This window comes from Rosa rugosa, chromosome 2, assembly GCF_958449725.1.
Source record: "Rosa rugosa chromosome 2, drRosRugo1.1, whole genome shotgun sequence".
Classification (NCBI taxonomy): Eukaryota; Viridiplantae; Streptophyta; class Magnoliopsida; order Rosales; family Rosaceae; genus Rosa; species Rosa rugosa.
In genome coordinates, this window is record NC_084821.1 from 1,082,214 (window position 1) to 1,198,313 (window position 116,100).

General features: G+C 38.0%; 5 protein-coding genes and 10 long non-coding RNA genes across 34 annotated transcripts; 5 read left to right on the plus strand and 10 right to left on the minus strand.

Annotated features, from left to right (window-relative positions):
* Positions 1–879: 879 nt before the first annotated feature.
* On the minus strand, positions 880–1,548 carry LOC133733382 (uncharacterized). Its single transcript, XR_009857669.1, has 3 exons — positions 1,468–1,548; positions 1,284–1,353; positions 880–1,075 (listed from the first exon to the last, which is right to left on the minus strand). It is a non-coding gene; the product is annotated as an uncharacterized LOC133733382 (long non-coding RNA).
* Positions 1,549–9,105: 7,557 nt separating this feature from the next.
* On the minus strand, positions 9,106–11,773 carry LOC133734757 (uncharacterized). Its single transcript, XM_062162371.1, has 2 exons — positions 10,928–11,773; positions 9,106–10,845 (listed from the first exon to the last, which is right to left on the minus strand). Exons 1-2 carry the CDS (start codon positions 11,771–11,773, stop codon positions 9,106–9,108), a joined length of 2,586 nt encoding a protein of 861 aa, XP_062018355.1.
* A 10,528-nt stretch (positions 11,774–22,301) lies between these two features.
* On the minus strand, positions 22,302–30,539 carry LOC133733372 (uncharacterized). The gene is made up of 11 exons (XM_062161014.1): positions 30,329–30,539; positions 28,218–29,624; positions 27,417–28,124; positions 26,532–27,328; positions 26,380–26,457; positions 25,248–26,271; positions 24,314–25,022; positions 23,265–23,334; positions 23,103–23,159; positions 22,888–22,976; positions 22,302–22,642 (listed from the first exon to the last, which is right to left on the minus strand). Exons 2-6 carry the CDS (start codon positions 28,828–28,830, stop codon positions 26,104–26,106), a joined length of 2,364 nt encoding a protein of 787 aa, XP_062016998.1. The 5' UTR covers positions 28,831–29,624; positions 30,329–30,539; the 3' UTR covers positions 22,302–22,642; positions 22,888–22,976; positions 23,103–23,159; positions 23,265–23,334; positions 24,314–25,022; positions 25,248–26,103.
* Positions 30,540–32,774: 2,235 nt separating this feature from the next.
* LOC133733379 (uncharacterized) lies at positions 32,775–37,104 on the minus strand. The gene is made up of 7 exons (XR_009857664.1): positions 36,324–37,104; positions 36,176–36,227; positions 36,003–36,070; positions 35,222–35,302; positions 34,096–34,159; positions 33,888–33,986; positions 32,775–33,077 (listed from the first exon to the last, which is right to left on the minus strand). It is a non-coding gene; the product is annotated as an uncharacterized LOC133733379 (long non-coding RNA).
* A 1,489-nt stretch (positions 37,105–38,593) lies between these two features.
* Positions 38,594–42,502, plus strand: LOC133733377 (uncharacterized). 3 transcript variants are annotated; one of them, XR_009857654.1, is made up of 9 exons: positions 38,594–38,909; positions 39,141–39,394; positions 39,619–39,743; positions 39,832–39,895; positions 39,993–40,146; positions 41,072–41,235; positions 41,624–41,954; positions 42,028–42,167; positions 42,308–42,502. It is a non-coding gene; the product is annotated as an uncharacterized LOC133733377 (long non-coding RNA). The 3 variants fall into 3 exon arrangements; XR_009857655.1 differs by having other exon boundaries at positions 41,624–41,863; positions 41,947–42,167; XR_009857653.1 differs by having other exon boundaries at positions 41,624–42,167.
* Positions 42,503–43,154: 652 nt separating this feature from the next.
* On the minus strand, positions 43,155–45,622 carry LOC133733373 (receptor-like protein 2). Its single transcript, XM_062161015.1, has one exon. It carries the CDS (start codon positions 45,569–45,571, stop codon positions 43,325–43,327), a length of 2,247 nt encoding a protein of 748 aa, XP_062016999.1. The 5' UTR covers positions 45,572–45,622; the 3' UTR covers positions 43,155–43,324.
* A 14,848-nt stretch (positions 45,623–60,470) lies between these two features.
* On the plus strand, positions 60,471–62,702 carry LOC133733381 (uncharacterized). Of its 3 annotated transcripts, none has more exons than XR_009857668.1 (4): positions 60,471–61,152; positions 61,236–61,307; positions 61,854–62,265; positions 62,474–62,702. It is a non-coding gene; the product is annotated as an uncharacterized LOC133733381 (long non-coding RNA). The 3 variants fall into 3 exon arrangements; XR_009857667.1 differs by having other exon boundaries at positions 60,607–61,152; positions 61,854–61,923; XR_009857666.1 differs by having other exon boundaries at positions 60,625–61,152; positions 61,854–62,702.
* Positions 62,703–68,705: 6,003 nt separating this feature from the next.
* On the minus strand, positions 68,706–71,123 carry LOC133733380 (uncharacterized). Its single transcript, XR_009857665.1, has 2 exons — positions 70,480–71,123; positions 68,706–68,981 (listed from the first exon to the last, which is right to left on the minus strand). It is a non-coding gene; the product is annotated as an uncharacterized LOC133733380 (long non-coding RNA).
* A 1,021-nt stretch (positions 71,124–72,144) lies between these two features.
* Positions 72,145–75,980, minus strand: LOC133733378 (uncharacterized). 8 transcript variants are annotated; one of them, XR_009857659.1, is made up of 6 exons: positions 75,675–75,980; positions 74,057–75,051; positions 73,123–73,683; positions 72,539–72,733; positions 72,326–72,465; positions 72,145–72,185 (listed from the first exon to the last, which is right to left on the minus strand). It is a non-coding gene; the product is annotated as an uncharacterized LOC133733378 (long non-coding RNA). The 8 variants fall into 8 exon arrangements; XR_009857662.1 differs by having other exon boundaries at positions 72,145–72,465; positions 72,551–72,733; XR_009857656.1 differs by having other exon boundaries at positions 72,145–72,465.
* Positions 75,981–76,280: 300 nt separating this feature from the next.
* On the plus strand, positions 76,281–78,877 carry LOC133733374 (receptor-like protein 2). Its single transcript, XM_062161016.1, has one exon. It carries the CDS (start codon positions 76,300–76,302, stop codon positions 78,535–78,537), a length of 2,238 nt encoding a protein of 745 aa, XP_062017000.1. The 5' UTR covers positions 76,281–76,299; the 3' UTR covers positions 78,538–78,877.
* Positions 78,878–80,417: 1,540 nt separating this feature from the next.
* Positions 80,418–80,948, minus strand: LOC133734784 (uncharacterized). Its single transcript, XM_062162398.1, has one exon. It carries the CDS (start codon positions 80,946–80,948, stop codon positions 80,418–80,420), a length of 531 nt encoding a protein of 176 aa, XP_062018382.1.
* Positions 80,949–83,360: 2,412 nt separating this feature from the next.
* Positions 83,361–87,219, minus strand: LOC133734260 (uncharacterized). 6 transcript variants are annotated; one of them, XR_009858177.1, is made up of 7 exons: positions 86,978–87,219; positions 86,792–86,888; positions 86,348–86,439; positions 85,984–86,052; positions 85,316–85,388; positions 83,848–83,923; positions 83,361–83,707 (listed from the first exon to the last, which is right to left on the minus strand). It is a non-coding gene; the product is annotated as an uncharacterized LOC133734260 (long non-coding RNA). The 6 variants fall into 6 exon arrangements; XR_009858173.1 differs by having other exon boundaries at positions 85,947–86,052; XR_009858176.1 differs by having other exon boundaries at positions 83,848–83,999; positions 85,947–86,052.
* A 3,115-nt stretch (positions 87,220–90,334) lies between these two features.
* On the minus strand, positions 90,335–103,191 carry LOC133734438 (uncharacterized). Of its 4 annotated transcripts, none has more exons than XR_009858290.1 (4): positions 102,819–103,190; positions 102,350–102,555; positions 99,028–99,585; positions 90,335–90,697 (listed from the first exon to the last, which is right to left on the minus strand). It is a non-coding gene; the product is annotated as an uncharacterized LOC133734438 (long non-coding RNA). The 4 variants fall into 4 exon arrangements; XR_009858289.1 differs by lacking the exon at positions 90,335–90,697 and adding an exon at positions 98,662–98,698; XR_009858288.1 differs by lacking the exon at positions 90,335–90,697 and adding an exon at positions 98,707–98,840.
* On the plus strand, positions 99,754–100,705 carry LOC133729930 (uncharacterized). Its single transcript, XR_009856555.1, has 3 exons — positions 99,754–100,101; positions 100,418–100,526; positions 100,619–100,705. It is a non-coding gene; the product is annotated as an uncharacterized LOC133729930 (long non-coding RNA).
* Positions 103,192–104,328: 1,137 nt separating the features above from the next.
* On the plus strand, positions 104,329–106,799 carry LOC133734137 (uncharacterized). The gene is made up of 2 exons (XR_009858103.1): positions 104,329–104,528; positions 106,727–106,799. It is a non-coding gene; the product is annotated as an uncharacterized LOC133734137 (long non-coding RNA).
* The last annotated feature ends 9,301 nt before the right edge of the window (positions 106,800–116,100 follow it).

Consider the following 116,100-nt stretch of genomic DNA (forward strand, 5'->3'; position numbering starts at 1 on the left):
TGCAATCATTGCAATGCTTGTCAGACAGGGTTTGGACTTACTGGTCGTCCATAACTTGTTAGTGCGCACTGCGCAGGGCTGATCTAGTTCTTTGGCATCATTGTAGACTTGAAAATAAGGCTTTATCTTCAACAAACAACAATGGGATCACCATCGATCCATAGTCCACGCAAAGACTAGGAACCAAGGGACGACGGTTTCACCTAGTGAAATAATTTTCTTCGCACTACTAGGATAAAGTTCATAGACATCAGTTCACAACTGATGTTAAAAAAAAAAATCCGATGTCTTAGTGGGTGATGTTAAAGATCGCCAAAACTAAGACATCGGTTCATAACTGATGTCTAGTTTGCAACGAGACATCGGTTTAAGGTTCAGAACCGATGTAAAAACGTTAATGTGACACCATTTTGGTGTATTTAGCTATTGTCAAACCTTCATATTTTGGCATTAGATGCTTAATGAAATATAGGTCTAACAACACAATTATCCATTTTAACATCGTTATTGATTTACAAACGATGTCTGATAATATTTTACACATCGGTTCATGTAGAAGAACGATGTCCAATGTTACGTTGGACATCAGTTCCTTAGTCTATATCGATGTCTATATTTATGCTAGACATCGGTTTTTGTTTATATATCGATGTCCATAGTAATGCTAGACATCGATTTTTGTTTAAGAACTGATGTACATTCTCTTTATTGACATCGGTTTTTGTTAGTAACTGATGTAATATCTCTTTCTTGACATCGGTTTTTGTTTCCAAACTGATGTATTTTCTCTTTTCTAACATCGATTTTTATTTTCAAACTGATGTAATTTCTATTTTTTGACATCAGTTCTTCATCAGTAACTGATGTTTTTTTCTTTTCTTGACATCAGTCTGTGAATTCAAACTACTGTTATAACCCTTTCGTGATGTATTTGGTACTAGAAAGTTGATCCACAAATAACATGAAATTCAAATTCTATTTAAGAGAAAAAAAAGAGGAAATTTATGTGGAGCTGCTACCCTTGAACTGGTGAACATGAGCACTAATCTTTTTGAAGTCTACACTTGGCTGTTCTCTGTGCAATGAAAAGAAAAAAAAGGAAAAGCTCATGAACAACAAAGCCGAAGTATTCAAAAGCAAACATGAGCACAAACCAAGAGCTCAAAAATGAGCAAACAAAATCAAGAACAAAACAAAAAAGGCAAAACCAACCAAAATACAACAAAATCAAAACACATTCATCTGAAAATTATTCATAAATCTCAACATTTTCTGTTCCTTACCTCCAGAAACAAGAACTTTGTGTAGCTGAAAGAAAGAGCCAGACACAGACATATTTCATACATAAGCTAGCTGTTCCATATATGGTCAATATTGGATATTTCATCCATACTCTCATTATGGATTTCATAAATCAAAGAATCAAAAGTTCAACAACACAGTATTTTAAGGCAAAATGTAACTTACATGGGGTGAAATGCAATTGCATTTACTGGATATACAATTTACCTTCCGGCCTCTGATTTTCTATGATACTTAAATGCATATATGCATCAAGGTTGTACCATTAATAGAAGGATGAAAGACAATTGGCACCATATCACATTTTGGCATGACTATATTTCAAAATAAATGTCCAACATATCTTCAAACTAACATAAGGATGAAACATAATTGGCACTATATCACATTTCAACATGGCTATATTTCAAAATAAAAGCCACGTACATGACAAGCCCTTATGCTCAAACCAATGTACCACCCAAAAACCAGTTCACAGCATCAGAATGACATGAATGATATAGTTATTTAACCATAAAAGACTAAAAGCTAAGTAAGGATAGACAGCATTAAAGTCTATGGTGTACTAATAGAATCACATTTTATGCTGATAGCAGACTAATTTATATAAAGAAAATCACTAGTGATCACAGATAGGTTCTCTGGTACATTTATCAAGAACTACTCTTCCCTTCTAGTATTTGGTGCCGCTAGCATCTAAGGTGTTCTCAGCTTATTTACAAAAGAAATATAAATGCCATGAAACTGGATAATTTAACAAATGTAAAGCATTGTTTTTATTTTATATTGTCTGAGAGCTGAATGCATACTTTTTGGTTTGACTAGCCTCTGAGAGGTCAAAGAATTTCATTGCAACCCGTCCTTTAACAGAACTAAGAGCATAACCTACAAAAAAGTAACCAAAAGATTAGACCTGACACAACCAACAACAAAGATGAAGCATGCATGTCACTCACAAAACCAAGGCTTACAAACCCCTGTCATGTTTCAAAACTGAATTAATATATCAGGCACAAAGCCATAATGGTGATATCATTTTGGAGACATTTGACAGAGTTGACCAGGTGCAGGACTATGGAAAACATTCCAGAAGCTGAAACGTTAAAAAGGAAAATTACCTGTTCCCTAAACTATAGTTCTGGTAATTGCATTTAGATCTCTAATGGCCAGAACTGTGTCGCTTACTTTCCCCTTTTATACTTCTAGGCCATTGAATTGTAAATTGATCATAAAGACGGTTGTTATAATAAAGGGACATAGTCAACAACTCTCACATACAACCACAACCAAAACCATATCAACCCCAATCTCTTTTCTCTTATTATCTGCTTATTCATTGATCATTAAGGACTTACCCACTCATCAGTTCTGATGTTCACACATACACAATATATGTGCCATATCATAAACACCATCTAATCACAAACCAATGAAGATTATTAGAATGCATGTGAAGCAACCTAATTACCAATAGATAGTCAGAAAGGAGCAAACCAAGATAAAGCATAAGTGATACAAACCTGCCATAGCAGTTGGAGAATGGTGAACATAATTGTGCTAACAGATCGGAGCATCTCAGAAACATACTTCAACCAACAAATCGGGACCAAAATATAGCAGAAAACACAATGGAGGCTGAAAATGAAACTAGATTTACAGACCTGCTTCATACGAGTACAATCGTCCAAAAGCCCCTTCTCTCCCAAAAACCCACCAGGAAACAAAAATGACCAAATAAAATCAAGAACACAACAAAAATCAAAACAAACCCATCTGAAAATTATTCATAAATCTCAACATTAATTTTATGTTCCTTACCTCCAGATCGAATTGACAGAAGCTTGTAGCTTCAACATACTCTTGTATCTGCAAAGACCCAAGCACAACTTGATAAGCGAAATAACTAGGACTCAGCATCCAACCCAATTGGAACTGACAGAATGAAATCGAACCAACAGCAAGGCAGCAAGAGCAATTTGAACATTCATTCATTTAATCAAGAGTAAAGCAGCAACTTACCCGAGCTTGAAATTTTCTGAATCGAACCAAGTTTCCAAGAGCAAGATCAGTTGACCACGAGCCCGATACACTGAAAACCCAGAAATTAACGAAAGAGTGAGACATAGATCGATTGTAAACCCAGAACAGATCAATTGAAAACATTAAACCCAGAAATTCAATTCAACCCAAAACTTCAAGCAAAATTGAGAGGATAAAGATGAAAGTGATACCGTCGGGGTGGAAGGAGAAAAGAGAAGGAGGAGGGGCAAGGCGGAGCTCCGGCGTGGACTGCGTCTTTAGCAGATCTGGTGAATTGGAGAAGAGAGATGAGAGAACAGGTGTGCCAAAGGAAGAGGAGGAGGAGGATAGCGGAGGCGGAGGAGAGTGGAGGCGGAGGCTGAGGCAGAGAGCAGTTGGGTGCTGGTCGGAGGAGGAGGATGAGGAAGAGGAGGCAAACGAAGTGTAGTCGTGGTGTTTAGGGTTTGAGAGAGAAAATTAACCGAGTGTAGTCGCGTGGGAAACTGACCAAGTGTTGGAGGCAAATGAAAATTTGTTCCCCCGCCTCATCAATTTTGTAACTTAGTCGTTTCCGCGCTTTCTCAAAATTTTGCAAAAAAACAGAGACATCGGTCAAAAATGACAAACGATGTTAATTGTAGAAATAGAAATCGATTTTCCAAGAACTGATGTTACAAATCTCTTTTACATCGCGTGAATTCCTGACCGATGTCTATGACATGATGTCTATTAACATTATTCTAGTAGTGTCGGTTTTGCTTTTACTCTTCCATTACTTTGCTCCCGCTATATAAATGCACAAACCTGTGAGCAATCGATCTAAATCTACCTCTAAGAAAGAAATGCTAGTTCAGCCTGCAAACCACGCAATGGTTTCATCCTTAAGTTGCTACCTTCTCATTTTTATGTTATTGTTTATGCATAATATTATTCATGCATGCATCCAAACTCAACGTATTTCTCTCTTGTCCTTTGCATTCACTCTGTCTTCTCCTTTCTTAAACTGGACTTCTAGTAGTTGTTGCAATTGGCAAGGCATTACTTGTAATCGAGATGGTTGGGTCACCCATTTGCAGTTACCCTCCAAAGGGCTCAAACTAAAAGGAGGTATTTTCCCCTCATCACCACTTGCAAATCTCATACATCTCACTCACTTGAATCTCTCCCACAATTCACTCTCTGGTTCTCTAGATCAAACTAAATTCTTCTTGTCCTTGAATGATCTCGAAATCCTAGATTTGAGCTATAACTTTCTTTTTGGAGTGTTATTACCATCTTCTCTACCATCCAGTCATATTCGGATGGTGAATCTTTCTAGCAATCGTTTACATGGTGCAGTTTCATCTTCTTTTTTCCAACAAGTTGGAATTTGACTAGTTTCAATGTCAGTAACAACACCTTTTCAGGTCCTATCCCATCCTCTATTTGTCGTCATTCTTTTTCCTCGTCACGACACCTTGATTTTTCCTTCAATTATTTCAATGGTAGTATATCTTCTGGATTGGGGAAGTGTTCCAAACTGCAGATCTTCTGTGCTGGTCACAATTACCTGTCAGGATCGCTTCCAGAAGATATGTTTAATTCTACCACACTTGAAGAGATTTCACTAGCTACCTCTAAATTCATTGTATGGAGCAGTGAGTGATAAAATTTCCAACCTCACCCCCTTACAACCCTTGACCTCTCCTATAACCAATTGAGTGGTGTGCTCCCTCTCCATCTTGGGAAGCTCTCCAAGTTGAAATACATACTCCTTGATTTCAACAATCTGGAAGGTTCATTGCCCCTATCTCTGATGAATTGCACAAACCTCGTTGAACTATGTATGGGAAACAACAACTTGGGAGATGATATCTCCATGCTCAATTTTCCCAAACTTAGCCAACTTAGTAAACTTGGCTTGCGGAAAAATAACTTCTCTAGTATCTTGCCGAGAAGCATCTACTCGTGCAAGTTCTTGAAAGCAGTTCAAGTGAATTACAATAACGTAGAGGTTCAAATACAGCCTGAAATTCTTTCATTCAAATCCCTGTCCTTCCTCTCACTTGGTCGGAACAAAGGTTTGACCAATGTGACAGGGGTAATGAAGATACTGATGGGTTGCAAACATCTCGTATTCCTTTCCTTGGAATCTAGTTTTTTAGGTGAGGAAATGCCGAATGGTGTTGAAATGGCTATCGAATCTGAAAAAGTTACAGCTCTTGAATCTGAGTCATAACAGAATCACTGGCTTAATTCCAAGTTGGCTGGGGACTTTTCCAAAGCTGCAAACATTACTGATGCAAGCCAACCAACTTTCTGGAAAATTTCCAAAGGAATTGTGCACAACCTATATATGTTAGTATATGGACAAACTGTATCTCAAGTGGGCCTAATTTATCTTGAACTGCCTGTGTACTCTAATGCTGATGTAGCACCTTTACAGTTCCTTTACGTTTATAGCCCATTTATAAACCTCAGTCACAATTGCCTTGGTGGGAATATACCTATTGAGATTGGCCAATTGCAGCTTCTCTTACGGCTGGATCTTAGTGCTAACAACTTCTCCAGCAACATTCCAGACCATATATCCAACATAAAGTACATGGAGAGACTCGATCTCTCCATGAACCATTTGTTTGGAAAAATCCCGGCATCACTCACAGGTCTTATTTTCTTATCAAGTTTCAATGTCTCGTACAATAATCTTGGAGGACCAATACCATCAAGCACTCAACTCCAAAGTTTCAATGCTTTTGCATTTGAGGGGAATCAACTTTGTGGTGCCCCAATTCCAAATAAGTGTCGGACAACAGAGGGTGCTGATGCACCTGATATGAGCACCCAAGATGCAGACACCAAGGAGCAACAAATTCCATGGTTTTATGTTTTTGTTGCACTTGGTTTATTACAGGATTTTTTTTTTTTGGGGGGGGGGGGGGGTCTGTGGTCCCTTGGTGCTTGTGAGAAAGTGGAGGTATACATATGTGATGATAGCAAAGTGTATGGCAAGCATGATCCCCCACACTTAGCTTTTGCTAGTCCCTTAGCAAAAATCAAAACTAAACAAAAGACTCTAGACTCCAAACAAACTAGCCTTTCAACATTGTTGTCTCAGAAATCTCTTACTTTCATAGCATCAAGATTAGCACGCAACCAAGAATCAATCATGAGTAATTCAAGAGTTAATTATAACATATATTCCACATATAAATATGTAAGACACGGATGTGACAATGGTGATGGGTGGAGCTCAGCATGAATCCAACAAGTATGATTCAAACCTCACAGGATTCATCACTCTTTCTTCTCTCAGATCAAGGCTAATGCTTAAAAGCTTTGTCACTCAAATATATGTGAGAGATGATAATATTTTCGACAAACAAAAAGCTCACATATATAAAGAAGGAAAGGCTATGTCGAAATATGCATTTTTTTTATTTTTTATGATCTCATGAAGGGTACCAACTACTTGCCCAACGGACCGAACCATATGCTCAACTCTTGTAACCAATCTCCACAGATCAAAGGTTGCCCATCTTAAGGATCAAAGAGGTCTTAATACAAGGTTGTAATAGGGCCAAGGTTTAGGGGTTTATAGAAATGAAAGGGTAAGGAAAAGTCACAAAGTATTCTAAAAACCTAGTGGAGCCTTCATTGAAGCATTGAGACGTCTTCTTTTGGTCACCAAGGCATCTTGCAACATTGAACTTCTTGTGTGTCTTTATTGAGGCCGGATGTCATTGTGTTGGGCCCTTGCTTCATTCTAACATTTCTTTGAACACTTGTGGAATAGGACAAAGACCAAATTTATCGTACTTAGGCCTTCAATTTCAAAACAAACTCCTTATCCTCAATGGGGGGACTAAAATCCACAAATACTTGCACTTTTTTTTTTCATTGCCGTACACATTTTTTTCATTCTTCATATATATATATATATATATTTTTTTTTGCATACATATAAATTTTTTTTTCACATGGACAAGTCTTTCCCCCACACTTATTCTTTCTCATCTTCTCTTTTGTAGTGCCTTCAAAATCTTGTTTGTCTCGTGAATTAGCTCCACTAAATCCTTAGAACATGGGTAGAGATATAGCTATACTAAGGTTCAAGGGTTAGGATTTTGAGGGTGATGAAAGAAAAATGTTTAAATGTAGGCTCAAAGGGTTTATCTAGGAGAGTCCCACGACGGGCACAAATATGGACACATGTTATTTTTGGCTTTGGTGGAAATTCCTAGGTGCCTTTATCCTTTCCGAAATCAGGGACATGTATCGATAAAAGTTTCGACCAGTACAAGAGCAAGTTCTAGTAATCTCTAGAGTCCGTCAAACTTAATCTGTGTCAAGCAGTCAATCAAATAGAAAGATAATGAGATCACTAAGCATCGCCAAGAAAATAAGAATATATTTTTCAATAATCACTCACAACGAATAGCAAATATGCTCATATTCTCACAAGGGTTATTATGAATCAAAACTCATCATCAACATGCTCAATATTCCGTACCAAGGTCAACGAAAACCATATCTACTAGACAATCATATGCTTTATATATATCGTAATTAGCCAAAGAATTATGTTGACATCATCTCAATATTGTGATCCTCTTTTATCCATAATTTCAGAGATATAAGTTCATCCCTGATAGTTGAAAGACAACTAAAACTCAAAAAAAATAAAAAAAATAAAAGCAATTTTTTTTTTAAACACAAAAAGACACACACAAGACATAAATCCCTTCCCCCACACTTAAATCATACATTGCCCTCAATGTATGGCAAATATAGAGCATGCAATGAATAACAAAAGCATAGAGAAAGGCTAACAAAACAAAAGGTGGTAATGAGAAAAAGTTTAGAAAAGCTCCCCCATGTAGACCTCCCATGCTCACGATCTTTGGGGAAGACCGGTACTAGGCATCAACCTCAAGGCACAAGGCCATGACTTCCTTACGTAAGCTCCTTGTTATGTGGACTCCAAAAGAAGTGATGATGGGTTGAAAAGGAGAGAAGGATCGAATGAAAGGTGCAGTTTCGGACTTCATAATTCTGTGTCATGAGGTCAACTTCTAGCCCTTATAACTGCTGCAGGGACTGCCCACTGGATGAGCTGCTTTTGGGAGCTGAAAGTAGGTGGTGTAAGCTGTCCGTGCATATGTGGCACGTCTCCTAACTCCAGATAGATTGAAAATGGCAGCCCTGCAAAGTTAGAGGAAAAACAGAAATTTGTACAGAAAAGCTGAGAAAAGGACCTTTATCCATTCAAACCTCAATTCCGACGGGTTACACTGCTCCAGTGGGGATGACGCTCTAGATCACTTTTGAAGTAGACATATCAAGCTTTAATTTCATATAATATTTGTCCTCATTGGACTCCCGGAAGTATTCCCTTTTTTGCCTTTTATGTGACACAACTGCACAGGTTTCTGTTTTCCTGGACTGACCTTTCTGTACTCAAAGTGGAACTGGGAATGCATATTAATTCCGAATCCAGTTTTTGTAAAAACCAAAAGAAACTAGACTCAGAGACCTTTTTTTTCATATATGGTACGTCGTCTAATTCCATTTGAGCTGAAAACTACAGCCATCCAAATTTGACTGACTGTGCAACCTACACTCTGTTTCGCTTTCAGCTTCGAGTCTTTCCTTCACTTTTCCTTCCTATCCGACCTGAACACACTAAACACATCAAATTGAACAAAATATGAATGCAAATAAACAGAAAAAGGTAAAAAATTGGGTTGCCTCCCAACAAGCGCTTGAGTTGACGTCTTTCAGCCAGACGGTATCCTCTATGGATCATCCAAAGGCTCCACGTGAAGCCTTATCAAACAACCTTGCCATTGCCTTTGTGTATGAGTGCTTGGTTGAATCTGGTGGGTCATCTATTATTGCACATACCTCTTGTGACGTTGGATTTCCTAAGTGAGCCCTATCAACAAGAACACTCTTACAATTAGTTAAAGGTAAATGAATATCAGAATTAAAATTACCTTTGTTTTCTTTATTGATCAAGTTCTTCAGAGAGTGTTCTTCCTTCACTTTATGTCCCTTCCAACCCCTCAGAAATCGGACCTCTTCTCTTAATTCCTTGTCCTCACGCCCCACCATTCCTTTCGTGATGTCATTATGCTCGAAGACTTGAAACGTTACCCTTTCTCCAAGGACTTCCATAGTCAACGTTCCCTTGTAGACATTGATGTTCGTGTGAGCAGTTGCCATGAAGGGATGCCCTAAAATTAAAGGCAATGATGTGGGACTTGACGTCTCCTCCATGTCAATCACAAAGAAGTTAGCAGGCAAGACCAATCCATCCACCCTTACTAAAACATCTTCAATTACTCCTAAAGGATGAATAGATGAGTGATCCGCAAGCTCAATCACCACAGAGGTCCTCTTTAGTTCACCTAAATTAAGAGCTGAAAACACAGAGAAGGGCATTAAATTTATAGAAGCTCCTAAATCTAGTAAAGCTTTATCAAACCTCTTTACACCAATTGTGCATGGAATGGTGAATTGTCCGGGGTCCCTGAGCTTAGGCGGAAGCTTTTGTTGAAGAATACTTGACACCTCCTCACTAAGAGCTACTACTTCATTCCCCTTGAACTTCCTCTTCTTGGTGCATAAGTCCTTCAAGAATTTGGCGTACTTTGTCACTTGTTTTATGATATCCAAGAGAGGAATGTTGACTTGAACTTTCCGGAGAATATCCAAAACATCCCCCTTGTCTTCTTCTTCCTTTGAATGAGCAAATATACTTGGAAAAGGTAGACAAGAAGAAAGAGGATTAGTAGGAACCGGAATTGAAGAGTTAGGAATTTTACCTTTCGTTTCTGGTTTTGTTGGGGATTGCAATAAGTCTTCAATCCTCATAGTCGCTGGGTCTGGGATTGCAAGTTCAGTTTCAATCCTAGAAGGGTCAGAAACACTTTTGTCCTTCTTCTGTGCCTTAGGGACGTCATTGAGTACTCTTCCACTTCGTGTTGTTACTACTTTGGCGGACTCAAACCCTCCTCTTGGATTTGGTATCGTGTTGCTTGGAAGTTTTCCTTGATCATGCAACTGATTCAACTTGTTGACACATTCTCCCACTTGTTTCTTAAGGTCTGAAATTTCCTTCCCTTGATTTTGCTGTGATTGAATGAGTTGTTGAGTAGAGGATGTCAAAGCTTCGAACATCTTGTCATACTTATCCAAGATTGGAGTCAATGAAGAACTAGAAGCTTGATGTGGCGCAGAGCTATGTGTAAATCCCCCTTGAGGACGTTGAGTGAACCCTGGAGGTGGATGGTTGTTGCTTTGAGATGCTTGAAAAGGGCCCAAGACATTATCATTGTTACTCCACCAAAAATTTGGGTGATTTCTTGAGCCAGGATAATATGCATATGGATCATTCTTTACATGTTGTCCTCCTTGCTGAAAATTTCCCACAACTTGTACCTCTTCTTCCTCATATAATTGAGGGCAACGATCAGTATGGTGGCCTTCCATTGAGCACACACCACAAGCCATAGCTCCTTGCTTCTTGTTACCCAAGACCTAAGATAACATAGAGGTTAGATTTGATAATTGAGCTTTAATTTCATAATCGTTACCTCCTTTTGAAGAGAAAGTTTGAAACACGTCTTGAGGTATTATTGAATTCTTGTGCATTCAATGCACAATCTGCTATGAGCTTCATTCCATCCTCATTGTACTTGTCCATAAATGATCCTCCAGCTACTGCATCCAAGATATCTCTCTCTATGGGTATGAGGCCATCATAGAATGCCGTCAACAAACTATCCTCACTTAAACCATGCTGAGGACATTGCGTAAGCAAGGTTTGAAACCTCTCAAAGTATTCGGAATAAGACTCATCCATTCCTTGCTGAATTCCGGTAATTTGCTTCCTCAATGCAATAATTTTTGAAGTGGGGAAATACTTCTCCAAGAATGTCTTGTGCATGATATCCCACGAGGTTATATAGCCATTTGGAAGCCTATACAACCATGTCTTGGCCTTGTCTGCGAGAGAAAACGGGAAAGCCTTCATCTTCATGATATTCTCATCTGCATTCTCCGGTGTCATGCTTGAGCAAATAAATTGGAATTCTTGGAGATGCAAATTAGGATCTTCATTAGGTAACCCGTGAAAAGTGGGCAGCTTGTGGAGAAAACCAGTCCTAAGCTCGAAATTCCCTGTCTTTCCTTTAGCCGGTTGAGGGTAACGAATGCATGATGGAATACCTCCAGCTATGAGGGACGTTGAGAGCTCCCTAATGGTCCTCCTTGGTGGTGGTGGTGGCAGCGGCTGCCGATTGTCTTCGTCGTCCGACATTTGAAAAATGAAACAGGGGATGATGGGTTTGGCCTCTTCTTGAGCAGCTTGTTCTTCTCTTTTCAACCTTCTGTTTTCTCGTCCTAGCTTCTCTAACTCAGTATTCAAAGGCACTAACTCCCTTTTTGGGTTGTTCCTTGTATGCATCCACTAGTGAAACTTCCTTCAATGAGAGAAAAGAGACGCAAATTAGTTCAACAAGAAGCTGCAAAGAAAAAGAAATTGAAAAGATATTCAAAACTAATTGTAAAAACTAAAAGAACAAAGACACAAAAACATAAAAATAAAGGTAAAATTAGATCCCTGGCGACAAGGCGCTAAATCTCCGGCAACGGCGCCAAAAATTGCTCTGCTAAAAATAGCACGCAATTTAAAACCCTTTTTGTTGTCAAGTTGTAGTAGTGAAAGTAAGGGATCGTTCTACGCCAAGGATCAAGGGTTCACCTTCAATTTATGTAACCTAGAAAACGAAGAAAACTAGAAACTATATAAAAAAAATTTAAAAACACAATTGGGGGGAAATTATTGATTAATTATGCTGAAAATAAAGTAAGAACAAAAGATGAATCTAAAATAAAGTTTGTGAATATGATGATGAGCAGTTAGGAGTTCGTTATCCACCACTAAACACAATCCAAGTTCCATTTTTTCTTCCTATGTTTATTACTCAGTCATGAGAGAGAGATTGACCAAGTTACAAAGCTAGAAGCAAGCTAAGTACCTTATATTACTTCCCTATAATGTTCTAACAAGAACAAGCGCCGTTATTAGAACCTTTTGAAAATATGCAACATAGAGATCACAAGCAGCTCCTACATTTAGCAAGTTCTAAAGCATTAAGCACATATGGAAGGATGTCAATCTAAGTGTACAAACTAGTACAACAGGCGTGTCTAGTTGCATTCCTCATCTTTGGTACACACCTAGGCGAGAGGTTTTACTACTTCGGTTAAAATCACAAAACTATTAGGTGAATTGCTATTTAACCTAGCACCAATTACATGCATATCCTATATTTTTGCAAACACATAAAACATACATATAAAAGACTCATCTAATTCAGAACCAAAGAACAATCTCATCGACAAAGTAACTAAAACATAGAAATTTATTATGAAACTTGAACCATAGTTTAGGGCTTCAAACTAGCCCCTAACACAAAAGTATTTAGCTACTCATTTTTCTAAGGTAAACACATAGTAACATATTGAAAATAAAAGGGCAAAGTCCCAGAAAAAGAGAGTGAAGAGGCACGGTGGATGTTGCTTGAAGATGGATGGTCACGGTGGTGGCAGATGGCGACTTTGGTGGCTTCTTTTCCTTATGCTTGTATGGAGCTTCGAAAACCAGAGAGCTAGGGTTATTTTGAGGCGTGAAATCTGTATGGTATGGTCTGCCAATGACGCCAAGAAGCCTCCTATTTTATTGTTTACAAACCCCTAACTTTTCTCTTCAAAACCGGGTTGAGTTCTCCTTATTCTTCTCCAATTCCACTTGCTTGGCTGCCCCACAATCTTCTGAACCTTCCTTAAGTCTTTCTAATAGTCTCTTGATAAGTATAATGCAGCAAAAATCCAATAAAATTCGTCCCAAAATCTGCCAAGTGTTGTAAATGATATGGCTATTCATGCAATAGGTATTGCTTGATGCATGCCATTACTATTGATTGGCGATTGATATGCTTCTAATTAGCGATTGACACATTCATAATTGTATGAGTGATTGATGTTTTACCTTTTGTACACAAGATGTAGCCCTATATAAGACTCCTCATAGTGAGATGAATATGAGACAATCTCTATTCTCTGTGTCTAAACCCTCTCTCTCTCAAATTATTTTATGTTTGTTTTACAACACGTTATCAGCACGAATAGTTCTACCATTGAGACAAGATTGAGGATCATCAACCAAAGCCCTAGCCAGGAAAAAACCCCCCTGCCGCAGCCTCCCTGCAGTCCCTGCTGCCTCTGCCGCAGCCTTCCTGCAGCCCCCACTGCCCCTGCAGCAACACGCTAGTTCCTGTGCAGATCAGCCTATTTGCACGCCCCGAAACCTCTTGATCGGGACCTCAGATCAAAATATTTCCTTCATGAAAGTTGTTCATCTCTGCCTCTTCTATCTTACCTCCAAATTTCAGCCCTATTGGAGTAGTTTTGAGACCTGCACACCATTCGAAGTGGGAGCTGTCCAGAAGAGGCGAATAGCTCTTGGATTGGCTGAGAAGACAACCTTCTCAGTTCTGCACATATAAACTGAAGATTCATCCGTCCTTCATCAAGTAATGTTTTCCAAAATCTAATTTTATTCATGCTTATTGAGCCTATTGATTGAACATGAACAATCACCATGATGCATGAACCCTAATATTTGGTATATACATATTATATATATTCGTTTATGTGTCTTGGTTTATTTGGCTTGGATTGTTTGGTTGGAAAAGAAAAAAAAAGGTTAGGATTCTTGGATTTGAAGCATTTGGTCCAATAGTACCATATAGTGCATACCAATTAAAAAAAACAAGCAAAAAAAAAGAAAAGGGATTCTGCTGCTCCTGGGATTCGAACCCAGCCACAACATGCATTAGCCTAGCACATTGTCCACTATGCCACTATGGCTAGCTGGAATTTATCAACACCATTTAATATTAATACTACCAGAATCGAAGCAGATTCAACTCCATATAATTGATGATTGATCAATTGATTCAACCCGTGATTTGATTTTGATTGATTTTATCCAAAGCAATTACCATAGTAATTTATGCTCATTACCACAATCACTTCATTATCACATTGAGACAATTCTGAATTATTGCGTGAATTATGATAGAAGAATTATGGGCTAAATTATTACGCGATTATTACATTAACATTATGCCAGAAGCATTTGCCCAAATTTATTACCTATACGAAATGCCAGAAGCATTAATGGGATTTGAACCCATTTCCTTAGGTATATAACCGCTGCATTAATTTATTTATGTTACGATTTAATAACATATATTGAATTTGGTTATGTTATAATCGTGAATATTAATAGAGGCTGAGTCAGAAGCTCAAATCAAACCCAAAGTCACAATAACAAATTCGAGCCAGAAGCTCAGGCCCAAGTTGCAAGGCCAGAATAGAAGCTCACTAAATGTTACCATGACAAAAGTTATGAATCTTCTCAAACTAGGCTCATCCAGTTGGATGCGATGTCTAGGAAAGGTTCAGATGAGGCCGTGTACTTAAGCGAGCCTCGCTCCACCTAAACCTCATCTTTCCTTACCTGGTCGTATTCAATTGGAGTTACCGAAAGGGTTGAGTAATAACTTTTCATTCCTTGGCAGACCAGTTTGAGCCCAGCAGGCCCACTCTCCCTCAGCAGGACCTAGCATCCCAGCAGGTCTCACACACCATTTGAATTACGCATGAAAGGTCGGGTCACAAGCCCGCAGACTAAACCCGATAGGCTTCACTATCAAGCCCACTCCTTCTTTGGTCCAGCAGAATCAAAATAAAAGGAAAAATGATTTGATATTGTAAATAGATTCACCATATCTAATGTGTAATTAATTGCCAGAAGCATTTATTCACATAATTGTGTGATAATTAATCTGTTATATTACAAGCATGCAATTAATATCTCAATTGATTTGTGATTTTTATTTATCCAAATTTGTGAGATTATTTCAATTTGCTCAATTCAATATTATTGTGTTACTTGTCTAAATTTTCGCACTAGAATATATGTGTAGAAAATGCAGGTACCTAATGAACTAGAAGTTCTAAATGAACCAGTAGTTCATACATATATCGAACTTGTAGTTTCGATAATGCCATTTAAGAAACTTGAAGTTTCCTTCATAAATTCACCACACATGATAAAACCAGTAGATTTTACATATCTAATCCGATTTTTCATACCATGTTATAGAACCTAAAGTTCTCATTACTTGCTTATGGATGATATTACCCAAGGCACTAATATTATTTGTTCCTTTCCCGTAAGAAATTTTAAATCTCAACATGTTTGACTTTGTTGCTTTGGAGGTCTCCAGAAGAAACTATCTAAAGTGAACTCAAGATGTGAAAATTCATCTGATTGCAAAGAAGATGAGATCAACAATCAATGCTAACAATGTCGTCATTGAGGCTTTTAATATGAGTGCCATAATTTTCAAAGGAATCATATGGAGAAAACACTCCAAGTTGAGTATCCGATGAAGAGGATACACAGATTCTTTGGGTCGCTCTAGAAGAGCACTTTCACCATCAGATGACCATTTTCTTGCTTGAAGCAAGACATGATTGGCAGAACAAAATTAGCCCATATGACCGTCTGCCACTTGGCCAAAGCCCAAGAGGCCATGTAATCAGGCTCCACGTGGCCAAGGCCCACGTGGTAGGAACCATGATGCCATAACTCAGCAAGCCCGAGTTGAAAGGAACACTGGTCCGGCCCGCTGCCACCAGAATCAGCATGATCTTTGTTATCAATGTGGAGGAATTGACTGCTGGTCCCGCACCTGTTGTGCGATAGCCTAAGCAGTAGATGAGTATTACGCCGGTCACGGAACTCGAAATACCAACTTTATTAAAGGGTCATTTTCTATTGATTCCACACTAGAGATCATGGATTTTCAAGCAAGTTACTGAACATACCGAGGATTAGAACTTGAAGACATGGGTATAATTGGCCTCTTGTGCCATATCTATTTCATCTTAATGAATGAAACATCTTCGGATTTTGGTGATTTATGTTTTCAATTATTTTGGATTATAGAAATGTGGTTATGTTCGAATATATTTAATTCAATAAACTTATTTATACATGTGATCCATTGAATTAAATAAATGAATAGGCATATTCTGTGGGGAAGTTTGTTATCTGGTTAAAAGTGCTATTACGCACACCATACTCCCAGATCGGAGATATTTTTCAAACTTATTGTCTATTCATACCTCTGTGACAACCGTATCAGGCCAATCCAACCTGATAGAGGGTTATGGCAAAACCCACTGTATGTTGTCCAATGGTACTGAACCTACCATTAATGAGGCCTTATAATCTCCACATTCCAGAAGAATGTTATTGAGTATTAAGGATATTCGAACCAACGGTTACCACGTTGAAACCACTGAGAAAAATGAGTGTAATATCTTTGCATAACCTCCAAGTGTGTGGCCAGAAGCGTACATGGGAGAAAATTGGAATCTGTTAGCTAGAAGCTAACTAATTCAAGCAACTACTCGCTATGGCATGACCGTTTGGAACACCCAGGTCAAAGTATGATGCACCGTATCCTCAATTCATTGCAGGTGCATCCCCTTCTGAATAAGGGTCTTGTATATAATGACACACTCTGCCATACTCGTTAAGAATATTTAATACTAGACCATCATATGCAAAGACTATTACATACACCACCATTTTTCTGCACAGAATGCAAGGGAAATTTGTGGACATATATATCCAACCACCATGTGGACCAGTTAAATATTAATGGTTTTGGTTGATGTATTGACAAAGTGATCACATGTTACACTATTGTCCACAAGAAAACGCTGCTTTTGCTAAACTCTCACCCAGATCATGAAATTGAGGGTTCACCACTCGGATTATCCCATAAAGTCTATAAGACTTGATAATACCGGAGAGTTTACATCGAAGTCTTTCGATGATTATTGCATATCCCTTGGGATTGATGCTGAACATATAGTTCCCTATGTTCACACCCAAGATGGTCTCGCAAATAGAATCTTGGTAATGCGCACCAAGCTTCTAGTTTTTGCGTGGGGCTATGCAATCTTGCATGCAGCTATGTTGGTCCCGTTGAGGCCCACTGCTACCCAACCTTACTCCGCGATACAGTTGGTGACTGGGTACGAACCTGATGTTTCGCACTTACGCGCATTTGGGTATGCAGTCTGCGTGCCAATTGTGCCGTCACAACGTACAAAATTGGGTCCTCAACAATGGATGGGCGTGTATGCCGATTATGAATCCCATCCATTATGTGCTCTTTAGAGCCCTTGACAGGTGATCTCTTTACCGCTAGATTTGCGGATTGTCACTTTGATGAGACAGTCTTCCCGCCGTTAGGGGGAGATAAGAACGTCATCGTTCCTGATGAACGGCGTGAATTAACATGGAATGTCCCCACAATGTCTCATCTTGATCCCCAAACCACATGAAAATACTGAAGTGCGGACAATTCTAGATCTATAAAGACACTTTCTCTGATCTAGCTAAAGTGACGAGATCACATATACCTGCTGCAAATGTGTCTGCAAGGATAGATATCCCTGTAGGACGCGTCGCCCTAGATGGACGAGGTACGACCATGGCGGCTAACCAGTCACATGTCCCTGCCCAGAAGCAAGGTAGACCACTAGGTTCGAAGGATTCTTATCCCCGGAAGAGGGTAAAACTGGCACCAACAAATCCACTAGACATTGCGATCTCAATTGATCCATCTCACGAGACAATTCCGGATTATGGGTCTGTCCTAGAAGAGACGACGTTGGGGGACGCTCCAACGTCTAAACCCACTCCCGAGAATAGAGAAATCTCGGTAAATTATGCATGCTTAAGTGAGATCTGGAATCGGAATGAGATTATCATCGATGATATATTTGTATTCGCAGTAGCTACCGAAATTATAAATAGCGATGACATCGAACCTCGCTCCGTTGATGAATGTCAACGTAGAGACGACTGGCCAAAAAGGAAATAAGCAATCCAGGTCAAATTAGATTCCTTGACAAAGAGAAAGCTAGGTGTTTGGACCTGTTGTTCCTACACCTCCCCGTGTTAAACCCGTAGAATTTAAATGGGTATTTGTAAGGAAGCATAATGAGAAAAACGAGATTGTGATACACAAGGCTCGTCTAGTGGCGCAAGAATTTTCTCAACGCCCTGTGATTGATTACGAGGAGGCGTATTCTCCCGTAATGGACGTCATAACGTTCCGCTACCTTATCAGTTTGGTAGTTTCCGAAAAACTGAATATGCAGCTTATGAATGTGGTCATAACTTATCTCTGTGGGGATCACGATACAGAGATATACATAAAAGTTCCTGAAGGACTTAATATACCCGATGCAAATAGTTCTAGACCACGGAACACGCTCTTCATTAGTTTTGAGGCGTTCACTTTATGGATTGAAACAATCTAGACGGAGGTGGTATAACCGTCTAAGTGAATATTTGATCGGGATGGGATATGTTAATAATAAACTATGCCCATGCGTGTTTATTAAGGAAACAAGTTCCGAGTTTGCAATTATGATGGTCTATGTCAATGACATGAATTTGATCGATACTCCTGAAGAGATCAAGGAAACCGCAAAGCACCTGAAGTTGGAATTTGAGATGAAAGGCCTTGGGAGAACAAATTATTGTCTCGACTTGGAGCCCGAGCACAGTGCAGATGAAATTTTGGTCCATCAACCAAATTACATCTAGAAGATGTTAAGACGCTTTAATGAGGATAAAAGCGCATACCCATAGTCGTCCGAAGTCTAAAAAGAACCGTATCGTCCTGCAGATGATAACGAAAGATATTGGTGCTAGAAGTCCCATATCTAAGTGCAATAGGCGCATTATTGTACTTGGCTCAATGCCCTAGATAGGACATCTCATTCGATGTGAACTTGTTAGCTAGATATAGCTTTGCGCCAACATGCCGCCACTGGAATGGCATAAAAGACATTTTTCGCTACCTTAGAGGTACAACGGATATGGGCTTATTCTATCCCTACGCATCAAGGAATAGATCAAACCCCCTTGATCCTCAGAATGATGCTTGCCTTGTTGGATATGCTGATATAGACTATCTATCAGACCCGCACAAGGCACGTTCCCAAACTGGTTATGTCTTTACCATTGGGAATACTGCAATTTCTTGGAGGTCTACGAAATAGACACTTGTTGCTACCTCTTCGAATCATGCTGAGATACTAGCTCTTCAAGAAGCAGTATGTGAATGTACATGGCTAAGAGCCGTTACAAAGTATGTTCGAAGCACATGTGGACTGCATTCCACCACTGATGAACCAACCATTATCTACGAGGATAATGCTGCTTACATAGAGCAGATAAAGATGAGTTTCATCAAAGGAGACAACACCAAACATATTGCACCGAAGTTCTTCTTCAATCAGCAACAAGAAGCATCAGAAGATTGAAGTTAAGCAGACTCGATCTGAAGACAATCGTGCAGACCTCTTCACCAAGTCAGTACCAAAGTCTACATTCCAGAAGCATGTCCAAGGTATTGGTCTACATAAACTATCTGAATTACCTGAAATGTAATTTTCAGGGGGAGTCGAAATCAGGGGGAGTATCCTGAAGCATACCCACTTGACCATCGTGTACTCTTTTCGTCCTTCGTCCAGGGTTATTTTTGTCCCACTGGGTTTTGTTACCTGGCAAGGTTTTGACGAGGCACATCTTTGGCATGGTCACCCCACTTACTGCATCCGGAAGATGCTTTGATTTGACATATATGCATTTGCTCATCTTTTCCCTTCGACCACGGGTTTCTCCCACTGGGTTTACCGGGCAAGGTTTTGGTGTAGCAACTCTAATGCATACCTCTCGTAGACATACTATCTACTTACGATGCTGATAAGAAGACTTCACCTATCTCTGTTGTGATACGACTACTCCACATTCACGCGCGTTGTGCTCTTTTTCTCCTTCGACCAATGTTGTTTTTCTCCCACAGGGTTTTTATTACTTGGCAAGGTTTTTGACGAGGCAACTTAGAAGCGCATAGCAGAACCAACACTATTGACATAGAATATCCAAGGGGGAGTGTTGTAAATGATATGGCTATTCATGCAATAGGTATTGCTTGATGCATGCCATTACTATTGATTGGCGATTGATATGCTTCTAATTAGCGATTGACACATTCGTAATTGTATGAGTGATTGATGTTTTACCTTTTGTACACAAGATGTAGCCCTATATAAGACTCCTCATAGTGAGATGAATATGAGACAATCTCCATTCTCTGTGTCTAAACCCTCTCTCTCTCAAATTATTTTATGTTTGTTTTACAACACCAAGAATATCTTCAGAAAATATAGCCTTTAATTCACTCTCCTTTCTCAACTAGGACTGATTTCCCTCTCCATGTTTGACAAGGGTTCCCAGCAGATTCGAAGGTGATATTCTGCCACATAATACTTCTGACGTCACCCTTCAAAACCGTGCAAAAACCTTCTAGAAAGCTTCTTGAAACGTGGCCCAACAACTGTCTTGAAAATGCTTCGCACAAAGACTTGTCAAAAATTCCAGATTTTCCTTATCCTCTGCTCATTTATGCAGCATCGTAACTTCTTCATTACACCACCTTTCTGGATGATTCTTGATTCTATACTGCTCTACAACATATATTCTTAAATTCTGGGCAGAGAAATTCATGATTATCATCCCTTAAGTCCTGTATAAAAGTCCTTGAAAAAGCTTCCTGAAAAGCTGATGGAAACAGTCTTCTCGAGGAACCAACTTTGAGCACAGCCTCCGGCTTCCTCCTTATCATTCTGGACCAACTCTTTGCCTTCAGTTATAGTAGAACATGTGATCTTCAAATCTTGCCAGGCCTTTTTCATAATTCCACTCGAAGGTTCTTCAAAACAGCTTCCCAACACAAAAGAAAATAAGGCAGACTCTTGTACTCTGTTTTCTGCTTCTCTTCAACTGTTTCTCACGGCAATTTTCTCCATCTTCTCTTGAGTTTTAGGACCAATGAATGACCAGAATCCATCCTTTGCATCACTACTTCATGTGAAGTGCCTTGATTGTCCCACAATAGCTCTCTTTTCTCCTAAACTGCTTCTCAAAGTACCTAAGAAAATAACAAAGTTAAATTGATTTTTTTAAGGAATAAACTAAGCAAAAGTATAAATGTTTGAACTATAAATTCGATGTATTTTATGCTCCTATCACATGACTACATGAGGAGAAAGTTTGTTTAGAAGTTAGCTAGTAGACACAATACTCTGCTACTACTCTTTGTAATAATCATGATAAAGCATTCCCACAAATTTTCACATATTATAAAATATACTAAAACTGGGTTGGCACTGTATACTCAGTGGCGGAAGGACGTGGTAGGCTGTATGGGCTCAAGCCTAGACAACATTTTGGGCTAAAAACCCTTATCTCTAACTCCAGCCCATACCAGCCCAAAGAAAAAAAAATTATATGTAGAAGTCTCGTGTATTCGTCTGCTCCCAGCTCCCACAACAGCTCACAGAGTCACAGTCACAGCCTCACTGCCTCAATCTATTCTAGTGTTTCGATGGAGGTTATGGATTTATCGGTTGAAACAAGGCATGAATCTCAGGCTCTATCCACTACTAAAAAGAATTGCTTTTGCGATGGAAAAAAATTTTCTCGACGGAAAATTGAGCCTTTTGCGACGGAAATGTTGGCGTTGCAATATGTGGCGTCACAAAATCCATTTGCGACGGTAAAATGCCGTCGCAAAAAGTATTTGCGACGGAAAACTGTTGTCGTCGCAGTGTCTTAAACTATTTGCGACGGATACTTTGCCGTCGCAAAAAGATATTTCATTTTAAAAAAAAATTGGGGTGACTTTGTTGCGACGGATACTTTGCTGTCGCAAAAGAATATTTTATTTATAAAAAAAAAATAGTGTGAATTGCACACCAAAGCTAGTACCATCTGCAGCAAGTCATCCATTTCTTGCCTATCCAATTGCTTTTCATACACCAACTCTTTAATTACAGCCAAAGATCAGTAAAATGTTGCCTCAAAAAAAGAAGAAGCTACCAGTACACAAACATAACACAGTGACATTCTTCAATCATTTCTCTTCCCAAATAAGCCCATAGTTCCACCAAATGTTCAAAAACACAGCAAACAGATTCCAGCAGGACCCATCACGGCTTTTGAACATAGTCCCAAGTCTTTTGCAACATATGATGGCAGGGGAACATAAATACATAATAGCATTTCCAGTAGTGCCTTCCCACAATTCAGATGGGTATCCGTCTATATAATCATACATAGGACACACAAAAATAATCAGAGGTAACATTATTTATCACCAATAGCATTGGAAATAGTAATTTGCAATATATAAACAACACAAAGCAGTATATGATCATTATATGGTGAAAATAAATACATATTGGTCGGCAAGTTTCAAATATCACATCTATCATCAGAAAAGGTTTCACCAACGTATTTGATCATTATATGGTGAAAATAAATGAAGATTACGGCCAATCGCTTACCAGAAGAAGAAAGGCTGGCTGCTCTCACTTTCACATCATAAATCGTAGGTCATGTGTAAATTGTGTCCATACTAATGGTCTGGATCAATCTGTAGAGCACATCAAGAAGTAAATGGCTTAATATTAGATCATGCATATTTTATATTGCAAGGAATATAGGTTTGCAAAAGAAATATATGGGCTTATTAAAGGTCATAGATAAAGTGTGAACTTACAGCTTCAAGCCAATGTTGAAGAATTAACTTTGTGTGCTTTCTCATTCTCAAACAAACCTATGACAAAGTGTTATTATTAGAATGAATGTCTAATAAACTATGGAAATATGAGAAAGAAGTATGTATAAGAAAAAGAACAAGCCTTTGCAGCCTAGTTCTAACCCTTGCCCATCGGAAAACGGCGGATTCTAGGTACTCAACATCAGAGAATGAGATAAACTGTACTTGAGAGCTGCAAAATCGAAAGATTTCCACTTGAACCATTTGAAAATAGCCAAATGAATCATACAATTGATCAGAATGTTTTGATCAGAATGCATAGAAAACACTGGTTTGTAGTCACTTTCGAAGAAAGACAAAATATTTTCTAAGCCTTTCGAATTGAAGTTAAGTTTTAGGGCATGCTTTGCATCTCTAATCTAACTTACTGAAGATCGAGGACAGAAAACAAGTGTAAAGGTTCTCAAATCAATTGTTTGTAACAATAAGCTGCAAGTTTTGAGAAAATTTCAGAAAACTGGTAACAAGCAAGAAAATTTCACCAACAATTAGTCTTTCAGTCATTTCAAGCAAAACTTTTTAGATTTGAAGTAGACATGCGAAGCTACTATTTTGTAAAGTTTCATGCTAATCGAAGTTCAAATGGAGGGTCAAACAAGAATCTAAAATGGACAGAAATGCTGATTCTGCAGAAATCCAGAAACAGTGCAGTAACTTCAAAATAGCACAAGTATCTCATTTTAACTCCGTTTTTCTTGAAACTAAGCTCAAAATGATCATTTAAGAGTCTATTTTAAGCTTTTAAAAACTGAGAGTAAAACAAGAAGTATAGGTTTTTCAAAAATCATGGAATAGCCCACTGGTTCAGCTTGGGTGTTGTCTTTGAGGCATAACATCAAACACTTGGAGTGCAGTAATTGAACTTTGGTCTTTTCCAGTCCTATCCATCCTCATGGGTTTACTAAAACGTAATAATTAAAAGTGCATTCCATTACAACCTTGAATAGCTTTAAGAACTGGAATTTAACAGAAAGTAGAAGTTCTTACCGAAAGGAAAGAAAATTTCTGGTATTGAAGCAAAACTATCATAACTTTTCTAGTACACAAAACTAGGTAGGGGGTGCAGATTACATAGTTTCCTAGATTAAAACAATGATCAAAGTAGTGCAAAATATGGCCAAAAATTGAAAGCGACGTCAAGAGTTTCTTACCTTTTGGGAGTTGTGGAGTCTCGAGCTTGCTTAGTATGGCGGACAATGAAGAGGATTTTTTAGCTTTGAGGATGGTCTATTTGTAATGTAATTACAGTAAAGAACTAGAGTTTTAGGAACTGCATAGCTGATGGATCTACATATCCAATTATCCAGTAAAGAAAGCACCTCCAAATAATGAGATAGGACAATCAATGTCTTGAATTGCTCCTCCATTTGCCGATATAGGAAGATAGAAATAAAGGAGGGGATTAGTTGATCAAAACTCTCGAACTTTTGGTGAACTCAATAGACCAAATTTTTTTTTTTTTTTTTTTTTTTTTTTTTTTTTGCATTAGATCTCATCTCTCATGGGAGAATGACAATTTACTGCAACTTAATAAGAAAAACGAGTTCAACATGTAAACCCAATAAGCACAAATTAAATTCAGTGTGATCTCAGCAAGAACATTGTTTTTTAATTCACTTCATTTCCCCCTGACAAACTACAAAGCATGTAATGTACCAATAGGGGTAGGAAAGCTTCAAACTTAAAGTTCCACTTCGACCCTTGAAGCACCTTGAACAATTTTCAGTTCTTTCAACCAAATATAATTGTTCATGGAAACAACTAAATTGTAAATCGGTAGAGAATAAAAGAAAAATACCGCTCTTTCTGGAATTAGGAAGAGACAAAGGCTGGATCGAGAGTGGGAATTGCCATCAGTGCCTACACATTAACATACACAAAACTTTAAACACATTTCTTATTCCACCACTTAATCAACAACAATCTAAATCAAAAGTCGAGAGCTTTTCATGATTGAAATGCAGACCTTAACCAGAATACGGGCAACTATTTATGCATGCCAAGAAGTAGAACTCCATAGCTACAGATCAATGTATGCTATTCACATGGAACTGAGAGGTACTGATACATAAATAGACGGCTTACCACCCAATCTATTAGAGCTCTTTTATCAATTCATCTGGTTTGTGCTACGTCAATCAGCATAAATGCAACTTCTACCTCTTTCTCAATCATGAACCTCATGAGGTCTTCCTCCTCAACGTACCTACTCAAATGCAAGTTAAGTATATAACTTGGAACCAGGATCATATATGAAAAGGTCACCAGAATATCATTAAATACAAGCATAATTAAAGTAAGGACTAATTTCACTTTGCCTCCTCCAACTTAAGGTCGAAAATCATGTTAGTCCATGATCTTTAAAATTCATCAAGAACACCCCTGTACTCTCAAGATTCCTCTTCCGTGTCCAATCCCGAGATCTCCATCCATTTCGGGTGTTAACTCATGACGTGGCACCGACACAGGGCCCCACCATTGGTGGCTGAAACTCAGAAGAAGGGGCACAATGGACATTTGAAGGACTTTCCCTCCAAATTTTATAATTATCCCAATGGTTTGATGAATCCAAAAAATCAGCATGCATCCACCAAAAAGGGTATGTCCAAAACCAAAAATTAAATGGGTACTGCCAAAAACCAAAAATTAAATGGGTATGCTTAAAACCTAGAAAATATCACATTTGTACCAAAATAAGATATTCAATAGAAATGGAAATCATGTTCGTAATTAGCACCCCTATAGATGCATAAATCTATTTTACATCCAAACTACCCAAAAAATCTCAGTTTGGAATAAGGTCCACAAAAGATTAGCCCTAATCATCTTTGCAAAAGATTAGAACTAGCAACCTTGTGACACAGCACAAGGTTGCACAAAAGTGGGCAATATGCATCTCTAATATCCTGACCTTGGACGCTAATCACATACTCCAATTCCTCTATTTTCTAGCCTTTGCATTTTGTCTGATTCTGACAGATGACCTTGTTGATCCAGTTGCAGAAGCAGCTGCTTTAACCTTGCTGGTTCCAGCAGCAGCTTTACTGTTGCTGGTTGCAGCTCTAGCACCTGATGCATTTGCTCCTGCCTTCTTTTCCTCCCTTTTTTTCTATAGTTATGAGAAGAAATAATTGTTCAGATAAGTAAACAATAGGACTAAACAATATTCAGGTTGGATCGAGTGTAACATGAAATTTTAGTGTAGTTTATAGTTTACCTTCAGCTTTGCTGCTCTAAGCTTTGCCTTTTCTCTGAGCTCATTCTTTGTCTTTGGGGGCTGTTTGGCTCCCTTAGCCTGCAAAAATAGAAGCAAACTTATGAGTAATTGGTAAATAACACACAAAATAACAATCTGTGCTACCCTTATACCTTAGTTGGAACAGATGAGCCCTCTCCACTGTTTAGCTTTCTTTTCTTGGACACAGTAGGTGCTTTTGTCTTAGGGGGCAGGTGCCTATGGCAAGTTGTCACATTGTGACCCAAAACTCCACAATTGCTACACTTTAGAGATTTATGAACCCTTCCAAGCTTGGGGCCATCAGTCTCCTTCTCAGATGCATCCTTTACCCTTTTTGTCCTTGGCCTACCATGCTGCCTGTTGTACTGAGGTGGGAGGATGGTAGGTTCATCACTCTGCTTCCACAGGTCCATCCCATTGACAGGTTTGACTGTGTTTGAATAAGTGGCCATGTAGGTACTAGTGAGGTAGCAAGCATCCACATAATCTTCAGGCTTGTGTCTCATGAAGTTTATGGCAGCTATAGCATGCTTGCATGGGATACCAGTAAGATCCCATCTCCTACATGCACAGGTCCTTCTACTCAGATCAACTATATATCTGCTTCCTCCAATGCTCTCTACCTCAATCTGAGGACTTCCAGAACCATAAGGAATACAATCTGTGGCTGCCTTAACTTTATTCTTTTCCAAAATTTCCCTAGGCTTGGGGCAGATAGTGTCCACAACTTTGCTGATTTTTTCCTTCCTCATGGCAATCCTCTTCATCATCTTAATCCTGATATCTTCAAAGCAAGATATCACAGGTTTGGCTCTCGATGGCAAAATGAAAGCATTGAAGCTTTCACAGAGATTGTTGAGGAGAACATCACATTTCAGAGTTGTTCCAAAGTGAGACCTGGACCATTGCTTAGCTGGTCTTCTAGGATCTACAAAAACAAATAATTGTTTTAGATCATGAATTATAGTAAATTAAGCATATATCATCATTACAGTAAGTGGATACAGAATCCTTACCATTCAACCAGTCATAAGCCTTGGGATCCAATTGCTTCATCAGAACCATTTCTTTCCAGAAATATGCCATGGTTGTGGACTTGGCGCATGACCACAGCTGATCCTTCATCACTTCCCCTGGGTATAGCTTGTTGAAGTTAGTCCACAAGTGTCTCACACAGAATCTGTGATCAGCAAGTGGCATCACCTCTTCACAGGCAGGTATTAGCCCCTTTTGCTTGTCAGATATAAATGTCCACCCATTCCCATCCCCACAGATATGTAAATCATCCACCAATAATCTCAGAAACCACAACCAAGAATCCTTACTCTCCATTTCAACCATAGCATATGCAAGGACCCATGTAGTGTTGTTGGCATCCAACCCTACTACTGTCAACAACTGACTCCCATAAGCACTCTTCAGATGGCATCCATCCAGCCTCAATATTGGTCTACATCCAGCCCTAAACCCCATCTTCAATGCACCAAGACAAATGTACATCCTTTTAAAAACAGGGGCCTGTTGGGGGTTGTTGAAATCACATTTTATATCCACAGTAGTGTGTGGATCCACCCTTTTTAGCTCCTCAGCATAATCCCTGACCCTTGCAAATTGCTCATTGATTGACCTCTCCAGCAACTTCAAAGCAGCCCTCTTTGTTCTATATGCTTGTTGGAAAGAAACTTTTGCTCTCACAGCAACTGACATGGTTTGGGCAAGAGACTCTGACAAGCAAAAAGATAAATAGTCACTGTTGGTATACATGAAAACACATAACCAAATCATAGCAGATAGAGTTCAAGGTGGGAGTTTGATACCTGTTGATATGTCTGGATTCAACTTGATTTGTTCAGCAAACCTTTCTGTTAGATATGGGGTTCTAACCATGCTGTTCTCACATACCCTTGCACAGGTGTGCCCTCCATGGTAAGTCTTGATCATTAAGGTATCTTCATGCTGCATCTTAGATGCAAATAATTCAAATGGGCAATCATCAGCCTTGCAGATCACCCTGACCCTAAGTTTGTCACTTTTCAAAAAAACTGCTTCCCAACCTTTTTGGATAGCTTTTTCTCTCACAGCAGCCCTAAGAATTTTGGCAGAAGCAAACTTCATGCCCTTACAGAACTGGGGGTTGCTCAAATCAGTCTTTGGGTTGAACTCTACAAATCTAGGTTCAACAGCTTCATCATCAGAGTTGGCTTCATGCCCTATGCCTTTTTCATCTGAGTCCACAGCTTGAAACATGTCCTCATTGTCTCCACAGGCATCACTGGCATTACTGCCGTTTTGGTTCTCCATCACTTCAGCAATAGAACCATCTGCTCTGCTAGTACCAACCACTTGAGCAGCTCCTCCTTCCTCTTCTGTCAACCAGTCAAACAAGAAATCATCTTCCACCCCGTAAGCAGCATATTCATCATCTTCCATAGCAGGATTGTAATCATCATCACATGAGTCATCATCAGAAAAAGCCTATTCCTCATCCTCAGCATCATCATCTTCAAAAACTCCATCATCTTCTTGGATCCAACCATCATCTTCAATATGCTCTTCCTCACTGACAGGTTCAAACTCAACTTTATTCTTGCCTTTATCAGTAGCTTCAGTTGGAGCTCTGCTAGCTTGAGTTGGCACCTCATCTTCACAGTCCAGGATCTTCAACTCACTTGGCTTAAACTTTTGTCTCTGTGCACACACTTTGAATCTTCTAGCTTTACACCCTAACCTATCTTCCACAGGAGGGTTTGTTGGTGAATCTGGCAGCTCCTCAATCTTGACAGAGCTCTTCTTTTTGGGTGAGTCAAGGAGCTCCTCTATGACAACACCACTTGACCCTGCTTGACTGAAACCCGAAGCAGGTGCTTGTTCCTCATACATGAACAGATCTTCTAAACCCTCATAATTAGGATCCAGTTCCAAATGGTCTAGATAAAGAATGACCACTCTAACCTCAGGCACCATGCAGCACATGGTTATCACATCCTGGTCATTGTTAATCTTTGTCATCGCATCATCCTCAGAACCTATGGAGAACTAGTAATCAATGCGTGTACCAGCATATTTGGGATTTATGCCCCTAACCATCCCATCAACCTCAGTCAAAGACATTCTGTCCTTGTCCACATTGTCGTAATAGCTTATGGTTCCTCCTACATACTTGTTCTCTGTGTGTGCTATATATCCACCATGATATACCTTGATGGTGAAATACTCTGGGTGTACTGCACATAGTGAAAGCGAATTGAGTTAGAAGTTTCCCAACCACTAAACACACCAGCACAGGTAAAACAATCAAAATGCATCAATAAATACCACCTAAACAACCCAACAACTCTTTTGTAGGACCACAACACCAGTCAAAGACCACTACACCGCTTAAGGGCAATATACAAATACCCAAACACACCCAACGCATCTGATAGGACCGAAAGCTTAAAAATTAAACAAGGTAATAAAAATTGATATATCTTTTCTGCTCCACTCTTCATCTCATACATATATATATATATATATATATATATATATATATATATATATATATATATATATATATATATATATATATATATAGCCTAGTCTCATAATATACTTCACACATGGTGGGCTCGATCAACCACTTCTTTAAATTGATAAAAGGAGATTGATGGGAGACACACTGCCGAAAGATTAAAGGGGGTTTTGTTAGTTTATTCCTAACAGCATCATTCAATATTCAATTCTCATAATATACTTAACACATGGTGGGTTCGATCAGTTACTTCTTTAAATTGATAAAAGGAGATTGGTGGGAGATACACTGCCGAAAGATTAAAGGGGGATTTTCAGTAATCACCCAGATTCATTGATTGCGATTTACAATCCAATACCCAAAATCCACAAATGAATATAACAAACAAATCACCCAGATTCATTGATTTTCTCTCACCATAATTGGGGATTTCTTCTGCTTCACTTTGCATTCGAGGTATCCAGTCCTCGATTGGCGCCCCAGCCATGATGCTAACACGTCAACCTTCTAATTTCGACAGCTTGTTGAAATGGGTTCTCACTAAATCTGGGTATATATGTTGCTGTTTTGGAGAGGATGTCGATGAGAGAGATGAAGATAGAAGGTTTAGCTCCAGATCTGGGATAGGGTTTTTGGGTTTTGAGAAAGTAATTGGCTGTAATGGACCCGTAATGCAGGGAAAAAAGGTAATAAGGGTTGTTTAGGTCATTTCAACAAAAATTTTGTTTCAACCACCAATGGTGGGGCCCTGTGTCGGTGCCACGTCATGAGTTAACACTCGAAATGGATGGAGATCTCGGGATTGGACACGGAAGAGGAATCTTGAGAGTACAGGGGTGTTCTTGATGAATTTTAAAGATCAGGGACTAACATGATTTTCGACCTTAAGTTGGAGGAGGCAAAGTGAAATTAGTCCCTAAAGTAAATTTCTCACCAGCAACAGTTGCATCCATCTCACTAGCAATCTCTATTCTGTTCACCCCATTCATAGTCCAACTCAGTATAGGAGAAGGTGGACAGCCTTGCAGAACTAGAAAAAGCATCCACCAATACCTCCATGGTCCTAGCTGAAACCTCATCTAGCTTTATCTTCAGAAGCTTTCCAATATCAGTGTAACAATTTGAGTGCTCACACGTTCTAGCTCAAAGTACACCAAAAAATTACAGGAACAAACCATCACAACAAAGCACAAAAGCCAAACAGAAACTAGTCAAAGCCAAAAACTCTATTCCTAAACCCTAAATCACCTGATAGAGATGAAGAAGGCAGAGATTCGCATCGAGATTGTAGATTTGTGACGAAACCTAAAAATTGAAAATAGAATTCACTTAATTCAATCAATTAAAACCAATTAATCAATGAATCGAATCAAATAGAAACAAACCTTGCTCGTAGACGTAGCTCAAATGGATCATCATTTGGGTCGTCCAATCACCACTGTGGTCTCCTCCGCCTCCTCTTTCGAAATTTGCGTTGACCTCAAAGTACTTTGACGCTGTGTTCTTAACCAAGTGTAGCAACCCTAAAACAAATAGAGTGAATATCAATTGAAGGACCCAGTTCAGATCCAAGCTCATTCCGGCGACATGCATGTATCGCCTTTCCCAATTTGCTGTCAATTAAACAATAGAAGCTCAAATTAAACCTGAACCTGAGATCTCACCATGTGACATGATTTACCTAAGCGAATGATGCTGATTGAATTGACAAAGGAGAAAGAGAGCGCCAATGTATTCCGATATGAGATTTTTTGAACTCTGATCTACGGTGAGAGCAGATGAAGAGCAAGCAGAGGAGGTTTTGGTGATGGAGAAGGAAATAAGAGAGAGAGAGAGAGAGAGAGGAAGAATCGTATTAGAACTGTGGAGAAGTGAGTTTGGAATTTTCTCTGCTTTTTTTTTTGTTTTAAGAAACTCGTCGAACTCATTAAATCATGCGACGATGTTTCCCTTTAGTCTCTGAAATTATGCGACGGCAATACAAATCCCGTTGCAAAAAATTATAAGCGTACTACGGAAAGATAACCGTGGCAGATACAGTTGCAAATCATGGCTTTTGCGACAGAAAGTCATGCCGTGGCAAATTTTCGAAGCAATTGCAATTGTTTTTAGTAGTGATCGATCTCCTCTGTTCTTCACTTCTTCTATTCCTGCTCTGTTTTTCCCAATGGAGTTTCCTCAAAGAAATCCCAGATCTCCTTTTGCCTAATGTCGATTTTGTTTGCTACCCACTACACCAAAAAATGAAACACACAACGGGCAAAATTCGTTGTCTGATTTGGACGCTCACCGTTGTGTATCGGAGCGTTGTGTGTTTAAAATTTGCACAACGGTGGAACACCCTTGTATGATATGCAATCAGTCGACAGATTTTCATTATCACCGTTGTGTCTTCTCTCGGCAGATGCTAGGCAGAGCTGCTGCACAGCATGGCAGATGCATCATTCATACAACAGAACTTGTTTTCAAACTGTTGTTGGAAAGCCTAGTCAGACAACGTGTTCTTTAATGTCATCGTCGTCTGATATACTATCACACTTCAGTTTTATTGTCTGTTTGTTGTGTGAACTTGTTTTGGACAACATTAGTTCAGTTTTTATTGTTGTGTGATTGTACAATAAGAAGACATTTTAAAAAAAAAACCATTGTGTGATATGGAAAGAATGCATTGACTGAATGGCCAATTTTTTATGTATTCAGACAACGTTGGATTGCCACACTATAAACCTGTTGTATGATCAATTTCATTTGCTATATTTTGTGCATATATAGCTCCATTTTAACTAATGAACAATGATTAATTGGAAAGAAAACACGTCTAAACCATTAAATTAGTAATCCAACCCATTCATATACCTTAAAATGTTAAAAGGGAGCATTTCCCCATCATCCAAGCAACCATTAATAGAAGAAAAGCATTCATATACATGCCCATCTACTTGGGACATCAAAAGCGTATACAATTACATATATTGTTCAATTAAACATGCCACATATATGGTGCATGAATAATGTACTAGCAGAGAAGCACAAAAAAGATGCTTTCCTTCATTAGCAAACTACTTCATGGCTCCTACACATACCTCTTCACCACAAACTTCTCCCACTCATTTCGCAACTGATCAATATCTTCTTGGGTATATTGGCTGCTGCCTCTCCTCTCCCGCTAAAGTCAAGCATAAATCAAAGTGATTAGTACTTAATCAATTTGTTGAATGAGGCATGGAAATAACAAAGGGAATAGAAACTAAGTAAACTGACAAAATTTATAGCTAGGTTTGTACCTTGGTAGCCACTAAACTGACAAAACTACTTTAGTTGTTCTATCTCAATTAAAATTTGGTTAAAAAAAAAAAAAAAAAAGCTAATGCTTCTTTTGATTGCTGAAATTGTAGAAGATATGATTTATACATCTTCAATTTTAATGTTTCCAGTAATCAGAGATGCATAAAATTGATTCAAACAGAACTAAAGCACATGAAAATTAATAAGACAATAGTACAAAAAGGTGAAAACTGAAGTGAGATGCGTGGGGAACAATTTCTACATGCACTTTTGTAATCCAGTGATTGAAGTTTTTTTGTACAATTGTCAAAACTATATATCCATCTCCCTCTACAGTAGCAAACTATACATATATCTATATGTTTACTCCCCATATATATATATATATATATATATATATATATATATATATATATATATATATATGTATGTATATCACATGCTTGTCTTGTTGTATATAACATCATTTACACCACAATAGCTGCAACCTAGAGAAACATACAAACAAATAAAGCACATCCAATTTACTCTAGATATATGTTTGCATTAATATATCGAATATCACCCTTTACACAAAGGATCACAATTGATGATAGTACATATAGGATTAAAGTCAGCAAACTCCTTCCGGTTTTGCCAAAAGCATATGCAAAGTTCATCAAATTAGTTTTTGATGGAATCTGAAGGTTACCTGGATATTAAGTATAGGCTCTATCCCACTCGACTTATGCCAAAACAGGGCAGCAACTATGCTTGAAAAGGAGATTGGGGTGATCGACCGAAACCTGACCTGTAAATCAAAGGAGATTGGGACATTAATCTGATTGACAGTTGCAAATTTAGATTTTGATCAAACAACAACATGAGCACAAAAAGAGATATGCAACATGAGCACTCACTTTCTCTGGATCCTCTATCACCAATTATTCCAGTGCTCCTAGTTCGATTTACATCTTTGTTCAACTGCAACAAAACAGTGACTTAGAAGACAAAAAAGAAGACTCCAAATACACTAACAAATAGAGAAACATGCAGAACCAATCAAGAAAAACACATGTTAGTTTCTAGTATATATGTCAAGAATATGGTATTTTAAATAATAGTAAATCTGTAAATCCTACTATAAAACAATACAAAAGATAACACACCAAGGAATTTAGAAATCACACTTATTTTTTCTAAGTATCAAAGTGAATGTACCAAGTTTATGAAGTTTATAATATGCATCCGAGAACAGACATTCAAATTAGTAAATATCCATCAAGTGTGTGTTATAACAAAACAGAAACCCTACATTTTCCAGAACCAAAGATTACAAGCTCTGAGCTCTTCCTATAAGATAATAAATTCCAGGTAAATAGTCTGAAGACTAAGTTGTTCATCTTAAGAGAAAATCAGGCATTCTTTTTATTACGGCAATTCTACACCAAAAACATTATCTGTGGTGGATGTGTGCTTTCTTCGGTGGGGCAATCAAAGCAATATAAATATGGCATGATAATTAATTGATCTTTTGAAGTGGAAGACAACAACAAAAGCAATGTCCAGCAATATTAATTGTTTTTGCAAGTTGGTTTTGGTGCAAAGAAATATAATGCTATGCGCCCATCTCCCAACGGAGGAGGAAGAAAAAAAAAACACAGCAGAGGAGAGGACGCACGGAGCAGAAACACAGAGAAGAAGATCTGAAATAGCTTTGAATTTAAGCACACCATCAGCTTTGACAAAGTAATATTCTTTTCATGTTAAACCTAGCAAGGACAGAGAAATAGCTTCAAATTGAATTGTCATCCAATTTAAAAGTCTTTGGTTTCCTTGAAACTGCTATAATTCTCTGTTTATGCTGAAACCAATTGATTTTAGAAAGCAGGAACATATTTCTTGCAAGTACTTAATAGAGTGAAAATGCATCCCCTTGTATTGAGTTTGCAATGAAAAACATATAAGCAAGGCAAAGTTCTAGATTTCTAAGCAACTATGTACAAATGCTAGTAAATCAAAAGAAAAAAAAAATAACGCGACTACCTCAAAAGAAAAAAAATATAATGCAGCCTCCCACCTTGCGCCCATGATCACAAGCTTCTTTGCTATTCACAAGTACCTTTACTGCACATATATTTGATAAAATTAAACAAGTCAGAGCATCTCTTAAATAAAGTACCCCATTCTATCATACATTTATACCCAAGCTATACTAATTGATCATTCTCTAGCACCATTGACCTTGATTTAGAGAGTCCAGCAAAGACATTTTATATATGGTCAATACAACAAATTATGTCTATGGCCATCAGAAACCATAAGACATGCAAATAGATAAGATGAGTATAATAAGTTCCATTGAATTACATTTAGTTCCTACACATGAACATAAGTTGACCTTAAATGCAAATCTAAAGCAAATTCCTTTCTCAAACCGTAGTTATAGTAATGTATGGCATTATTGTTTCCCCTACTGCACATAACCCCACTTGTGAAGACAAACCAAGACATCAACACGCCACCCAAATCATAAGCTTCAAATGCTTGGCAAAGCCTTCTTCTCTCCTCTAAAATAAGAGGGACATAAAACTATCAACCTCTACTTTCAGAAAAGAAAGGCATTGCTAATGAAAAGCACATGAAGCACTGATTTTGATCAGTGTCTTAATTCTGGAGAAGGAAAAACGCAACCCCCAAGTCTCACTTTGGTGTGGTTAAAACAAATTGAATCATCATCGAGCAATGGGTTCCAACCAATTTTCTTAGATAAGCATAACCAGACAGAAAGCCTAGAAAATAAAATCATACTGGAATTGAAAAGTACCATGATTTAGAGCAATTAATTATACCCCCAAGTCTCATTTCCATCTTCTCTTGCATCTTCTTATTCGTCTGAAACCCAGCAAATAAACAAGCTCAATACCCTTGAAAATCAACCGTATATCTTTAATTTAAACAAACCAAAACACATAGAGAAAGAGAAAAGGAAACTAGTACCGCTTAGTGAGCAGATTCGACTAGGTGAGAGCCAACGAGGTTGCTCTTGATGCTGTTAAGATCAAAATAGAACATATCATTTTGGGACCCCCGATGACAATGAACAAAGACAATGAATAAGAGCAATGCAATCTCAAATTTAACTCACCAATCGAAAGGAATTGAGCAACAATCCCTAAACCCGTGAAACCCCTTTCCTCCTCCTTCAACTCGAACCCAACTCAATCCCCTTTTCAGCAGAATGGAAAACCCCCAAATCGAACCCAACTTGAACCCAACGTGAAGCAAATAGCGACAGGAGCATTTCAGGACAATGGGTCGAGCAGGACTTATGCCAAATTCCATGAAACCAGCCTTCAAACCTCCAGAAATCACCAGAACCCTCATCTGCCAAAAGAACCAAAGACACAACAACTGGATAAACCAGATGAAAGAAGTCCGGAAAAACCTGATGAAGGTGGAATCGAAGAGACAGGCACCCGAAGGTACACAGAATCTTGTTGCATCACACCGTGCGATAGTGAGAAAATCCCACATAGAGAGTGGTTTCGAAGAACCGATGACCCAAACCAAGCAGAACAGAGGGAGATGAAAAGGAGGGAAACCATTGAATAGGGAAGTCTGAAATCGGAAACACAGAAAATGGGGCAAGACCAGAACGGAGACGAACTCCGAGCTACAAAACCACCAAAGACGGCAGACATGGTGAAACCGGTTGAAAGAAAAGCAAGACGGAAAATAAAACCGACAAAAACAGAAAAGAAAGCTAGATCTAAGGCCTCCCCCCCCCCCCCCACCACCACTCTCAAGCCAAGGATCCCGATAAAAGATCGAGATCTGACAAGAGAGAGGAGAGGAAGAAGGAGAACTGGGCGGTGGGTTGTTTTCAGAGAGAGAAAGATTTCCTTACGGGTCTGGGAGAGTAGGTGTGCCCTCAAGTTGTCTGAGGCATTAATTAGCATTAACTTTGTTTTTTTTTTTCCCTTATTACTCAGACAACGTATAGATACATTTACGTTGTCTGAATTGCTAATAGCTAAGAGAACGAAAGATGAAAATTTCCCGCCTGTGCAATCAAAATGTCAATTTTGGCGCTTAAGCTAGGCATTTCTCATTCACACAACAGAAATAGTTCACTATGTTGTAGGAACTTGCAAGCATGACAAACATTGAAGCCGAATTTGCTCGTTTTGGGGGGGAATGAATGCCATTTTAGAGACTTCTCCAAATTTTGCCACTCATTTGCACAACGGCACATTAAAAACCATTGTATGATGATTTGCAAGTATACTCCTACAACACAAGTAACTAAACTGTTGTACAATTTAGTGGCATCTAGGGTACAATTTGGAGCCAAATTTGAGTCCATCTAGGAGGGAAATCTGCCGCAACTTTTTTTTTTGATTCACACAATAGATTATTCTTGTAACCGTTGTGCAATGACCTTCTAGATAAAAACTTCAGAATTTTAACCACCTTATACAACGTAAGTTTAGTAAACGTGTTGTCTGATTCACTTTCCTTCATCACACAACAAATTTTTTTTTTCGTTGTGCCAAAAGTGTTGTGTGTTAAGGTTATTGGTGTAGTGACCACTGGTTGTGAGTTGGGCTTTTGTGTATGAGTTAAGGTTTGGGGGAGAGAGAGAGAGAGAGAGAGATTCCATGTTAGATTGTTAGCTGAGGTCGGAGGTCCTGAGGATCTTGATTCTTGATCATGGATTCATGGTCGGTGACGGTGAGGATCTTGTTAGCTGAGGTCCTGAGGATCTTGATTCATGGTCGGTGAGGTCGTGATGATCTTGTTAGCTGAGGTGAGTGAGGTCCTCAGGATCTTGATTCCATGTCAGTCAGCGGATGGCTATCTCATAGGCTAATCTGATAAATCGATAATAGGCTATGATTCATGAATCATGAATGAATATATTTTTAGTTAGAATTACCGACTGATGTAGTGATGTCTTTGACTCTTTGTTGATCATGGTCTGATGGTCGGTGATGTAAGTATGTAACAATAAGTGAATGAGCTTTTGTTGGGCTTTGGGATTTCTTGATGCTTTCTTTGGTTTCTGATCATGTTGTGAACTTGTGATTATTTTTTATTTAAAGATGTGCATTTTGTGTTGCAGATTGGAGAGTTTATTGTTATTTTACAATAAATGTATGCTTGTAGTTTTTAATTTACGGGGTTTGGTTTTATGTCTCCTCCGTTGTATGTTTTGATCCAAAATAATAAAGGCGTGAGCATGAGCCTCCCACTGAGTTCCAAACAAAAAAAAAAAACAATATTGTGCCCTTCTAATTAACATAGACAAGAATTTGATCCTGGTTCCGCCAGTATACTGTTCATGAATAGTAAGTATATCACTGTTCATCTTGGCCCGAGCGACGGTTTTACCCTTACTACTTGCCTCAACTAGGATTTTGCCATTGTTTTACGATAAGAGGTGGAGGCTTCGAGAGACGGTGATAGAGAGAGAGAGAGACGGTGATCAAGATAGACACACAGCAACTCTGAGAGCGAAGAAACAATCGAGGGTTGGGTTTGTTTTGGAAGATGTTCCGTTTTACCTGTACAGGTTAGTTTGCACCAAGACTTGGAACCCACCGCTTCCTCTTCTCTTAGTTTGAGTTTCTCCCGCATCATTCAACAGCAAAACCTCTCAAATCTTTCTCCAGCCATCGATGTCAACCCCTGAAAGATTATGTTCGGGCTGTTCAATCTATTAAGTTGAGTATGTCTTTGACTTGCTACCATTGTATATAACATTAGATTTATGGTTATAATTTTGATAGTTTTATACATGTGGGAAAGTTCGATTCACGATATGGATTAATTGTATAATTCACCCCCACTCCAACCCATTTGGGCCTTCTGGGAATCTTGTTTTATTGTCCACAAAAGGTTTGTTCTTTATTTGTCAGAATATAGTAGCTGACGCTGTTGATTTTGTGTGTTGAAACAGGCCACCATAGCTGAGAGAGCAAATGCCTTCAGGCAACAGTGTTGCTATCTGAAACTGCTGTTAGGCTGGTGTATTTGTATGTGAACAACATATAAGTAGAGCTACTGTCAATCTGTAGTTTAAGTAAAACAAAATTGGTTCAGAAAAAAAGAATTGCAAAATAGTGCAGATGACAACCATTTCATTTAACTGAAGTATGACTTGGCTACATTGGTAACCAAACCTCAATTTGGAGACACTGCTTACCAAGAAAGGTAATCCTTCGAATTCTTGCTCTGCACACTTTTGAAGTATTGTTTGTGTTCTCTATCAGTAAAGTAATTCACTTCCTGCTTCTTCAATTTCTGCATTTGGCATAAACTATGCTCCTCTTTTTCAACTGAAATCTGTTTTATCTATGAAATTTGATGAATTTTTTGGTTGATCTATTATTCTGGAATCTAATCTCACTTTCCTCAAATGTTCTTCGTCTTCCCAGTTTCTGGGTTTACTTCCTATACAATAATATCTTAATTTAAAGCAAGATCTGAAAAGACCGAAGATTTTACGAGAAAAAGATGAGTGAGTGTGAAAATGGAGTAGTACAGGAAGCTCAAAGATCAGGTATTTTCTTTTTCTTTATAGCATCATCGAATTTCTTCAATAAACCTAAAAGTGTGGAACTTTTGATTCCAATCTGATCAAACTGTAGGATGAAAATGGAAATTCAGCTGCCGACGCCATAAAAAATTTACGGGGAAATTCGCTTTCAATCGGTAACTTTGATTTATTCTCTTATTTTGTTACTTAGAAATCTCAATCTAATGAGTTGAATGTTCATGCTTAATTTTGGTGTTCATCTGAACAATGTAGCTCCAACTATGGGAGAGGGGCCAATAGACTGAAAAGGGAAGCACAAGTATGATTGAAGTAGAGGAGCTTCAGCCATATTCACATGGATATACAGAGCTAAACTTTTTCTAAAGGATGAGGGAACAATGATGACCCACATTGACACCATATTCAAGTATGCTTCCTCTCTCATATCTGCACAATAAAGTTTACATCTTTGATGATACGCATGCTCATTATGAAAGCACCCACAACTAAATGATTTGTCTGACCAAAAAAAAAAGAGAATGATATGGTTATCCCAATTGTCTGTTATTTGATCATTTTTGTTAGGATTAAGATCCTGTTTTTTAAGTTTAATTGTCTTTCTGCAAACCAAGTATTTGTCACAATCTTGACCATTCTGTAAACTAACTAGCCGAAATACTCACAATGTCAAATGTGATGGATTCTTCACTAATGTGCTTCTATATTGATGTGTTGCATTATATGAAATCTCCTCTAATGTGCTTATTTCTTTGATTTTAATGTTTGTATTTCACCCAAAACCAGCACAAACCAGCAAGCTTAAACAATATTTAGTCAGCAACTTATTTTACTCCTGCAGATGGGATCTGACAAATGGAACCCATTGTCCTCACCAAATTCGCGGCAATATCAAAATACCAGCAAGCTTAAACAATATTGATTTTAGTCAGCAACTTATCTGAACTCAAAAAAGTTTAAGTTGACGAGAATCTATACAATATTGCTGTGTTGCATTAAGCCGAAATACAGTGTCAAATGTGATGCGTTCTTCTTTCATTTCTCAAAATACTCACAATGTCAAATGTGATCGATTCTTCTCTAATGTACTTCAATATTGCTGTGTTGCACGGTGGTCTTATTGACATTTTTTTTTTCACAGATTGGGGTTAAACATGAAGTCTATTTATCTTTTAATGTAACATTAAATGTTTATTTATTGGGTTTAACCTAGCTGTGAAAATAACATTTGGCTTTTTTCCCACTGCTGAAGTAATTTATTGTACTGAAAATTTGTGTATTAAGCTTTTATGTATCTTCCTTTTTTCCTGAATTTCAATACCTATCTTTTGCAGAACGTGAGTTGTAATATATAAGACATCTGCTTAATTAAGATGGCAGAAAAGAATGCAGTGGAGGATTTTAATCGAGGAAGCTGAAAATAAGCAGAAGGATCGGACGACATGTGGACATCAGTGAACCACCAAAGAAATAAGCTTTTCCAGAGATGGATATCCAAGTAAACCGGACTATACCACAGCTTATCGAAAATGCTTAGAAAATTTATTATTGTTTTGCTTTTCTAGATTCTTCTGTTATATCGAATGCAAAAACCTTGGAATTTAACTCCATCATAGGGATAGAATTTGTACAGATGTAATGGTTCCTTGCTCATTAGATTGAAATTATGTGCGATATTATTTGTGTGTTTTCTAGGACGTACTCAGAGAACCTTGGAACGTTGGAATTGCTCCAGGGGCTTTCAATCCCAAACCTAAATTCAATAAATTTGATCATACATTTGAATTGTGAAATGTGAAGCATCTAAAGAGTTCACTGTAATCAATGGTTTAACATAATTTGTATTGTTTAACATTAATGCTAATATGTTTATACGTTTTCTGTAGGGATGCTATTGATTTATTTTGATTGAGGTGAGAGGGAATCTAGAAGACAATTATCTCAGTTCTTGATAGTGCTCATGGGCTCTGTAAGTGTGGCTCCTTCATCTGGATTAGGAGACGGCAGTGGAAATACAGTTGCCCAGTGAGATGAAAAACATGAAAATTAGGGATGACGTACAAGAAAAACAATACCCACTTATTATTGGCTCAATCTTTGATCCTGCTGTGGACTTTTCAAAAGGAGTATTCTTCTTTTCTTATCAGTTATGACTTATGGAGTTGGTCTCTGGTCTTGGTGGCTGAATTTTTTTTTTGTTACAATGTAGGCATTGAGGTAATTGTTGTGTTGACCTGCTGTCCAAATTCTTTGTTACAACTTCAGCAATTAAGCTGTTTTTTCATTCTAGGAGTTGACCTGGCTTATATGCTCATTGGTATTTAAAAGAGACACCTACCTGAAGCATAGCCGGAAGCAAAATTGAGCTGTGAAAATCTTAATCAAAGATTATGCAGTGAACCTTGAATGGCAGGAGATGTGATGATTTAGGTAAGACACATTCTCATGAAACTTGCAGTTTTTAATGCAGAAGCAGGGGAGGATTCTGATATTATACTCTGTTTTGATTCTGTTAATAAAACGTGTGGGATGGCTTTTGATTGGTGTGTATTGATCACAACTGTGTTCAGAATGTTGATGAGGAAATACTGTAGTCATGGGAGATTCTTCTGCAGCATTCATACACACGTAACTGTTGATGGCAAAGCTTCTATCCCAAAATTCCATTTTTGCAATATGTAAATATACAAATCTACTTAAATACCAGCTTTTGTAATATGTAAAGTTATGACATTCACCAATAAACGTTTCTTAGTTTATGGTTCTGATTGTTATACATACAAAAAATTGAGGAAGAATAAAAAAGTGCAAACCGCAGCATCGCGCGGGGCATATATCTAGTGGAATCTAAGAGACCTTTCTTTTTCTGATTTTGTTTTAATTTCATATGGCAGCTTGTCTTCCTTTGCTCATATAACTATCCACTGGTCAGTGTTAACTTATAGAGTACATAGCCTTAAAATTGAAACATAAAAAATAAATAAAAGGTATAATTATTATAAGAACGAACTGTGCCATGATCAGCCTAGTTCTACTGACCACATGCATAAGTTCCCAGAAGGATCAGCAAGTCCATAACCCAGTCCGAACGGCATTAAGACAAATCGGTATCATTTTTATATGGACAAATTATGGAAGATATTTGGCCCATATTTTGTCATGGAGTCTATAGCCAAGTTTTGTGACCTTGTGGAAGCAAGACTGACAATGTCAATGTTGGTGGACTAATGTAGTTTCCTTAATGGTGTTGCAGGTACAAAGAACTAAATGGAGTTGGAATTGGAAGAAGAATAAGGAGTTCATATGTTTCTATCTGTTGCAAGAATTTTGTGCTTGTTGCTCTCAAGTTCTCTCCACACAAGTGGCCTACAGAGGCAAATATATGTGCATATGAATTTCTTGTTAGTTGCCACAAAAAGAAATAATGTATTGTTAATTCCTCTGCGTGCCAACTACAGGCACTGATCTACATCATGTGAATTATAAGTAAATATATGTGAAAATTTCATGCTTGTCAATGAAAATTTGTTGTTTTATTATGATTATTACAATAAGAGTAGTAGAGTACTATGTCTACTATCTAAGTTCTAAACAAACCTTCTCTTTATGCTTGCCATACGCTTTGCTATCATCACATGGAACCTGTCTTGTACATTGTCTAGGAAATGGTAATATGCATGCCTCCACTTTCTCATCAGCACTAAAGGACCACAGACTCCCCAAAATCCTGTAATGAACCCAAGTGTAACAGAAACATAAAACCATGGAATTTGTTGCTCCTTGGTGTCTGCATCTTGGGTGCTCATATCAGGTGCATCAGCACCCATTGTTGTCTGACACTTATTTGGCAGTGGGGCACCACAAAGTTTCAGATTCCCCTCAAATGCAGAAGCATTGAAACTTTGGAGTTGAGTGCTTGATGGTATTGGTCCTCCGAGATTATTGTACGAGACATTGAAACTTGATAAGAAATTAAGACTTGTGAATGATGCTGGGATTTTTCCAGACAAATGGTTCATGGAGAGATCCAGTATCTCAATGTACTTTAGGTTAGATATTTGGTCTGGAATGTTGCCGGAGAAGTTGTTAGCACTAAGATCCAGCCATCGGAGAAGCTGCAATTGGTCAATCTCAATAGGTATATTCCCACCAAGGCAATTGTGACTTAGGTGTATAGCTGGTTCATAAAATATATAATTGTACTGCAAAGGTTTTGCATCAGCACTAGGACGGAAGTAGAAAGGCAGTTCAAGATAAATACGACCTACTTGAGCTGCAGTTTGTCCAGATACTAACATAGGTAGTGTGCACAATTCCTTTGGAAATTCTCCAGAAAGTTGGTTGAATTGCATTGTTAAAGTTTGTAGCCTTGGAAGAGTCCCCAGCCAACTTGGAATTGAGCCAGTGATTCTGTTGTGACTCAGATCCAAGACCTGTAACTTTTTCAGCTTCGATAGCCATGAAGGAATTATACCACTAAGGTTACATGAACTCAAATCTAAAAGTCGAAGATTTTGAAATCCATTAAAATCTGCCATTTCAACACCGTTCGGCATTTCCTCACCTAAAAAACTAGATGCCAAGGAAAGGACTACAAGACGTTTGCAACCCATCAATACCTTCATTACCCCTGTCACATTGGTCAGGCGTTTGTTCCAACCAAGTGAGAGGAAGGACAAGTATTTCAAGGAAAGAATTTCAGGGTGTATTTGAACCTCTAGCTTATTATAGTTCAATCGAATTGCTTTCAAGGACTTGCATGAGTATAGGCTTATTGGCAAGATACCAGAGAAGTTATTTTTCCGCATGTCAAGTTTACCAAGTTTACCAAGCCTGGAGAAATTAAGCATGGAAATATCGCCTTCCAAGTTGTTGGATCCCAGACGAAGTTCTACAAGGTTCGTGGAATTCATCAAAGATAGGGGAAATGAACCTTCCAGATAGTTGAAATCAAGGAGTATGTGTTTCAACTTGGAGAGCTTCCCAAGATGGAGAGGGAGCACACCACTCAATTGGTTATAGGAGAGGTCAAGGGTTGTAAGGTTGGTGAGGTTGGAAATTCTATCACTCACTGCTCCATACAATGAATTTAGAGGTAGTGAAATCTCTTCAAGTGTGGTAGAATTAAACATATCTTCTGGAAGCGATCCTGACAGGTAATTGTTACCAGCTCGGAAGACCTGCAGTTTGGAACACTTCCCCAATCCAGAAGATATACTACCAGTGAAATTATTGAAGGAAAAATCAAGGTGTTGTAACGAGGAGGAAGGACGACAAATAAAGGATGGGAAAGGACCCGAAAAGGTGTTGTTACTGACATTGAAACTAGTCAAATTCCAAGCTTGTTGGAAAAAAGAAGATGGAACTACACCATGTAAACGATTGCTGGAAAGATCCACCATCCGAATATGACAGGATGGTAGAGAAGATGGTAACACTCCAAAAAGAAGGTTATAGCTCAAATCTAGGATTTCGAGATCATTCAAGGACAAGAGGAGTTCAGTTTGATCTAGAGAACCATAAAGTGAATTGTGGGACAGATTCAAGTGGGTGAGATGTGTGAGATTTCCAAGTGATGATGATGGAAAAATACCTTCTTTGAGTTTAAGTCCTTTGGAAGGTAACTGCAAATGGGTGATCCAACCACCGTGATTACATGTGATGCCCTCCCAATTGCAACAATCAGCGGAAGTCCAATTCAACTGAGGAGAAGACAGAGTGAGAGCTAAGAACAGCAGAGAGCTGCGTTCTTTTTGGTTGCAAGCATGTATGTTTTCAAATATGATATTGGAAAAGAATATCAAGAGCAAGAAGGAAGGGAATGGATTAGCCATTTGGTGATAAAGCTGCACTAGCAAGTTTGTTCGTTGTCTAGATCAGATTTCACTCATGTTTGTATTTATATTGAACTAAAATGAGGTCGATCAGCATTGCCAAATTAATTGATGACCACATAAGTCCATAACCCAATCTAACCGGCATTAAGAAAGATCGGTATCATTTTCATATAGACAAATTATAGAAGATATTTTGGCCCATATTTAAAGCCAAGTTTTGTGACGGAGACCTCTCTTTTCCTGATTTCATGTAAAATTGCATATGTCAGCTGGTCTTCCTTTGCTCATATAATTATCTACTACTGGTCACTTTTAACTTAGAGAGTACATAGCCTTAAAATTGAAAAACATAAAATATAAAGAAAAGAACTTTTCTTTTAAAAAGGTATAATTATTATGAGAACGAACTGTGCCTTGATCAGTTGAACCCATGTTATGTTCAATTGTTCACTGTGATCGGTTGGTGTACTACAAAAAGAACATTAAAGGAAAGTTGAGTTTCGGCTCTATTTCCAATGTGTCAGGGATTCAAGCCAAGAAGCTATTTATTTGGGTTACCGTGATGGGGATGTCAAATCTGGTAATGTTGGGTTGTATGATGGGAACGAACTTAGAGGAAAGTGTTGCGGATCATGTTGCTGCTCTTGCTTATAGAGGAAAGTGTCCCCAAGATTGGGTTGTAAACCCTCCTTCCTCTCTGATTCGTGTGTTGTTGTATGATGGGCTCCCTTGCCCTCCTGTTGCTCCTGCTCATGGTTAGCAGGGATTAGCTCTGCTAATCTTCACTCTGTTGCTTTGTTTTCTCGTTTCTTTGTTTGTGTTTCTTTGCTGTATCCCTCCCGCCCAAAAAAAAAAGAGAAAATTAGATATAAACCCAAAAAATCAACCTTTTATTAGAAAAAACTCATACATACTTTTCTTTTAATTTACACCCAAGTCACATTAATAGACCTTCCATATAGAGTGTATGCCTATAATCAATATTTTTTCTTATGAAAATATATGTCTAATTTGCCCTTTTACATTCTCTTAAGTAATACATGTCTAATGTACCTACTAAATATGTATGTGTCGGTAGGGCTTAAATAAAAGAAATGTTCAAGCTTAATAGAGATCAATACGCAATGATGTATACCACAATCGTAGGTATAATACTTTTGTTTATACAATCATAGGTATAATATAATAGAAAACCTAACAAAGAGGTATGATACAAAAAAAATAAAAATAAATTCTAATACAGAGATGTTATACAAAAACTATCAACATTTAGGTTGTAATCGAATATATAGAAATAAAAAGTAAACCTCCTATATGTTAGATACATACATGAAATCAAATTATCTAGAAAAAAAAAAGTATTCTAATGATCAGGTACCTTTTTTAGATAAAACTTTTAGATTGTAATTGGAAATAACATACATACCTTACAAATAGAACAGCTGTATAATATGTTATTAACCTATGTCTGCTTTCCATTCAAGTGTTTATATGAAACAGATGACATACCTTTTATATACAAAAAACCAGACCACAAAATAGAGAAAATCATATATAAACCTAGAATTAAGTATTGATTACTAGAGCTTCAATCAAGGGTCTAGTTCATGAAGTGCATGTATTTATTTAATTTAGAGCTTGTGGCATATTCAGTAATTTCTGACAAAAACATGTTTTATTTTCTATGTCAATTAATCAGAATTTATTTATGTAATCAACCTGATCAACAGATTTTGGTGTATATTAGAAAAAAATCATGGGTGGGTTTAATCTAATAGGTGTAATGAAATTTGGGTGTAAAATGAAATGCCCCGAAAAAAAAAAAAAAAAAATCTGGTAATGTATCTTTGTATATTCAAGCACATTCTTGCATGTTTACAATCCTGCTCTTATAGAACTGCTACCATAACTATCATACCATTATAGTTGAAGGCTTACTGATACATTATTACGGTACAAATAAGTCAAGGCATTAATGTAGCATGGACAACTTTGTCAATGGTGGAGATATGCTGATATAGAGCAGATCACTTTGTCAAGGTTGGTGTGCTAAGAAGCTCACGTAACACTCCCCCTCAAGTTGGGGAATATATGTCTCGCATACCCAACTTGTCTAGTGAGCTATGAAACACTTTTTTAGAAACAGCTTTGGTCAGAATATCTGCAAGTTGATCTTCAGTAGGTACATGCAGCATGTTGGAGAGGAAATATCTCACATTGGAAAAGTGACAAATAAAATATAACTTATAAGTGGGTGGATCTCATTCAATTGTACCGAGGCTTTTTGTAATTAAAACCCAACATCTATCGGTGGTTAAGTTGGGACAGTATCGGTACAATAGTGGGTCATGGGCCACGCTTGTCGCTGTTTAACATGGTATCAGAGCGGGTCTCTCTCCAATTGCGTCTCCAATTGTCATGGGCCCGAATTTGGGTTCCTTATATTGCCATTATTCCGATTGGATTGTTACCAAGTGTCTGATGTGGGTCTTGGATTGTTATATTGACCAAGTATCCAATATGAGACTTGTGTCCCAATTTCCAATGTGGGAATTGAATTGTTAATTAATTTCACGTGCAGACCTAGAGCTAGATTGCACGTGAGGGAGCGTGTTGGAGAGGAAAGATCCCACATTGGAAAAGTGACAAATAAAATATAACTTATAAGTGGGTTGATCTCACCCAATTGTACCGAGGCCTTTTGTAATTAAAACTCAACACCTATCGGTGGTTAAGTTGGGACAGTATCGGTATAATTGTGGGCCACGGGACACGCTTATCGCTGTTTAACACAGCATGTTAATGATTTTTGACTCTAACTTCTCCTTGATGAATGTCGATCAACTTCAACATGTTTGGTTCTATCATGTTGAATTGAATTGTGTGTTATATAAATGGCTGCTTTATTGTCACAATACAAATTCATAGCATACTTGCGTTTGAATCCCAAGTCCTTCATTAAATGACGAAGCCATAATTGTTCGCATACTCCATGATCCATTCCTCTATACTTAGCTGCTGCATTGGATCTAGTAACCACTTTTTGCTTCTTACTTCTCCTTGTAACGAAGTTACCTCCCACAAAAGCAAAGTAACCTGAAGTAGACCTTCTATTAGTGATAGAACCAGCCTAATCTACATATGTATATCCTACAATCTCGATGTGGTTATTCTTGAAAAACATGATCCCTTTACCTGGATTTGTCTTCAAATACCTCAGAATTCTGTGAACCGCTTCCATGTGATCTTCACTTGGTGCATGCATGAATTGACTTACAATGCTTACAGCATATGCAATGGAAGATAGCTCGCTGACCAAACTTGGTTAGCCTAAGTGGGAGACACGTGTCCCCCTAAGCCAATTAAGCCTTCTACATGCGCTCTATCCCATCGGTGGCGCTGTGCTTCATGACGGGGATAGAGGTGGAAGAAGAAAGCATAGTACTGCTGCAAAGCAGGGTAGTACCTTAGAGGAGGATTTGCCGTTGCCGGAGACAAGGAAGCAGATATCTCGATCCGAGGTGTAGACTTTGATTGAAAGGGTGGGTGCGGTGGTGATGGCTGGAAACTGGTGATAGGGAGTGGAGAAGGGGTTGAAGATTAAGGAGGAGGAGAAATGAGGTTTGGGGATGGTCATCTTGGTTGGGGTGAGCAGCCGATAGGGAATGGAGAAAAGAGAATGGGAACAGGAGAGGAAGAAGGTGAACAGAAATAGAGGGGCCAAAAAAAACACGTGTTGGACCCTGAGTGGCGTTGGTCAGGACGGGCTGCCCATGGCTGGTCAGCCAAGTATTGTCCATATGCAATATCAGGTCGGGTAGTAGAAGGGGAAGAAATATCTCTGACTGCTGATTCTGGAGTTGGCAGCTGATTTCCATTTTCAGCGATTTTAGAATCTGTTTCTGAAGTTGGTAACTAGTATTTACTATATACTTTTTCTCAAGGCACTGTTCATCGGCTTGCCCCTACCTGCTGTTTCTTGCCTCGACATTTGGCGTACCGCTCTGTGTTATCGTGTCTTTGCTACTTCACTCCACAGAGAGATGGCGAAGGAAGTGATGTTGTTTGTTAGCATCTACGACTCGGATTCCATCAGTTTCAACTGATTTGGGGGTAATTTTAGTTCTGATATTGACGCTACATCTCAATCAATGCTGCATGTCATGAATGATTGTGTCAGTTTTTCTTCAATTTAGGGTTTCTTTGTTGGGTTTTTGTCAAATTCGATTCCCTTCTTTGTGTATGACTGATTTGGGGTTTCGGTGATGAGTTAAATTCTTGGGTTCCCTTTTTGGACGTTCTTCAGAAAGTCCAAAATAGGGGGCTGAATTAATGCTCAAAATGAAGACCATGTTGGGAAAATCATGCTTTGTTTGATCTTGAGCAAGTGTATTTTTGTGCTGCTAATTAGTTAAAATGGGTAGATTACTCTGGCCTGATATCGACTTTGTTTCACGCTTATGGCTTTCTTTGATTTATTTCCTGTAGTATTGGAGTATGTTGGTGGCTTTAGGTTAATCTTAATTTTTTCTTCTAGATGTGAAGGAACCTTTATAAGACAATTGATATCATTTGATTGCTGGAATAAAATAAGGAAAAATTTTTAAGCAGTTCAAGACATTGAAATTTTATCACATGGGTTTTGAAACTATGGAGTGTATCAATTGTGTTTGGTTTGTAATTGAAACTATAGTACCCTACTTTGAATCTTTGTTTATGTCTTGAGGCTTTGAAAGTACGCGATCATGTCAAGAACAACATTGGGAGATTAACTACCACATCACACAGTGAATGAAGATATAGGGACAGTGAAAGAGTGAGAGAGAGGTTGAGCTGGATATATATGAAAAAGAGAGCCTTATTGCGGTTTTGATTGGTTTTGGCTTTCTGGGTTTTCTTTCTCTCTCTCTCTACGAACATGACTTGCTGCTCTAAATTATTTAAAAACCCACAAATCCACAATAAAAGTCTGCCCAGAAGGACAGATCAATTCTAATGATTCCTCATAAGTATTCCATGCACTTCACTAACTTTAAAATCAAGTTTTGATAGAGATTCTAATAAAAATTGTCTTTTCTGATTAGAGAATCCAATGCTCTCTGATGGTTACTGATTTTTTTTTTTATTGTATTTCGTTCATTCTTGCAGGTTATAAATGGCTGTCCTGCAACTCCACTGGTAACAACCTACTTTTGTTACATATTTATTAACTTCATAAACTTTATACATTCGCTTGGATACTTAGGAAATATAAGTATGATTTTTTAGGGGTGGGCGCGGTTCGGTGCGGTTCGGTGTTAGACTAAAATCGCAACCGAACCGCTTCATTCGGTTGTGCTATATTTAAAACCGCAACTGCATTTTAAAAACCTACACCGCTTACTTCGGTTACACCGTTTGGCGGTGCGGTGCGGATCGGTTTCTGTTGTGTTCGACTTTCTATTTTTTCCCATATTTTCGACCAAAGTCGATAAATTTAGCTGTCCTAAAATGAGTAACCATTACTATCAAAACATCAACAAAATAAACCACTCATAATCTATTCAATAAATCAAGTAATGAACATTTCAAATAACCTGTTCATGACATCAACATCTCAAGTCCTCAACTAGAAAAATAAATAACATTAACAATCTGTCAAACCTGCAGATCAACTATCAACAATTTGCTCCAACTGTTCAACATTTCAAACCAAAAATCAATTTCCAAAACTAAATCAAAGTTCCAACAGTCTAACAATCTGTTTCGAAACCAAATAGTTAACATGCAGCACAAACATAAATCAAAGTTCCAACTTCCAAGTTCTAGCAGTAAATCAAAGTTACAGCAGCAATAAATCAAAGCTGTAAATCAAAGTTCCAGTAGCAGAAAATCAAAGTTCCAGCAGCACAAACATCAAGTTCAAACTTCAAAGTACCAAACATAAATTTAAAGTTATTACAAACCATAGTTAAAGAACTTAAAGGCAGTAACATCAAATTCCAAGTACCAAACAAAAGTTAAAGTTATTAGTTATTACAAACCAAAGTTAAAGCAGTTCATACTTGAATGAAATCAGAAGGGAAAAAAAAAACAGAAAGTTGGGTCACGGAGAACTTGCTCTAGCAGCACAACAATTTATTTCAAAAGGTAGTTCCATTAGTCTGATTTCCAGCAGTTGCAACCTACTTCATCCCTCAAAGTCAAACACTTGGGTCACAACAGAGTCTAATGAAAACCAAAAACAACAATCACAAACAGACAAACTATGAAACTAACACAGATAAATATATTCAAATTAACAATTACTGCAAAGTTAAAATTAAATTACCTGATTCAAGCGTCTCAAGCTCACCATAAAGCTCCAACTCAGTCTTTGTTGGCTCAAAGCACCACCTCTTAACCAATCATTGAGACAAACCAGCCCTTCAACCATTGTAGGAGTCAATGAAGCTCTAAATGGGTCAACAACCCTTTTTCCTAGGCTAAAAGCAGACTCCGAAGCCACCGTTTGTTGAGAGAAAATTGCACACAGTGAGCGTAAATGTCACCCAACATAATTTCACTCGTATTCATTTAGTGAATAGAGTTTTTATTATTTTGGGTTCGACCCATTCAAGACAGAATGTGTCTCTTAATTACAATCCCTTGTTACAGGGAAACACCCTTTGATTCCATTTATGAAGAAACCAATTGACGGGATGTGTGTTTGTTTGTTTTTGCGGCTGCACCCGGATATTTGAATGGGTTGCCTACGTACCCTTGGAGAGGGATCAAGCCACTCGTAGTTCAAGAGTTCCAATGAGTGGATGACTCATTGGAGGGCTTTGATTTTTGGAATTAGAGTAGTGTTTAGGTGAATTTGGTTGAAGTGAACCAGGGATTCGATTTTGTGTTTAGGACGCGGTTGCATCTAGATGAATTTGGTTCTAGATTGCCTACATACCCTTTGCGGGATCAAACCACATGTAGTTCCGGCATTTGAGATTTAAATGAGTAGATGACCCATTTATTTTGGATTTGTGTTTGAGAGATTTGAAAGGTTTAGAGCCTTTGAATTTTGTGTGATTTGGGAATGATTTGATTTTCTGGTGTTGGGAGAATTTGACTGGAGTCAGTGATTCATTTGGGACTGGCTGAATTTGACTGGTGGAGTCAGGGATTCTGTTTGGATTTGCGGTTGCATCTAGTGGGTCGCTAGACTGCCTACATACCCTGTGAAGGGATCAAACCATTGTAGTTCATAGGTTTCGGTTTTGTACCGACTTTGGGTTTGATGGATGTGTACATATTTTGAATCCCTCAAAAAAAAAAAATATTCTGGTGTGGACATCCAATTTGGCAGAGTATCCACCGATTTGATTTGGGCACCCTGTCGTGCCGAGCCTCACACTTGGGCTTGCCCAATTGACTTCTTCAGATGAGGCCCACAATTTGAAGACAAGCTTTTGTGGAGAGAGATGTCAACTTTTAGGTTGGGCTTCGTACTTTTAACACCCGGGCCCAAATTCTTGTAACCAAAGCTTGATTAGCATGTCTTAAGTTTCTTTGACGGTTTCGACAGCAGGTTCTGACTTTGATTTGGAGAAGGAAATCATGTCTCTGTACTGTGCACTCGACATGGAAGGAGAGCTGAAAAGACGATAGCTCTGCACAAACTTCGTACTCCTAATAGCTTGAAATTTGTTCGCTGCCCAGAGTATGGTGTGTAGTCTTCCGAAACTTCTTTAATTAATATGAGACTTCAATGCTTAATCCAACCCTTGGTTTTGGTGGAGGTGTGTCACGTTGCTAGTCAAGGTGCTTTATGATCATTGCCATGCATTTGTGAAAGCTGTGGGTGAATGGACTTAATTAGGATGGCGGCTTTGTCATATGCTTCTTTGTCTTCTTCTTGGCTTCCTCTTGTTTTATTTTCTTCTAGACTGTAATCCGAATCAAACTAGGGAGGAGCCAATCATGCTTCTGCTGACTTTGTTGAAGCTTAAACGTAGTCGACTGATCATGAAGATTTGCTCATCGAATTGTTGTACTTTGTGGGATTGAATGGACATGTTCAATCCTTCATACAAGCTGGGTTATTCCATCGTGTTGTATCCGTTGAACACCTCTGCAGCCATCTTGTGAGGCAACTCCCCTCTTTCTTCCATTTGCTGCTGCAGTCTAACTTGTGAGCCACTTTGGTTTCCCGAACATGACTTTGGTGACTCCGTTGATGCAGGTGGAAGCAACAACATGGCGTTGAAACACTATACGAGGATCCTTCTGGAGCAGCTTCCCCACTGTTGTGAACTCGGGAACTTTGCAGGACCGTACTTGTCGTGAAATGGCAGCCACCAGGCATTCACCTGACATACTCATTTTTGCTACCCATATGCATGACGCACCGCGATACAGGCATCCAAAACAAGTATGGTGAACCCCCTTGAACTTGAAGATTGCTTCCGCCACCTATACGCAGGACGCACCGCAGTATAGGCATCGAAAGCAAGTGCAGCATGGAGTGACACCACGGCTGTGAATGAGGGCTTGATGTCGACTTTGTGTCTTGCTCGGAAGCCGTCGGTGGGATTTGTGAGGATGAAGCAACGAGGGACTTTTGGAGAGAGGATAGGCCATCAACTTCTTGTTTGGAGTGCTCATAGTCTTACAGGATCACCTATTTAGCTTTCTGTAATCATATAATGTAGAACAAAGAGAACACTTGAGTGAAAATGATAATTGACAGCATATAGAAGAAATTATACCCACTGCTCTATGTCTGTAGCTTCTTGTGGTCTCTTCTTAGCTTAGAATTATTCTTCTCTTCTTCCCTTCCTCTTCTTTCTCTGCTCCTGCGTTTTTCGCCTCTACACACTCTCTCTCTCTCTCTCTCTCTTTTCTTCTCTTCGTTGCCTCTCTTTTTGTTTTGCTGCTCCCCAGTCCTTTTCTGCTTCTACTCTCTAACCTTTTCTGCTCCTCCCCCCGTTGCCTCTCTGCTGCCTCTTTTTATAGGAGAGTAATGGATGAGGTAGAGTTGGGGATGACTCTAGTTTGAATTTGGAATGATTTGATATTCAAATCAGTTTGACCAAGTTTGTAGGTGTTCGGTGCATCCCCATAAAACTGCTGAGATTTGAATTGATAATAACTACTTGGCTTTGATCTTATCATGACTGAGAACATCTTGAACGTTAATTTGCATGCAGGCCTCCTTTTTCCAACAATTATCCACTTGTTTTGCTGATAACTAAGTGGATTTGAATGAGAAGGTTTGACTGCACTATCTCTTGGACTTGTATTTCAAACAAAACGTGAGACACCTGCAGTTTGACTCTATCTTCTTCTTCTATATATATATATATATATATATATATATATATACACACTTTTGACCCAATTTTGCTTTGGCAAGTCTGGTACTTCCTCTTTCTTTGACTAAGTTTGTAACAAACCTCATCAATCTCCAATTTGAATGCCACACATTTTGATTGCAGTAAAGCTTTATCTTTTCCTTTAAAATTTGAATGTGACTTTTTTCCTTATTCAACACCGTTGAAGCTGGAATAGCAAACACATCCTTTGCAATTTTAGACAAAACTGGAAACCTAGGAGAATTCTCTTTCCACCAATCTAACACTTGAAATTTTGTATTGGCAGGGTCTTCGGTAGCTTCAAGCAAGTACTTGTCGACTTCATTCCTTATCTCAACCACATCTTTTTGCTTCCTAAGCCTCAAGAACTTGTTCATTGATGCAGCATGACTATCCTCTTCTCCGGCATTAGAAATTGATTGAGTAGGTGGCTATGTAGCTTCAAATGACGCTTGTGCAGCCACAGGGTCAGAATTAGCATACTCATGATAAAGCTGCATCAATTGACCCTTAACATCATCTATCATCTCTGAGACCAAGCCCATGTCTTGCTGTAGCAAAGGAAAAAAGAACTCAAGATACAATGTCTTGTATCTTGGATCTAATACCACATCAAGTAGCAAAATAGGGTTCAAGTCCTCCAACTTCAACCAATATTTGTCGAATTTTTTCTTCATTGATGCCCCGATGTTAACCATAAAATGATCAACACTTTGGCTGCATTTTTCCAATTCTTCAATGATGGTACACATCCACACAACAGGTTGGTTTGCAGTTACCACTTTAGTGCCGCTAAATGCCAAAGTTGCATCATAAAAAATCTTGAGAAATTTCACCAACCTAGCAGCCTTCTCCCAATCCTCATTTCTAGGCGGCCCGACCCTTCTTCCTCCCCCAACCCTTTCCTGAAAGTAGTTTTCATACTGTTGGTCCTCATCTTCCAACCTCACGAAGGCCTGCCTATACTTCACAGCTATGTCTAACATGAAATAGGTGGAGTTCCACCTTGTGCACACATCTAAAGGCACAATACCACCCTTGTGTTCAACCTTCTCTCTAGATGCACACTTCCTAAATTTCTCGAGCCTTGTAGGTGAACTCCTAATAAACTTAACAGCGTTCCTAATTGCATCGATGGAGGAATCAAGCTCCTCCATCCCATCCCTCACAATAAGATTCAAAACATGGCAGCAACACCTAACATGCAGAAAACTCCCACCTAACACTAACTGCTTCCAATTCCTAATCTTCTCCTTCATATACACTATTGCAACCTGATTACTCGATGCATTGTCAACTACAATGCTGAAAACGCTCCCAATACCCCAATTAATTAAGCATGACTCCACCAATTTTCCTATTGTCTTACCCTTGTGATTCGGAATAACAGTGAAGTTTATTATTCTCTTGTGTAGTGCCCAAGTCTCATCTATGAAATGAGCTGTCAAGACAAGGTAATTGATATTCTGGACAGAGGTCCAGGTATCGGTGGTAAGAGAAACCCTCAAATTGTTCCTAGCTAAAAACTCTCGAATCTTTTCCTTCTCAAATTGGTAGATATCCCTAATATCTCTACCAATTGTCCTCCGAGAGGGAGGATCAAACCTTGGTAATGCAATTTTCATAAAATCAATAAAACCCTGCCCCTCTACATGACTAAATGGCAGCTCATCCCTCATAATCATTTTAGCACATGCTCTTCTACATTCATCTGGGTCCCAACCCCTAGCAACTAACTTACCACCACTATCAGCAGAATCAAAGGAAAGAAACTTTTGCTTCTTAGCCGGTTGGTATGTCGGACACTTCTTGCATTGGTAAAGCATACGAGTCCTCATGGATATCGTCCCATTTGATCTTGAGTCGCAAGCATACGTGGTGGGACAGTACTTGCACTTAGCCCTTGGTTTCGCCAACGGAGTACCATCTAGATTCTACATCTTCTCAAAATGGTCCCATGCTACAGACTGGTTCTTCCTCTTCACATACTCAGCTTCACTAATTAGAGCAACAGCTGCAGAAGGTGGTGGGGGAGGAAGCATAAGCGGTGCAGCAGCTTCACTTATAGCAGTTGGTGTTGTTCTGGTGCTTGACCCAGTTGGTGTCGCATTGAGAGTTTGCGATGCTCCACTTCCCTGATAAGAAAGTAAGAAAAAATCAAATCAGTAAAGAATAAGATACAAATGGAAACAAGAGAGCAGCTCAAAAATTCTTTCAGACCACAATTCGAAACAATCAGTAGCACTAATAACAAAAGTAATCAAACCACAATTCTCAAACAATCAGTAGCACTAATAACAAAACCAAACTAGTCATGCTTATTTCAAAATCAAACTGATGCTCTCATGCTCATTAGAAGAACTGAAGAAGCAAGCAAGTAAGAAAGGAGAGATCAGTTCTAAACAAGCTGAAGTGCTGAACCCAAAATCGAACTGAAGAAGCAAGATCGAAACTTTCTCATCAAATCGAAACAAGTTGAACCCAAAATCGAACCCAAACGCATATCAATCCGAAACTGATGCTCCCAAACAAGCTGAACCCAAAATCAAACTCAAAATCAATTCAAAATCGAACTCCAAAAGTGATGAGATGAGATGAGAGCTGATGCTTTCCATACCGATTCCATCTACAGATGAGATAAGAGCTGAGAATAGCCTTGGCGTTGTCGATCAGCTGAGAAAACGCAGTAGACGAAGGAAGAAGACGTACTATAATGGGCAAGAGAAGAAAAGATCAAAAGGAAGACCAACACAAAGAAAAATATCATGAAAGAAAAGATCAAAAGGAAGAGCACCAACTTCCTTTGATGGCTTTGATTCCAAACAATTTTGACACCAAAGTGTTGGGGTTTGTCGATCGCCGGGATTCACTTGCTTCGACTTGGGATTCAGGTTGGGATGGGGTGGGTGCGGATCGAACACTCGGATTCAGGTTAGCTGTGTGTGTGAGTCGAGATAGATGAGGGTTGGGACTTGGGAGAGATGAGGCGCTGTTGAAATGAGAGGCTGACTAAGTCAGCTAGGTTTCTCTCATTGAGAGTAATCCAGTGCAGCAAGGACTAGCCAGGGAGTAGTGTAACCTAATTTCCACCAATTAAAATTCGACACCCATTTAAAAATATTTAAATAATACTAGATTAATTAAAATAATAATAATTTTAATAAATATTAAATATGCGGTCCGGTCTGGTTATTTCCGGTCGATTCTGAAGCTAAACCCGGTCCCGAACCGTTATATTCCTGTGATCCGGTCCGGTCCTTTTTTTTTTTTTTGCAGTCTTGTTTCATCAGGTTCGGTCCCCAAGCCTCTTTTCCGGGCCGGTTCGGCCGGTTTTTTATGTCCGGTTCGGTTTCTGCCCGCCCCTATGATTTTTTGTCATTCATGTCTGCATTTTATGTAATCATTATAGAGCATTACATTCTCTAATTATTAAAGATATCTAGGCTAATGTACATGTATATGCATTTATTTCCTCAAACAGCAATAGTAATCTACAATTTGGTAACATAATTAATTAACTACCACGCTGAAAGATCATGATCAACAAAGTGATCTAACCTTTCTCTAGCATTTTTTGCCCTTCATGTCTGCATTTTATGCTCAAAGATCATGATCAACAAAAGCCAACCTACGTGTCTCTAGCATCGAAACTTTCTCCATATTCTTAGCAACTTGATGAAGAGCAGTGGCAATGTTGAAAGGAGAGAGGGGTCAGGGACTCAAGCCTTTCCCCACAACCATGATTGTCTCAGCAGTAACCTCCAATACTTCTTCTACAGTTTGTGCTTCAACAATTTGTTTATTTAAGTTTTTTTTTTTTTTTCTTATGATCAGATGGCCCTGAGAATTGGGAAAGCCTCTGAACAAAGTGTTCCATCGTCTTCTCCTTTTTCTCTTCAAATATCCCACCTCCCATCATACTCACAGTTCTTCTTCAATTGGTAGAACCATCTAATGCGTCTATATCTAGCATATCAAAGTCTTCCTCTGAATCAAAATCTTCTTCAACCTGCTTGCTTTCCTTATTCATTTTGTCTTCCATCGTCAGTTTCTTCTTCAACTTAGAGTAAGATTGTCCTTTGTTTGATTTTGTAGTACAGCTCTTCCTTTCTCAACTTTCATTGGTATGATAAAACATAACCTTCAGCAGTTAAAAAATGAAGACATCTTAAGGCTGTACACCAAAAACCGACATTGAAATAGTTCATTTTCACAGGTTAAGAACCTCTGTACCTGCAAGTAAAATGATAAAGACGATGGTCCATGTTGCTGGTGAGATGACTACACATGAAATTAAGTGGCAAAATAATGATCTGTAATTGACAAAGGTTGTGTTATGCATTTGCATTGCGAATCTTCTATATGTGCTTTAGTTGCATTTAATATGTTAAGTTATTGATTTGAGTCTCTACTACAGACATTGAGCTGGCTTTTTATTTAGTTTTTGTAAACTCTGATGCATTCGAAATTACCAGTATGGTTTATTTCACTTCCTTTTGCATATTCCCACAATCATTTCCTTATTTTAATTATTTGTTAAGCTTTTATGTGTCTTTTCCTTTTTATTTTCAGGTACATGCACATATGTGCCTCTAACTATTGAACATAGAGACATTCAACTTGATAAATTTAGCTATACAATTTGATAACTGTAGAATAGCTGTAAATCTTATGTAATTATGATTCTTATTTATTTAGGTTATCATGTAATTATAGGAATGATTATTTCTTATTAGGGTTAGACTACTCCTCTTGTCCTTGTATATATACCCCTTTGTGGGATGAATAGAATATATTATTGAAAACCCTAAAATCAAAGTATTCTTTTCTACTTGGTATCAGAGCAGGTTCAATCCTTTGAACTTGCCTGCATCCTTTGAATCCTAAATCCTGAATCCTGAATCCCAAAGCACACCACAAACCGTTGCGTACCACCACCATTAAAATCAAGCCATCCCTGAATTTTTTTGAAACCCTAGAAAAACCAAACCTGAAAAAAAAAAACAAACAAACCCCAAATTCCTCAATGGCCGGACCTGCAATTGAAGGCGAACAGTCAAATCCCAAGAAGACAATGGTGTCATCCTCACCGATCATCCATCACCACTACACCACCCAACAAGATAACTCTGCTTTCCCCACAAGTGTTGTCTTTAATGAATCCAACTACACCATATGGGCTCCTCTTATGAGAATGCGCATTGGAGCGTGAGGGAAGGTTGGTTATCTGATCGGAGTAAAGGCTGAACCCGCCATGAATTCTGCAGAGTATGAAGCTTGGGCCACGGACAATGAAAAGGTGAAAAGTTGGCTAATTGACTCCATGGAATCCTCTCTCATGAACCGGTATATTCGTCTTCCTACTGCGAAAGATGTGAGCCCCGGAAAAGAATCTATCGAGATAAGGTGAGATCGTTTGGAATAAATTTGGTGATCTCGGTAATTATTAAGGTCTTCGGGAATAATTATTGGGGATTTTTCACAAGGTGGAATCTCCAAAGTTTGGAGTCTATAATAAAGTACGCGATGTTACGAGTCTGTGAGAATTTTCGGGGAATTTATCCGACACCGGAACTATTTATTTTGAATTTCCGAAGTTTAGGAATTATGGAAATTCATTTTAAATAAAAAGAAATGCTCTGGCTTGATCTGGACCGTTAAAAGACCACCGCTTGATCAGCACCGTTCGTCTGAAATGAAACTCAGGCTATAAATAGCCCTTAGATCGAGTCAGCGTCCCAGATCGTTCTAGAATCGATCAGAAATTTCGACCCGTTTCTCCAGCCCTTGACCTGCGATGATAACCCGATCGGAACTTCCCTCGTCCGGCGACTTCACAGCGGTGCACCGGTCATGCCCGATGCGTCTTCTCATCGTGGTTCCTCCTGTGGTTACGGATCATCCATGCATGGAGCGAGGAGAGAGAATCGAAGCCCAAAAGCTTCGGGTTTTCCGGCGAAGTTTCCTGAAATTTCCGGCGATCTTCGGGGCTGCATGTGGTATGGAAATCGATCCTCTCGGTGAGCTCTACGTACTGGTATACTTAGTTTTCAGTTTTGGATGGCTTTTGATGAATTGATGTTTTGGTTGTTTCCGGGTACCGACGAGCTCACTGTACACGGTGATGGTGGGAAACTGAAACTTAACTGGGTTGAGAAGCAATATAAGGATTTTCCATTAAGTCAGAATTGAGAAGGATGGAGAGCGTTGGACGATGAAGGTAAACAAAGAAGGAAACAGAAAGAGGTAAGATCCTTTTACGAAAGTGAATGAGTTCAGTACTTTAAAGTTTGGTGATGATGATTGGTATTTCTATTCCATGGAAACAGAGTAGAGAATGTTCAGTTGCTTGGTCCAACAACGCAGCAGGAAGAAGGAGTTTAAAATAAAGAATTTATAAGGTAAGTGGGAGATCACTTTGGACAATTATTGTTGGGCTTGATTATGTGTGGCGTGGGAATATTTTGGTGGAAGTATTATTAGGCTACTGTAAGTATGTAATGATCAATTGATATGGTTTTGATCAATTGGTAATACGCTGCATCATATTTACAAGAATGACAAAAGTTGCAAACCAGTTCTATTTGTAAGGTGGAATTGATATCCTAATTATGCAAGTAGTGACAAAAATGTTATAAAGGTCACGTTGCCTTTAAAGGAGTTAAGTACCACATTGTTCAATCCTTGGGATTAAGTGGTTTAAATGTAGAGATTGGTTCTATTTAATATATGTGCAGTGAGCAGCACGATTAAATACAAATACAAGGTTAAGCTTAATTTATAAGCTTGGACAGAGACTCCATATATTTATTGGAAATTAGAAGCTCATCAGTAATTATTGGTAAATATTGGTCAAACTGGGAAAATTGGTCGGACGATATATCGACGAAATTGAGCCTTTATTTCCTTAAGGGAAAGTTATTAATATTATTTATGTCGGAATCTAGGACTCCAGTTACCCGAGGAACGGAAGGTTCGTGACTCTCGGAGTACGTGAAGAAAAGCATCGGAATTCAGGTAGGGGATTCGGGACTCTCCTCGATTAGTGGGTTTATTATATTACGATTTTTATTAAATGATGCATGTTAAGTCTATGTGGTTTGGTTATGTTAAAATGCAATGCATACTAACCAAATCGTGAGAGATGTGATGGCTTGAGAGCGAAGGGTGGCTCTGACTTCCTTGGGTTCGATCCCCAAAACCTCCGGAGGGTTAGTTACACCGGTCGGACGGTGCGCGATCGCAATGACGACCCGATCCGTGTGTGTAGCTAGGTAGCGGACGCTCTCGCTACGCTTACCCGGTTATAAATTGATTTGAGGTAAGGTCGTGTAGTGGGTCTATGGGACCGGCCATCAGGTAATACTTGGATTTGGCGCCGTATTTATTTAAGTATCATGCATCGGTTTTCGAGTTGAAAAATATTTTAAAGTTTGTAGTTCTTTAAATGACATGGTTTTGAGTATGTTTTTATACTGTGGCCACAAAGCAATATTACATTGTTTTCAAACCTAGTCGAGATGATTTCCCAATGAGCAGCGAGGACGAAAGCTCACCCCTACAACAGTGTGGATGCAGGTACTGTGCACTGGTGACGGGATTGACGGACGGAGCAGGGTGTGCGGAGATAGTGTCGGTGAATAGTAGTAACTGAATTCAGGTTCCGTGTCTAGTCCTGAACTCTATCACTTGGGAGTCGTTAATTTGGAACTTGTTATTCCTTATTTCGTCTTGTATCGGAGTGTACCAACTCTTATTTACCCTAGTGGAGATCTAGAAGCGCTTTAGATGAATAAGTTCGATAAATGATTCTAAAAAGTTTTCACCTCGAAAAGTATTTCAACGTTTCCGCTACGCGATTTATGAAAAGCGATTTAACTAAAATGCCTTGCGGGTTTTTAGGATGTAAACTGAACATTCAGTTTATGTCTTAGAGACACGTGGCACTGTGACGTGCTCAAGCTGATGAGGTGCAGTTTGGGGCGTTACAAAAGATATTTGGGAAGCTGTAGAGAAAACCTTTTATGATGATTCTGATGAAACCCGAATCTTTGAGTTGAATAAAAAGTGTTTTGAAGCAAAGCAGAATGGAAGGCCTATTCCGACCTACTACAATGAGTTAGTGGCAATGTTCCAGGAGATTGATCAAAGGGTGGCCTCTCAACATGATAATGTTGCAGCTGTCGTTCAAGAAACTTCAGCAATGTCCCGGATGTGTGTTCACTTGTTTTTGAGTGGACTTGACCCAGAGTATGATCAGGTGCGTGGAGAAATCCTACGCAAGGAGCCTAAATTCTCCTTGGAGCAGAGCTATGCTTATATTCGCAAGGTGCAATCAGAGAAACAAGCTATGGGGCGTTCGGCACCTACCGAATCTTCTGTTATGGCCGTTCAACGCCGACCAAGTCCTCCTCCAGGCTTTTCAGGTCCTTCTCCACGCCGTCCTCATGACAAACCAAACCCATACGCAAACAAAAAATGTGTTGTCTGTGGGGAAGTAGGTCATACCAAGGAGCAGTGCTATGAAGTGATTGGCTACCCTGATTGGTGGGACTTCACCAGGAAACCGCGAAAGAATCCGGGCAAGGCGGCTATTGCTACTATAGAGGAAGAGCATCTCGACAATGCCTCCGCTAATGTAGCGCAGTCAGGTATGAAGGGTAAGGCTACTTTGAATAATACATGGATAATTGATACAGGTGCATCTGATCATATGACCAATGACCCTAGTCTTGTGAAAAACCTTAGACGTTCCTCTCAAAATATTGTCTCTACTGCTGATGGTACTCCAACTCCGGTCACCGGAGAAGGTTCTATTATTGTATCTGATACCTTAACCCTTGAATCTGTCCTAGTTGTTCCCTCACTAGCTTATAATCTCCTATCTGTTGGTCAGATTATTTTAGCACTTGCATGTATTGTGACCTTCTATCCATCTTTCTGTGTGTTTCAGGACATTCTGACTCGGCGGATTCTTGGTTATGGTGTTAGAAGGGGAAAATTATACTACCTGGATCTGACAGAGACTGGAGAAAACCAGAAGCATCTTTTGGGGCAAGCTAATCAGATTAATGGGGTAGAGAATGCAAAGGAAGCAGTATGGTTATGGCATCGCCGTTTAGGTCATCTATCTTTTAGTTATCTTAAGAAGCTGCAACCTCATTTGTTTTCGGTTGTCAGTGATTTGGATTTCCATTGTGACATTTGTGAACTGGCCAAGAGCCACCGTATTTCATATTCACCAAGTCTTCATAAAAGTCATGTTCCTTTTATGAAAATTCACTCTGATGTCTGGGGTCCTGCAAAGATTCATTCTCTTTCTGGAGCTCGGTATTTTGTAACGTTTATTGATGATTGTACTCGCATGACATGGGTGTCATTACTGAAGAATAAGAGTGATGTATTTGGAATGTTTATCGAATTTCACAAAATGGTGGCAACTCAGTATCAACAATCCATCAGAGTGTTTCAGTCTGACAATGGTGCAGAGTTTGTGAATGGCCCTATGATTGAGTTTTGCCGGTCACATGGAATTCGTCATCAAACCTCCAATTCTTATACTCCTCAACAGAATGGGTTAGCAGAACGGAAGAACAGGCAGTTGATGGAAGTTGTTCATGCTTCCTTATTTGGCATGAATGTACCTCGGTCCTATTAGGGAGAAGCAGTAAAATCTGCAGAATATCTTATCAACCGTACTCCTTCCCGGGTGATTGAGTTTTAGAATCTTCATCAGAAGCTTCATACATTTTTGACCATCCCTTCTATGCCTAATTTGGAGCCCCGGGTGTTTGGGTGCACAGCCTATGTTCATATTCCCAAGCCTCAACGCATCAAGCTTGATCCCCGTGCCCGTAAGTGTATCTTTGTTGGTTATGCTGACTTCCAGAAGGGTTATCGATGTTATGATCCCCTTACTGGCACTTTACATGTCTCTCTTGATGTTGCTTTTCGTGAATCCGAGCCTTATTACTCAGGGGGAGCTTCTCAGTCTTCCCTTCAGGGGGAGAGAGGTTGTGAAGAGAATCCTCGTTCTATTATTGATTTTGATGTCTTTGAAGACTTGGAAAATTTGGAGGATACATTTGAGGGTAGAAATTTGGAAATAGAAAATGCAGTTGCCGAACAGAGCATTGTGAATTCCGAAATAGACAATGCGACTGCCGAACGAAGTGTTGCGAATTTCGAAACAGAAAATGCGACTGCCGAACAGAGTGTTGTGAATTTTCGTGAATCCGAGCCTTATTACTCAGGGGGAGCTTCTCAGTCTTCCCTTCAGGGGGAGAGAGGTTGTGAAGGGAATCCTCGTTCTATTATTGATTTTGATGTCTTTGAAGACTTGGAAAATTTGGAGGATACATTTGAGGGTAGAAATTTGGAAATAGAAAATGCAGTTGCCGAACAGAGCATTGTGAATTCCGAAATAGACAATGCGACTGCCGAACGAAGTGTTGCGAATTCCGAAACAGAAAATGCGACTGCCGAACAGAGTGTTGTGAATTCCGAAACAGAAAATGTAACTGCCGAACAGAATGTTGTGAATTCCGAGACAGAAGAGACGACTTTTCTGGATAGTTTGAATCAAAATCAAGACGTATCTGAAGCTCACACACAAGAAATTCCCCCTTCTGCATCACCAACTGAAGATCCCGGTCAGAATGATCCTCCTCAGGTACCCCTAAACTTTAATGAATCTTCTGGGTTAGAAAGTGTCGAACCTAGGAAATCACAAAGGGTTACCAAGGGAATTCCTAAGAAACAATATGAACCAGATATCAAAGCCAAAGCTAAATACCCTATAGCTAATTTTATGTCTAACCATAGGATTTATGGGTCACATGCACTTGTTATTGATCAATTATCTATTGTATCTATTCCTAGTAACGTGCAGGATGCATTGACGGATCCAAAATGGACAAAGGTGATGAATGAAGAATTGGAAGCTCTTCAAAAGAATGCAACATGGGAACTAGTACCTATGCCGGTTGGAAAGAAGACTGTAGGGTGTCGTTGGGTATTTACTGTGAAGCTTAATGCAGATGGAACTATTAATAGATACAAGGCGAGGTTGGTTGCCAAATGATACACACAACGTTATGGGATTGATTATGAGGAGACTTTTGCACCTGTGGCAAAGATCAATACTGTTCGGATTCTAATCTCACTTGCAGCAAACAAAGATTAGCCCTTGCACCAGTTTGATGTGAAGAATGCGTTTCTTAATGGGAATTTGGAAGAAAAAGTGTACATGGATGTGCCCCCAGGTGTTAAGAATTACCCAAGTGAAGTTGGCAAGGTGTGTAAATTGAAGAAGTCTTTGTATGGCCTGAAGCAATCTCCAAGAGCCTGGTTTGGGAGATTTTCAAAGTCCATGAGAGCCTTTGGGTACAGACAGAGCAATTCTAACCATACCTTGTTTATCAAGCGTAAGAATGGTAAGATTACAGCTCTTATTATGTATGTTGATGACATGATTGTTACAGGGGATGATCCGAAAGAGATGAATGAGTTACAAAAGTATCTGTCAAAGGAGTTTGAAATGAAGGATCTGGGGCAACTGAAGTATTTTCTGGGTATTGAAGTTGCGAGGTCTAAGAAGAGAATTTCACTGTCACAGAGGAAGTATGTTCTTGACTTACTTACTGAAACGGGGATGTTGGACTGCAGTCCAATTGAGACAACCATTGAGATGAATCACAGACTTGCCATTTATCCTGATCAAATTCCAACTGATAAAGGAAGGTATCAACGTCTTGTAGGAAGGTTGATTTATCTTTCACATACTAGACCTGATATTGCTTATGATGTGAGTGTTGTCAGTCAGTTTATGCATTGTCCTAGTGAAGAACATATGGCTGCAGTTTTTCGGATTTTGAGGTATTTGAAGATGGCGCCAGGTAAAGGATTACTGTTTGAGAAAAAGGATGAATTGGAAGTTGGGGGATACACAGATGCAGATTGGGTTGGTGATAAAACTGACAGGCGTTCTACATCTGGGTACTTCACTTTTGTAGGAGGGAACCTTGTCACTTGGCGTAGCAAGAAACAGAAAGTTGTGGCCAGATCAAGTGCAGAAGCTGAATTTCGAGGTATGGCACAAGGAGTCTGTGAAATGTTATGGATTCGTAATGTCCTGAAAGATCTAGGTTACAAGCTTAGACAACCTATGGATTTGCATTGTGATAATAAAGCTGCAATTGAGATTGCACATAATCCAGTTCAGCATGATAGGACAAAGCATGTGGAGGTTGACCGTCATTTTATTAAAGAAAATCTTGACAGAAAGGTTATTCGTTTTCTATTTGTAAACTCAGAAGAGCAGTTAGCTGATGTTCTTACTAAAGGAGTGTCCAGGAAGATATTCGACAGCTCAGTTGACAAGTTGGGCATGATAGATATCTATGCACCAACTTGAGGGGGAGTGTAGAATAGCTGTAAATCTTATGTAATTATGATTCTTATTTATTTAGGTTATCATGTAATTATAGGAATGATTGTTTCCTATTAGGGTTAGACTACTCCTCTTGTCCTTGTATATATACCCCTTTGTGGGATGAATAGAATATATTATTGAAAACCCTAAAATCAAAGTATTCTTTTCTACTATAACGACTTTCAATTAGATTTATTTGTTTTGGTGTATACTTCAACTTGATAAATTTAGCTATACAATTTGATAACAACTTTCAAACGAGATTTATTTGTTTTGGTGTATACTTTTGAACATTGTTGTTTTGTTCATTCTTCCTCCTTTTGTGTTTGTGGTTCTTACTTATTGCAACTGTGCTTCATAAAAAATCACAAAGATAAAGATAAAGAAAAGCTAGAGTCTCAGTTGACTTCAATTAAAAGATAATTGATTGTGTAAAGCTTATAACACTTTCTCTTCATCTATGTTCATTCTTATTTCATTTCCTTTTTCAGTGATATTTATGATTTGATTTTTGTTTTTTTATTATTTTTATTTTTTTTTAACAATGAAAGAGAATACAAGTTAAGCAACTTTTGATGGTACAATGCATTATCTGATACACAAACTACTTGGCCTTAATGCTGCTCTTGGTTTTTGCAGGTTAATACTATCAGGATAAATTTTCTTTGGAAACTATGCGATCATGTCAAGAACAAATTTGGGAGATTAACTTCCACATCGCACAGTGAATGAAGACATAGGGACAATGAGAGAGAGGTTGAGTTGGGTATATATGAAAAGGAGAGTGCTGCTGTTCTGGCTTTTTAGTTAAATTCAGTTGTCAAATAGGTCTGCATGTCTAAAAATGAGTAAGTAACATCTCAGAATAATCAACTTTAAACAATTTTTATATATTTAGATCTTATTTGTAAAATAGGCTGCCATCAATCACAATTTGTTATCAGGGATAATGTAGGAAAAGACTTTCAAGTTTTACTGGAATATTTTTTTTATTTTGTAGTTTGGTATCGTTGTAATGTCATGACTCAGAGTTTACGTGATATGTATCACTTGAACCTATCTTTCACTCATTATAGATCATATTCCAGACTCAGAGTTTACGTGATATGTATCACTTGAACCTATCTTTCACTCATTATAGATCATATTCCAGACTTTGACATTTGTTTGGACTTTATATGAATGAATGATAATGATGAGAGATACTGTTTTTGCTTCCTACTGTTCTATTTTTGCCTGCAGCAAGCACAATTTACCTTTTTTTTTTATTTCTTAGGTCAGTGAGCAATATATAAACCAAGAAGGTCCCAATTTGCATGATGTGATAATGGACCTTCTTCAAATTTGCACGATGAATCACTTCACATTTCAATCCAAAACACGCGTGGGGACAAATTCTAGTATTTACTTATAATTCATACGGTGTAGATCAGTGCCTGTAGTTGGCACACAGAGGAAATAACAATGCATTATTTCTTTTTGTGGCAACTAACAAGAAATTCATATGCACATATATTTGCTTCTGTAGGCCACTTGTGTGGAGAGAACTTGAGAGCAACAAGCATAAAATTCTTGCAACAGATAGAGACATATGCACACTTTATTCTTCTTCAAATGCCAACTCCATTTTAGTTATTTCTACCTGCAACACCATTAAGGAAACTACAATTAGCATAATTCATTCAAGCCTAATCACACAAAGGAAGATGATAGGTGCCAAAAAAAAAAAAAAAAACACTTTTAACTTTTAAATGGGCACACATTCTCCGTTGTAAATTAGGGTTAAATGATTTTCTTAAAACATAAAACACTCGGCTAAGAAGCTCTACTCACAGCAAATAGCAACACGATACAGAAGGTTTAGAGCTTAAAAATTACAAATTTGGTCTTGGTTTCACTTCAAAGGCATACCTATCAACATATGAATATGGACCCTTGAAGAATTTGCTGATTATGCATGCTGCCAAATTTGTTAACTCAGAACGCTCAGTGTTTTATTAAAGGATCAATGAAAAAAATAACAATTTCAAAAAACTATTGGCTTCATTTTTCTTTTTTTTAATAAGAATATCTACTCCACTATATCTTGCTTAAAAAGGACAAAGGACGTTGCAATTTCATTCTTTACTAAATGAACAATTAATTCAGGGAAACAATGACCAACAGTACAAAGAGCATAATGACACACCAGATATGATTTCACTAATCACCTAAACTTCCTAGACAGGGCACGAGATGGGGTCGATAACTTTCTTACCTTTTGGAGGGTAAAAATGGGGCTGATAACTATCCTCCTAACCCTGAACCCACCATATGAGCATTGGCCTTAAGAATTAGATCATAGATGGGAGTGATAGTGTGATACCAAGTGAAATAGGATTCGACTATTTGAGCAACCATTGCAATACATAGGTCAAGTGCCTTTCTATGGCCTTCATAAAAAATTGCACACAGACATACATGATACATGATGCAAGTACGAAACTTGAGATTCCAAACCTTCAGAAATGCAGGGTTGGAGTAAAACACTACAAACTTCTCACAGACATTGTCTTTATCAAAGCAAGCAAGGTTTTGATTGGAAAGGAAAATGGAAAAACTTCTTTTCATCATAACCTCAAAAATATGGAAAGGAAAGACATAACATAGGTTCAACAAGATGATTTTAGCAAAAAATTCATCAGAATTCTCCTATTAAAAATTTAAAATGACTACAAGAATCTCTTGGTCCTGCAATTGTTGCTCTAAATAACCTAAAAAATCAATCGAAAACATGATCTTCCTTTTCCTTCGTTTGATACTTTGATTTGGTTATCAAACACAAATGGCATAAACATTTCAGACAAGTTCAATCACTCAGAAGACCAGAAGTTTTCAAACTTCTTAACTAACAGAATATGAACATAATTAAAACCTAAGCTCATTCCCCATGTACAATAACAAATTTTCTACAAAAAGAAACTCAGTCTTTAACTTGAAGTAGAAGTAAATGTTGGCTGTGGTTTCTTTGCTTATTTTGCCCAACTCTTCAAAGTAAAATTAGAAATCTCAGAAACACAAAATCCAGTCTTTCCCATACAATTCACACTAAAACAGCAAAGGCATTATTTTTCTTTCAAAGTAAAAAATCCAAATTTTACCTCACATTGACTCAACACTAGCTCCTCCTCGGCAAGCCTTGCTCTTACATACAGGAATGTCCTCGAACTGTTTAGCAGGCAATTTCTCGGACAGAGCCCCAACGTAAAACTCAACTGAATCAGACCCTTGCTCCATATGCATCCCCGTCACGGAAACCCAAATAAATAGCTTCTTGGCTTGAATCCCCGACACATCGGAAACAGAGCCGAAACTCAGCTTCCCTTTAATGTTCTTATTGTAGTACACCAACTGATCAAAGTGAACATAACACGGGTTTTCGAGATAGATCTCGAAGGTTCCATCGTCAGAGAGAGTGTACGATCTTACGTTGTCGGGTAACAGACCCCTTGGGAGGCCGTACTTGGGGAGGAGGTCATGGACGTCTGTGATTGATTGGAGCGAGGTGGATGGACGGTTGGGGTTGGGGTTGGGTTTGAGGTCTCTGAGGGATTGAGATAATTGGGTTTCTGAGAAGAGAGTTAGGAAGAGAGAGATTTGGGGTTTCTGAGAAGAGAGTTAGGACGAGAGAGATTTGGGTGATGGATAACAGGGGAATTGACTTTGGGGGAGAACAGGGGAACAGAAGCGAAGTAATTTAGATGAGTAGGGAAGGGTAAAGATGGGAAGAAAATTGTTTCATTGTTGGTGGGAAGTTCTTGTTGGGGGAAATTTCCAATACAGAGCATATATGATGTAATAAAAGATTTTTTTTAAGTCAATTATATTTCACTAAAATCAAAATTTGGTTCTTTCTTGATCATCCAATATCCAAATGATATATAGAAAGAGATCTGAATAATTTGCATTGAGCCAATTTGAAAGTTAGAAGTCTAGCTAAATAAGACCCCATCCAAATTCAAATTGAATTTAAGTCTAGCTAAATTCTCATTACTTTATTTTTATTTTTAAGTGGTTGGCTACCGATTTAGCTGATTTCTTTGATATTTATAATTTATTAGATTAGTTCAGATAATAAGATGATATTAAATAAAATATCTCAAATATGTACAATCCCTTAAATAAAAAAATAAATCTCAAGTAAAATAATGTAAAAGAAATATATTCTTAGAGTATGGCTGTCTTTTACATGTTTACAATATGTACATATCACTTTTTGTGAGGGTCACATTGACATTGTCGATCTTGCTTCCACATGGTCACAAAACTTGGCTATAGATTCCTTGACAAAATATGGGCCAAATATCTTCCATAATTTGTCTATATGAAAATGATACCGGTATGTCTTAAAGCCGTTTGGACTGGGTTATGGAAACTTATGCATGTGGTCAGTAGAACTAGGCTGATCAAGGCACAGTTCGTTCTTATAATAATTATACCTTCTTCTTCTTTTTTCAATTTTAAGGCTATGTACTCTGACCAGTATATCTATATGAGCAAAGGAAGAAAAGCTGCCATATGAAATTAAAACAAAATCAGAAAAAGAAAGGTCTCTGTCACAATACTTAGATATAGATTGCACTGGATATACGCCCTGCGCGATTGCAATTTTTTTTCTTCCTCAATTTCTTGTATGTATAACAATCAGAACCATAATCTAAGAAACGGTTATTGGTGAACGTCAGGACTTTACATATTACAAAAGCTGGTATTTAAGTAGATTTGTATATTTACATATTGCAAAAATGGAATTTTGGGATAGAAGCTTCGCCATCAACAGTTACGTGTGTATTTCCTCATCAACATTCTGAACACAGTTGTGATCAATACACCAATCAAAAGCCATCCCACACGTTTTATTAACAGAATCAAAACAGAAAGTATAATATCAGAATCCTCCCCTGCTTCTGCATTATAAACTGCAAGTTTCATGAGAATTTGTCTTACCTAAATCATCACGTCTCCTGCCGTTCAAGGTTCACTACATAATCTTTGATTAAGATTTTCACAGCTCAATTTTGCTTCCGGCCATGCTTCAGGTAGATGTCTCTTTTCAATACCAATGAGCATATAAGCCAGGTCAACTCCTAGGATGAAAAAACAGCTTAATTGCTGAAGTTGTAACAAAGAATTTGAACAGCAGGTCAACACAACAATTACCTCAATGCCTACATTATCTTGTACGTCATCCCTAATTTTCATGTTATTCATCTCACTGGGCAACCGTATTTCCACTGCCGTCTCCTAATCCAGATGAAGGAACCACACTTACAGAGGCCATGAGCACTATCAAGAACTGAGATAATTGTCTTCTGGATTCCCTCTCACCTCAATCAAAATAAATCAATAGCATCCCTGCAGAAAACATATAAACATATTAGCATTAATGTTAAACGATACAAATTATGTTAAACCATTGATTACAGTGAACTCTTTAGATGCTTCACATTTCACAATTCAAATGTATGATAAAATTTATTGAATTTAGGTTTGGGACTGAAAAACCCTAGGAGCAATTCCAGCGTTCCAGGGTTCTCTGAGTATGTCCTAGAAAACACATAAATAATATCGCACATAATTTCAATCTAATGAGCAAGGAACCATTACATCTGTACAAATCCTATCCCTATGATGGAGTTAAATTCCAAGGTTTTTGCATTTGATATAACAGAAGAATCTAGAAAAGTAAAATAGTAATAAATTTTCTAAGCATTTTCGATAAGCTGTGGTATAGTCTGGCTTACTTGGACATCCATCTCTGGAAAAGCTTATTTCTTTGGTTGTTCACTGATGTCCACATGTCGTCGTCCTACTTATTCTCAGCTTCCTCAATTAAAATCCTCTGCTGCATTCATTTTTGCCATCTTAATTAAGCAGAGGTCTTATATATTACAAGTTCAGGAGTAGGAAAAAAGCCAAATTTTATTTTCACAGCTAGGTTAAACCCAATAAATAAAGATTTAATGTTACATTAAAAGATAAACAGACTTCATGTTTAACCCCAATCTGTGGAAAAAAAAAATTATGTCAATAAGACCACTGTGCAACACAGCAATATTGAAGCACATTAGAGAAGAATCGATCACATTTGACATTGTGAGTATTTTGAGAAATGAAAGAAGAACGCATCACATTTGACACTGTATTTTGGCTTAAGGCAACACAGCAATATTGTATAGAACCTCGTCAACTTAAATTTTTTGAGTTTAGATAAGTTGCTGACTAAGATCAATATTGTTTTTGCTGGTATTTTGATATTCCCGTGAATTTGGTAAGGACAATGGGTTCCATTTGTCAGATCCCATCTGCAGGAGCAAAATAAGTTGCTGACTAAATATTGGTTAATCTTGCTAGTTTGTGCAGGCTTTGGGTGAAATATAAACATTAAAATCTTGGGTCTTTTCAGATCTTGCTTTAAATTAAGATATTATTGTATAGGAAGTAAACCCAGAAACTGGGAAGACGAAGAACATTCGAGGAAAGTGAGATTAGATTCCAGAATAATAGATCAACCAAAATATTTATCAAATTTCATAAATAAAAAAGATTTCAGCTAAAAAAGAGGAGCATAGTTTATGCCAAATGCAGAAATTGAAGAAGCAGGAAGTGAATTACTTTACTGATAGAGAACGCAAACAATACTTCAAAAGTGTGCAGAGCAAGAATTCGAAGGATTACCTTTCTTGGTAAGCAGTGTCTCCAAATTGAGGTTTGGTTACCAATGTAGCCAAGTCCTACTTCAGTTAAAAGAAATGGTTGTCATCTGCACTATTTTGCAAACTAAGAGAAGAGGAAGCGGTGGGTTCCAAGTCTCGGTGCAAACTAACCTATACAGGTGAAACGGAACATCTTCCAAAACAAACCCAACCCTCGATTGCTGTGTGTCTACCTCGATCACCGTCTCTCTCTCTCTCTCTCTCTATCACTGTCTCTCTCTTATCGTAAGACAATGGCAAAATCGTAGTTGAGGCAAGTAGTAAGGGCAAAACAGTCGCTCCATTTCTGACCAAGATGAACAGTGACATACTATTGATTCATAAACAATATACAGTGCCAACCCAGCTATAATATCCAAATGATATAGAAAGAGACTTTGAAAGTTTGAACTTTGAAGTCTAGCTAAATAATACCCCATCCAAATTCAAATTGAATTTAAGTCTAGCTAAACTCTCGTTACTTTATTTTTATTTTTAAGTGGTTTGCTACCGATTTAGCTGATTTCTTTGATATTTATAATTTATTAGATTAGTTCAGATAATAAGATGATATTAAATAAAATATCTCAAATATGTACGATCCCTTAAATAAAAAAATAAATCTCAAGTAAAAGAATGCAAAAGAAATATATTCTTAGAGTATGGCTGTCTTTTACATGTTTACAATATGTACATATCATTTTTGTGACCCTCACAATTGACATTGTCGATCTTGCTTCCACATGGTCACAAAACTTGGCTATAGATTCCTTGACAAAATATGGGCCAAATATCTTCCATAATTCGTCTATATCAACATTCTGAACAAAGTTGTGATCAATACACCAATCAAAAGCCATCCCACACGTTTTATTAACAGAATCAAAACAGAAAGTATAATATCAGAATCCTCCCCTGCTTCTGCATTATAAACTGCAAGTTTCATGAGAATTTGTCTTACCTAAATCATCACGTCTCCTGTGCAACACAGCAATATTGAAGCACATTAGAGAAGAATCGATCACATTTGACATTGTGAGTATTTTGAGAAATGAAAGAAGAACACATCACATTTGACACTGTATTTTGGCTTAATGCAACGCAGCAATATTGTATAGATCCTCGTCAACTTAAATTTTTTGAGTTTAGATAAGTTGCTGACTAAGATCAATATTGTTTTTGCTGGTATTTTGATATTGCCGTGAATCTGGTAAGGACAATGGGTTCCATTTGTCAGATCCCATCTGCAGGAGCAAAATAAGTTGCTGACTAAATATTGGTTAAGCTTGCTGGTTTGTGCTGGCTTTGGGTGAAATATAAACTTTAAAATCTTGGGTCTTTTCAGATCTTGCTTTAAATTAAGATATTATTGTATAGGAAGTAAACCCAGAAACTGGGAAGACGAAGAACATTCGAGGAAAGTGAGATTAGATTCCAGAATAATAGATCAACCAAAATATTTATCAAATTTCATAAATAAAAAAGAATTCAGCTAAAAACGAGGAGCATAGTTTATGCCAAATGCAGAAATTGAAGAAGCAGGAAGTGAATTACTTTATTGATACTTCAAAAGTGTGCAGAGCAAGAATTCGAAGGATTACCTTTCTTGGTAAGCAGTGTCTCCAAATTGAGGTTTGGTTACCAATGTAGCCAAGTCCTCTTCTCTTCTCAAACTAAGAGAAGAGGAAGCGGTGGGTTCCAAGTCTTGGTGCAACGGAACATCTTCCAAAACAAACCCAACCCTCGATTGTTTCTATCTCGATCACCGTCTCTCTCTCTCTCTCTCTCTCTCTCTCTCTATCACTGTCTCTCGAAGCCTCCAGCGTCTTATCGTAAAACAATGGCAAAATCGTAGTTGAGGCAAGTAGTGAGGGCAAAACCGTCGCTCCATTTCTGACCAAGATGAGCAGTGACATACTATTTATTCATAAACAATATACCGTGCCAACCCAGCTATAATATATTGTATAATAATAATTGACAAAGTATCTTCTTAGAGATAGATTCCATAACAAAATATATTCAATAATTTGTCTAGCTATATCAAAATGATACTTATCTTTCTTAGTGCCGGTCAGACTGGGTTACTATTTTTCTAGTAACTGAAGTGATCATCAATTAATTTGGCAATGCTGATCGACCTCATTTTAGTTCAATATAATTACAAACGTGAGTGAAATCTGATCTAAACAACAAACGAACTTGCTAGTGCAGATTTATCACCAAATGGCAAATGTAATCCTTTTCTTCTTACTCTTGATATTCTCTTCCAATATCATATTTGAAAACATTCATGCTTGCAACCAAAGCGAACGCAACTCTCTGCTGTTCTTAGCTCTCACTTTGTCTTCTCCTCAGTTGAATTGGACTTCCGCTGATTGTTGCAATTGGGAAGGCATTACTTGTAATCGAGATGGTTGGGTCACCCATTTGCAGTTACCCTCCAAAGGGCTCAAACTAAAAGGAGGTATTTTCCCCTCATCATCACTTGCAAATCTCACACATCTCACTCACTTGAATCTCTCCCACAATTCACTCTCTGGTTCTCTAGATCAAACTGAATTCTTCTTGTCCTTGAATGATCTCGAAATCCTAGATTTGAGCTATAACCTTCTTTTTGGAGTGCTACCATCTTCTCTACCATCCAGTCATATTCAGATGGTGGATCTTTCCAGCAATCGTTTACATGGTGCGGTTTCATCTTCTTTTTTCCAACAAGCTTGGAATTTGACTACTTTCAATGTCAGTAACAACACCTTTTCAGGTCCTATCCCATCCTCTATTTGTCGTCCTTCTTCTTCCTCGTTACGACACCTTGATTTTTCCTTCAATAATTTCAATGGTAGTATATCTTCTGGACTAGGGAAGTGTTCCAAACTGCAGGTCTTCCGTGCTGGTAACAATTACCTGTCAGGATCGCTTCCAGAAGATATGTTTAATTCTACCACACTTGAAGAGATTTCACTACCTCAAAATTCATTGTATGGAGTAGTAAGTGATAAAATTTCCAACCTCACCAACCTTACAAACCTTGACCTCTCCTATAACCAATTGAGTGGTGTGCTCCCTCTCCATCTTGGGAAGCTCTCCAAGTTGAAATACATACTCCTTGATTTCAACTATCTGGAAGGTTCATTGCCCCTATCTCTGATGAATTGCACAAACCTCGTTGAACTACGTATGGGAAGCAACAACTTGGGAGGTGATATCTCCATGCTTAATTTTTCCAAACTTAGCCAACTTAGTAAACTTGGCTTGCGGAAAAATAACTTCTCTGGTATCTTGCTGAGAAGCATCTACTCGTGCAAGTTCTTGAAAGCAATTCAAGTGAATCACAATAATCTAGAGGTTCAAATACAGCCTGAAATTCTTTCATTGAAATCCCTGTCCTTCCTCGCACTTGGTTCGAACAAAGGTTTGACCAATGTGACAGGGGCAATGAAGATACTGATGGGTTGCAAACGTCTCGTATTCCTTTCCTTGGGATCTAGTTTTTTAGGTGAGGAAATGCCGAACGGTGTTGAAATGGTGGATTTTAATGGATTTCAAAATCTTCGACATTTAGATTTGAGTTTATGTAATCTTAGTGGTATAATTCCCTCATGGCTATCGAAGCTGAAAATGTTACAGGTCTTGGATCTGAGTGGCAACAGAATCACAGGCTCAATTCCAAGTTGGCTGGGGACTCTTCCAAGGCTGCAAACTCTACTACTGGGCTTCAACCAACTTTCTGGAGAATTTCCAAAGGAATTGTGCACACTACCTATGTTAGTATCTGGACAAGCTGCAGCTCAAGTAGGTCGTTTTTATCTTGAACTGCCTGTCTACTACCAACCTAGTGCTGATGCACCAACTTATATATTTTTTGTCCCAGTTATATACCTTAGTCACAATTGCCTTAGTGGGAATAGACCTATTGAGATTGGCCAATTGCAGCTTCTCCAAGCGCTGGATCTTAGTGCTAACAACTTCTCCGGCAACATTCCAAACCAGATATCTAACCTAAAGTACATGGAGCGACTGGATCTCTCCATGAACCATTTGTCTGGAAAAATCCCGGCATCATTCACAGGTCTTAATTTCTTATCAAGTTTTAATGTCTCGTACAATAATCTTGGAGGACCAATACCATCAAGCACTCAACTCCAAAGCTTCAATGCTTCTGTATTTGAGGGGAATCTGAAACTTTGTGGTGCCCCACTTCCAAATAAGTGTCAGACAACAAAGGGTGCTGATGCACCTGATATGAGCACCCAAGATGCAGACACCAAGGAGCATCAAATTCCATGGTTTTATGTTTTTGTTGCACTTGGGTTCATTACAGGATTTTGGGGAGTCTGTGGTCCCTTGGTGCTTATGAGAAAGTGGAGGTATGCATATTACCATTTTGTAGACAATGTACAAGACAGGTTCCATGTGATGATAGCAAAGTGTATGGCAAGCATGAGGAGAAAGTTTGTTTAGAAGTTAGATAGTAGACATAGTACTCTACTACTCTTATTGTAATAATCATAATAAAACATTCCCACAAATTTTCATTGACAAGCATGAAATTTTCACATATATTTACTTATAATTCATACGGTGTAGATTAGTGCCTGTAGTTGGCACACACAGGAAATAACAATACATTATTTCTTTTTGTGGCAACTAACAAGAAATTCATATGCACATATATTTGCTTCTGTAGGCCACTTGTGTGGAGAGAACTTGAGAGCAACAAGCATAAAATTCTTGCAACAGATAGAAACATATGCACACTTTATTCTTCTTCCAATGCCAACTCCATTTTAGTTATTTCTACCTGCAACACCATTAAGGAAACTACATTAGTCCACCAAAGATTAGCATAATTTATTCAAGCCTAATCACACAAAGGAAGATGATAGGAGCCAAAAAAAAAAAGCACTTTTAACTTTTAAATGGGAACACATTCTCCGGTGTAAATTAGGGTTAAAGAATTTTCTTCAAACAGAAAACACTCGGCTAAGAAGATGGGTGTTCATGCAAGAGCCTTCTACTCACAGCAAATAGCAACACGATATAGAAGGTTTAGAGCTTAAAAATTGCAAATTTGGTCTTGGTTTCACTTCAAAGGCATTCCTATCTACATATGAATATGAACCCTTGAAGAATTTGCTGATTATGCATGCTGCCAAAGTTTATTAACTCAGAATTGTCTGCTCAGTGTTTATTAAAGGATCAATGACAAAAATAACAATTTCAAAAAACTATTGCCTTCATTTTTGTTTTTTTTACTAGGAATATCTGCTCCACTATATCTTGCTTAAAAAGGACAAAGGATGTTGCAATTTCATTCTTTACTAAATGAACAATTAATTCAGGGAAACAATGACCAACAGTACAAAGAGCATAATGACACACCAGATATGATTTCACTAATCACCTAAACTTCCTAGACAGGGCACGAGATGGGGCCGATAACTTTCTTACCTTTTGGAGGGTAAAAATGGGGCTGATAACTATCCTCCTAACCCTGAACCCACCATATGTGCATTGGCCTTCAGAATTAGATCATAGATGGGAGTGATAGTGTGATACCATGTGAAATAGCATTCGACTATTTGAGCAACCATTGCAATACATAGGTCAAGTGCCTTTCTATGGCCTTCATAAAAAAATTGCACACAGACAGACATGATGCAAGTACGAAACTTGAGATTCCAAACCTTCAGAAATGCAGGGTTGCAGTAAAACACTACAAACTTCTCACAGACATTTTCTTTATCAAAGCAAGCAAGTTTTTGATTGGAAAGAAAAATATAAAAACTTCTTTTCATCATAACCTCAGAAATATGGAAAGGAAAGACATAACATAGGTTCAACAAGATGATTTTAGCAAATAATTCATCAGAATTCTCCTATTAAAAATTTAAAATGATTACAAGAATCTCTTGGTCCTGCAATTGTTGCTCTAAATAACCTAAAAAAAAATTCGAAAACATTATCTTCCTTTTCCTTTGTTTTGATACTTTGATTTGGTTATCAACACAAATGGCATAAACATTTTCCACATTCAAGTTCAATCACTCAGAAAACCAGAATTTTTCAAACTTTTAAACTTCTTAACTAACAGAATATGGACATAATTAAAACCCAAGCTCATTCTTAATGTACAATAACAAATTTTCTACAAAAAGAAACTCAGTCTTTAACTTGAAGTAGAAGTAAATGTTGGCTGTGGTTTCTTTGCTTATTTTGCCCAACTATTCAAAGTAAAATTAGAAATCTCAGAAACACAAAATCCAGTCTTTCCCATATAATTCACACTAAAACAGCAAAGGCATTATTTTTCTTTCGAAGTAAAAAATCCAAATTTTACCTCACATCGACTCAACACTAGCTCCTCCTCGGCAAGCCTTGCTCTTACATACAGGAATATCCTCGAACTGTTTAGCAGGCAATTTCTCGGACAGAGCCCCAACGTAAAACTCAACCGAATCAGACCCTTGTTCCATATGCATCCCCGTCACGGTAACCCAAATAAACAGCTTCTTGGCTTGAATCCCCGACACATCGGAAACAGAGCCGAAACTCAGCTTCCCTTTAATGTTCTTATTGTAGTACACCAACTGATCAAAGTGAACATAACACGGGTTTTCGAGATAGATCTCGAAGGTTCCATCGTCGGAGAGAGTGTAGGATCTTACGTTGTCGGGTAACAGACCCCTTGGGAGGCCGTACTTGGGGAGGAGGTCATGGACGTCTGTGATTGATTGGAGCGAGGTGGATGGACGGTTGGGGTTGGGGTTGGGGTTGGGTTTGAGGTCTCTGAGGGATTGAGATAATTGGGTTTCTGAGAAGAGAGTTAGGAATAGAAGGAAGAGAGAGATTTGGGTGATGGATGAGGCCATTGATGAAGAACTATAGGAGAAGAGAGGTGGGAATTGACTTTGGGACGCGAAGTAATTTAGATGAGTAGGGAAGGGTAAAGATGGGAAGAAAATTGTTTCATTATTGGTGGGATGGACGGTTGGTAGGTACGGGAAATTTCCATCGAGAGCATATTTTATGATCCAAAACTTTTGTTTTTGCTTTTTAATTTTGTTAGTCAATTATATATTTCGGAGGAGTCTGCAATGAACCAACTAAATTGTAGACAACATATGCCGTCAGGATTTCCGTTAGATTGACTGCGTCAACTCACATCGGAAGATGAAACTGTAAAGCATGAAGTTACCACAGAGGCTTTTAAGGAGAAAGAGAGAGGCAGCTGCATCGAGGAGGAAGTAAGGTTGGAAGACTTTGGAACTCGGAAGTCTTGTGGTCGTTGAAGAAAATTAATCATTCTGGTTAATCATTCTTATTTTATCTTTCTTATTTTTCACTTGTTTTCTGGTTAATCATTCTGTTTCTATGAATGATTCTTGTGTATCAAACTAAAATCCAAGTTCATGATAAGGAAGCTGCATGTTCATATATAGTTTCTTTTTGTTCTTTTTTTTTTTTTGGTCTGGTCAATACTCCAGTTTGAACTATATACACCACCAGTATTAATACAAACAAACAAAACAATTAGAATGGCTACGGCAGTACGCTGACAAGGATGAGATATCCTTTAATTGTGATCGTTGAGTCTAATATAACGTAATTTTGCTACTGTTTTTGATTAATTCTGAACCGTTTGTCACTTTGCTTTTGGGCAGTGATGAGATTTTCTTTATAGGCTATTTGAAGAAACTAAGTTGTTTTCTTTTTGTTTGAGGTGCTAGGCTCAATTGGTATTTTTGTTTTTGTCCTCAATTCATAGCTCACTCTAATCAGCTATTAGTTTGAAGAAAATTTCGCTACTCAAGTATGGTGATTCCAAGAATTAGAGTAGACTTTTCAGTCATCAGGACCTTTGGATAATAAAGCTGAGCAAGATAAACCACTATCTCCAATATGAGGTTCTACATAGCCGATATCGATGTATTACATAGACTTTTCAGTCATGGTAATTTAAAACTGGAAAAAAAAAAAAAAAAAAAAAAATTGCATCAACATGCTGCAACCAAACAATGGAATTTAGTAAGAAGAGAGAGGATAGATTGTTTTCCATGAAGTAGGATTTTGGTCCTTCTCTTGCAAACCAGATGTCTGCTGTAGACAAAGTGGATTTTAACTGTTTAGGATTTGGTATCTTGTAAAATTTCATCTGATGCAGCCAAACCAAATTTCATCATCTGCTTCAAAATTGTTTTTCATTGTAACATTGAGGGTGATGAAATTTTACAGATTTTGATGCTTGTTTAGGATTTGGTATCTGTTTGTAATTTTATTCGTGTTTGCTTTTCCTAATCAGACTTTTCTTTGTTTGAACAGAAATTGAAAAGCAATAACCATAATTATCCCAACAAGAAAAGAAATGGTACTTATAGGTCACAGCTTCTAATGATGGAGAATGAGTTTATATCCATCTTTTCCTAGCATGAGTGATTTATATCCAGGTACAATAGTCCTCTTGGATATTCGTTTTAGCTAGTTCAATATGTGTATTATGTGGGTCTTGCAGAAACTACCTACAAATAAGTAGTAAAGCAGTATTTTAATGATAATGAATGCTCATACATACATGGTCTTAATCCTTGATTTCTTCGAGTTTTAGGTATTTAGTATGCTACTAGCTTATGATGTTCGAGCACTAGCTTTTTGTTGTTACTTCTCTTGCTGTTACTACCGTTCTTGTCTATGACATGTCTTGCTGCAATGTTTTATTTATTTATTTATTTATTTATTTTTATCAAAATCTTGCTGCCATGTTGGTTGGAAATTTTTTGGAGATGTCAGAAATTTTGAAGTTTTTCCTAGCATCGCTTTATTTTAATTTTTAGTGGGTACTAATTGCTAGATACATCTTAATAGGGGAGCAAAGATGGCCAGTGGATGGGACATGTTCATGTTTAATTGTTGTTCAAGACTACCTTGCTTACGGGCACAAACCTTGTACAGAAATCCATATATAGAATTCCTTGATCTTGTTGTGGATCTATTCCTTGCATGTAAATAGAAATTTTGTGAGAGTTCCTTGTAGAAATCATGTTTAAATTACCTTCATTGTATAGAACTTGTGTATAAATCACTTCCTTGCATAGATATGCATACACTCAATGTAACAGTTTGACCAAGAGTTGAACTTGCACACTTGCAGATAATATGTAATTGCATTTGGAGGTAAAGAACTTCAATTCTAGTACATGTTACAGAAAAACATTGTATAAATAGGAAATTGGCTGTTTTCATTATTTTGCTTATCCTAACTTCAAAGTTAGTGTAAGTACTTGATATGACCAGATCAAAGCGTCTATATATACTGAATATTAGACAAACGGGGACTAGGCTTCAATCATATTGACAACTTGATGCTGAATTTGGACACCTTGCCTGTTTAACATTCCCATCAAATTTCTAAAAAACTACCACTTTTCATTGCTGACAAGAGCTCTGGATTTGGTCACGATGCCATCTCTTTACATTGTGTTCCAACGTCCAGATTCCTCCAATGCCAAAAACAAAAACAAAAAAAATGGCTTTCAATGCCAAGTCTGCCTCTTTTCCCTCTCTTATGGATCAGAGATTCATTCGATGCGAACTTGTTTCCTCTTCAAGGGAGGTACAAGGAAGTCTTCTCCTTCTAAATGATACAAAGACAAATAAGAGTGTCAATATAGTCAATTTAAAATCATCAGAGAGAGAGAGAGAGAGAGAGAAAAGCAGATACCGTGTCAATTTAAAATTATCACAGAATAAAAATATCTCAATTTAGGTACTCACAAGTTCCAATCATGAGATGAAGTAACTATTTTGTTTGACCTTGCACTCCAATCTATCCAGAAAAAAATTGGTCACGCTGTGAATCAACCACCAGTATTATTAGTTGTGTACAATGACCTTGCAATCAATGACAACAGATATACCAACCAATCCTTCAACAAAGCAGAGACTGTTAGCAGTAAGAGAAAAGGTAACAAGTTATTTTAGTAGGAATGTCTGCCTGTAGCAATTGCAAATTCTCAATGAATGTGCATAAGATATAAGCTTAGATATATATAAGCTTAGATAACCAGACAAAATTTGTATAAGCTTAGATGCATGTATTGACTAACTTCTTAGGTGGAATACCTATTCTTAGTTCTTTTCTTGTGTTATTTTACGAGCCCATCCATCTAACTAACAATTAACCTAGAATGAAATTCTGTAATGAAGAGAAAACATGCATCAATGTTTCTAGCTGCATATCTAAATGGAGATGATCATCACTTTTCTAAGTTGCTCGAACAAGAGATGGTCTTTCGAGTGTATTTTTTCTGCACTAATTTGTTAAAACTATTTAAAAGCTGGTCTTATCAAAACCAATATAAAAGTGTGCTGAACAGAAAAACTGAAAACAGACAAATAGTATCACAAAGTATGTGCAATAAACTACTTACCTAACCAAGAAGAAAAACAGAACAAAAAAAGGCTGCTCATCAGCTGAAGATGATGGGTTTGGCATTCATGAATAAAATCATCATTTGACTACGATGGGTTTGGCAAAACTTGAACATTCATTTTGGATTTGTTTAGGACTGGATATATAAAAGTAATAAACAAGAGGATCATCTCAGCTGAAGATTTAAGTCAGCTTGTTCCAAATTGTTAGGTTGCATAATAAAGTAAAGAAGAGCCATAAGAACCAAGAGAAAGAATGGGTGATCGAGAATGGGATCAAAGCTGTATATAGGCCTACACAGTTATAAATATACCCTAGAACTCGATGAAACATTGGCTCATCAGCTCAACCGCCCAACTTTACTACTTTTGACTCATAAACCCCACAGTTGGTGGCTTCAAATTGCCAGAGCTGCTTGATTTAAACCTACTAAGGCTTGGTTTCATTCAGCAAAGCTCACTATCACTCATGCGCAGTCACCTCAACTTTATAAACCTTTTCATCCATCTGCCTACTACAAAGACCAAAATAATGGAGATTGTTTTGACATGTAAGTATCACATCATAACCAAACTCTGTAACTGTAAAGCAAAACTCTATCTCGAAATTTGTATTATGCAAGTCATAATAGTAGCATATAGTTTGTATAGAAGAAGAAGCAAATCAGAAGAAATCTTTAGTTATTCCCAGGACTAGACTCTGGCACATAAATTTCTATATATTCAGAATCTCTACAAAACCTTGTAAACAGATCCCAACCAACAACCAGTTCAGAGACATAAAGACAGTGCATGGCTTCCAACTGCATACCTCAAGTTGTTCATGAAGCCGCTTTTGGAGTTCTACCTGCTGTCACAATGCTTCAGTAATACCCATACTGCTCCTGCAGGTACACAGGAAAAAGTTTCAAGTTCATTTCAATTTAATAGCTCTCAGATAAACCAGTAGACAGATTGGTGAAATGTTTTTGCAGTAGCTACCAATACATTGAATTTGCATATTTGAATTCAAAAATTTCTCCAACCAATTAATGAAAATATGGTAATAACAACCAGTAACTACAGTTGTACAAAAACTTTAGCTTTCTTATATAAAATAGTTTGGTCTCACAAGTGGGACAGTCTCTCAATTAATCGTGCGTGCTGAAAGTTTCACAATACATGAAACTTTTCCAACAGACATAGCAATTGTTTTGAAATACAGAACATAAAAGAGGAAAAAAAGTTTTGAGATAAAAGTAAGGTACATGGTCTTCAATTTTCTAGGCAAGAAAAAATACATATGTTTTGCTATTCAAACTGATTCCAAAGTAAAAAACTAAACATGGGTTTGTAACTTTCCACAAGAAATTACAAACCTTGATATCAATATCACTGCAAAAGTTCAAGCCACAAAAACTCAATTTGAGATAGAATAAGCAAATTTGGTTAAAAAGGAATACCAATCAAAACACCAAGAAAGGAACACTCCAAAGCAACCTTAGACGCAGTAGTGAAGAAACAGCAGGGAGATTTGGTGAAGTAGCACTTATCTTAACAACCAGTCACCTATGAGCACACGTAATTTCATATATTAGAGGCTAACAACCCACCCAGATATACTGGTAAGAAACCATAGACAGGTCCAGTCTTGCATTCTCAAGCAATTTCCAAATCCGAAACAGGTATTTAATGATCCTGAATTTACAGCAGAAGGATCCAATTCATAATGAATTGATGCTTGGTTTTGAAGAAGATGATATGCATCCACAAAAGGCAACAAAAGAATATATATATATATATATATATATATATATATATATATATATATATATATATGCCTCAAATTTGGATTATGACCAACCTCAAAACTTTCTGAGTGTCTGCGTGATTCTTCTTCTTCTTCAAAGTAAGATCAAGGACTCAAAATCGATCGAACCTTTCACCCCGTAATCACTACAGGCAGAAGAGAACATTTCAAGACAGTCAATGATATGCAATTCTCAAAATTCCGAATACAAACAACCTCTACGATTCTAGACACAAACTAACAATCAACACTTTCGGTCAAACCATAATGTAAACTATATTTAGCAAAAAAGCCAACAGCACATCAAGACCATACACCAACGTCTGGCTGAACCAGTAACCTCAAACCACATTCCAAGCTAAGCAAATCTTATAAGGCAAATCAGCATCAACTAGATTTGCTTAAAAATTAAAGGAATAATCCCTCTGATTCTATTAATCACGAAGACTAAAGTTAATAAAACAAACAAAATTTCAACGACAAAATTTGCCTCTAGACCTTGCTTTGCGTCCTGATGACTCTGACTCCTCCACCACCGTCAATTACAGGTGCTGGGCTCGGGTCTTCAAAACTTGGTGCGTGTTCATCCACAGATCTAAAAGAAACCCCAAAACAAAACTCACAAAGAGACCCCAATTTGGGTTTTACCCATTACCTACAAATTGAAATGGAGAGAAGGATTACCCATTGGTGCTGAGCGAATTTGCTTTGCTCAGACTTTGGATCTGAGCTCCCAGAGAGAGAGAGAGAGAGAGAGAGAGAGGCGCAGGTTTTGAAGAGGATGGCGATTGTGCAAGTAAGTGGAGGTTGAAGGAACTGTGGTGATGGGAAGAGAAATGAAATGAATCTGACAGCTAAACCCAGGCAAGTGAAATTGCACAAGCTGCCGAGACTTATGTCTATTGTAGAAAATTTAGTTAATTTTGTTTTCAGATCGACTTCGTTCAATTTAATCTATCATAATTTTATATCAATACTATAATTATACATTAGATTACTCTAAGTATAACCTCGTCGAGACTTATTATTAAGTTTGTAACCAAAGTGTTAATTTTGTAACTATTAGGTTGACCGACACCGTATTCGCCAATAACCATGCCAATAATTTCAAACGACATGTGTAACTACTCGGTCGATACATCTAAAAGGTAAAAAATAAAACTTATCAATTTGGTTATTAGAAAGTAATATCAATGTGTTGTATATCATGTTCATTGCATATAAGAATATGTGGACTCTCAAAAGTGACAAAGCAATGAAAGCTTAATTTGGAGAAGCTGACCGTTAGATGAGTGTATTACATTGTTTTACGGATGTGATAAAAAATTCAACTAATTTAATTATAGTTTTGACTTCGATCCACTTGGTCAACCGTAATTAAATTTATAAAACAATATTTATATATATTATCGAGACATATGGATATGGAGAAACCGACTGCTGGAATAGATGAGTGCAATATACTATGCTTTTTATACAAAAATTAGCCAAATTCGTCAATGTTTTGACTTCGATCCACTTAGTCAAACCGAAGTTAGTTTTATAACTATTAGGTTGACTAATGTTGTATCCACCAACAACCATGCCAATAATTTCACACGACGTATGTAACTACTTGGTGTATACATCTATAAGGTCGAAAGATAAAATTATCTATTTTGATTTGGTTTTTAGAAACTAAGATCAATGTGCCTACTAGTGTTGTATAACTTGTTCATTACATATAGGAATATGTGGACTTTCAAAAGTGACAACGTGATGAAAGGTTAATCTGGGAAAAAAAATTTAAACATCTAATATAATTAGCGAGATTACATAATAAATCTCAAACCTTTTAAGCAATCTAATAGATAAATATTTTTAAATTTTTACAAAATTATACCTTCCATGAGCAACATGGTGGAGGAAATATAACTTATCAAAATCGACCATTGGATGTTATGGACATAAGAAGATATGGTTATGATCAAAATTTCAGCTATTTTTGTCTTCGTTTGGGTCTCGATCTACTAGGTCAACTCTAAACCCTAAATACCACATAAAACTAATATGCTCATAACCTGTCCTTCGCAATTTATTTTTTCGATACGTAAGCTCTCACACTCTCGTGGGTATGGCATATATAAACTAATGTAAAAATTTGTAGAAGTTTATCTCTTCCTGGTATAGCTCCCCTTAGGGAAGTATAAGTATATAAAGAGTTGACCGCCTTGTCTGATGTCAAAATGACGGCGGATCTGATTAATTTTTTTACAAAGTACCTAGTAATACGGTATAAATAGATGGGTAATCTCAAATTTACCGATTTCCCGCTACAAATTCTTAGATCTCACAAAATCCTTATATGCCTAGTAATGTGGTCTAACCTGTTTATTTGGTGTATTACAAAATTATACCTTCCAAGAGCAACTTGGTGGAGGAAATATAATATATCAAAATTGGTCGTTGGATGTTATCATGATAAGAAAATATGGTTATGGTCAAAATTTCAGCTATTTTTGTCGCCGTTTGGGTCTCGATCTACTAGGTCAACTCTGAACACCACATAAAACTAATATGCTCATAACCTGATCTTCGCATTTTATTTTGTCAATATATCAGCTCTCACACTCTCGTGGGTATGGCCTATATAAACTAATGTAAAAATTTGTAAGAGTTTATCTCCTCCTGGTATAGCTCCCCTTAGGAAAGTACAAGTATATAAAAAGTTCACCGCTTTGTCTGATGTCGAAATGACGGCGGATCTGGTTAATTTTTTTGCAAAGTACCTATTAATACGCTATAAATAGATGGGTAAGCTCAAATTTACCGATTTTCAGTTACGAATTTTTAGATCGCACAAAATCCTTATATGCCTAGTAATGTGGTCTAACTTGTTTATTTGGTGTATTACAAAATTATACCTTCTAAGAGCAACTTGGTGGAGGAAATATAATTTATCAAAATCGGCCGTTGGATATTATAATGATAAGAAAATATGGTTATGGTCAAAATTTCAGCTATTTTCGTCGTCGTTTGGGTCTCGATCTACTGAGTCAACTTTAAACCCTAAATACCACATAGAACTAATATGCTCATAACCTGTCCTTCACAATTTATTTTTTCGATATGTCATCCCTCACACTCTCGTGGGTATGGCATACATAAACTAATGTAAAAATTTGTAGAAGTTTATCTCCTCCTGGTATAGCTCCCCTTAGGGAAGTATAAGTATATAAAGAGTTGACCGCTTTGTCTGATGTCGAAATGACGGCGGATATACCTTCCAAGAGCAACTTGGCGGAGGAAATATAATTTATCAAAATCGGTCATTGGATGTTATCATGATAAGAAAATATGGTTGTGGTCAAAATTTAAGCTATTTTCGTCGTCATTTAGGTCTCGATCTACTAGGTCAACTCTAAACCCTAAATACCACATAAAACTAATATGCTCATAACCTGTCCTTCGTAATTTATTTTTTCGATATGTCAGCTCTCACACTCTCGTGGGTAGGCGCTATATAAACTAATTAAAAAATTTGTAGAAGTTTATCTCCTCTTGGTATAACTCCCCTTAGGGAAGTATATAAAGAGTTGAACTCTTTGTCTGATGTCGAAATGACGCGGATCGGGTTAACTTTTTTACAGAGTACCTATTAATACACTATAAATAGATGGGTAATCTCAAATTTATCGATTTCCAGTTACAAATTATTAGATCGCACAAAATCCTTATGTACCTAGTAATGTGGTCTAACTCTTGTTTATTAGGTATATTACAAAATTATACCTTCCAAGAGCTTGGGTTATCTTTCCTTTTATGGTTTGTTAACTCATCTGTCCCTTGATGTTTATGTGCACTGAGTTCATTTTGTTTATTTTTTGTAATAAACTAATAATATAGATGAAATGTTAAATTGTGATTTAGTTATTAGTTCAAGCATTCATGTTTTGGAATTGATAAAATAATTTCTTTTGCTTTTGTTGCAGGTACTTGAGATCTCTTATTGTTGCTCTGCCCTCGATATACATCAGAACTTCAGAAGAGGAAAATGTAGTGTCATGAAGGAATTGGAATCAATCCATGTTGGGATGCATCTGATGTATGATAAACTGCTCCAATCCAAAAGCAAATTTTGAGGAAGCAAATTCCGACCAGACGTCATGACAATTTTGTAATGTTTTACTGCTCGAAATAAAAGCCTTTCTAAGAATGTAAAGAATTTCCCAATAAATCATTCTAAGTCTCCACTTGAACTATGAACCAATTTTGTGCTTCTAACCATCGCATTGTTGAACTTGAGTGTTGAAAACAATCCTCTTCTTTTGTCAGATTCCACAGAAACATACCCTAAGAGAAACCTTTGGAAGGGATGACAATTACTGATAGATCTTCATGAGTCTAAGTGTAAAAATATAGCACCTATACACCCAATGGCGGAACTAGGATTTTAAAATAGGGTGGGCTAAAAAAAAATATTTTCTTAAAAGTTTACTAATGCTTTCAAATTATTTTTTTTCTTAAGTTTTACAAGTAATATGTTTTATTCTTTTCTTAAATTAAACTACATTATATATTAAATACATATTAAATAATCAAATAGCTAAGTGACCCAAAAAATCAACATTATAACGTGTGATAGAAATTTGATAACAAAAGTTTAAGACAAAATAACACACCTACTCAAATTGTACCCCGCGCCCTTGAATAGAAGCAAAAATATTTAATTATTGAATATATATTATAATTCTCAGTTAGCTCTTTTTCAGACCTAATTTACCGAAAAAAAAAACACAAATTTTTTATGTGACTATGCCTCTTAAAGCATAATACAAAATAAAATCAAATCAAATACTTCAAGCAAATAAATAACATATCTATATCTATACTATTATTAAGAGAAGAGGCTTTGTTAGCCAAAACTGAAAATTTTGACAGATTTAACCCTGAAAGATTCAAAAACTTTGACAATAAATTAAATCACAAGGGTAAGTAGGACAATTATAAAATAGATTTTACTAAGAAATTGAAAAGAAATTATCCCAAAACCTCAACTTTTCTCTCTCACTATTTTCTCTCTGCAATAACTACCCATTGAATCTATTTTCTTTTGTAGACAACTTTTTTTTTTTTACAATTAAAATTTTTCTTACACATGCAGAGCATGTGATTGCAAACTAGTTATTATTAAAAGAAGAGGTTTTGTTAGCCAAAATTGAAAATTTTGACAGATTTAACCCTGAAAGATAAAAAAACTTTGTAAATAAATTAAATCAGAAGGATAAATAAGACAATTATAAAATAGATTTTTATTAAGAAAATGAAAAAGAAATGATTCCACAACCCCCACTTTTCTCTCCTACTATTTTCTCTCTGCAATAACTACCAGTGAATCTACTTATTCTGCAATAACTAGCCACCTTTTAAAAAAAAACAAAAAAACAAAAAAACAAAACAAAAAAAAATTTCGTACACATGCAGAGCATGTGATTGCAGACTAATGTATGACTAAAACAAGAAAATAAATAACATATGGGCTAAGTTTAGAAATTTGAGGTGGGCTAATTTTTAATATTTAATCTGTTAAACCATAATTAAGCTACTGTTTAAGGAAATCTCTTTTCTGTGTTTGGCCCAAACTCTAGGTTACTTGACCTAGTGGTAATAGGGTTAAATTAGAAGAATTTAGATTCCTATTCAATGTACGATTACTTTCCTTGTATGATTGAGATTCTATGCATTGTAATCCTCTATATAAAGAGGCCCCTATTATCAATGAGAATACACAGCAAATTCCTCTCAATTTCAGTTTCTCTACAACACGTTATCAGCACGAAGCCCTAACCCTGAAACAAATAGCCAAACCCTGATTCAAGAAGCTAAAAACCTTGAAGCCTTTTCTGCCTCCACCCCACACCTTGAAGAACTCGATTCCAGGAATCCAGAACCGGCGGCGGCACCCCAAGAACCGGCCGGAAACCTACCGAACCGGCCACCGGAAGCTCCATACAACTCGCAGCAAATATTCCACCGGTTCACCATCTTCCGGACCTCCAATTTCCACCAAATTTTGATAGAAGAAGCCCACTGATCTGAAGTTTCAGGAACCGGAAGAAAACGTTCAAAAACCGGCCTAAAAATACGTGAACCGGCCATCTGAGCATCTGCATCTTGAACCGGCAGAAAAGAAGAAGAGAAGAAAAGAAAGAAAAAAAAAAAGGGAAAGGAAAAGAAGCCCAGAAGCCCAAGAAGCCCAAGACCAAGCCCAAGGCAGAGCCCCACTGACGCAAGGCCCACCGCCACGTCAGCTTCCAGGACCCACTGCCACGTCAGCTTCAGGCCACACTGCCACGTCAGCATCCAGGGACCCACTGCCGCGTCAGCATCAGGACCCCACTGCCACGTCAGCTCGGTCAACAGTCAACGGTCAACGATCGCCGGCCAGATTTCCGACCACTTTCCGGCGACTTTTCCGGCCATTTTCCGGCGACTTTTTTCGACCACTTTTCAGGTCAAATTTTCTGGCTTCCTATTTCGAGGTATTTTTTACTAAACGTTCCCGTTTTTTTAGAGTTTTTTAATTCAATTTCTCTTCTTTTTCGGGGACTTGCAACCTCCCTTCTTCTACCCCCCTTTTCTTCTTCATAGGGGAGACCTAATTAAGCCGAACTGTGGGGGTTCGTGCTCACTCCAAGCTTGGAGCTTGTTGAGATCTCCAAACTTAGAGTTTGTAGAGAATTTATGATCGACCACTTGCATCATTGTTTCGATCTAATCCAATCCCTCTTGGAATCGAATTTCTTGGAAGCGACTACGCTCGGAAATTCCTAATTTCTTGGAAGCGACTACGCTCAGAAATTTTATATGTTTTCGTGGTAGCTTTTCCCGCTCTGAAACTAACCCTTTTCTTGTTCTCTTTCAGGATGAGTAACCTGAACAAATTGGACTTTTCTCCATTGGGAACAACTGGCTCTGAATATCACAGGTGGGTTCGTGATATCCGCCAGCATCTTAAGGCCGATGGAATCTTGAATACGATTCTCGGGCCTAGCCAAGACGTGCTAACTGTTGAGCAAGCTCAAGCTTTGGAAGCAAACAGAGCAGCCTTAGAGGCAAATAAGGCGAAAGCCATCATCCTAATGACTCGTCATATGGATGATTCGCTCCAGTACGAGTGTATGAATGAAGAAGGCCCCAGAAGGCTGTGGGTTTCACTCGAAGAAAGATTTGGCAACGTCCGTGACTCCCTGCTTCCTGACCTAAAAGTGAGATGGCATAGCCTCCGCTTCTGTGATTTCAAGTCAGTTCTTGACTACAACTCGGAAGCACTTTGCATTAAATCCGTAATGAAATTCTGTGGTAAAGAGATCACAGATGCGATGTTGATTGAGAAGACTCTCTCTACCTTCCTCGTCTCTGCATTGATGGTTGCTAAGAACTATCGAATCGATGTTACTGCAGGACGGATCACAAGGTTTCATGAGCTCATTGGAGCTATGAATGTCGCTGAAAAGCATGACAACATCCTTGTGAAGAACTATAATTCGAGATCCGTGGAAATAGAGCATATTCCGGAATCCAATTATAGTCGCACCCCTAACTGAAGGCGCCAAGAGCGAAACCCTAACCTTAGGGATACTTCTGGACATTCTGGTCCATATAATCGCTCTACTTGGGAAGGTAACCGCCAATATAGGCGAACACGGAACCGAAGAGGTCAACGTGGAAAGAGAGAGGGAGGCAACGCCTCTGGCCATGTTGGTGGCGCCACCAACACTAAGAGCCATCTAAATGACGCTTTCAAAACGCCTCAATCAATGGAGTTTGAGCAAAGAGATGTATGTTCTCGATGTGGAGTGTCTGATCATTGGGCACACATTTGTAGAGCTCGTGAAGAAATTGTCACCGCCTACAAAACATATTGTGAAGCAAGAGAAGCTCACTATGTGGAACAAGAAGATCAAGAAGATGATCTAGAGTGAAGGGTTCAAGACTACAAATCTGGCTGGGATCAATAGATCGCCAATTCTGTTTAAGTCTTTATTTTCCAAGAGATGTAGGCAATTGCCATATCATTTTTGTAGTAGATGCCAATGCTTTTGTCTTTCTTCAAAGTAGGCGTACTCAACGTAAATGTGATGTCTAGGAAGGTTTTGAGATTAGTGGTACTTAAGCGAGCCTTGCTCCACCGACATCTCTCTACTCACCTGGTCACATTTATTTTGGAATTACCGAAAGAAGTTAGACGACTACCATTGTTTTGCATTAGCTAGCATTTGGATTAGATTCTCCTAATGATTAAGAGACAATGATGTACTCCGTTGGCTTATGAATAAATTTTGAGTTCTTTTCATTATGACTCCATTTTGATTCATGAGCATGTTACTTTGTGACTACGATGGCTGGGCCATTAAGAATTAATTCAAGGACATGGAATAGCCCAAGTTCCCCTTGCCAAATGGTACCTTGATTACTGTCACGGATACTCTCTACGCTCCTAGGGCAAATCGTACCTATGAATAGCCAACAGATTCTATGCAGAAACGCATGTAGAGAACGGAAATGAGTTCCTTTGCAATACCTCTAATGATTTTGAACAAAGGCGCATCTTAGAGAAGTTTATGTGTCTCTCTAGTGGACTCTATGTCACTATTCGAGCTATTAATCCAATAAAAGTTCTGAGAGAAGATCTCTTGGATTTAGACACATATTGGCTTTGTCATGACAGGATAGGTCATCCTAGTCATGATGTGATGATCCGTCTATTAAACACTTCACACAGATATCCATTCTTCAGAGTGAGAAGAAGCTAGAATCAAAAATTGATTCCAGGACTAAATTAGACAGTAGCCACCGCAGCATCTGGTGCTGCAGCTGTCTTGGGACGCCATAGGGCCGCCCAAGTCCCTCGTGATGACGCCATAAGTGGCGCCAACCATGGACATGACGCCATGGTTGTTCCTCCCAGTGGCCATGACGCCATACATGCTATTTCCATGGCCCCAACGCCATGATGGGAGATGTAGTCACATATTTTGCTTCTAATAGCGTTACAGACGCTTAGGCCCGACCAAAATCCTCATTGGTTGATTCTAAGGCCTCTCGCTCATTTTACAAAGTCTGTTCCTTAGGGAAATTAGGACTGAGACCGTCCTATGCAAAGGATATGACAATACTCATTATGTTCTTACATAGAATCCGTAGGGATTCTCTGGACTGATTCAACCAACTTGCGGACATTTAAATATCTCACGATGTTGGTTGACACGCAAACACGCTGGTCACGTGTTGTGCCATTGTCCACTTGTAAATGCTGCTTATGTTACACTCCTAGCAAATATCATATGACAACGGGCTCACTCCCCGGATCATCCTAATTCAGTCAATTGGACTTGACGATGCTAGAGAGTTTACATCGAAGACTTTCGATGGTTATTGTATTGGGACTGATGTTGGACATCATATTCCCATGAACACACCCAAACGATCTCGCGGAAACGACTACGATCGTAGTCCGAACATTGGTAATGCGCACCAATCTCCTCATATCCGCTTGGGGTGATGTAATATCACATGCAGCTATGCTAATTCGTCTACGACCCACCGCCACTCAACCTACCTCCGCGTTACAGCTAGTGACTGGGTACAAGTATCGTACTTACGCATATTTGAGTGTGCTTTTATGTGCCAATTGCGCTGCCACAACGCTCTATGATGGGTCCTTACAGATGAATGAGCAACTCAGTTGGATTTGAGACTCCAACAATCGTCCGCCACTTAATGCCCTTGCATGGCGATCTCCTTACCGCTAGATTTGCGGATGTCACTTTGATGAGACAGTCTTCCCGTCGTTAGGGGGAGATAAGAACACAGATGTTCAGCAGGAACGACAGGAATTGTCGTGGCCTGTCCCCACTATGTCTCATCTCGATCCCTACTAAAGTGACGAGATCACACAAATATGCTGCAAACATGCCTGTAAGGATGGACATCCCTACGAGAGGACGTAGCGCCACCCTACATAGAGGTAGGCATGGTGCCAATGCCAGAGATTGGCACTCTGGCGTTAGAGGCCATGGCCCCAGGTAGGATGCGTGGGAGGCCCGTGAGTTCGAAGGATACTTTGGCACATTCCAATCCTTTGATCATCGACACTCAAAATCCGTCTCATGAGAATCTTCCGGGTTATGGTTATCGTTGGGGGACGCCTCAACGTTAGAACCCTATTCCTGAGAATATAGAGCTCTATGAAAATTACACTAGTGTACATGAGACGTGGGATAGAAACTCCATCATAATGATGATGTAGTTGCGCATGCGCATGAGTTTGTTGAGTAAGATGATATCGAACCACGCTCCGTTGATGAATGACTGCCAACGTAGAGAGATTTGGCCTAAATGGAAAGATGCGATCCAGGTTAAGATGGATTCTCTAACGAAGACGAAGGTTTTCTGAGCCAGTAATGCCAACACCTCCTGACATAAAACCTATTGACTAATGGGTCTTCGTTAGAAAGCGTGATGAGAAAAAGAGATGGCAATCTCGCCTTATGGCGCAAGGCTTCTCACAAAACGCCCTGGAATCGACTACGATGAGACATACTCTCTCGTAATGGATGTCACTACACTCCACTACCTTGTCAGTTTGGTAGTTTCCAAATAACTAATCATGTAGCTTACAAATGTGGTCATTACGTACCTCTATGGGGATCTAGATACGGAATGTATATGAAGGTTCATGGTGAACTTCATTTACCCAAGTCAAGTGGCTCTAGACCACGGAGCGCGTTTTACAAAGAGGTTGAAACGCTCACTAAGATGACTACTTGATTGGGAAGGGATATGCCCACGCGTTTCCATAACAAGTTTCGGATTCTATCGCGGTTCATGTTAGACATGATCTTCATTAGAAGCCCTTAAAGAGTTAAGGGAAACCGCTGAACACTAGAAATCCGAGTTTGAGATGAAGGATTTTGGGAAAACACGATTATGTCTCGGTTTGGAACTTGAGCCTCGTGTTGATAGATGCTTAGGCATTTTGACAAGGTCAAACCTTCAAGCACCCCCATGATCGTCCGTAGTCTTGATCCTGAAAAGGATCCTATTCGTCGAAAGGATGATGATGAAGATGTGCTAGAGGCAGAAGTGCTTTACTTAGTACAATTGGCGCATTATTGTACTTATCCCAATGCACAAGACCGGACATCTCATATGTTGTGAACTTGTTAGCTAAGGTATAGCTGTGCGCCAACGCGATGCCATTGGATTGGTGTAAAAGGTATCTTTCAGACTTGAGATGTACGATTGATATGAGCATGCTTTATCCCTACAGAGAGATGATGGATTCAAACCCATCACACACCAGGAACGCCGCCCAACACCGGCCTGCGTCCCCTCTCCCCATCCCAAAACAAAGTTAGCGTTTTGGAAGGTTTTGCTGATGCTGGGTATCTCTCTGACCCACACAAAGGTCATTCCCAAACTGGTTAAGTGTTCACCATGGGTAAAGACTGCGATATCTTGGAGGTCTACAGAATAGACCCGAGTCGCTATATCTTCGGACCATGTAGAGACTATTGCTCTTCACGAAGAGATTCGTGAATGTATATGGATTGGATCCATAATTACGCATGTTCGAATAATTGTGGTTTGAAGTCTACCATAGATGAGCCTACGAGCATTTAGGATAATGCAGCTTGTTTTGAACAAATGAAGCAAGGCTATATCAAAGCGACAACACCAAGCTTAATCAGCAACAACAGACTCTCCTCAAGATCAAAATGAACTAGGTTCGATCTGAGGACAGTGTGGCAGACTTGCTCACTAAGTCATTGCCTAAATTCCACTTTCGAGAAACATGTTGGTAGCATCGTTTACGGAAGTTATCCGAACTCCCATGACCGTAGTCATCAGGGGGAGATACAGACATCAGGGGAGATGTCTACATGTATGGTCTCGAAACGTGAAGGGTGTGTTGTGCTCTTTTTCCCCTTCGACCGAGATTATTTTTGTCCCACTGGGTTTTTGTTACTCGGCAAGGTTTTTAACGAGGCAACGAGAGAAGCACCGCGTTTGGGCAACACAAGGGGGAGTGTTTAAGGAAATCTTTTTTCTGTGTTTGGCCCAAACTCTAGGTTACTTGACCTAGTGGTAATAGGGTTAAATTAGAAGAATCTAGATTCCTATTCAATGTACGATTACTTTCCTTGTATGATTGAGATTCTATGCATTGTAATCCTCTATATAAAGAGGCCCCTATTATCAATGAGAATACACAGCAAATTCCTCTCAATTTCAGTTTCTCTACAACAGCTACAAATTTATGTTTTTTCAAAATCTGAGGTGGGCTGTAGCCCAACGGAGCCCATATGTAGCTACGCCTTTGTATAATACACCATTATAATTTCTCATCCAAGGGATGGCCTGCCAACAAAACATTTCCCTAGTCACAACCACAAAGCTTGGTAAAAAAAGAACGTAAAGCATGAGGCAGAGATTGGAACTAGGAGCTATGTCTGCATAGCTCCTATAATCTTGGCAAGAATGACAGATTCAATATGGGACTCTGCAAGTGTCAAAAGGTGATTTAAGCATCTATTCCATCTAGGAACTCTAACTAAATATTTCAGTACATGTGCTAAATTCAGTTCATAAAAGGGAACTCATGGCAGCAGATTTCACACGTTTGTTTTCTTTCTTATGTAAGTGAAAATCTGGAAGTAGATATCAAAAGTAAGTTAAAGATATATCACCTTCTCATACACCTTTATGGCTGGTGTGTTTGATGCTCTCACAAAAAGATCAACAAGGGGTTTAACTCCAAGCCAAGCTGGAAGACAAATCTGGTTTGAGTCCATGCAAACACCCATGGAATTGCCCGAAGATGTCCAATTCCAGTAGAGCTCTTTCTTCTTGGGGGGCAGCTTCCTATCTTGAGGAAGCCAAGCTCAGCCTGGGGTAGCAACTTCTTCTACAATAAAATAAAAGCACACCTGACGCAAGTCGAGCTTTCATTAATACCATCCCAAAGGTAGCAACTCTTTGGATCAAATCATCAAGCCGACCATCAGCTAGGATCCCTGATCCACATGATTGCTGCAAAAAAATGATGGTTGTCAACTTGTCATTCAACATTACATAAGAAGTCTGTATGCATGCAGATGTGGCACATTTGTGTCTGCGCAGAGAGGGTCATGGCATGTCATCAGTGGTTCTATAAGTTCATCTGATGTGTCATAATACTCCGATAGATTAAAATCGCAAGGAAGATCCTCTAGAAGAAGCTCCAAACGTCTTCGTGTCTTCATAAGCTGTACCCACCACCGGCGGATCTAGGTAGAGGGTTGGGCGGGCTCAAGCCCGTCCGAGATTTTTGGGTTTAAAAAAAAAATTAGATGTATGCTTTTTTTTTTTTTTTTTAATTGAGGGTAGTCCATAGTGAAGCCCTCCAAGTACTCCCGAGTCCCGACCACGATCGTCTCTCTGCTGCGTTCCTTTCGTTGCTTCGCAGCTTCACTCCTTCAGTCCTTCTCAGTTTCTCACAGTCAGACAGTGTCACCTTCTCTTTTTCTCTCAGAGATCGAAGTCAGTTTCTCTTCTACTCTTCTTCTTCAATTTGGGCAATCAATCAATTGAATGTAAGTAGGATTCAATTTTGTTCTATTTATTCAATTCAATTTGGGGCAATTTTTAGGGTTAAGAATTGATGTCAATTTCAATTTTGTGGGTTTTGCTTTAGGCATTTAGCAATGGATTGAAGATTTTTTTTATGTGCTTTGCTGTGGAAGTGTGGAACACTGGAACTTGCTTACGAAAGGAAGAAAGTGGTATGGCTTCTTCCTTCCAATTCAGTGTGAGGAACAATGGTTTAGAAGAAGGCTTATTTCTAATCCTAATAAAGTAAATGAGTGATAGTTGTTATTGTCATGGTGATATCACTGATATGCTGCATCTATTTCGACTTTTCGAGGTTGTTGACTTGTCGTTGCAAGTATTTAATATTCCTGTTAGTTTTGGTTGGAAGGAATGCATCTTTGCTGTTAATTTTGCAAATAGCTTACACTATGAATCTATGATGATCTCACGGGCGGAGAGCTATAGTTATCTAGATTTTACTTCTGTTTTTTTTTTTTTTTTGGTCAGAGATGCAGAGAGCTATAGCTATCTTGATGATGCCGTCGAAGCCTATTTGGAGAGCATTGTTTAAAGGCTGAAATCAACTTGGTAATTGAGCAAAGCTACTGCTTTCAAGGTATTCTCTTTCTTTTTCTTTTTTCTTACTGCAGTGCATGTAATATTGTGGCTTTTATTTTGGTTTTTGAAAGTTAGTTTCTTAATTTATAGGTTAAGCCAAAATGTCAAATCATGAGCCAAAATTGAAGCGGTCAAAATTCATTACTACATGGTTTCAACCGTCGAGATTCTCCGTAATTTTTTTTTTCTATTAAGAAACTCAAGCCCGCCCGAAGTTTCATTCCTGGATCCGCCACTGGTACCCACAGAACATACACGTCACACCCCAAACCCGGGTATGACTTAAGGGGTTCTCAAGTAAGAGAAAATGTGAATAAGACCAAGATCGATACAATCTTAGCCTAAAAGTATGAAGTACTTCAGGGATGGACTTTGATTTGAAGAAAGAAATGTAAGTAACATTAAACCAAATGAAACTATATGTTAACCAAATGAAACTATATGTTAATCAAGAACAAAATACATTATCTGAACTTGAAAACTATAGATTAAGAACTGAAAGCTGATTCAATAGAGTTATAATGAAAGGGAGACATAAGTGGGCTGGAGAGTTAAGGCATGAACAACTTAACTTTGAAGATTTACTAAAACTTCATTTCTGCAGCAATGAACTTGAAACTTTCCAGACTAAAAGTAACCATATTAAAGAAAGACATACTAAATTTTCAAGCAAATCAGAGTTCGAGAAGTAAGGGAAAAGATGGATGCAGATAGATTGAACTGTCAGGTTTTAGAAAAATATTCCAACAGCAAAGTCAACTTAGAAAATTCACCAAAAAATTTCATTGTAAGTCCAAATGACAAGAAATCAGTTTCAAAATGAGCATTGGGATATATAGTTCAATATACACAAAAACCAGAGGTTAAATAATTCAAGTGGAAGTTCAAATCTCAACAGAAAATCAAAGGAGACATTTAGAGTGCTGGAACTTTTCCAAATGCTGACGAAATTTGGAAAAATCACCGAAAATTCACTACACATCGAAATAAGACGAAACTTTCCAGATCCTTTGTTAATTAACAGAAAAGAAACATGTCAAAATTTCCTAATATTTGGAGGCCAATAAGTTGAGAAAAAGAAATACCAAAGAGGGCTATGCCAGTTTTTGCAAAATTCCAGCTAACTGATTTTTCTTTGGGAAGGACCGAAGGAGCTAAGGGTTCAAACTTATTTTGTTTTGAATGAAACTTGTTTGGAGAAAGTCTTGGAATGTCCAATTTTAAAGGAAACACAGCTCAGCTGAAATCAATATTGAAGGATGAATTAAAATAATAACCAAAAATTATGCTGAGATATAACTAGAGATTTCAAAAGCCAATATGGTGTCTTTATGGAACACTTTCACATTCTGAACGAAGATACACAATGATATAAATTAACTCAAGCAAACTGAAATCATGAATCTAGTAACAGACCCTCAAGAAAGTTAAATTCATTACCCAAGGACAAAAGCTGCAATGGTCACTAGACTATATAACACTCTTAGACATTACCTAATTAGATCACTACGTGGGCTCTGATACCACTTTTCTTGGCTGGAAAAGTGATAATACAAATCTGATGTAAGCAATGAATAGGGAGGAGTCTCCAAGAACTGTCTCAATTTAAAGAGGACAAACATTCTCACTAAGTTTGGAATCATTTGGAAACATATCTGAGGAGCAAAGAAAATAAAAGTGAATAACCATCAGGGATGCTTCACAAACAAGCTATTCCAGAAAAAGGGTGGTATCATCCCAAACCAGCATCACAAAAATATAAGTCAATCAAGCTTAGCTATCTAACAACTTGCTTGACATATTCAAAGAAAATAAACATACCTTGTCTTTTATATTACCAAGAACAATTCTATAAGGAGTAATTGCAGATCTCTGAGTGGGGGCCTTGGCTCCAAAAGCTTCTGGAAACTGGACCTTCCAACTTGGGACTTAGCAAACATTTTCCTTTTGGCAACGAGACTAGCATTATGAAGAGAGTTCTGGGATGGAGACTTCGCTATTGGAGATTTTGGAGATTCCGGACCATCCTAGCAAATGAGATAGTAAAAAGATGACAACATATTGAGTTACCGCTACCTATTGATGTTAAACCACAGAAGAATAAAAAACTTTGATCGACTTTCTTCTATTGCTACACAGATTTGAGTTTATTAGCTCCGAAATCGTATTCGTAATCGCAATCCCAAGAATACAACATTCGAAATCAACACTAACAAATTCCAGATAAATTGATTGATGAATCAATACAATCATCCAATAGAAAAGGAATTTAGGGAATATGGGGACGAACCCGTATCGACGAAATTGCTCTCTAGAGAGCACTGAATTAGAATGATCGAGAGGTTCACCAATCACCACCACATCATTGCATGCAAGGGGAGGTCGCTCGATTTGCAAATTGGTCCGACACGTAATTCACTTCTGACCCCGTCTGAAGCCCAGGGGAGAAGCTGCTAAACGCCCACACACCCAAACCAGACAAGTTTTCATGGTTTTGATGAAGAGGATGCCAACCCAGCTGTAAACCTCATCCCAGATGCCAAAATACCATTAACCCCTACTACTTTCACTATGACGGCAAAACAATTACAGTTAACGTTCAATTCACGGTCAACAAAAGGTAAGCAATTCCTGAGGATGTTAACTGGCCACTTCAGTGGAGCCCCTTTGGTCTGCAATTCAGTTGGTTCATTGCAGCCTACTCCTTGAAGTCTAGGTAAATAATACATCATCCAAATTCAATTCCTCTTTTGGATTCAAGTCTAGATAAACTCTCATTACTTCATTTTTCGAAGCGATAGACTACCAATTTAGCTGATTTCTTATATATATATATATATACGGAGCCGTTCCAAAGAGGACGTCCGCATTTTCGCTAAAGTGCGGACGGCCACACTGCAGCTCGGCTCGGGGCGCAACGGAGCAGCGGGGGTTGCTGGAAGGACGCCACGGGTCGGGCGGAGAGGTCTGCAGTCGGTGGAGTAGCCGGCGACGTCGTTGCAGGGCTGCCCAGAAAACCTGCAGTTGCAGGTCGGGTTGCTGCCCAGAACCTGCAACCCCGACCTCCTCCGACCTCGAACGCTGCCCAGAACCGTCCGAGATGCCTCCGGCCTCCCTCCTGCAAGCCGCGCGCAGCCGTCCCCGCCTGGAACTCCTCCGCTGCGTCGCCGTCCGCACTTTAGTGAAGTGCGGTCCGCTTTGGAACGGGCCTGTATATATATATATATATATATATATATATATATATATATATATATATATATATATATATATACATACAGGAAGGATCTGAAGCGGACGTCCGCACTTTCGCTAAAGTGCGGACGTCACCGCAGCATGAGTTTTCAGGCGGCGAGGGCTGGCCGGATGGAGGCCCGAGGCGTCCCAGACCTCTTTTGGGCAGCGATTGAGGTCGTCGGAGGTCGGGGTTGCCGGTTTCTGGGCTTCCATGGTTTCCGGCGAGCTCACTTCACACCGCCGAGTTTCCGATCACCTTCGCCGCTTGATCGAGGCTGTCTGGGATGTCCAGAGGGTGCGTCCGGCACCCGCAGCGCAGCGATCGCGGCCTTCCCAACTCCGGAGGAGGGACGTCCGCACTTTTTCTGGGTTGCGGACGTCCTCTTCAGAACATTATATATATATATATATAGCAAATTACCAAAATCTACAAAACCATCTCTATTTTTTCCAAGCGCAGAGCCCAAGGCGCCTATTTCCCATGCGATAGGCCGAAAGGCCCAAGCGGACGATTAGAGCCCATGCGGGTATTCTTTTTATTTTTATATTAGATGAGAATGACGAAAATATCCTAAATTAGCTAATATCTAAAAGGAAGATTGACATACAGAGAATGAGTCGACGCGAGATAAAGAGATAGAGGCCAATATCTAGATCCAGATCCAAATAAAGAGAGAGTTCGAAATCTTGATAGATCAAGACCAATGAACTAAAAATTCGTTAGTCAAACATGGAGTTTGGTCTGAAATTTTAATTGATGGAGGTATGTGGTTTTGTATTTCAATTTCTCAGTTCCATTTGTATCAAATTATCCATGGATTGTACTGCATGTTAATGCTTTTTGAATTTTTGTACTTATACTATTAAAATTTGTTTTGGAATTTTGAAGATCTTAATTCCGTTCATCCATTAGATGATAATAGCTATTACTGCTATAGCTGATTAGAATTGAATGTATTTAAAATCCTTTAAAGGGAGGTTCTATTCATACCTCCAAAATTGGTATTTAGACCTCCTCACTTAATAGACCTCCAACTTACTTTTACAAATAACCAATATGCTATCCACACCTCCCTAATTTTCCCATAATACCCATCATCCAATAATATCAATAAAAACTTTTTTTTTAGAGTGTTCTATTCATATACCTCCAAAATCGGTAGTTAGACCTCCATCAATTTTTGAACGTTTCACAATATTATTTTACTCTTAATATAACAAAGCTGAAAAAAAAAAAAAAATCTTTCAATTGATAGCTCTGAAGTCAACATAGTTGAAGCAAAAGGATTTTGGAAGCTACGTATGTATAATCGTGGAAACAGCAACAGAATTGCTTCAGTCCATTCCAAAGCAAGTCTCTGGAAATTGGTTGACTTGATTGGCAAAATTTGGAAAATGGTTCTTTCTTCATTGATTACTAGTCTCAGTCTTACATTATGATAGAAGTTGACCCAGCACAACTTATATGACTATTGCTGGGGATGCGTAATTGCGTATATGACTAGTCTCGGTTTTGTACAATCATTCTTTGTTTCTCTCCGTTTTGAATGAAGGGAGCTTCTATTCATACCTCTAAAATTGGTATTTAGACCTCCAACTTACTTTTACAAATAACCAATATGCTATCTACACCTCCCTAATTTTCCCATAATACCCATCATCCAATAATATCAATAAAAACTTTTTTTTAGAGTGTTCTATTCATATACCTCCAAAATCGGTAGAGAATATTGCATATCCGAAATTGACTCGAGGAACTGCAAAGTAAGGAACTGGTCTGTTGATTTCTCCGCTGCTTGGTAAGGATGAAGATCATAACAAAAACAAAAGGGAAAAAATGGCATGAGGATGAATATTTGTTGATTTCATACCTCTAAAAGGGAAAAGACTTTTTTTAATTTTTGTTTTTTCTCTTTTGTGTCTTTATTGGTAATTTGACATGAGTTGACAAAGTCAACTATCACTTGAAAAAAGAAAGAGGTCCAAATGCCAATTTTGGAGGTATGAATAGAAGCTCCCTCCTTTAAATCATATTCAGAGGTAGAAACAGCAGTGGCTACATGCTTGATTTGATTCTTTCTTTTGTTTTCACACTTTCATTAGAGTTTATTTATAGAATCTGTAAATAAGATGATACCAAGAAAGTGTTTCTTGCTCTCTCGTTAGTAATATGGATGTTATAGATATTATAGCGAATTTACTTTTGTTTGTCTGATGGTTTGAACATGATTTGCTGCTAAATATGAAATTTGGCACTGACTATCATTAACATTTTATAGCATTATTTGTTATGGATTGCGAGCCTTTATGTTATTGACTTTCAGTAGTATTATTTGCTATTGACCATCAATAACATCACTTGTTAGTTGTTTTTTTTTTTTTTTTTTTTTTGATTAAAGGGCTGGTGCGGCTGCCCTCAAGCCTTGATTAATGAAACCGTCGAATACAAGGGGGGGGGGGACATTGAGCCTAAACCCCTGATTACAATAGGCACCTAGAGTATATCCTGAAATAATATCCTGAGTCTCTACTAAACAATTGTATTCAAATACGCACCAGCTAGCAAAGAACAATTACAAATCTTATCTTGTTAGTTGTTATTTGACTGACCATAAGTTGCATATTTGTTATGATTATCAGCAACAATTACAAATCTTATATTGTTAAAAAAAAAAATTACAACACACAACTATTGCTTTGCTTGTTTTGAGAAAGCAATTCGTGTATTGACTCTTAAATACACAATATCATTATTTGCCACTAAACCTCAGTAGCATTATTTAATATTGAACTTCAGTAGGATTATTACTGAACCATAGTAGCATTTCTACTAAACCTCAGTAGTATTATTTTCTATTAAATCTCGGTTGTATTATTTGTTATTAAGTGTCAAAAGTTATTTTGCAGTGCTGTTTGCATATCTTTTATCACTGACAATTATCTTGTTATGTTTTTTAACAGGCTTTCCCGATTTAGATTGAGATAAAAATAACATCATTATTTGGTATGTCTTAAATGACCATCTATCATTGAGGATCAATAAAATCGAGATACTCATTGCGAAAGAAGTGTGGCTGCAGAGATGATTTGTGTTGCTATACATAGATGATGTGTAATTATTTTGGGTCAGATTTGTAATACTTTACTTGCCTTATTATAAACCATAAAAGACCAAGCAGTGAATGGTTGATGGTTTTTGTAAGATTGGAAAATGGTTTGGCGAACAATGACATATATAGTAATGAGAATCTTTTAAGAGTTAATTTGGTAATTATAAGCTCTCATATCTCGTTTGAAGACACAATGACAGTTATGTAATTATTAGAAATTTTGATGTTTATTCTAGCGTGTCATATATATGCATTGGCCGCATGGTACATATTTGAATTCTTACCCCGCATAAATCTTTGACCGCCAGACTTTACCTTATCGATAAATATACATAAAAGATCTCAAATACGTACAATCTTTTAACCCCAAGTAAAAGAATCTAAAGAATTATGTTTTTGAGATATGGGTGTCTTTTACATGTCTACAAGATTAACTAGGGTTGGATTCAGTACTAAGAGCATCTCCAACAGTAAAAGCTATTTTTTTAGCTAAATCATCTAAAAGTTAAATTTAGGTAGTAAATCCTCCAGCAGTGTTAGCTAAACTAAAAAAATAGAACGTGGAGTGTTTAGCTTTTTGCTATTTTCTCTCTCCTCCCTAGCTAAATTTAGCTAGAGATTTTAGCAAAAGCCAAATTTGACTTTCATATAGCTATTCTGCTGGAGTGCTAAACTATCTCAAATTAGCCAAATTTTTAACTTTTTATTGAAATAGCTAGTCTGTTGGAGATGCCCTAAACCGAGGCCATTTCTTGTCAACCGCCTGCCGAACTAACCTTAGTTGGTAGCCAGTTTTTCAAACCGTTACTGTCCGATATAATCTGTATACCGACTAGTCGGTAACCGAGATCTCGGTTTGCTATTGGTCGGTAACCGCATCGAAACCCAGAGAAGAAATCTGATGAAAAAACAAGGATGATCGATGGGTTTGCAGACACCCAATTGCTGTTGGAGTGATAGAGTGGCGTCTGTAAAACTAATTTACAAACAAGCTCACACAATTACATGTTCATTATTAACTTTAAACATACCATTGACATCATAAGTTGAGGCCATTGCTGCAGCTGCAAAAACAAGGATGAAGACGAGGTTGAAGTCTTCTGCTATTCACCAACTTATGCTTCTGAATGGGCAGAACACAATGCTTGTAAAACGGTGGTGATAACAGGGACCCTAACCTCTTATTTATACAAGTACTAGTCCTAAGAATCCTCCCATAAAGGTTTTCCTTAAGGATCAAGTATTGTATCTAATAATCCTAATGCATCACAGTTTAGGACTTTCTTGTAGTCCAAATAATGGATTCCTAATCCAATGATAAATACACTATCACATTAGATATCTAGGTTGATTCTTTTCCAAATCCATGTTGTATACGATTTAATGTATTTGATGGTTTCCTAGTTACTCTAGGATAACTTGTGATGAGTCCACTTTTGATCTTACAATCTCCCACTTGGACTATCACTGGTTATCAAGGACAACCAAAACTGAATAACACCAACTCATTTACAACCAACTGAAGTGTGCACCAGAATAAGGAAAAGTCTCAAAATACATTCAACATGGTCAAAACACAGTAGCTTATGCAGAGCAAAGAAAAGCATACATTTTAACAAAAATGCAGCACTTCCAGACCACTAACACAAGCTCCTGCATTCCACATATGCTATTTCAAACAAAATGATGCAGTATATGAACATCGTGTATTACCAGAAGATCATATACCTAAATGGTCCAACTGAATGTTTCAAAATGAAACTCAAGCATAACTGAAAACACTGATGGTCTTAATGCTTGTACTTAAACTGAATGAACATGTTCACTGAAGTTACAAGACCATCTGATATTTAGGTAAATCAAGAACACAAAATAAAATGTCACAGAAAAACTGTAGTAACACAAAATGAATGAAATACCTCGAGAACTTTATTGATAATCAAAAAATTCAATAATACATAAAATTGTGATGATGATTAAACTGAAAATCACAACTATCAAAATTACAAGAACTCAGAAAATTACAAAACTTATAAAATTTGCTCTTAACTAAATTAGGCTCCCACTGAACTCAAGATTCTAAATTAGGCAAAACACCAATGTTCTCAATATGCTTCTTGAAGGCTGCAACTGACAATGCCTTAGTGAAGGGATCTGCAAGCTGAGAGTCTGTGCTTATACTCAATATTAAAATTTCACAATGCTTGACTCTCTCTCTCACACTGTAATACTTGAGATCAATATGCTTTGAGTAATTTGATCTTTTACTGTTTTTACTGAAGAATACAGCTGCCTCATTGTCACAATAAATTACAAGAGCATCAGAAACTATATGACTTAGAATTCTAGTTTGCATCAAAAAGTTTCTAATCCATAGCCCTTCACATATTCCTTCATACACTGCAATAAACTCTGCCTGCATTGTGGAAGTTGTCACTAAGGTTTGTTTCATGGTTTTCCAAGCAACAGCCCCTCCTGCAAGCATAAAAACATATCCACAAGTCGATTTCTTGGAATCAGGATAATTTCCTGCAAAGTCTGAGTCTGTGTATCCTTCAAGCTTCAATTTTTCAACTTGTCTATACACAAGCATGTGGTTTTTGGTCCTCTGCAAGTACCTAAGTACTTTCTTTCCAGCTACCCAGTGTTCATGACCTGGATTAGACTGAAACCTGGAAAGAATACCAACTGCAAAGGATAAATCAGGTCTAGTGCAGACCTGAGCATACATTAGGCTGCCAACAAGCCTTGCATAAGGCTTGGACTCCATATCCACCTTTTCTACTTCATTCTTTGGACTTTGTTTCTTAGTGAGCTTATCCCCTTTAGACATTGGAACCTCCCCTGATGCACAAGTCTCCATGCCAAATCTTTTCAGTATTTTGACAATATAGTTTTGCTGGGATAAACCTAGCAGCCCCTGTGCTCTATCTCTCTTAATTTCTATTCCTAGTACATATGATGCCTCTCCTAAATCTTTCATGTCAAAATTCTTTGACAGAAAAGCTTTGGTTTCTTTAAGTAGCTTTAAATTGCTACTGGCCAACAAAATGTCATCAACATAAAGTACTAGAAATATAAATTGGTTTCCAGATGTTTTGAGATAAACACACTCATCAACTAAATTCTCAGTGAATCCAAAAGAGGAAATCACAGAGTCAAACTTTTTATACCACTGTCTAGAGGCCTGTTTTAAACCATAAATGGATTTCCTTAACTTGCAGACTAAATCTTCTGTACCTGGTTCTATAAACCCTTCAGGCTGCTTCATGTAAATAACCTCATCGAGTTCTCCATTCAAGAAGGCTGTCTTGACATCCATCTGGTGTAGTTCCATATCAAACTGAGCTACAAGTGCCATAATGATCCTAAAGGAATCTTTGGTTGAAACTGGGGAAAAGGTTTCAGTAAAATCAATACCCTCTTTCTGTGTGAAACCCTTGGCAACTAACCTAGCTTTATGTCTCTCAATATTCCCATTTGCATCTCTCTTGGTTTTAAATACCCACTTGCAGCCTATAGCCTTTTGTTTGGGGTCAGGTTTCACTAAATCCCAAACTGCATTGTGGTTCATGGACTCAATCTCAGCTTCCATAGCTTGTTTCCACTCACTTGATTGACTGCTTTCAATAGCTTGATTGAAAGTAACTGGATCATTGTCATCTGCAAGATCAAGTTCAACTTCATGTTCTTGCAAATAAACAATGTAGTCAGAATCTTCCCCCCCCATAAGTTGGTTTCCTTGCTCTATTAGACCTTCTTAATTGGGGATTTTGATTTTGTTGTGGTTCTGCAGGCTGATCTTGAGGTTCTACAGGCTGTGGTTGATCAGGTAAGGGTGCAGTGTTAGCTTGATCATCTGCAAAATGCATTTCTTGATCAACAAGTTGATCTTGTGCATTTTGAGTTTCTGGAGCACTAATAGCTGCTTGTGTATCATGAATTATAGGCAATATACTTTCAGTATGCTCATTATCCACAATTTCTTCAAATTCTGAAGATAAATCCTCAAGACTTGTATTGTGAATTTTCTCGTCCAAGAATTTGACTTGATGTGTTTCAAAAATTCTTGGTGAGTGATGAGCTGCATAAAGCCTATATCCTTTAGATTTTTCAGGATATCCTATAAAATAGCAGCTTACGGTTTTAGGATCAAGCTTGTTAATGTTTGGATTATAGATTCTAGCTTCTGCAGGGCATCCCCATACATGACAATGGTGAAGGCTAGGCTTTCTGCCACACCATAATTCAAAAGCAGTTTTCTCTATGGCTTTACTAGGTGTTCTATTGCAAACATAGTTTGCAGTCCTTAAAGCCTCACCCCATAAAAACCTAGGTAGCCCTGTTGTGCACATCATGCTCCTGACCATATTCAAAAGTGTCCTATTCTTTCTCTCAGCCACACCATTTTGCTGAGGATTATATGGTGTGGTATATTGAGCTTTAATGCCTTGTTCCTGTAGAAACAAGGCAAAAGGACCCTTTTGTTGTCCACTCTCTGTGTATTTTCCATAAAATTCACCACCTCTATCTGATCTAACAGTTTTGATTTTCTTCTCTAGTTGTTTTTCTACTTCAGCCTTAAATATTTGAAAGGCCTTAAGTGCTTGAGATTTTTCTGAAAGTAGATAAACATAACAATATCTAGAGAAGTCATCGATGAAGGTTATGAAATACACATTTCCACAGATTGTTTGAGTTCTAAATGGACCACAAATGTCAGTGTGTATGAGCTCTAAAAGTGCTTGACTTCTGTATGCAGTCTTTTTTCTTAAGTTAGTTATTTTTCCCTTAAAACATTCAACACAATCTTGTAAATCAGAAAAGTCGAGTTCATTTAAGATATTGTTTTTAACCAAAATTTTCAATCTCTCTTTTGATATATGGCCAAGTCTTCTATGCCACAAATATGCAGACTTTTCATTGCATTTAGTTCTTTTAACACCAGTTAAGGTGTTACTCGATGTGTTATTATTTTCAACAAGAGAAATATCTTGTTGACTGTGTGAACAATTTAACTGTAGGTAATCATTCAATATAACACCAGAACCAATCTGAACTGAATCTTTAGAAATAATAATTCCATTATTGTCAATAAAAAGTCTACATCCGGATTTAACCAAAAGAGAAACTGAAACTAAATTCCTTCTCATGGAAGGTACATAATAAACATTATCCAAAACTAACAACTTTCCTAAACCAAGATCTAATTTTAAGGTTCCTATAGCTTTGACTGCCACTCTCATGCCATTGCCTACACACAGGTTCACTTCATCACTTCTTGGGACTCTCTTCCTTATGAATCCCTGCAGAGAATTAGTAATATGTAAGGGGCTTCCTGAATCAATCCACCAAGTTGTTGGTTCAACATTAACTAAATTAATTTCTAAAGAGAACAGTGAGTTAGAAAAATTACCCTTTTTGATCAACCAATTCTTAAAGCCTGTGCAGTCTTTCTTCATGTGCCCTATCTTCTTACAGAAATAGCACTTGAACCTAAATGGTTTGTTGGCTTTAGCTGCTCCCGAGGTAGACCCTTTGGTGATAGTTTTGGTAGGCCTGAGTTTAGACTGGTTCTGGTATTTCTTCTTAGGTTTTTCAACAAGGTTCACTGAGGTGTTCGGCTCCCTTTCCTTTCTAATCCTGTCCTCCTCATCTACACAAATGGCAATCAGCTCCTTAAGGCTCCACTTTTCCTTCTGAGCATTGTAGCTGGTCCTGAGTTGGCTGAAACTATTAGGCAAGGAATGCAGTGCAGTATGCACTACATAATCATCAGTGACCCCCATGTTGAGGTCCCTTAGCTGAGCATTAATCTCAATAAGCTTCATGATATGCTCTCTTACTTTTCCTGTTCCAGTGTACTTAAGATCGTTAAACTCCTTTGCCAACCTAGCTGCCTCAGCTTTGTCACTTTCCCTATACATGTCATGAATGGCATACAAAAAATCCATGGCTAGATAAGGTTCCTCTATGCTACCTCTAACTGTGTCTGACATGGTAGTCCTAAATCCTAATAACATTCTTTGCCATCTTATTAGCTTTATGCCACTCCTTATAATATTTCTTCTCTTCATCAGTGCTCTCACTAGTAAGCATCTCAGGTTCATCCTCGGTTAAGCAAAGGTCCATGTTCTGGTTCATAGCTAGGTAAAAATCTACTTGGTTTCTCCACTTCTTGTAGTTATAACCAGTTAGGAGCTGAATGGTGTTCAAGGTCACAGTAGGGATTCCTAAAGAGCAAAACAAAATAAAGTTTTGTGAGTTTTCCATCTGTAAAGTTCTTAAAAATTTAAGTTTTATGTTTTCTGTAGCTTCAAGCAATATCATAACCAAAAACAATCCAAACAAAAAACAAAAAACACAAGCAATGTTACATATCATTCAATAGCCCTTTAACCAAAATTAATATTATGCAACACTTTTGAGCAGAAGACACAATATTCTGGAGTTTCCATATCAACATGCCACATTTATTCAATTCAAGTTATCCAAAGAACACAAATCACATCTTTAGACAGAAATTTGAATTCTAAGTATCCATATTTGAAAAGAACATATATGCATATTGCTATCTGCATTCTAAAATCATACAGTACTACTTCTTTGGAAGCAAAATTATATGCATGATTTTAAAACACAAGATACAATTTTCAGGTTTGTTAACTTGAAGCTTTCTGCAGGAATTAATGAAGAATGCTTTGTGCAATATGTTCATTCAAACCCACAGAAAGCACAAACCAAAACGAGCTTGACAACTTGTTTTCTATCCGGATTTGATAATCCTTATAAGAAACTAAGCTCTTTGTACCTGCAGAAAATTTTAACAATGCCTAAAATTTTGGGAGATTTCTGCATACATTGTTATACCAAAACACAGATACAAAACTCAAAAATTCATCTCAAACATGCATATCAGTTCACAAGCAGAAGCAACACAGATATGCAAACACAAAACCAATTTCACAAGGTACAGAAACATCCAAGAAATTTAAATTTCATCCGGTCACCATCTACTCTAGCCTATGTGCACGCCGGGAATGCTACTAGGGTTCTTGTGCTCATCAATCAACAAAACAAATTGAATCGAAACTGAATTTTTTCTGTAAAAACCTGATCTTTGCAATTTTCCCAACTTTGCTGCAAGAAACTTTCGTGGAAGCATGAATTCAGTAACAGAAGGCAGCAAAAATCCTTATTGGCATCTTAATCGAGCAACACAGGGGTCTTGAATCCCTACAAGATGAGTTCATCTTGTGCGTCTCCGTTTTTGAATACCCAGAACCAATCCCCACTTCATGTGACCGTTGTGATAACGGTCACTTTCTTTAGTTTCTGAAGGAGGTTTTGGGTCGGGTCTGGGCTCGGATCAACATGTGTTGTCGTGTGGGCCAAAAGGGTTTTCTGAAGGTGGCCAAAACGTGGTCTGTTTATTGCAAAGCAGAAAAAATATTTTTTTTTTTTTTTTTGTTTGAAAACCTAAAACGATTTTTTTTTTTACATCGAAAATAAATTTGAAGAACAATTTGTGAGCCTAAGCTCTGATACCAATTGTAAAACTAATTTACAAACAAGCTCACACAATTACATGTTCATTATTAACTTTAAACATACCATTGACATCATAAGTTGAGGCCATTGCTGCAGCTGCAAAAACAAGGATGAAGACGAGGTTGAAGTCTTCTGCTATTCACCAACTTATGCTTCTGAATGGGCAGAACACAATGCTTGTAAAACGGTGGTGATAACAGGGACCCTAACCTCTTATTTATACAAGTACTAGTCCTAAGAATCCTCCCATAAAGGTTTTCCTTAAGGATCAAGTATTGTATCTAATAATCCTAATGCATCACAGTTTAGGACTTTCTTGTAGTCCAAATAATGGATTCCTAATCCAATGATAAATACACTATCACATTAGATATCTAGGTTGATTCTTTTCCAAATCCATGTTGTATACGATTTAATGTATTTGATGGTTTCCTAGTTACTCTAGGATAACTTGTGATGAGTCCACTTTTGATCTTACAACGTCGAGAAGTGGGAGTGGTTCGAGGTGGGTTAATGGGAGTGAAGTGGAAACTGAGATTGTTCCTTCTGATAATGGAGGCAGAGATGGAGGGTATGGATATCTAAGGATTTGATGACGCCGCTGGATAAGGATTTGATGAAGGTGACGGTGATATGATGATGACGGTGATGGTGAAGGAGAAAAATAATAGAGGGAATAAATAGAAGAAAGAAGAAGATGAAAGCTGGAAGAAAGAGATAAGGACGAAAGGGAGGAGTTGAGGAGAGAGGAGGATGAATATGATGATTAATGAATCCTCTGTGTTTGTTTTGTTTTATTTAAATTGTATATGAACGTATAAATATAAACTTTGTGTATATTATAACAAGAGCAACTCGTGGTTTGGTGGTAAAGACTTGAGTTGCTTTGTCAGAGGTGAGAGGTTGAATCTTACCTCTTAAACAAAATTATTCTATTTTGCATACTATTATGTAAACGCATACGCATGCGTACAACTCGGTCAGTATACATGCGTACAACTCGGTCAGTATACCGTATGCTGAAGGTATGAAAATTCTCATATCGTAGCTGAGCAGAATTTGCTGCTCGGTACAGCTCAGCCGAGCCAACATTTCGATAGGCGGATAACAAATCGATTTGTTGTGAGGGTCACATTGACATTGTCAATCTTGCTTCCGTATGGGGTAAGACCTAGTCTGAACGAATAATCATATTTAATCCAATCAAAACTCAAAATCAACAGATACCTAAAAATTTGGAACGAATAATTTTTTTTATCTCCATTTCACATTTGGTTTAATTCGATGCCTTGAGTCTCTTGACTGTTATGGTTGTGTTGGAGAAAATTGTATTGTGTGGAAGGGATTATGGGGTCACATTGACATTGTCACATTTGGTCTAATTCGACGTCTTGACTATTATCGTTGTGTTGGAGAAAATTATGATTATGTTGGAAAAAATTGTATTGTGTGGAAGGGATTATGGGGTCACATTTACATTGTCATATTTGGTCTAATTCAACGTCTTGACTGTTATGGTTGTGTTGGAAAAAATTGGAAGGGATTATGGAGTCACATTGACATTGTCACATTTGGTCTAATTAGACAATCAAGTATGATTGTGTTGGAAAAAATTGTATTGTGACGGTCACATTGATATTATCAATCTTGCTTCCGTATGGGGTAAGACATAGT

Coding starts and splice junctions, on each gene's coding strand:
- LOC133734757 (XM_062162371.1), bottom strand. CDS start 11,773: ATGCATACAAGGAACAACCCAAAAAGGGAGTTAGTGCCTTTGAATACT. Junction 10,846..10,927: donor TCAATAATACCTCAAGACGT/GTTTCAAACTTT, acceptor ATGTTATCTTAG/GTCTTGGGTAACAAGAAGCA.
- LOC133733372 (XM_062161014.1), bottom strand. CDS start 28,830: ATGGAAGATGATGAATATGCTGCTTACGGGGTGGAAGATGATTTCTTG. Junction 28,125..28,217: donor GAATCCAGACATATCAACAG/GTATCAAACTCC, acceptor TTTGCTTGTCAG/AGTCTCTTGCCCAAACCATG. Junction 27,329..27,416: donor GGCTTATGACTGGTTGAATG/GTAAGGATTCTG, acceptor TTGTTTTTGTAG/ATCCTAGAAGACCAGCTAAG.
- LOC133733373 (XM_062161015.1), bottom strand. CDS start 45,571: ATGGCTAATCCATTCCCTTCCTTCTTGCTCTTGATATTCTTTTCCAAT.
- LOC133733374 (XM_062161016.1), top strand. CDS start 76,300: ATGGCAAATGTAATCCTTTTCTTCTTACTCTTGATATTCTCTTCCAAT.
- LOC133734784 (XM_062162398.1), bottom strand. CDS start 80,948: ATGGCCTCATCCATCACCCAAATCTCTCTCTTCCTTCTATTCCTAACT.